The following is a 144,179-nucleotide window of genomic DNA, read 5'->3' on the forward strand; positions in this document are numbered from 1 at the left end:
CGTATTGTATTGGGTCTAGCCATCCCTCATAGCAGCCCTCCTAGGGTTGGTAGCTAGAAAGGTGTTGATGACCCACCAGTGTTTTGAGCTGCTGTTGAGCAGTGCATGGACAGCATCAAGGCTTTCTCTCCAACCTCCCACCCAGCAGGCTCTGCAGGCAGGCAAGATCTTGGGAGGGGACATAACAAAGACAGCTGACCCAAATCGACCACTGGGATATTCCATACCATATGATCTCTGTTCAGATATAAAAGCTAAAAGAAAGGAGGAGGGCAAGGGGGTGTTCGTTATTTATACCACTTGTCTTCCGGAGCAACCACTTGGTGTACTGAAGCCCTGCTTCCCGGGAAGTGGCTGAATGTCACCTGCTGATGGGAAGTAGAGAATACTGTATTTTGGGGTTCTTTGCTTCTGTGTATGCAGCTTTTGCTCTTGGTTTCATTAAACTGCCTTTATCTTGCCCACGAGAGGTTTTTTTAATCTGATTTTATCCCCCACCCTGTTCTGCTGAGGAGGGGAGTAATAGAGTAGCTTGGTGGGCACCTGGCATCCAGCTAAAGTCAACCCACCAAAAGTATACTTACTGATTTCTGTCTGGAAGCTTTGTTAAACAGAGCTTACCTTGATTGCCAAATAGTGGTTTATACAAATCTGTGGAGAAAATTCTAATAGTCTTAATTTTTGACAGGCTCATAACTTGCACAAAACCATAATAGGTTGTTACTATTTAGCTTTAATACTATTTTCTCTTCAATTACAAGGACAAACATCTCACTTTCAACTGGACAACATAAGGTCAGAGCTGGAAAATGTTACTTCAAGTGCAGAGGGTAAATTCAGTGATGTGTTACCAAAAAGTGTGTCTACCAGACGTCGCTATTCAAAGATGAGAAATTATGATGAACTTTGCACCAGTGTCTTGGACTATTCAGAAGCACCTGGTTCAACAACAGGGCATTCTAAACAGGATGAAATTAGACTTGAAGGTCTAGAGAGGTGTAATGTAGAAAACACAAATCTGGATATTTCTCAGCTGAATGAAAACAATGTGGGCTCAGAGCTGGTGTTGAGGCGGACAAATTCTGAAACTGCACAGTTCAACTTTAACAATAATTCTGATCTTAAACATTCTCTGTGTAAAAGCAGAGAAGGCTCTCAAGTAAGGAAAAAGAAGCATCAGAAGGGAAAACCGGAATGGCCTATAAAGATTTCCAGACAAAGACCAAAAAAAGGACAGGATAAAGAGGCTTCCAAAGAAAAGCTGGATTTCTTGGGGGGCACCAGTGATGCTTATGACTTTAATTTTGAAGAGAGTGTCCATGTTACACCTTTTCGACAAAATAAGGTGAATGACACAGACACTGATGTGGATGACAAAGAAGACTTATCTGAAACTAATACCACTGAGTTGAGTGATGTTGAAGACGATTCAAATGATAGCCTTTATGAGCCTTACAAGAGTAAATCGAAAAAAAGGAAGAGTTCAGTGGACAAAGATACATCACCAGTCCATACTAGGCCAAGGTCTAAAAGACTTTTGGCACAGCATGAGCAGAAACTCCATAATGAAAAAGAGACTGAAAGCAATAAATTAAGTGACAAGTCTATGGGTAAGTGTAGAAAGTGTTCTGTAATTGCTATTGTTTCCTTGAGAGAAAACATTAAGGGAATTTTTTTTCTTTAATAACTACAACAATGTTATTCAAAAAATCTAGACTCATTCCTCTCTGCCTTTTTCCTAATGGAAACTGGAATTAAGATATGTTTTGTTTAAGAAATTGTTTGACAATTAATACTGTATTTTAGATGTGTTCAATGGCTTATTAAAGCAAAGAACAAGATTATAAATGGAGAAGTGGAATAACAAATCACACTTTGCCTGACACTGCTTGGTGTTAATTTATTTTTCCAAACTAAACTCCTGAGTATTTGTTGATGCTCTTACTTATTAAGTGGAAGGTTGAAGAAAATGGTTATAGCTGAGAGTTACTTCACATCTAGTACATTCATTGACACTCTCTTTCAAGCTACTCTGCCTGAATTGTCTTAAGTGTATCTAATTTCTTCCCAGGGCAGCCTTCTGAGCCGTCTCGTGGTCATCTTTCTGATGTTACCAATACCACTTTGTTGCTCCCCAGCACTGGGAACACAACTACTCACCCAGAAGGTGAACAACCACGATCTCCAAAACGCAAGCGAAGCTGTACTCTTGCTGTGAACTATAAAGAACCAAGTATTGCAGCGTAGGTGTCTTACATTGTGGTTTGATATATCAAAGTTAATGACACTCCGTCAAATGAAGGGTTTGAGAGGATTATTTAAATACCGGAAATAAGTTCTTAACAAAACATTCTAAGAGAGGTCTAACGTTAGTAATACAAAATAGTCCATGTGAAATTGAACTTCCTAGCTGAAAGTTAAAACTTCAAGTGACATGAGCAAAACTTAATTTTGTGGTTTTTGTCTTTTTTTTTTTTTTATAGGAAACTCAGGAGAGGAGATCCATTTACAGATATAAATTTCCTGAATTCTCCAATTTTCAAGCAGAAAAAAGATAATAAATGCCGTTCTCTTAAGAAAAAATGTCTGTTGAAATACAATGAGAAATTTGTTGGTTGTCATTGAGCTTTCCAGTCATGATAGCAAAACCATGCTTCCTTCAAGAAAAATCTTTAATCCAGCAAATCTTTGTTGTGTTATAATTGTATAATATATAATAATTTCTGTGTCTAATATTAAGTTTATCTCCTTTAAGGGATTTAGACTTTAATCCCATGGCTTGTTTTTAATGATACACAGGACATGAGACTACTTCTGTAACTAAGGTGATTCCATTTGACCTCTTGAGAGGAAGCATCCCTCTATCGTAGGTCTGTGAGATTATCAGAAATATCTGATGGAAAAGAGGGTGAATGTAATTCTATGACTTACACACCCTGCGTGCAGTGACACCCTGTGTGCAGTGGTTGGCAAAGGTGAACATAAGGCACTTTAGACCAAATATTTCTGTGGGGTTTTTTTAATAACCAAGTTTGTACATATCTTGTTTATGTAATGGTTGTAGTTTCACATTGAAGCTCAAAATAAAACATCTTGGTGTTTAATAACAGCTTGGCTAGTGTTCTTTTTGTGTAGTTTTGGTATTTGCTTCAATGGTAGGCATGCTGCAAGCCAGCATACTCCTTCCCCATCTTACGCAGCATAAGCGTTGTTTAGAAGCTAGATTACCATTTGTAATTTGATTACACAGCTGGAGCTCTCAAAAGTACCAATTTTGGGTTGGTTAGTACTGCTATGAATGCAAGTTAATCAACCACGCAGGAAGAAAGCAAGTTTATCTGTGAAAGTAGGTGAAGGGTGCTCTGCTTTTGGTGGAGTGTAAAGTAAACTGCTATTATGGAACTTCATAATAATTTTGGCCCTGCTTTGCCAAGTACCTCTACCATCTGAACCGGTACTGTTGGTACCACAATAGGCAGTGGGCTGGAAGAACAGTTACAAACTGTCCAGCAGGAATTCAAGGTCATGGAGTATTCTAACTTTTCTTTGCTTGAGAAACATTTAAGAAGTATTATACATGAATACAAAGAGGAAAGCTACACTCAATTAGGAAAGTACAAAAATAGGTTCTTAATTTGTCAGGCAATCTTGCAAGTCTCACCTGTTCTGTATCACCAGGTGTATCTCTCTGTAATAAAAATGTATAGTGTTAATTACACTTTACTAGTAACTTCCTACATGACTCAACAGTAATAAAAGCTGCAGCTACTGAGCGTATGCAAGGATTTGCTCACAACACAGGCTTTGGATGTTGGAACTGACACTTAACCTTCCATTTGTATCCTAAAATTCTAGCTCTGGGCATTAACATCTTCATTCTGACACCCTTTCCTACTATAGGAACTTAAGAATGACTTGACTTCAGGTTTGCTGCTTTTTCAGCAAACAAAACTGTAACAGCTGTTTATCAGGGACAGAAGAACAATGGGATAGCAGAGTGGCCCAAGGCAGGCATGGTGGGTCTGGGGGTTTTTTGGACTGACTGAGTAAGCTTGAAGAATTGCTGCAGTTCCATCACAGCTGCAGGAAGGAGTCTGAATCTAGCTCACCTAATCTGGTGTTCTTAGAAGTGTCCAGAAAAACAGCTAAGCCTCTTTTGACCAGTATTTGCTGCCCTCTGAACAGTGCACGTGACTATTGTGGCACAGGACTAAATCTTAGTGGGTGGAAGGGAAAAACAAAAAAATGTCTTCATACTCTAATTGTCTGTCAGGAGTGGACAGGTGCAGGGTTCATAGTATGCAAAGTACTGCATGAGTGACATGGTGAGAGTAGCTCAGCATGGACTGTAGCCTGCCCCTATGTGTATCGTGACTTGTGAATAAGGGAGTCAAGTCGACAAAAATGAGAAAACAGTATGAATGTGCTTTGCAGTATAAACCCAAAACTTTTGAACAGCTAAGGCAAAGAATTGTTTGAGATGCTGAGGAGACAGGAGTAACAGAACTGTAGCTCAGTACAGAGCTGGCAGTGCTACTTCAAACAGTCACAGCTTTCCATGCTGAAAGCTCAGCTCAGCTTAGCACACCATGCTCCTGGTGAACTTAAAGGTTTTTTGCGTGTTTTCTAGTGTACCTGGAAGATGCATTGACTGCACGCTTGTAGACTCGCTGTGCTCAGCTGTGAAATTGCTTCAGTGTGTAATTTGCAGTGCAAGAACTAATTAATGAAAAGAGACCAAAACAAGTAGGGTTTTGTACATATATAATTTAAAACTATTCTGTACCAGTACAATATATTAATTTTACAAATGTAAAGTTCATCAGCTGTTAAAGCATTTGCAAAACCACATATCCTACCGTACTTTATTGCACAGTATCTATGAAAATATTAATTCTTAAATTAGAAAACAAATGTTTCAATATAGAAGAGACAATCTGATTGAAAGACAATAAGAAAATCTACTCTGAAAATAACAAAATTTCACAGGATACCAAGCTTAACAGGTGCATCTGTAGGCCCAATCTACAAAACTGGACTATAGCATCCCATTATCCCATTATAGTACTGGCTATTAAAAAAAAAAAATACTCACTGTACCTTTGTTATAGAACCAAATGCAGGTCAGACTAATCTCATACAAAACACTATGGTAAGTCTAGTGTTAACATTTTGAATACCTTGTGTACCACATTTACTACTTCCAGGGAGTTCCTGACATCTACTTGCTGAATTGAGTTGTGTTTTAACATTGCACAGGAATTTTGCAGGAATATATTCTTTGACACAGCACAGGACTGGGTTTTTTTCAGTCTTAGAGCTATTGAATTTTACCAGTGTTACATCTGTGAATATAAAACACCAAGAAAGAAAGTTAAATTTTTTTCACAAAAGCAATTATAATTTACAGTTACAAACTCTAGAAAATGTCAAGTGACAACTTTTTGGCCTGTACTGATCTCCATTAGGAAGTTGTGTACCTCTTAGATGTAGTGTAAGCAGCAAAATATATGTATTATATATATAAATGCTCAATTTGAAGATATACTAACGTGAGTTGTAAAATGTTAATATGTTCCTGGGTCTAAATAATCACAGTTAATAAGCACTTAGAATAAAGCTTGGTAGAAAATCCAGTTTACCACAGAGCCAAGTATATAAGCTAGAAGCTGTCATATGTTGACTTCTTTGTTGTATAATAGTTTTATCTCTGCTGAATAATCTAAAGAATTTATCAGTGAAGAGTAGTAAATAGGGTGGATCATGAAGTGCATCAAAACCTTAACTCTACTAAGCCAATTGAAATTGTCTAGTATATGCGAATCAAATTCTCTGAAGTTATTTTGGGTACTTATGTCCTGCATAAGCCAAGTCACTATGACATTACACATCTAGACAGGTATTTATTCTTTTTTTAAAATAGTGGTTATGAGATTACAATTTGTAGGTAAAGCATTTATCAAAACCCAAAATGAATAGAAAAACTTGCATCTATCAAAGATTACAGGCAGTCCTTTTTCAGAACTGGCTGCTCTTCTCTCACAGCTTCTCAACCAGCTGAGTGTTTCTTTTAAAAAATAATATCTTATAAAAAGATTCTACAAAGAAACAAGTGTTTCAGACCCCTCCCCCCACTTGTTGTTTTCCCTTACTATTTGCTTTTTTACTGGAAAAAAAAATAATAAAACTTTATCAAATAGGTACTGCATTAGGTAAGCTATAACATCTGTTGTTTGGGAATTTTCTTCGTATTCCCAAACATGTGCAATTTCCCACATGTTTTGTGGGGTTTCTGAGGCTGTAGCTGATAAACTTAGTATGAGCATACGGTATTGGGCACAGAAAAGAAATTTTCTGTAATTAAATACATTATAAAGCATTTTAATAAAATAATTTTTGTAACTTCAGTATAGTACATGTTTGCAAAACTAAAAGGGTTTTTAAAAGTGCTAAGTATTAAACACAAGTTTCTTGAAACCTTAAAGTCCCAAAACTCAGATATACAACGGCTTCCCCTGCCCATAAAGTAGGCACACTATTTGGTTGCAAAAAAGACAGTGTCACTTGTCAATTAATCCAGCTTCTTTAATTTTTGTGTAGAAGAATTTCTCCAGTATATTGGCACATTTGTAGTATTCACTCTCGGGGGGGTTGTACTCTCTGCAATTTGTAAAGACTCGCTGCAAGTCTGCCATGAATAATTTCTTAGACACGTAGTACCTATTCTTGAGTCGCTCACTCATTGTTTTGAGATCTGTATAGAAGAAAAATAGATTAACAGCGTTTGATTCAAATACTTTCTATATGCAATATCCCTTTAGACTGATTTGCCATTTAACACAAACTGGCAAAGCTAGGATTTGGAATTCCTAATTGCCTTCATCTAAGGCATGGTCCCTCTTCTAGCTCCAACAGCAGCTGAGCCCCTGGAACTAAGCAGTATTTCACTGTACGAATGATTTTGTGTAGAGTCTGGGGTTTTTTTCTTTAAAAGATTAAAGCATCATTGTTTTGTGTTCTCATATGTCTCTGAGCTTTCAGTGGGTATTAGATGTCCGTAACTAACTGCTCTGTGAGGCAAAGCTGTTGCCAACTCTTCTCGAGGAGGCCTTAGGAGTGTAACAGCAAAGAGTTCAAACATCGCAAAACATGTATGTTAACCTAAAATCCTTGCTTCTGTGTGAACACAGCAGAGAAGAAATATCTGTCTGTACTACAAGCAGTACTTGCAGCTTTGAAAAAAGATTTAAGTTTGTTCCATGCTTTACATATATTTTAATTACATCTTCAGAGTTTATAGTTATGTATCCCTTTGTAAGAGTCATGTAAGAACAAATCTCTCCTTTGAATGCATCATACAAAACCTTTACTTACAGAACATTCTTTAAGAAATGTGTTCTTTTCTACTAAAACCAGTCACCCACAAAATACATAAACCATCTCAGTGCTCACACAATTGCTTTCCCAGTAATCCTTATCAGGCATTTAAAAATATTGTCTACATTAAAGCGTTCTAGGAGTAAGTACAGGAATAGAAGTAGTGGGAGCTGTGCTGCATGTCTTGGCTTTTCTCACCTCAGATGCTCTAACAACTGTTTTTCCAGCAATGCTTGAGCCAGGCTTCAGCAGCACCTTTGTGAAACTAACAGAAACAGCTGAAATGGAGCAGACTTACTGCCCAGAAGCATTGCAAGGAAAGCTGAGATCAAAGACCTCCAATGCAAAGGAATTAAACCTTGAAACTTAAGATGTAAAAATACAGATGTGGGTATTTTCGGTTTGGTTTGGTTTGAATGTTTTTGTTTGTTTGGGTTTTTTTTGGGGTGGTGGTGGTTTGTTGTAAGGGAGATTTGACTTTGGTAAAGCAGAGGAAAACCCTGCCAAATTGACCTGAGGGAATTATTTAAGAAATTTTTGATAGATGCCCTCAAATACCTCATCCAATGATATATAACTTGCCATTCACTAGCGTTGCACAATATTTTGCAAAAGCAAAGGTTCATTCAGCTCCCATTAAGTCTGAAACATAGGTACCTACATCTAAACTAGATATCCATAGTCTGATAGTACCGAACTGAGAAGGCTGTTCAGCTCACTCTAAATCAAACACTGCCTTGGCTGGTCAGTTAAATTATTCCTTTCTAACTACAGTGAAAGTTTGGCTCCATCTGTCACTCAGCCATACAGATTTTGTATTGCAGATGAAAAGGAAAAAAATGCAAAACTATTTCTGGAAAGTAAGTGGCTGAAAGAGCACTTAAAACAGGGGGGGAAAGTGTTTATAAATGAGAGCTGACCTTAGGAGATAGTAAAAAAACCCTACAGCTATATCTCTCAAATATTGTACAATTTAGTCTGTATGCAAACATAAAGACAAATGAGTATCTTGTATGTGATAGCATAAGAAAATACAATGCTGTTTCTTTTTAATTGAAATTATGTCTGAGCAATTTTTGTACAGTATCAGCATGCTGGCGGTGAGAGCAGAAAAACCCCAGAAGCTGATCATAAATCAAAACGTGATTAAGTTGTGCTGGGTTCCTTAGCTGAAAAAAACAAGCAAAACTAAACCAAAGTCTTCAGCTTAACCCTAAAATGAGAGCTGCTTCCCCTCACTCCAACGTAATACATCTGAACAAGGAAGGGATAGACAACATTCCTACTTCAGGTTTGCCAGCCCCGGCAGTAAGTTCTTTGCAACCACTCTTCAGATTAAACAACCACCTAGACCTAGCCTCTGCTCAGAAAAGCAGACAGAAAACTGTCATGGGACGGTGTCAAGATTCTTTTTCTTTATTGCTAGAAAATACATTTGTGTCAGGGATACAGGAAGCCAGCTGCTGTTTTATAAAGTGCACATGTATTTGCCATTTGGAAATCGTAAGTTGAATATTGAAACATCATTATACCAAACTGGTATACACAGCCTAGGACCCTATGTGAAGCAACATGAACAAACACTTTAATTCTCCGAGAAATTTCTCTGAGAAGTATTAATAGTAGCCTGCAATGAACTTGTATTTCATTCTCTAATAACGTTAAAAGCTACATGGAGGTGAACATTGCATAAACAATGCAGGAGTAGCAGGATTCTGTTTTAAATATGCTGCAATACAAATCAACACAAGCATCTGCTTAGAACAGCACTGAATCACCATTGATATTCTATGACCCAGCAGTCAAAAGCAAAGAAAAATGTTATTAGCAGTTGTGTACTTCCCTTTGCAAGTAATCCTGCATAAACAATAGCTGCATGATTTAAAAATTTTAAAAAATAAGTAAATAAACCACCTTGGACAACTCTGGCAGATCTAAAACACAAACGCAAAAGTTATCTTACAATCAGTTGCATGAAGCATTTTCCTAAATTTAAACTGGAACAAACTGTTAAGACTTCACTAGGAAACCCTGGTACGTTTGGTAAAGGTTTTCTCTGTGTGATTTGGAAAGGGTAAATCTGTATTTCAAAGCAACTGAAATGCTCAGGTGTTCCTGAAAGTTTGCCCTGAGATTTTTCTGACATACCAGTAGGATCTGCAATGACCAGTTATCACACACAAGAAACATATTCATACAACTCACATAAACCAGCTCAGTCCTGAAAGTTTCTACCTGACTGCACTGTTTTAAGAGCTTGCTAGGGCTCTCTAGGGCATACTAAGATTTCACATGTATACATTACAGATGCTTCACAAATGTCACAAAGCAGTCATAAATTTCAAACGACAGCATCGTACATTTTGGTACTTCAGAGCTGCAAGCTGTTCAGCTGCAAGTAATATGTATCTTTTAACATAAAACAATCAGATTACAATTTATCTGCTATGTCTCCAGCTATAAAGATTTTTAAACTCTATACTTAAAAAATGTTAATGGCATTACCCATGGGAAACCTTATAACTTCATAATATCCAGGAGCTTCTGTTCTCTTCACAGGTTCCATGAAGGGCCAAGCGCTTTGATGGCTCTTTGGTAAAGAAAAAAGTAAGGTATCTAATATGGAAACTCTATATTGGAAATCATTTAAAAATCGTTACAGAAGGTAAACTAGAACTAGCACTCACCTTCACTTGCTGCAGGATGGTTTTTAATGTGCTGTAAAGTTGATCTGGATCCTTGGGCTCCTTACTTGAAAGAAAGTATGAATACATGAAGATTAGCTTGAATCCCTTATCTTCATTCCTATGATGAGCATCCTAACCTAAAAAGAACTCCAAAGTTTCAAGCATTTTATGGAAGAAATAAAATGGGAAAACAGACACCCCGCAAAGGAAAAAAAAAAATCCAACCAAACCCACTTAAGTACTCATCCCTTGCAGATTATTTATCTATTTGCCAATGGATTTAAAGAAATATCAAATGACGTTGTTTAAAGACTTTTCTCAAAGGAATCTCCAAACCGCTTCAACGTTTTACTTTGTGCAGCACTTACCCTCTTTCTTTTCCACTCGGTTTCCAGCCAGTCTCTCCTGTACACCAACAACATGAGAGGAAAGATTACATGGGAACTACAGTAGGTCAAAACATTGAGTTATCGCAGCTCTAAAAAGATAAGCCATTTCAGCACTGCTGCAGTAAAATGGATTTGTTTTAATACAAGTTACTCCTAAGGAAAATCTAGCCTACAGCCCCATTCAATTTCCTAAGACCTCTTCTTCCAGACTGCTGAAAAGATTCTAAAATACTCCTACATTAAACACTTCAGTAATTCAGCGCATATGTTACCACAACCTCTGTAAAGAACAACGATGTCAAAGTTATCCAGTTTGATTCCCTACAGTCAGAGAATAAAGTGCGGAAAAGCACAGCTGAAAAAAATCCCCCAAAAGATGATACTTAAATATTCTAATTCTGGTTTGTCCTGTAAGTCCGTGTGTAGCATAGAACTCATCCTAGTAGAGAGTGCAGTGCATACCAGTGGAGTCAGAGGGAAACTGCTGACTACACTGTGACACAAATCACAGGGGGATCACATAATAAAATTACACACGTGTACATAAAAGAGGATCAGCCTGGGATGCCTTGGGGAAGTCTTGAAGACAGCAGTTGTAAGGGAAACATAACAATCTTAATAGAAATCAAATCAGCAGACCAAAACGATTCCATTTTAATCAAAAAGAAATATGTGGCTACATTAGTATTTCTAGTCTTGGACCCTTCTTGGGCTGTTCTGCTTCTGTTATACATTAAAAGAGGTTGATACATACTAATTCCAGGAATGCTTTCTATAGGAATCTGCCGTACTCCGTCTTTGAAGCAAGAAAGGCCAGGATAAACTTTCCGTATCTGAGCTTGTTTCCTTTCTATGAGCTTTTTAATGATCTGTAATAAAGCAGCAGAGTAAACAAAAAATAACTGATTTGCTCAAAAGTAACTCAAAGGATTAATGCAGAACTGTGATGAACAGAAACGCTCTTGCTTCCTAACCCGATGGTCCTTCTAGACCCACCGAAGCTGGTAACAGAGGTGGGCTACCTGGACGAAGACTGGTTCTGCAGATGAGGCTACCAAGTCTCTCAGCTGCCTATTTAGGCACAAATCTGGAAGAAACTGAGTCATTGCTTGCCGTATTGATCACAAGCTGCACAGCTCCTGGGAAGGTGGCAGCAGAGGTAGGGAAGGAGATTTCCTGGAAGCAGGTTTGGGAACTGGCTCCGATTCTAACAGTTGGTGCTTCTGAACTGCTTCATCCTAGCTGGTCAGGAATTTCAAGGCACATACTGAATGCACCTATTTCAATGTACATACGTGTCCATATTCCAAAATTTTAGAAATACCTGTTCACTTCGAAGTCTCCATACAACTATAGGAGTTTCTTAGATATCAGTCAGAGGTACTTTTACTGAAGATTTTCTCTTGAGGAAGTCAGAATGATGCCGCTCTTTGGAACCAAAATTCTGTTCTGCTTGTAAATGCCAGGAAAGGCTTTTCCAGTTCTGGGGTACACTCTGTTCTGCTTTGCAATCTCATTACCTCAATTCTAAGTAATTTGCTTTGGTGCTCTCGGTACACGCTTAGACACTTCCCTAAGCTTTGTGTGTCCTGAATATGTCACTTTCAAAATGGCTTGCTTCATAAGTGGGAGTAAAGAAACGCACAGCCATTCAGAACACCATAGTTTGAGAGACTATTTTCTTTGGAAATAATGAAGATGGATGTATTTTTAATTTTTGAGGAGCTTCACTCCCCCACACATTGTCTTTTCTCTCGAAGAATAGGAAAAGAAAAAAAACAGACTTCCAATAGAGGTTACAAATGTTAAGAGAAATGCAGTATACCACAGCACCACGGCCAGATTCCAGCATAATGTCAAAATACTTTCAAACTAATTACTAAATCCACTTTAAACCCCTTCTTACAATTTAGGAACTAGTGGCTGGCTCTTCCTGCTTCAGATGAGCTGTTCATTCAGTAACACTGATTACTAACGAGTCAGCAGGTCACAAAGCTTTGCCTAAAGGGATTTTTCTTATTTTTTAGAACGACTGTAAATAAGCTACACACCAGGTAGTGCAAACTCACAAATGGTGGTTCTGTGACCAGCACCCAAGGGTCGGGTGACATGGTCTTAGCAGCCATAGGCATATGCTCTGACTCTTTAAATAAAAGCTGAGATCCCATTAAAAGCTTCACTTCTAAAAGGAGAAGACTAGAAAATTCTGATGTCTAGTACTGGCCCATACCAGCAGCAAACCAAATCAGTACCTAATCTATAGCATCAATGCTCAAAATTCCACTTACGTCCAGGTATCATCTTCATTGCTTTTGATTTGAGCTGACAAGCAAACATTCTTCATAAAGCTGCAGACTGTGAGGGCCATTTCTAAATTTCCTTGGAACAGGGAGAACAAAAACCCCAATCCATGTTTTGAGTGTCAAACAGGCAATCCTAAGATGCACTTCCAAAGGTGTATATATTTATTCTTTAAGAAAATACAACAGCAACAAGCTCTCTTTCTAATAATGGTAGACGTGAGATGGCTGGAGGACCAATGCACTTGAGTGTTTCCAAGCGCTTTGAAACAATGTGGACATCCCACCAAATCAGAGAGTGAAGAATGCAAAATAACGTAAACAAAAATTGTAAACTAAATGTATAGCACTCAGATATTGTCTTTCTTTCTGCAGTCACGGGCCACATAGTTATATTGGAATGAAAATAATTGTTCCATAAAAGAGCATTTTAACACAATAAAAAGTCATGAGATTTGACCAACCTTGAAAGAACCAATTATCCTTGTAACTTGTATGTCTTTAAAAACACACAAAGGTATTTAAACACAACTTGAAATGTCTTAATTCTTTGACTAATGAACTATGCTATCATATGGAATATAATTTATGTATTTCTATCATAAATTTACCTTTAATTTATTATGGACTAAACAAAGAACATCCCACTTGAACTCTGCTATTATATGGAATATAGTTTATATATTTCTATTATAAATTTATATTTAATTTATTATGGACTAAAGAAAGAACATCCCACTTAAGCTCTAAGAAGGCACAGCCTGGAATTTAAGACAGCCCACCCTTGACTGGTATATTAAAACAGTGGCAGAAAAAGTAATCCTCTTTCTTTCAAGTAGAATACAGGGCACGCAGTACAAACACTCCATTCAAAAGTCACTCTAAAGTACACTACTGTCATAGAGGGGGGGGAAAAAATGACAAAGCTGCAGAACAAATCAATCTCACAAGATTTTGCTTAGTATCATCTATGACAAAATTTAGCTATGAAATACTCCTCAAAATACCAGTACTTTTCAACACTTCTGTTATCATAAAGTTAGTAAGGTAGAAATTAATGTTTCAGCTGCAAAATTATAGCACTGGGACCTCAATGAAAGAATTATTCTACCTAATAGAAGTACATATTCCAATATTTTAAGCACCAAAGCAAAGACCAAAGCTAGCCTGGCACTGACTGAATTTTGTCTAAACATCTGAATACATCATAATAATCAGTGTTTCATTTCAGCCTTTACCTCTTTTTGCTTTTTAATGATGACAGAAAATTCCGTGTAGGGGATCCTTGGATTTAATTCACATCCCATTAATGTGGCACCCTCATAATCCTTGATGTAGCCAACATATTTTGCTTTTGGTACTTTAATATCTTTGGAGAAACCCTGAAGAAGAAAAAAACTCAAGTTGTCATGATGCCATTTTCCTTTTACATTTGTTTTAACTGAGAGGCTATGATGATTTAGAACTAAATTCATTATAATGTTAAAATACAGACAATACAACAGGACGAGTTACAGACCATGGTTAATAGTGTCGCAAACACCTTCTCATGGGAGTCACTTGATACAAGAATAGTTAATTGCTTATATGCATAGGAAAGCAAGGGAGATAGGAAGATTAAGAGATGGTCAAAAAAGATTTTCACTGTGTATAAATTTCCTGGATTTTTCAAAATATTTGCTATTTTAATATTAAAGGATGCTAGTCTTGTAGTCATCAGTCAACCAAAATTGCTCTGAAGTCAATGAAATACAGTAATTTTATAACAAGAAAACATAGTATTTTTTTCCAAAGTTATACCACAGTCTTCATACAGTTCAAAAGTTAACTGAAAAACAAACCCACAAAAGAATTAGCCAAGACAATAAAAAGCAGCATAGGACTCTCCCTTTTGGCTGCATGTTATTCTTCTGTTACAGAGGTTACAGCCTCAGTAAAATGCAGAAACCAAACCAGGACTTCTGCCTCAATTTACCATCAGTGGCTTCAGACTTACATGGAGACTGGGCACCTTCAAACTGGGGAAGGGACATTTCAGACACAAAAAGGGTCTGTCTGCACAGCCGCATCACAAGCCCCGCTTTTATTCATTTTGAATGTGTGAAGAGCAAATTGTATCAGTTTTATATACAAAGTCACAGAACAGCTGCAGTTGGGAATAGACTTAAGGAGGTCACCTAGCCCACTCCCTGCTCAGAGCAGGTCTCATCAGGTCTGGTTGCTCAAGGCCATGTCCAGTCTTGAAGACTGCCAAGGACAGATTCCACAACCTCTCTGGGCAACATTTTCCAGTATTTCACCACCCTTAGGACAGGAAGGAAAAAAAAAAAAACCAACTTCTATCTAGTTGCAATTTCTCACGATCCAATTTCTGTCGCCTGTAGTCCTATTGCTGTACATGTCTGAGAATAGTCTGACTCCATCTTCACTCTGCCATCTGACCAGATAGTTGATACCTGTTTAATCTACCAAATCTATTTTGACAGATTAGACATCACAATCCTTCCTGAACTTGAACCTCACGCTTCAAATCAGGAGGAGCTGTGAGCACAGGTCAGGTAATTTCGAGTCTGCCACAGGTATGTCTGGGCTTTTCTTACACCTCTTACAGAATCAGTGAATGCAGCCAATGAATGAAGCAGCAGCCAACCCATATTCGACTGGTTTCTACATTTGCTAGGCCGCACACCTATATTCAGGTGATTCCATCGAAGTAAAATGCATTATAAGCTAATACCATTACACAAGATGAACACAGAGCACATCTGTAGATAAAAAATACACACATAAAATTGCACTATGCATTTTATCCAACTACTTTGTCAGATCTAGCTTTTTAGTTCATCACTGCTAGGTGTTAACTTCTTGCATCAAGGAACTTCTTACATTGACTTACTTGTTTTTTGAAGTAGCCGATAGCGTATTCATCTGCGTACGTGAGAAAGTTGAGAATGTTGTGTTTGATGTGGTACTCCTTCAGATGGTTCATTAGGTGAGTCCCATAACCCTGTGTGAAACGTACGAGGAGAAAGCCGTTGCAAAGCCTTTGGGGACTGCACACATTAGAAACTGTGGACTAAGGGTTATTACAGACTGTTTTTCAAAATGCAGCCTTTCCTCTAGATCCTGTTTTAAAGATTTTCTCCTAACTATACTTGGTGAAGCAGCCTCAAGATAAAACCATTTTCAGCCTTGTAAGGCTATCTTTGTGGCCCAACAGGGAACACAAAATACCACATTTTCTTGTGTCTGATTCACTTTTAATCTAAAGGAGACCAAAACCTAGACTCTGTAGGGGTAAAAGCATGGCTCTACAGAGGTACATTGTCCTGGAAGCTGTAATTGAAGGTGCAGACGTTATTTTTTTCCTTTTAAGTTAGATATCAACTATTAATGGTCACATATTTCACCAATAGCAAAACTACGTATATTTTAATAATAGAGCACCCTTTCTTAGACGTATCACTTGGAAACTTCAAAAAAGGAGGAACACCATTCTGAGATGCGTCCCCTGTTTCACTGTGTTCTGTGCACCTGTAGCAGAAACAGCCTTTGCCTCAAAGATTTTTTCATCTGAATTTATCACAGGGCATAAGAGGGTACAGTGAAACAGTTATTACCATAATAAGCAGCAGAAAATTATTTAGTCCACAATCAAATAAATAGCTATGCCTTCTGACTGCCCACAGGAATAATTTTCATTTTCATTCAACCCCAAAGTAAACAAAAAGTTCCATTTATTCACAAGTAAGCTATAGTCTTCCTCTTCTGCCGTGAGATGAAAAAATGTGAAACAGACAGGAAAGCCCATAATAATGTGTTGCTTCTGCATACATTCCAATTCTAACATCATGGAGACTAACTGGACACTTACAGAAATACATACGGAATCGTTCTGGGTACTTTGTTCTTGAAAACTGGGGAAATTTTCACTTATGTACATAAGCCAGAAAAATAAATCAGAAAATACATACTTTTGATTCAAGTCACAATTTAATAGCCCCAAACATGGAAATAGCCAGATAAAAGCAAGTTAGGTAAGTGCTGAAGCTTAATACAAAAAATGTAGAAGTGACACGTTTTCTTTAAAGTCCTGCTAATCTAGGTATAACATTTGTGCCCTTCCTTTCCAGCTAGTGTTTGGCGCATCTGGCATTCGGACCTCATATTTGAAATTGAGACCCCTCATATGTGTAAAAATAAGTACTTCTGAATTTGAGGAGGCTCTTAAAGCTGTATGTTCACTTGTTCAAGTGGCACACATCAGGCACAGCATCAAATATACAGAAGTGGTTTGACAACTGGCAACATGTTAAGTGGTATAGCATTTCTTCACACTCAGAAGCGCTCAAGATAATGAAGAGACTTTCTAATTGCAAATCTGAGTTCTCAAATTCTTTGAAGAGGACAAAAACTCCGAACCGAAATTTTTAATGAAAAATATTTTCCTTAAAAGAAGACTAGCAGTACACTAACTAGCCAAGCTCCTCACTTCCCTTCTCATCAGCAGCGAGAAAGGGACAGCATTTGAAAGACTGCCTTTATTTACACCTGAAACACTGCAACTCATCCCAGTAATTCTCAAGAACCTAATCTCTGACAAAAAGCGTCAGCTTTGTGTCTGAAAGAAATTCCAGCAATTATGATGGCAATTACTTCAATCATTTTTTGCTAACCTATTATTTTTATAATCTTCACAGGATTCATTCATTCTCACAAACATTTGCCAAAAGTCTAACAATCCTAAAAGGAAACTAAGCCATGTACAGTAAAATCTAAAAGAATTTTGTAACATGGGATCAAACTATCTCAAAACCAACCCAACTTTTAGATATCACATATAAAGGAAAGCAGTACCCATATTTCTTAATCCAGCCACAATCTCAATTAAAATAGGAATTTATTTTTCCCAAGAGTAGGCAGTTCATCCATGTGTGAACATTTCTTTTTTTCTCAGTTACCTGCTGGTAGGGGTCACCTTACTCGGACAGGAACATGGGAAGGTAAATTTTCAGACAGAGTCAACTGATTCAGCAAGGCACCCAGAGGGTAGCAGAATAAATTGTGCATTATGTGTGCATATGCAGCCTCGAAGGCTCTCTGATTGGTCAGATTTATTTGCTCTGTTATATTCTGAAAGGTTATTCCTGGAGAATCACAACACACCTTTGGCAGCCTAACTTTGGCAGTGTAGTGCAGTAGGTTGTTTTAGTGGAATTAAAACACCCCTTTTATCAACTAGTCAAGCTTAGAATAGATATAACTTCAGCATATTCCATTATTTTTTGCATTTGCTAAAATGCCTTAGATACTTTTATGACAGACCACTGCTAAGTGTAAGGCAACGTTCCTCTAACACCAGCGCTGAATAAAATCAAATATATTCCAAGTACAAACAGCTGTCACAGGCTTTCAATCCTGCTCTGTTATCCTTCCACACCCAGAGGTCTTCCCTTCAACACAAGGCACACAATTTCTGCATGCTCAACTGCTACGAACTCTGAATTAACCCACCCCTCGGCTCTTGCAGTTTCAACTGAAAAACATGAAGCTACAGCACCATCTATAGGCAAAATCCCCAAAGTCACAGTTAGATCTACCAATAGTCCCAGGGAAAGCAGAAGGGATCTCCTGTATTCGTAGTGATCTATATTTTTTCAACACAGCTGCTAATTCTCAACACTCGGAGAACATTTTGTGAAATTAACTCAAAAATAGAGTGTATAGAATAGACCATGCGCTTATTTTGAGATGCAAAACTATATCTAATTTATAGATAGATATTTGATTGTAGTCATGTAACCATGACGAAGTGATTGAACACAAATTACAGTCACACACAAGCAATACTTGTTTCAAGTCAACCACGAGGTGTTACACTACACAGAGAGGCAACTGCTGGAGACAGAGGAGTGAACAGTCCAAGAATGGGAGACTACTGGCCCCTGTTGTTGTATTGAGAAAGATTTTATTTCTTTAACTAACTACAAGTAATCCTACTATTACGCTGACAATTCTAAATCTGCACATTTGTTTAGGTTTTGTGTATTATATTCTGAATCACTGTATCTTTCAAACTCTATTTTTGTTTGGCAACTCCTCAATATATTCAATGTGGCTAACAAAATTAGGAGCATGTGCAGCAGAAAATGGGACTCAAGTACATTTAATAAACTCTAGTTGAGCATTATTTTTACCTTGACTTGCTCATTGGAAGTCACAGCACAGAAAACAATCTCCGTAAATCCTTGGGAGGGGAACATGCGGAAGCAGATACCACCAATAACACGACCATCTTTTATTAATGCAAGGGTCTTGTGTTTCCTGAGTAGACAAAAACAACAGTCACTTTAATTCAAGCACATAGTACATCAAATGCCGTTACCTACCTTTTTTCAGAAACTTGACTCGCTTTTTTCCACAATGCTAATGCAATTGTATATGCTTATATCTATAGAAGAGTTGCTATTCTAACACCATGCTTTGAATTTACCGTAAAATTAATCACTCACGCAGCGAGGTCCTGGCCTCACCAAGTACTCCTAGATACTAGGGTAATGCCCAATAAATAAAGAGTTGTATTGCTTTCATTGAGTCTATTGCCGACAGTTATGCCATTGCACAGTTCTCAGGATGATTTTACCCTGACTACATTATAGAGATTAATGGAGTTACAGGACAGTAAGTCCTCTCTAACGGATTCCTGTTTCCTTGCATGCACTCTCTATAGCTAAGCTACCAGTTTCAAATGCAGCTGATGATGCAAGAAATGATATTTGTTATTTCTAATGACCCTCTCTTAGAGGAATCAAGACCAGAATAAGTATCTATTTCTGTTGCTCTTACACTGACTGCCAGGAAACCGTAACAAGGTGCAATCTGAACTCCTGTGTCAAGGACTAAAATTTTAGTGTAACCCTCAAGGTCTGGAAAGATTGACACTGCACCCATTTTCTAGATTATTCAATACATGGTATCGTATAAATACAGTAAATTTACAGAAGACATCATTTTTGGGGGAAAGGTTAGTGCGAAAAGTAAGCCCTCGCCATAAACAGTGGTCTGAAGAGTAGTTATGTTTTATGTGCTACCATTGAAGGAGATTTTATACATTTTATATATTCTTCTTTTCCTTGTACTTATTTTAGTGCTTTTTGTTTGTGGAACGACAGCACAAATGCAGTAGTTTGAGCTTTTAATTTTGTTTACTCATGTCTGAATTGTTTAAGTAACAAGATTCAGTAAGGATGGCCGTTTCGGAAATAAGAACATTAAAGGCGATAGTAAGTAAGGTAATAACTGAAAAAAAAGAGATTTGGGAAGAGAACTGTCAGACTCCAGTATCTCACATTTGATGCAGGTTTGGGGGTACCCACTGTTTAGCACGGGTCTCCAGTGTGTGTGTCCCTGGAGACTCACAGCAGACGCTGGGGTACCCTGAGCTGCCCAGGCGATGTGCTTCGCTCCCTTCGGGTCAATGTTTGCCTCAGGCACACAGAGGAGGGCATTTCCTAGCTGTTGCAATAGCCGTACCTCCTCCTCAAGCACAGACTGCTCTCCAGACACATATCTATACTGAAGAGCACTTAACTACCAGCAGTTCCTCTCAACCTGCTAGAAGAGTCTTTCCCAGTAGGAAGTATGGGGGAAAGCCATGACTCAGCACCACTGCTTCAGAAATTTGCTTTGCTATCTGGTTATGAGGGAAGGTGGCTTTCTCAGCCAGTAGCCTCTGCTTGAGACCATAATGCTGCTCCGGCTCCTAAACTCAGACAGGATCCCGGCGCTGGCTCTCTCTCCCAGCTGAGCACCTCTTACCCCAACACAGGAGAGGTAGAAGAGAGTGGGCTGGTGCTGGCCCTCACCAGACAAGTGCTGTTCCTCCCTGAACAACCCAGGGGAAGGCCCCAGGATCAGTCTCTTGTGCCCACAGACCGAGCCCCCGTCCAACAGCCCCCAGCACTGGGCTGCTTGTGCTTCAGGGCTGGCACAGCCCCAGCAGCAGCAGTGTTTGCTGGCACCGAGAGAATATGGCTGAGGGAGTGCCAGTGAGCCTAAACGCAGAGGGAATGGTTCCAGAAATGTTTTCCTAACCGCTGCAGCTATAATATAACACTGGGCACAAAGACAGGCACTGATATCGCTGGTGGTGGAGACAGGTTCTTCCACAAACCAGGCTGCACAGCTGGCTGCGATCAGCTCAGTCTGAGCTCCTCAAGGTCTCTGTTGGCACAAAGCAACGAGCCTGCCCCCTCCACTGCGAAATGCTGCAGTCAGTGCAGTAAAACCCTAGCCCAGGGGTCCTCACATTTTTTAACCAGGGGGCCGGCGCGCGGATGCAGTGGCAGGCAGTCATCTGCGGCTGCTTGGTTTCCCCCTCAACCCCCGGCGGGGGCGGGCGGGGGGGTTCTGTAAATACCGGGGGCCAAATTGAGGACCCTGGGGGGCCGTATCCAGCCCGCGGGCCGTAGTTTGAGGACCCCTGCCCTAGGTTGTTATCGGGGACAGATTGTTCAGAGGCAGAAATTTTGGGAGAACACACCGTTGAAAGGAAGCAGACCCTGTGAGAAACGCAATGCTGGAAAAGTGGACACCGCTGAGGAGAACCTCCCTTCATGCTTGAGCAGCTGAGGCACAATTCAGTCAGGACACTGGGCTAGGTGGAGGACCACATGCAAACTGTGGATGCTGCTACAACCAGTGTGTCTCTTTTCAAGTGCTTGCAGTGTAAAGCTGCACCCAAAGCAAGCCAAGAAGCTTGCACTGATCAAGAGAAAAGCAACGTGCTTGGGTGGATGAGGAGTGATTTCTCCCATGCCGACTTAAACATTGCTGTTTATACAAACACAGAATTGTTTAGGTTGAAAAGACCTTTAAGACCATGAAGCCCAACCATTAACCTAGCATTGCCAAGTCTGCCATGAAACCACATCCTGAAGTGCCACATCTACATGCCTTTCAAATACCTCCAGGGATGGAGACTCAACCACTCCCCTGGGCAGCCTGTTCCAATCCTTGGCAACCCTTTTGGTGAAGAAATTTTTCCTAATATCCAAGCTAAGCCTCACCCTGGCACAACTTGAGGCCATCTCCTCTTGTCCTATCTCTTGTTACTCAGGAGAAGAAAGTGATCCCCACCTGCCTACAACCTCCTTTCAGGTAGTTGTAGAGAGCAATAAGGTCCCCCCTGAGCCTCCTTTTCTTCAGGCTAAACAACCCCAGTTCCCTCAGCTGCTCTTCATAAGACTTGTTCTCTGGACCCTTCACCAGCTTCACTGCCCTTCTCTGGATGCGCTCCAGCACCTCAAAGTCTTGTAGGGAAAGGTCCAAAGCTGAACACTGTTCTTCATAAATCACACAAGTTCTTCTCATCAAAAAACTTCAGTCTCTGCTGCCATTTGGTGCAAGATCTCCACAGATGATGGAGCAGCCTGCAACTTAGTATGGGCCTGGAAACCACTAATAAGCGTTAGAACTGAAAGTCAGAAAGTAATTATGACATTAAAAAGTACAAGATAGGTAGAAGCCTTCCCCACAGGCCCACGTCCCTGTATCGGGTTTGTGTGGCAAGGTTTTGGTAGCAGGGGGGCTACAGGAGTGGCTTCTGTGAGAAGATGCCAGAAGCTTCCCCTATGTCCAACAAAGCCAAGGCCACCCAGCTCCAAGACGGACCCACTGCTGGCCAAGGCTGAGCCCATCAGTGATGGTGGTAGCACCTCAAGAAGGGGTCTGGGGGAGAAGGGGGGGACTGCAGACTGGAGCAGGGCAGGGTGTGGGGACCCTCCCCCTGAGGGGGAAGGAGCGGCAGGGACAGCGTGTGATGGACTGACCCCAGCCCCCTGCATTGCTCAGGGGTAGGAGGGAGAGAAACTGGGGAGTGAAGTTGAGTCCAGGAAGACAGCAGGAGTAGGGGAAAGGTGTTTTACGATTTATTTTTTATTTTCTCATTGTCCTACTCTGGTTTGATTGGTAATAAAATCATTTCCCCAAGTCAAGTCAGTTTGGCCCATGACGGTACTCGGTGAGCGATCTCTCCCTGCCCTTATATCTTGACCCATGAGCCTTTCGCTGTATTTTCTCTCTTCCGTCCAGCTGAGGGGGGGGAATCGTAGAGTGGCTTTGGTGGGCACTTGGTGTCCAGCCAGGGTCAACCCACCACAGTCCCACAACAAGAAGTCACTTGTCATTAATACAGCCACCGAGATAGTATTTGGGTAGAATCCAATTAGATTACCCAGGAGTGAGTGGGAGCCTGAAAAGATGGGAAAAGGTTAGCACAGGCAGAGCCGTCCTCCACGCCACCTCTGCTGGTCCCTTCCTACATTGCTCTGGCAACCAGCACCACCCTCTTCGTCTCACCCCCTAAACCCCTCTCCAGCAGTACTCACGGATCAAAGACCAAGCGTGTGATGTACTCCTTCGGCATTCGAGGCAGCTGATGGGAGAACACATTCTGCAAACCAACCAGCCACATCATGATCTTCTTGTTGGGCTTCTGGTTCAGCGAGTTGCCAACTACGTGGAACTCGATCACCCCCCTGCGCTCCTCCAGCCTCGCCGCCTCGTCCCGGGCCGAGTGCGCCGAGAGGAAGTTGGTCTGCACCACACAAAAGAGGAACAAAGTCACGTTTTCGAGATTTCACATCCTCTGATGGAACAGCCTTAAACACACACCCCTCTTTTTTCCAAGCCATCTTTTTTACAAAAATAGAGCTACCAATGATTAACTTTTTTAGCAGAAGTGACACCATCAAATAAGCTGGATGGAAGTCTATACTATAGCATACAAAGGCTTATTCAAACTTCTTTTCAGAAAGATTCGGTAACAACAGCGATGGCTATGACTCAAGAAGTTTCAAACTCTCGAGGGACACACTCATCCAGTTGAAGCCTATGCCCCTAAGTCTTCATATTTTCTTTAGTCCTGCCAGCTTGGACAAAAGCAGTGGATTCGCCTACACATACTGCAAATCACGTATTTTAATGGTGGTACAGGCAAAGCTGTATTTTTTTTCATTTTAGTAGTGTTTTCCACTATCTATGCCACTATTATAAAAGCCTAAAAAGAACATTTTAATGCCTACTGATTTTGCTGTTATGTATCTAGGAATGCATCCATATATTTGAAAGGAGATTAATTTTTTCAATACAGACGATTTAACTTTTTTTTCCAGATCACTTTACAATGCCAAAACATCTCTGCATGCACATACTGTTTACTTTTTAGAGCAAAGTTTGGCTGCTGTGTTTCTAGTCACTGCCAGCCCCAACAGCCAGACTGGCACAGCATTTGTAATACGCAGAGCCATCAGTCACAGTATATAGTCTGAGTAAGAAATGTAGGTGGGGTTCCAAATCTTCAGCAGTCTCTAGCTAAACCTTGGCAAACAAGAGCTGCTGGCAAAACACAGCCTGGCGAAGGAAACAGAAGGACGAAAAGCCAGCCAAAAAAGAAAAAGAAAAAAAAACCCGAAACTGTGCAATTCTGTACATGGCATAATTCTGCAATTCTGTTTGTTTTTCTCTTCCAGCAGAAAAAAAGAGCAACTGTGGAAGATGGAGCAAATAACTGTTTAGATCAGCCCTTCTGCACTAACAGAGGTTTTAACTTTGGATCTTTCATTCTGCTGCAATACTTGAACCCCATTTACCTTAAGAACTACATCTATGATTAATAATAAAAAGCATACTCTGGAACTGTTGTGTAACAGAAGTACCTTGCAAAATAACCTGGAATCCACTTTTTTTACTATCACTAGTTTCCAATTCTCTTTGCAAACAGTACACAATGCATAAAAAAAAAAAAAATCAGAACTATTCACGTTAATGATGCATTTCATCAGCATTTTTTTCTCACCTAATCATACTCTTCAAACGTCTCTATTTTTCTTATTGACAGCATAGCAAGTTTTGTGGACTCGTAGCTTACAATACTCTGTCCATGTGGAATATTTACTAAAATCACACCATTTACAAACAGACCATTGCAACACCAGGTTTATATATTTCTTACCTCTGGCCCAAGCATTGCTGCAGGATCTGTAATTGTTGACATTACTTCATTGATTAACTCAATAGGAATATCTCCTACAATCCTTGGTCTTTTGGAATCCTCCAGAGAATAGGGTTCATTATTTTTTCTCTTTTCCCCTATAAAACAAAACCAGGACAAATTAGAAACAATGAAATTGTTACAGACTTACATTATGAAGTCTAGGACTTATGCTATATTCTCTAGTTTGTATGTCAAGTTTTGGGTGTTTTTTTTAATTCCCTATAGAAAAGGAGAAAGAGAAGTATTGTTCAGATTTCATTTATTTATCACTGCTGTAATTCTGTCTTTGCCCTGGGATATTAGCATGAAGCAGGATTAATATACTTCTCTTTCTCCTATGCGTTTGCAAATTCACAGTGAAACTATTCGCTTTTCCTTTTTGATTCAACATTTTCTGCAGTGAACCTCCGTGCTGCTTTCTCGGAAGGTCAGTGCTCAATACAAAAATTATAGTGAATACTTCTAGGTAACATGAAATCCCATTTCGGATTCACTGGAATTAAGTATCCATTATAGAATTATTTCACCCTTTTTGTAAGCTAAGCAGCACATACAGTCAGATGTCATACATATTTGACTTAGAAAAATCCATTGTATTGGGTTTGCGTGGCAAGGTTTTGGTAGAAGGGGGGGCTACAGGGGTAGCTTCTGTGAGAAGACGCCCGAAGCTTCCCCTGTGTCCAGCGGAGCCAGTGCCAGCCGGCTCCAAGATGGACCTGCCACTGGCCAAGGCTGAGCCCAACAGTGATGGTGGTAGCACCTCTGGGATAGCACATTAAGAAGGTAAAAAAAAAAATCAAAACAAAACAAAAAAACAAAAACCCTGCGCAAGCAGAAAGGAGGAGTGAGAATATGTACAACAACCCTGCAGACACCCAGGTCAGTACAGAAGGAGGACAGGAGGTGCTCCACGCACTGGAGCAGAGACTCCCCTGCAGCCCCTGGTGAAGACCACGGTGAGGCAGGCTGTCCCCCTGCAGCCCATGGAGCTCCATGGTGGGGCAGGTACCCACCTGCAGCCCGTGGAGGAGCCCACGCTGGGGCAGGTGGGTGCCCGAAGGAATACAGTGACCCATATGAAGCCCATGATAGAGCAGGTTTTCTGGTAGGACTTGTGGACCTTTGGGGGACCCACACTGGAGCAGTCTGTTCCTGAAGGACTGCACCCTGTGGAAGGGACCCGTGCTGGAACAGTTCATGAAGAACTGCAGCCCGTGGGAAGGACTCACGTTGGAGTCCTTCCCCTTTCTGTAAATCCAGGTACGCAAAACCCTTTCCAAATGCTCGCTAAGCCCTTCACAGATAAAAAAGTACATTGAATTTCCATGCATGATATTACTCACGCATTTAGTCATTCCATTCTTAATCAGTTTATTATTGTTTCTTCTAACTGCCTGAAATAGGAGACTTACAATTTCATTAATTCTCTTAGAACCCCTTTAGAAACTGGTTCTGCATCTGTGGTGTTTCAATTCTGTAGTGCCAAGGGCAATCCCAATGATGACTCAGCTGCACAAAATGATTAGTTCATCAATTCCATATTTCTTTTCAAACTCTCAAAAAAGATAATTTATTTAGTGACTACTTACTACTCATTTTGTTGATCTGTAATTAAAAAAAAGTATCTTCAACTCATTCCCACTTTGAAGACCATTTCCCAACCTGTCCCTCAAAGAAAGCTGAAGTTTACGAGCTGCCTTAAGTTCCTCTGTAGTGAACACTGAGGCTAAGAATTCATTTAGCTTTTTCTTCTTTCTTGAGGACTCACTTTACATAAGCTCACGATCATGTGTCTGACCTACAAATTTTCTTGACAGGCTCATTAATCCTGAGGTGTTTGGGAAAGGAATTATTTTTGAGAATTTATGCATTTGACAACTACTTTTCCCCAAAAACTTTTTTTTTTTTAACCTGACCTTATTCAGGTTTTAAATTTAAACCTGGTTGGTGTGTTTGTGCTTTTCTTTATGGCTCAACTGTATGCAAGTTCAGCACCTTAAAAGATTTTTTAAAAAAATATGCAATGGCCTCTTGTACTCTGTCTTCATTTAAATGAAACATTTTTTCATGGCTCATAATATATGTGCTCCAAGTAAAGTATTTTGCAACACCCTCTGACACCAGCAGACCTTTCCCCTTTTTAACTTCATTCAAACATTTTTTTTTCCAAATACAGTTGCCATTTATGCTAGTTAAACAAGCAAGCCTCCCTCTCTGTTACCTAGGTTTGGGTCAAGGGCAGAAGAAATTTTGCAAGCAGGACTCATACTCCCACTGTTGGGTTGCTCCAGAGACGAAGGACTTGCACTGTATGAAACAGATCTTGCCACAGGAGGAGGACTGATAACTGCAAAGGCATAAAAGAGAAACAAAAATATCAGGACACAGAACGCTGAAGGACTGTCACAATGATGGACCCAACATCACACCCACCACCTGACAAGTACCAGCTAATGTGCAACAGAGCAGTGCCACCAGTTCACAAGCAGAGGCATGAAAGCTTTATCTCAACATATTTTTCTAAACTTCTACCTAACGAGGCACTGTATTACTGCTGGATGACAGAGGCTGCAAATAGCAGGCTTTATTATTCTGCAGTGCTGAACACAAGCTAAGAAAACCAACTTCCTTCACATACCTGCCAAGCCTGCTGGTGTTTAGCTTCATGAAAAGGCTTTTTTTGGGGTCTATTGAAAAGCAAAATCTCATCACTCAGCTTCAGCCATCCACTTTAACAGTGTTCAAAGGCTGGTTGGACAAATCAAATGCAATAAAGGGAGAAGCTGTCGCACCAGCCAAGAGCATGAAACTATTATTCTAAAAGGCCACAGACTAACATCTCCCTCTTGAATATTAAAAAAAACCCACCAACATTCATCCCAAATCATCCAGGTTTCATTTGTGTGAAGACTTTTGGCAGGTGAGCAGGGAGTTGAGGTGAAAGCTTGTAGTCTGGACACCTGCAGTCTTTCTCTTTACATGCCTTTATCCCGGTGTAATCACCAGCAACAGCTCTTTTGTACCACATTCATACCAAGAACCCAGTGCTGAAGAGGTAGACATTAAAATGAAGTACTGCAGAAATGTACATGATAGAATGAACACTGAGAGCAACACAACTTTAGAGCTGCAATGAACTTGTGCCAAAGGTATAACTCACCAGCTCACGGTGCAGACCAGGAACGCCTCACAAAAAAAGTATGTATCTGTCACAGTGGAATTTCTCTGCTACTCTAGGAAAATCATTACCAGATAAAGGGCTGACATGATGGTTTTGTCAACTGATAATCACAATTGTTTCAAATAAGGATTTGTTAAAAAATACTGAATTAAATAGCTGAAAATTGAAGTCAACCCCTGAGAAATAGTTTTGAACAGGAAGGAGGAGGAGAAGGGGAAAGTGGAAGAAAATCATCAGCTCCGTGCAATTTTAGGGATGACTTAGATCAGTACCCTACCTGAGGAGAAGTGAATAAAGCTGCAGAAAGCTGATGAAGCACATGAATAAGAAACAAAGCAAGGAAAAGCTAAAAAAAGCCAACAAAATCAAAGGCATGTGTAAAGGCAATGGAACATCTGATGTAGAAGGTTCTTGCTTTCCTATGCTAGGCCCCTACATCCCTGCTGCTAAGGAGATGGAGGACAGGCATGGGTTTACATGTGAGGGGACCACTGTCCAGCAGGTGACCCACTGCAGCCATTTACCCACTGACCATTCTCTCTGCCCACAATGGGTGCACTCAAGTGGCTTGAGTACTCAGACGATTTGCCTCAGCCTGCTCCATTGGTACCTCCAATTAGACGGATTTCATCACCAAAATGGGATCTTTATATGAGGAAGCAACAGAGAGTCAGACACCTGACACCCTACTCGAGGCAGACTGATTTCAGTACAGGCTGCTATGTATAAAGCCGCATTTCTATGTCTCATTCCTTAGAATTCATGACTCGCACAGGTTCATCTCTAAGTTCAGGTGCTCTCTAACCCATCACTAAATGCAAATTACCTGTCTGGATTCCCAGCTGGCCAGTTCGGGAACTAGACAACATGAAATCCTGATCCCAAATGGGAGAATTCTGGCTGTACACTTCTTCTTCCAGCATCGACAGAAACCTAGGCACAAAACCAGGTGAAATTTTAACTTAATAGGATCGCTCAAAACAGGTTATTTTTCAGATTAAGCATTTGCAACTTGTTTTAATTTGAAAATATTTACTGATTCAGTAGGAAAATGCTGTTGGCAATTTCCTTTAAAAAAAAACAAAACACAGTAGAGTGGGTTTACCTATGAAATTTTATCTCTGATTATAAGCAGTATCTTATTTGAAAATGCAGAAACAGTTACAAACTACTTTTACAGAACAAACCTCTGCACTAGTAAGAAAGCTGAGTTGACAGATGCCAAGGTACTCATGTTATACAATGACAAATGAAAAAATATGTCTATTTTGATCAACCAGTGTTTTGCAGATGCACTTGCTTTCTGCCTCTTACAGATTTACAAAATCCCAGTGTTAATTATTAACAACACACTTAGGCAGATATTTTCATTCCTTGAAGTGTCCTACTGTAACACTGAACTGCATGTTTGTGCTTGCCTAACAACATTTTTAATCTTACTTTGGTACACTTACAGAAACAGCATGATTTTAAACCTCTCTTGCTAGTATCAGATATGAAAGAAATTCCACAAATCAGACTATCCAGCACGCTTGCCTTCACAGGGGTAATACATCAATTCCCTCTTAGAAGCAAGATAGCTGCTTATCCGATGTTGCACAAAAGCTGTTTTCAGACCAGAAGTTGACACAGCACATTTTTACCCTCTGGAGTCATCTGTATGTATAGAAACCAGCCAGCTGAAACCAACAGGACTGTTGAGTAAGACTTTCTTGCACAGGATAAGGATTTTCAGGATCAAGTCCTACTCTTGTATTTTATATATAGGGCATTTATAGCTAAGCACAGCACTGTGTAGTGTTTGCTGCTATCTGCACAGCTGATAACAGCTATAACATTTGTGACAGCTACTTGCCCACCTGTGATGGAGCAGAAGCACAAATTAAACTTCAGCCAAGGCTACTTGGCTACATCTACAGGCAGCACAGAGGCTCTGTGTTCAGACCCCGTGCAACTGTTTGCTAGGTACCTACAGACATAACCTGTGGGTGCTGCCTTTGCCCAGGAAGGAGCAGCTGGAGCAGCCGGGAGCCCTGCACTGATGCCAGGCACCGTCCGTGCTCTGAGCCGCAGCTCCTCTGCAGCGTTCACCCTGTGTAACACCAGCAGAGAGACAAATGCTTCAGACAAGCACAGCCCATAAAAGATTTAAAGGTTTTTCATATTTCCCACAGATCATCAGCAAACAGTGCTTGTCTGTCTTTTTTTTTTCCCCAGCAGAATATTAAAAGGAACTTCAGCGAATAATAATGCTTTTCAAATTACTTATTGAGGCTGTAAAAAGCAGGGGAATCAGGGGGGCATATGCACACCTCCTTCCCCCCCACACCTGCTCCTCGTATCAACGCGGTGTTAAATCCTTTTTTTATACCTCTTTCAAGGCCAGATCATGATCCTATTCCCAGATATACACAAACATTCCTGTACCCATAACAGTCTACCCCAGAGAGAGTTTAAATTCTTCAGAGTGGTAAAAGGCACTATTAATAATAGTAGGAGGGACAAATCCTGGCTCTACCCAACTTTGGAAAGCTCTTGTTTTTCATTCCCCTGAGCACTAACCCAACCCTAGCCCCAGGCAGTGGCTTGCATACCAAAAGTGCCACCAGCTCTCTTGTAGGTTCTGTGTTGTTTGAAGGGACAGACTTTTAAAATACGGGTTAGAGAGCCAAGCCACCCTGACAAAATAAAAGATATTTTTGAAGTGATACACTATTTTAATGGGAAGCAAGTAAGATGAATAAAGCTTTTTATAAAGCAAAGCCCTAGGACAATGCAAAGCAAGTGGTTGTGTACATACGATACATTAGTTCAAGCTATGCCAGAAAAGAAAGCTGTAGTATCTACTTGTTGCTGAATAAAAGGAGAAATCCTTTTAAGCTACAGGTAATTTTTCCATTTCCATGCCAAAGTGGCATACTACTAGTTAACCCTGAATGCAGGCACGTTGTGACCCCTTACTTGGGAAAATGGGTGAGGATTAGTGTTCGTTTCTCCTGAGGAAGCTTGTCTTTTTCTTGCCTGGCCTGCTCCAGCAGTTGCCGTCTCATTACAGTAAAAACAGAGCGAAGCAATGTCCTACCGAAAACCTGTGTGGTTTCATACCGAGGTAGACTGTCACAGAACTGAGGGACATTGCAATAACAAAGCCATCTGTAAAGGGAAAAAAAGCCAGATAATTATCACCATCTAACATTTGAATTAATGCAATAAACCCACTACCCACATCATTTATAACGCGGCTGAGCCTATATGACCATATAAATCAGTTCCACATCAAGTCTGGACAGAGTTAAGCAGCATTTATATTGCTCAGTTTTTTAAAGAAATGACAGCCAAGTACTTTTAAGTCTCCATATATTCTTTTTCTCTGCGGTCTAGTTTCCACAAAGCACTCTTGTTCCAGACAATAATAATTGATCACATAAAATTCACGTTGATGTCAGGGATTCTCACCACAGCTCATTCATTCAGCCACCCAGGTCTCCTGTGTGCGGCTCCAAAGACCCTTATTAGCCTGGGCCATTTTCCCCTCTTTAAACTTCTACATTTCCCCACATAGACACAAAAGGGGTAACACATGTAACTAGCTCCATCCCAATCTGACTGGGCTCCCATCCTGGTCTCCCACCAGCTGGCTTCTTCCCATTACACCCTGACTTGATACTCTTTCATTTAGCAGTAACTCCCTCCATAAAGAATTCCACATTAAGGTGTGCATGTGATAATGCAGCATGTTGTGTTCCTCTCCTTGGAAAAGGGATCATGGTACTGAAGAGGTAAATCAGACATACACTGACCGTGTAGGTCACAACACCTGTTAAATTTATAAACATGATTTGGGTATCTGTGTGTAAGTGAACAATCAATGGTATGTGCAGATTTAGCAGAATCAGACAACAACTGTTTATGTTATGAAAGCTCCAACAACGAAAATATTGTGCACTGGATGCAAACAGACTGTGCTGGATCCTGCATAGATTTTCTCATCCAGATCCAAAGTACAGCCTGTCTCAAAATGCTCTCCCAAACTCTGGTGTCTCAATCCTTGCAAAGGCAAGAGATGCAAAAGAGTTGTGAGATACAGTTACTCGCAGAGCCCTACTCCCCGTTCTTGGCTGATAAGGCACACCTTTCAAAATACAAGGATGCCTGCGAAACTGATACAGTTTCACTCCAATCATCTGGTTTTCAAATTGAATTGGTGACTGCAAGAAGCCAGGAGGTGCACAGCAGCTTCCTCAGCATCCCAAGCAGTGCCTTGAACACCACCAGGGAGGGGTGAAGCTCACAATGACAGATGAGATTGGATGGCGAGAGGCAGCGCTTTGGGTCAGAGGGAACCTTAGGGACTGCGGGCAGGAAGGTTTGAGAAACCACAAGTGACAAAATGATTAACAACAAAAGTCACCAACCAGAGCCAATGCTAGCTATTGATTCCTAATAAAAGCTGACTCCAACCAACCCTGGCCGACATCTGTATCACTAACAAATGGAGGTCAAAGACCCACCGAACATGGTCTTAGGAACCCCAAGGATTATCAATAACTGTCCTTTACAACAGGTAGAGTTATCTGAGGTGACAGGTCATCTGAGAGCATCCCAGTCGGACACAGACACAGCGCAGTCTGCAGTCATCAGCCACAGTCTCAGCTCACACCAGGGTTTGCTGTTCTCCTTCATGGAACTGAGATTTGCTAGAGAAAAGGCCACCAGGAAAGTGAGCAGAAGGCGATGCTCATCCTCAGCCAGGAAAAGTGTCCCTGGCAGGTCCTGGGAACAGGCTGCTGACAAGGGACCTTAGCTAACTGCTGCCTGTGCTCACAGACGGCATGTTAACTGTTGCCTGCACTGGCAGGAACCTTAACTGCTGTCGTCGTGCTAACTGAAAAAGGCGCTGCACTATTGTTACGAGAAAAGCAAAATCAAAAAAGACACAGGTTTTTGTCCTAGCTCTTCTTCCCCCAGTCACTGATTTATTCCTTTGAATTGTGACAACATATTAAAACGTCACAACAAGAACTATCATTTTAAGGAACCTAATAATATCTATTCCCCATTTAGCTTTTTAGCACTTACAAAATTATTTTGATTTTTCAAATCTTCCATGATTTGGTTTCAAACTGTGATGCTTTACAATGCTTATTTTCATTCTTTTTTTTTTTTAAGTTGAATAACAAATTACCTAAATTTTTAGTACATGAAATAAGGATCTTAGATGATGCTCAAATCTTAAGACTGAGAGCAACTTTGCAAACACAGGACTTGCAAAAGCATTGTTAGATACAGATATTTTCCTGTTCTTCACTGATAAAGCACACCTCTCAAGACACAAGGACGCATGTGAAACTCTTGACGTAGCATCACTAAAATCCCCAGGTCCTCACATAAACTCCACGACTGCAAAAATTCCCATGGTGGTGCACCTCTGGTGTACAGTTCCTGCTGTATTCCTGAAGCGTGTACATGCCATATTGGCAAGCAAGACTTGTAACAAGCAAAAGCAGCATTACCTGGTATAATTCACTTTATACCCCGCAATATCATCATTAGGTGATCTTAGTCTTCGCTGAGAAGGTGTCTCCAGGTGCCAGTAGTTAATGCGGTTCAGAAACATTTTTGCCAGTTCCACTATCGTTTGCCTTTCCTTTGAGGGTAAGTGGCTAAATTTGTACTGCACGAAATTATTCACACCCTTAAAACAGAAGAAAATTATGTTTAATTATTTAGCCATAATTTTTGTAGGAGCGTCCTCAAACATTCCTCACTTTACATTTATTAACCCTGAACTTGCACTACCAGGAAAGAAAACAAATACCGGAGACCATAAACTCCTGCCTCAGCTACTCATGTAGTGCCACAAGCTGCATCCCCTGTACACAGCAGCAGGTACATCCAGATGTTTTTATTCTATTCACTTCCATCAGCTGACTTCAAGGGAGAGAAGGAAAATTCTCTTTCCTTGCTTCTCAAAGTAAAACATTTTGTCAGGGAACAGAGGAAGATCCAGTAAGTTTTCTTCTATATGCTCACATATGCACAATTTTGCTGGTAACCATGCTGCATGATTTATTTCCTCTGTAAATCAAGTATCACCTATAAACCTCTCCAGCTACTTTGCAACAGTAGAGCTGGGCTTGTGGACTTCTAGTTAAGTTTGCATTGACACATCATATTATTTCTTCAAGAAGTGCCAGTATTTCACAAGTATATCCCCTCATTGCACTTCATACACTGTCCACTTCAAAAAAAAAACCACAATCAATGATAGTTAAAATGTGTGACTAAAAGTGCTGCAACATATATATGTATTATAAATCAATTATAATAGGGCTGATCAGCAAATAATTTTGTGTGATTGAGCTGTTGAACAGCTAAAACCAGAATTTTAAATATTGATTTATTTTAAGGGAAAATTATTTCAAAATAAACTGTATAAAGAATTACCCTTTCATCTCTATGCTTCCCTTTCTTAACGAAATTGAAACATGACAAAAGAGTATACTGCACAAAACCTTTTTATAAAGTATATTTTAAGGACTAGGAGTGTGTGGAGATTACAAACACTTATTCTTTGTTTATATTCAAACCAAAGGAGAACTTAAGGTGAAGACTTCCCAGAAACTCAGCAATAAAGTGTTTTGATTTTCCTAAATTACCAGTGAGAGTCACAAGGAAATAATTACTACACGTGACAGTCTTCACATTTAAAATACTCTTTGTAACAATAGAGCACCCATTCATCTACCGATGGCAAAACACTGAGCTCCTGTTTCAGTGAGGTATGTGAGCCCCTGCAGTGTCTCACTGGAGCTAATGGGTCCGCTTGCATGCCAAAAGTGCATTCTCAGGAGCTTACTTAACCAAAATCTGAATTTGTCATATGTTCTTTATCCACTGAGTTAGAAAAGCCTCTGTTATTCTTTGGGTTTGGCTTTTGTTTTTGTTGTGTAACCTTTGAAAGAGAAGCCTATGATCTCACTGAATTGGATTGTAACATTTTCATTGATTTACAGAAGACAAGTGTCATTTTGATACCGGATTTCAAAACTTCAACAGCATTTTTTCATCACTCGAAACAAAGAAATATTAGAACTGCCACACATAAAACTAGTATTTTAAGTTCATTTCCTAAAACCACAAAAAAGTTGGTTTCATTAAAGCATAAGATGAATGATGAGGAAAGTCAAATAATGTAACTATTGTACCAACACTAAAGGAGAAGCAGCAGCAGCAGCCTCCTCCCGTCCTCTGCTTTGTCCCAAGTAACACACAGAAACGATCTGCAAACTGCCTCAAGTGCCATGTTTTCAAAACCAGCATCTAGCTACATTTACAACAACAAAAACCCAAACCACCAAAACCCAGAACAAACAAACAAAATCCAAAGAACCCCACCAAATCAAAAAAAAAACCAGCACAGGAACCAAACCCACATTTTGACTGTTTACCTGTTCAATGCTAGGTTTCTCAAATGGGGGACTTTCCAAAGATCCTTCTACTACAGGTTTTCCCATCTGTAAAATGCACTTCCTCAAAAGCTGTTGAGAATATACAATTTTTTTCAAAATTAGCGTATTTGCATACATAGAGTCAATGGAAGTCACAGGTGCGCAACACACTGCAGTGCTGAAAAATCTCCTGGCTATATACCTGCTTGCTTCATCATCTAAATTTATAGCTACTAAACTTCACTGTGAATTCATCTTCTTTGAAATGCATGTAAGAGGCTTCTCTGAACGAATGTAGGCAGCAAAGTTAGCATTTATGTCAACTGAGTTTCCCTGACGTGCGAGTGAAGAGGGGAAGCCCTGCAGGCTGTGCAGTTTATAGATGGGACTCACGGTCAGCTCCTCAATCATCTGGATGACTTTTGGAGTAAGATGTGGTACATCGCAAGTCCCAGAAATTCCAGCCCACAGTTAGTCACTAGAGCATCACACTCGAGAAAAAGTCTCACCAAATAAAGTCAATACATGCGTGAAAGGCACTGAAATTGGCTATGTGAGAGAGAGTGAAGATACTACACAAGCTCAGCTTACTTTGAACAGGTAGAAATAAACTTGCTTGGTGTCTGCATCTTCCTCTTTGTGGACACAGGTGAACAGATACTCCACATCCAATACAATCCCAAGGAGCCTATTCATTTCTTCTTCAGACACGTTCTCCAGGTGAGAAACATGAGCAGCTAAATGAAATAGAAATCCAAACCTGTACAAAGCCTACTGAGAGAACCAATACCACAAATATTCCCCAGGATAACTCAAACTGAGCCATAATGGTAAAGGCACTGATCCTGTTACAACACATCTTATCAGAGGTAATTGAAATATGTGTCACATCGGAGCAATTTGTAAAGGTCGCCCAGTGCTGGTAATTCCCACCGCAGAGGAACAACAGCTGGTTGGAATCACAGCATCTGTTAACACTTAAAACAGACCACACGAGTCCTGTTTGTATTAATACATGTTGCAATATATAAATAACTACACACATTTTTGTCCCAAGAGGTATGCTTTTGAGACAAGGTTTCTTCACTAAAGAAAATAAATCCGTAATACCTATAAATTAGCTAATCCATGTGTTGATGCAAGTAGCTTCTTATCCTGTGAAGAGTTAAATAATTTTTTAAAAAAATCAGCTCCACTAATAGGTTTTTTGTTTTAAACTGGATGTTACTGGCTAAGTTTCTTACTTCCATATTATGTAAGGTCAAGCTACGCTTTGCGCATGTTGTATTAACAAAGCCTTTGCAGATTGTACATGCTCATTTGTTCAGAAGTTTACAGAAAAGCATCTTTCATCATATCATAATTTCCAAGTGACAAACTCCCTTTTATCATCTCCGAAGGTAAATACAGTTCCACATCTGTAATTTTAAAAAACCTGAGGTTTGCCGGCATGAAGCAGGACATTCGTTTCAAGCTGGTTTGAATAAGTGGCCCGAGGAAGAGAGAATGCAATTTAAAACACAAAGTCAATTCCCAGAAAGAAGATACTTGCATTACAAAAAGCAATGATCTTCACTGACTCCAGACCATTGCATACGGTATGCATATCCTTTCCCCCCGAAAGGACAAGAAAATATCCTTTAAAAGAAAAGGAGAATGATATAAGAGGTTGGGCATATTTGTTTTTCTAAGCTTTAATTATTTTTACCAATATTTACTTCTTAGATTAATAATTATGTTATCTTAGATATGCCAGTGCGATTAGGACTGTTAAGAAATTTCAACATCAGTCTGATTCCTTAGTGGGGGAAGAAGTGAGGAGAAATAACACTTGACTTGAAAATTATCATATTTATTGGCCACTCAGCAAAGATGGTTTGTTTTGTTTTGTGAAGTTGAGTCTGACACCTGCTAAAACATTTAAATTCAATAAATTCATGCAGCTTCAAGTAAAAAGGGTGCCACAGCTCAGAACATTAAAAAAGGTAACAGCAATCATTTCCACTTAAATGAACATTTATAATACACTATCTTAAGTTCCAAACATATACTCATAAATGAAAGGGGGATGCCCACCATGAGCTTTCTTTAAGGACAAATATTCAGCATTCTGGCCAGAATAAAACAATTTAATTTCTGTCCTTGAGCTAGATACGAAGGTTTAATATTCCCAGCTGTCTGTTCTGATCTTGTAAAATAAACGCCCTCCTAGATGAGCACTGCACTAGAAACTGATAACTTACTAAAGAAACCTTGGACTCAACTAACAAATCAATAAAACATCAGCATAAGAAGCCATTTCCACACAGTTTCCAGAACAATACTGCAAGTTACCTTGACTACTTAGTGGCCCTACTTAAACGTTTTATTAAACTAGAGAATTATTACCCACACAGTCAGTCTAAAAGTAACATAAATGTATTACCAGCATGTATTTGCCACTGGTTACCATTTACTGTAGTTACAAATATACATCAGCCCAACAAAATATCTTTCTTCAGATGTTCACAGCCCATTCCCTAATTCTTGTGGCCATTAGTAAACCTTGTATTAGCATCAAAGCTTTAGTACACTGACAACAAATACTGCCTTACTCTTTGACTAGAGTTACACAGTCCCATTCATCTGCATTGCCTCACTGGTACACCCTCCTTCAGCTGCTGTTATGCTTGCAAAAAAAAATATTTAAAAAATAAATTAAGAAAAGCAAATTAAACCCCCACAACTATAGGCTGCTACAGCATGCAGAAAATGAAAGTAAGCAGAAAGAGCAAGGCCAACGCAATGGTATGATGACCTGAAAGAAAGCAAATTAACTACTTTAGTTGTGCAACTTCAATAAGCCAGTACTTGACTGCATGAATTAAAAGCAGTGAGAAAATAGACTGAGAAATGTGTCCACAGTCTATCTCAAAATCAGCATGTACACAGAAACACTGATAACGTATACAGGACAGGCAAACCAAGAAATACCCAAACACGCTACATGAAGGTGCATAGCAGGAACTGAAGACAGTGTTGGGGAAAAAAAGGCAGACTTAGTGTGTATATAGTGTACTAACACATCAATTAACTAGTTTTAAAAGTGACTCAAGACTGAAAATCTTTACCAACATGAAAATGCACCCTGTAACACAGGAGAAACCAATAAAATATAAAACAGAAAAGAGCCTCTGACTAGATAACATCTGGTATTGAGGCTGGTGGAGAATGAATTCTCCCAGCACACAATTCAGTCTCCACTTCATAGTGTCACGGTAGTGACCCAATACATTGCCCAAATAAAAGAAACATTCATTAAAAACCCAGCACTGAGCCAAGCTTTGGGCCTGAGCCACAAACAGAATATAAGCTGTAGGTAAGCAGACAGAAATAACCCCAATATGGTAATACGCACCACCAGAAAGATTGATGTACCAAAAACTGCACTGGCTTGAAAATCGAACCATACCCCCAAAAAGAGATGTCTCCTAGACTAACGTCTAGGATTACCTTTGAAGAAAATAATAAATAAATTTAGAAAAGGCAACAAACCCCAATATCCTACGTTTTACATCACATGTGGCTGTAACCAGTACAGGAATTTCTATGTATCGCTCTTTCAATAGCTCTTTGAGGAAGAAAAAATGCAGCACAGATAATCTGAAGCCTACATACCTTGTGGTTGGTCTGGTTTTAAAGGCATTCAGCAGGAACACGCTAATTTAGAGGAGATGAATAGTAAAATTATCTTGGAAAACACTGCTGACAGACATATTTTGCCAGTAGTATAAGGAAGCACACAACAACTCACTTCAGTTATTTCAAATAAAACGTCATCCTCATTAGCTGCAGTCAGAAGAATAAGAAACCTTACCTTTTCTAGAAACAGCAATAAATAAAAATAAAGTTTGTTCCAAAAGGTACATTTCACTGGTACTGGTTTTACAGTACTGGTTTTCCCTGTCTCCCTAGCTAATGAGCTATTTAAGAATTTTTAATAGACTAGAAACAGCCTCAGCCTTTAGAAGAGCTCAGGTTTTGTACAAAATACATAGCATCCACAAATTCTGCTGAAGAACTGAGAATTGACTTAAAAATAAATAAATAAATAAACAAATAAATAAATAAAAACTTTCTTCAAAGGCCAGGAATGAAAGGGGCGGGTAACACAAGCTACCCTAACTGCATAACCAAAAGCAGCACAGAGAAGATGCATGATGAAAAGTGGAAACTAAGTTGGCTAAAGCGACCAAACTTCCTGTGATACTATGCATTTGTTAATCTTCTCTTGCAAGCAAACTCAAGAGATCTGGGATATCAAGAAATGAAAGAAATCTGCTGAGAAGCCCAGATATAGATCAAGTGTAACGACAGCATAACAAGAAAAAAGAGCAGAAACAGAAAGAAATCCCAATGGAAAAAAAAAAAAGTTTTCCACACAAAGTACAATATTATTTTTTAAAAGTAAAAAATAAATGACCCATTGTGAAGATTTTAGATTTCCTCTCTCTTATGTCACTGTCCTAAGTTTTAGCCATCCACAAAAATTAAATAGCAACTGCCTCTTATGTATTATTTCTGAACCTTATTTTAGCTCAATTTTTATGCAGTATTCACTAATATATACAGAAAGAGCCATCAGCTTTAATTTTGGATAAGCCCAAATTCTTAAAAAAAAAAAAAAAAAAAAAAGGATTCACCACTCTTTTTCAAGCTATGAGGGTAACAAGCCATTATTTAATATTAGTCTGAAAAAAAGACAAGCCAAACCAAAATGCCACAACAGTATTTGACAGTGGATTTTGAGCAGTTGCTTCCAAGCTACACAACCCGCCTGCACAGTTACTTAAGACAACGCTAAGATGTAGAAGCCCAGTATTATTTTCTGTGACGTGGAAGAGGCGCAGTTCTTTTTGTAGGTAAGAGTACCTGCTTTGGCAATGTTCAAGAATATTTCATAGTTTATTCTATAGTAAGAAAATGCAATACAGCCTACAGGAGATAATTATTCCCGTTGTAACTAAGGCAGCTTACAGGTAAAACAATGTGAGGTTAATGCATGTTACGCAAAGTATTAAAATAGTTCTGGGTAGCTTAAAAGTGCTTTTGCATTTTAACAGCTTAGAGTGTCTGGGTTGTTAGAAGTACCTTAGTTCAATTTCTTCAAAACTCATTTTTAGGATATTTCTGACAGATTTTAACCAATGTTATTGACATTTATGGCCGATCGTAACCCCCTTTTCTAGGTCTTGGCATGGCATCCTGGCTTGGGTCTCGCAAGAGCGGAGATGGCTGGGTACGGGCACGTGGAGCGGAGGGAAAGGCAGGATCTTACCCAGTGTGTGGCTGCAGCTGCGGCAAGGCTCGGCAAGGCTGACCGCTGCCTGCTGCAGCTCTGCCCGCGGCGGCGTGGGAGGCGGGTTGGGGTTCTTCCAGCCATTGCATTTACAGGACTCCTCAGCCTGAAATCAAAGCAATGGGATATCGATCAACACCGTAAAACGTAGGAATGTGATGAAACTGCATTATTTCAAAAGCAATATAAAGTAGCATTATTAATGAGTTGGGGTTTTTTTGGTTCGTTTGGCTGTTTGAGGCAGGGAGGTGGGGGGGGTGTCAGGATGTTTTGTTGTTGTGGCTTTGGGGTTTTTTACTTTTTTTATCTACCACTTTATTTTCTAGAAATAACCAGATGTAAAACAGTACCCCAGAGCGATTAACACAGCTCTGGTAAGCAGACCGCGATTGGAAAAATACAGACACAAACTCTGCCTAATTCCTTTACAGAAAGCCCCGCTCCAGTGAAAGAAGTATTCAAACATTTACTGGTAATATCAGCATGTACAGATCTTGCCACCGAGATCGTTTTAATGATTTAAACGCAAACAGGTTATCTATCAGGCAGCACGTTTATCACTGCCTTTTCAGCTATACCAGCAACAAGAAATCAGGCAACTAAAACCAAGCCCGTGACAATCCAAGCAGGGTTCACTAAATACTGAAATGAGGGAACAATGACCGCACTCCTGGAGAACGCTGCCTACAGCAAGGCTCGGCCACAAAACCGACAGATGCCCAAGACAGGGACACCACCAATGCAACCTGCTGCTTACCCTAGAAAGCTTACTTACACTCACTGAGTGCACAACACCCCGACAGAGTGCAGCTGAAACGAGTGACCGTGGAGGGAGAGGTTGTCACCTTGGTAAATGTGCCTCAACCATTCAGAAGTTCAAAGTACCCATTCTAGTTACCTAAAGAGCAGTGGTATAGGAGGGGATTTTCCTCTGCATATCCAAAAGATCTTAGTTATTTTGATGGTAAAGTACTTCTAACATCATTTGTACTCCTATTTGAAGATCTAATTGGAAGGAAAGCATGCTATTCTGCTGTTCAGAGATATCTGTGCACTGGGCCATTATAAGATACTCATGAATTTGCACTGCCAAGACCTCGGTGAGGAAAGTATGCCAACTGCTGCATAATATTTATGACTGAAACAACCTTAGTAGGAAAAACTGTGATGTCAATATATCCAGCACTAATGTGTCATTTTTCAGAACTGATTCTGAACACGTTTAATGCAATCTATTTCAGGAACCTATTTCATTTTCCTTTTATGTTTCCAAATCCCACCTTAACCTAAGATAGAAGCACCCAGGAGAAGCAGAAAGGACTGCAACTTGACAGCTCTTAAGACTGACAGCTTTGTAGATTGATGGTAAATTGTTCTTCCGAACTAATTTCAATATTCAGCAACCTGAGCATCCAGAAAACTGCTGCTTGCAGTTTGCTGAGCACCACATGATGGTTTTACCATCTCCAATGTTTAAGTAGCTATCCAGCTGGGCTCCTGGCCCCAGGTACCATGGCCTCTGCCTGTGCCCAGGGTGGTCTGGCAGGTACCAAGGGCTGTGAGTGGAATTTTCAGCAGCCAGAGCCACCAGGACGACTCAGAAATCCACCTGCAAGTGCCCAGCAAAACCACTTACACGTATTTCCCCTGGAAAGGGGACAATGTGCATCACCTGAACCCCCTGGCTCTCCAAACCCACTGTGTGGGTGCAGACTGCCTGCTACCCCACCTATTTATAATGTGGCATCACAGAGGTTTCAGTATGAAATGGGGGGAGATTAAAACAATATTTTTTAAAAGTCTCATAAAATGCAATCTGGATGGACTTTGGTAAATGTTATGTTATTTTTCTATTACGTTTTCTATGAGTAATATGATTGGTAGAGAAGTGAAGAAGGCCCAAAGTTATTTTAGAGCAGAAATCACCTCTCACAGTTTCACAAGCATTGAGCCAGTTTTACTTTTGTTTGTTATCCAGACCTACAAGACCTCTTCAAGTTTAATGGCTAGACGGAGAGATCAATGACTGAGTGATACCTGCAAAGCAAGGATTGCCCTGGTGCCAGGACTTTGGACATCTGTGAGATGATGTGAAACCCCACTTGCAATTAGCGTCTTGAGTTAGACAAAACCAATGCCAGATAAGCTATCCACATTTGCTTTGTGGGAGAGGCAACATTGCCACGAAAATTTCTGCAGTTAAGGCAAGGATAGAGAAACTACCACAGGAAAAGCTGCCAGAAAATGAGATTATTGCCAAAGAAAATTCAAGAGACAATCATAAAGAAGTTCTAAAAAAACCAAAACATATTGATTGAATATTATTTTAGGGAAGTAAGATTTGATCCTTCTCGTGCAGCTGTCCAGACAAATGCTCAGCAGTGTAAATCACTGACATAATATCATGCTTATTATTAACTGCCTTAAATCATACTGCATTGAAACATGTCCAAAAAAATCCCCCTCAAACTAGGCACATTCTGAGGTATTTTTTTTTCCTACAAGTGGAAGCAGTATTTCACAGAAGCTCACCACACAGTGTTTACTATCAAGCCTAAAAACTATAAACAGTGAGTAACTACACAAACTTTAGTGTCACACAATAATTAACAGCCAAGATGCAAACAAACAGATGTACGAATCGTGATAACAGCTCAGTTAAACTGCCAAAAATAAATATCAACCCACCCACAGACAAATGAAAACAGCATGTTCAACGGCAGATTTCTTCTGCCCTCGGTAGTATTTCCTCACCACATCTTTTTGAAGCAGCTGTTATTTTGTAGTGTTCAAATTATTCCAGAGACCTGTCTCAAACAGCTACTAGGGTGGGGGTTTTTTGTTAATCTAAGAAACACCAGAATCAGCATAAATGTTCTGTTAACCAAGGGGAAACACAACCCAAAAAGGTCCTCTTTAAAACCAAGCTTTCATTGTAAATGTTGACAGTGCAAGTATTTTGCAGTGAATACGCAATGTGCATTCCTCAGTGGCTTAAACTGCTGAGTTGTTTTAAGTCTTCTACAGCGTTTTGTTCATTCAATCCTTTCTCTGACTATCTTCAGCTTTTTTCTTTTTCTCTTTTTTTAAATGTCACTCATCTGCTTTTCATTAGAAAATAACGTATGACTTCACCTCTGCAAAAATTTAATTTAAGATCAAAACAGTTTCGAGGGGAGGAAGGAAAAGAACCATTTGAACTAGTACATCCAGTCCTTGGAGCCCCGTTTTCTGGGACATCTGCAGAGTTTTGATAAAGCCACTGGAGAAAGATGGAGACTTCTGCCTTACTGAAGCCGGCAAAGAAATGATTGTCATCTTTGCAGGCCTGGGGATGCACCTACCTTCATTGGCGCTTTTTAATAAAATCGGATGAGTGCAATATAATAAAACACAACAATTGCACACCGTTGTCTGCCCCCTATCCCCACCCAAAAAAAAAAAACCCCACCAAAAACACACCACCAAAACAAAACAAAAGACTGGGGAAATTATGTACATTCTGCACTGTACAATATAATTTCAATCATTTCTTTGATCCTTTCCATGTTAGGTGGAGTGTTACACTGTGGGAAATCAAACTGTCTGGTAGCTCTGGGCAGTGAAAACTGCAACTCTGGACAAACTAAAGTTACCGTTTCCTTTAAAATACTGAATATATGGATAGCAGGTCAAAAATGGAACTGAAAAAACGTACAGCACATTTTAACACGTGTTGTTAGCTTTTTTATTTAAAAAGGAAGCACCTCAAAGTTAAAATGTTGCACATCTCTGCCCTTGTTAAGTGGGTTTCAGATGTCTAAATAAATAAGATGTCTAAATAAATAAATAAGCAAGAAAAAATGTTACAGTAACTTACGAACCAAAACATTCCTCTCCCTTTCGGATACTGAAAGGAGCCTAGGTGTGCTGGGCTTTCTTTTCCAACTCAAAATCGTACAGGTTGCCCTGTTTGGTAACTGAGATGCAAAGCAGACTCAACAGATTATATATACACAACATTACAGATCCTTCTATTTCCAGCAAGTATAATTACTCTAGAAAAAATATTCTTCCTCCCAACATAAAAGCTGTGTAAAATACCCTATAATTTTTTTCCTGCAAGCAATAATCTCAAACTGAGGCTTTTAACAAAGAAAATCACACAAACTATAACAAATACATTGATTAATTTAAAATACGTATTTTTCCTACTCATATGTCCAGTACCCAGCAACCAGACAGCTAGACACTGCTTGGAGAGCCACTCACACGTACCAGGAAATTAGCTGAGCCATTTACCTTTAACAATAAAAATAATCCATTCAAGTGTTCAGCTCTAAGCATATGTTCTTCATTTACTGATCAATCCAAGTATTTTATACTCTGTATTTTCCTGTTTCATTTACAGAAGAGATGTAGGCTACCACAGAAAGCTTTTACTAATAACAGGGGCCTGATTCCCACCTTGTAAAGTTAATGGTAGTTCCCCCATTTAATTTAAAGGAAGATGCTTTAATTGGGCCTGTAAGACACTGTAAAACACATTCACCCCACTATGAAAATGATCATAAGAAAGCTTTTGATGTCTTGGATGTCTCCTGTACACTTCTGTAGGAAACAACATCAATACGTTCCCAGCTGAGCTTGAAGGAGCTGCGCTCGCACTACACAGAGCCCAGCAGTAACACGGCCACGTCTGCCTCCCGTCAGGGGAAAAAAAAATATTTCATTACAGAAACGGTGGTACATATTTACCCTATGAGCTCTTTTTTATATCTAGGAGCAGGAAAACTCCACAGAGGTCACTCTAGGATGAGAGGTGGGAAGAAGTGCCACTACCATGGGTCAGCAGCTGGTCTAGAGCCTGGGACCCCGATTTTACTTCAACCCGCTCGCTCACCTGCCGCAGGGCCTCGGCCAACTCCTCACCATAAGCCTGCTCACTCTCTGTCCATTTTGTTTATCTAAAGCACAAAGTCTTTCTTCAAGGAGGTATCATGCCCTGCTACTTGCCAAAATGCCTCAGGTTACGTGGTTCTAATTATACTTATAAGCATCCGGGCATTACTCTAAGATACCTATAATGAGAAACAACCAATTTTACAGAAAACTTAGTGTACTAAAATAGTACATATTTCAAGTTGTTTATAAGGAAAACTCCCAGTGAGACTAGAGAGTTGTATTTTTGCACACTGTAAACCAACAGGGGAAAAAAAAGCCAAGGAGACTTCCTCCTACATCTTCATTAAATGTATTTATGTGTGTAAGTCACACAGTGCTGCTTTTATATAAAATGCTGCAAGCTCTCATGCCTAATGCTCAGTTTCACACTAGACAAAACCAAAACGATATATGCAGCCATTCATATCTGCACAGATATAGAAAGTCCCAAATACAAAATCCCTCACAGCATACAGCACTACTGCGCACTTCCAAAAGTCATGAAAACTGTGCCAATTCCTAATATATATCTTAGGATTCAGAACACACTTTCTTACACACACACACACACAAACTTGGACATTTAAGAAGGTTGGGATTTTTTACACAGAAGATCCTGTTCTTTCCCTTCCACCCCAACCTTTTCTCACAGGGGAAAAGGCCAAGCAGAGCAGCTCAACAGCTACAACTCTCCCGTCCCAATTATTTATCAGGAAAAAGAAACAAACCCCACACTTCCCTAGCCTGGCCAGCAGCTCCCTAAACTTCGCTCTCATTCTGTTCAGAATATGTGCACACTGAAGATGTCTTTGCCAGCAGTCTCTGTCAGAGCTTCCCGTGAAGAACAGGGATTGCTGAAGAAGGACCATGAGGTCCTTCCTGGGGACTGAGCACCCTACCCCAGAACAGCCCCTTCCACCCTTTTCTGCTCACCATTTCTGCCATCACCAGTGAGACTCACCCTCTGCACGGCCACTAACCTCTCCAGATTCTTGTATTGCTGCTCTTCATCCCTAGCAAAAACACACTCCCTGCCTCTGCTACTCCCAGCACCTCTGAGGTTAAGTTCCTAACAAATCCCGCGCGCTGAATTTTGCGATTAATTTTACATGGGAGAAGGTAACTGACACTTAAGGATGCCATGACTTATTTTCTGCACTAACTTGTACAGGCCTATGTAGATTTACACAAGATTCACATATGGCCACTACTTGAATTAACACAGATGTCCCCTTCAGAGATGGCGTGAGTTTTCACCTTCTTTCACTCTTCTGCACTCATACACAGAAATGCAAAATAAATGGAAGAGAAATTGCAACCCAAAGTAAGAAAAAATTGGAGGCTACATTCTGCACTGCTACGGTTTCTGGTAAACCACTAAAGTTACAAGCCAAGCGGTGTCGTTTTGGAGCACCTGCCAGTTGTTCAGGAAGAAAAATAATACCTTCTTCCACCCTGTTCCATCCTTCCCCTTTTATCCCACAGGAGAAGCGACTTGCTTAGTTTACAAGGAGCTTCCCGTCTGCCTACTGGCTTCTGTTTCGAGACCTGTAGGAAAGCTGCCTGCCACTGAATTACTGAAGAGAAGTGAAATACCAAAGGAAGGGTTTGCATTTTAACCTGAACACAGAGCAGTGTTTAGTGCTGTGGCTGTGCCTAGATCCTGGCGGGAAAAAGAGGCCCCCCCAGCGACGGGTCCCACTCCTTCCATCGCGGGAGCGCCAATGGGGCATGCACCCGGGGCTCCTCACACAGGAGGGACAGCAAGGACACCCCAGCAGGGCACCGGCAGTGCAAGCTGGCGCCTCATTGTACCCCAGCACTGCAGCCCCCCTCCTCTCCCAAACGGCACCCACCTCCGATCCAGCAAAGCACCTGTGGCAGCGCACAGGTGGGGCTGGCGAGTCCCTGAGAAAGCAAAGGGTTTAGGAGGAGGTGAGGCTGCCTGCGCATCTTCACAGCACAGCTACTACCTGTGCAGGGCAAAGCACCTCAGGAGAAGGCTTCTGCCCTCACAAAAGATCACATGGACATACATCAGGGGGATTAAAAAAAAACCCACAAAAAAACCCCACCACACACCACAGGGAAGGAAAAAAAAAAAAAGCAACTCACACACACGCTCCTAACAGCCTGTGAAAGCCTTACCCATCCCACAACCACTTCATGTATCAGCAGGTCCTGGTAACATTAAAATATGGGGGTGCAAAGGAGATTTAGCACTGGGGGAGCTTCAAACCACGCCACCCAGCCTGCCAGCAGGGCCGCACGTTTCAAGCATGCTAGCTGCTCTTTCAACTTACTGACACTGGTGTAACCTTGCAGTGTACCACGTACGCACCAAAGCCGAAGTGGAGGTGCCTGCATATTTGGAAACAGCTAAGAAACTGAAAAACGTGTGTCTTCCCTCACACGCCAGCATTGCCCCGTGGCTTCAGCGTACAGTTAAAGCTCCTCACACTACCAGAGAGTACTGCGGGGCCATACTGTGATGCTTCCTCACATAGTTTGGCCTTTCCCTTAGCATTTGCCCTTTTGAGGCTCCAGAGTAAGGGAACAGGGAAAATAAGATGCACATTTCTGACAGACTGCTATTTTCAAGGCTGAAAGCGTTACTGGAGGATTTAGCATCAGCACCGCCAGCGTGAACACGGCAGCCCCGCCGTGCACCCAGGGTGGCCCCGCTGCGCCGCACACGCACAGACGGTGCCAGCTGTCACGGGCCCGAGGCACCGCGTTCGTCTGCGGCGAACAGGCGAGTCCGGCCGCTCCCACCAAGAAGAAAACGGCGGGCGGCGGGGCCGTGCTTGCGGAGCGAAGCGCAGGGCGGCTCTCCCGGGCGGAGGGGCGAGCGCCGAAGAGGAGACCCCCGAGGTGCAGGCGCGCCGGTCCGGCCCGGCGCTACGTGACCGCTGGGGACGCAACTTTCGCGAGCCCGGAGGCCGCGCCCCTCCGCCGCCCAGCTGAAGGGGGGCAGCGGTACCAGCTGGGGGCAGCGGCTTTTGCGGCGTCAACAGCTCGGCGCTGCGAGTCCGCCCGGCAGCGCCGGACCCCGAGCGGGGAGCGCTGCCCCGGGCCGTGCTGCCGCCCTCCGGCTGTCCCCGCTCCCTGCCGGCGTGTTTACGCGGTGGGCAGCTGCGGCAGCGCCGCTAAGCCAGCGCTCACGGCCGGCACCGGGAGCCGCCCCGCCCGCCGCCGCCGCCTTCCCGCGGAAGGACGAACGGACGGACCGACGGACGCCGGGGACCGGCACCTCCGCTGCCGCCCGGCGCGGGCAGGAGGCGGGCACTGCCCCCGCGGTCCCGTCCCTGGCGCGCTTGGCGTTTATTTGTGCGACCGACGACCGGAAAGCCGCGGGGGGAGCAGGATGCACCGGCACCGCCGGAGCCGCCACTTCCGCGGGGAGCGCCGGGCTGCAGCCGGGTCACCTCCCCCGCTCGGCGCGGCCCTTCCCCGCCGCCTCCCTCCCTCCCGTCAATCCCCACCCTCCGTGGGCGGGTGGGCGCCCGCGGCCGGGCGGCCAGGTACCTTGCAAGCGGAGTAGACGCCCAGCTTCTCCAGCTTCTTGGCCCGCGGCGCGGCGCGCAGTTGCGCCTTCTTCCCGGCGGTGCGCGCCGAGCCGGGCCCCCCGGGGCTCTCGGCGGCGCTGCGGGCCGGCCCCCCGGCGGCCACCCCCCCGGCGGCCGGGGAGCCCTGCTGCGGCCCGCCGCCGCCCGCCGCCCCGGCCCCGCCGCCGCCAGGCTCCGCCATGCCCGCGGCGCGGCGGCAGCCGCCCGTCCGGCCGGCCGGCGCGGTGCGGTGCGCCCGGCCCTAGACCCTCCCCTTCGCCGCGCCGCCGCCGGCTGCTCCCCGGGGGGGCGGGAGGAGGGACCCGCCGCTCCGCGGGCGGCTCCTGCCCCGCCGGGAGGGGAGCGGCACCCGCCTCCCGCCGCTGCCGTACCGCGGGGGGCGCGCCCGCGTCCCTGCGCGGGGGTGCGCGGGGGCGGGCGGCGCTCTGCGCCCCCGCGGAAGGGGCGGCGGCGGCATCGGCTGCGTGCGGGAGGCGCCGCGGAGCCACCCCGGCCCTCCGGGAGGCGGCGGGGGACGTCGCCCGAGGAAGCGGCGACGTCGCCGGCTGCGCTCACGGCGCGGGGCCCGGGCCGACGGCGGCAGCGCGGAGCGGCCACGCTCCCTCACCGCGCAGAGCCCGGAGCGGCCGCGGCCCCCCCAGCGCCGCTACTTTGTGTGTGGCCGAACCACCGCGCTCCCACACTGCGCGCTCTGCGGCCGCGGTTGGAGGGTTCGTCTCTTCCCCGAGATGGTTTCTCATTCAATATATAAACACCAGCCAGTTTTAAATACAGGGGAATTCGAAAACTCTGCTCAGCTCCTCGTGTCGTGGTCTTGGGGTTGCTGCCGCTTTTTTTTGTTGTTGTTGTTTTGGGGTTTTTTTTCCCCTCGTCCGGGAACAAGCATCGACATCAGGTCAACTTAAGTCTTAAAGAGATTACCTTTTAATTGAATGCTAAATTCAATCCCGCCACAGAAACTGCTCTCTGTGCACAGAAGCAAGCGCTTCGCTTTTCAGGCGGTTATGCTCCGTTGCACGTATGTAAAACCGTGGTTGAGCAGCGAGAAACCACAAATGGCAATTCTGCAGCGGGGCACCGCGGTTGGAAGGGTTGGGACGGAGCCTGGGCGTTTGCGTGGGACCTGCGGCTCTTTGATGTGCAAACCTGAAGCAGCAACATTGGCTTGGAAGGGAACCCCAGCGCAGAAAGGGCTCTTGCAGGCGCAGGGCCTTGCCACCTTGCATGGGGCAAGCGAGGGGGACTCCAGACTCTTGCAAAGTTAGGAGGAGTGGTGGGGGTGGGGGTGCGTGGACGGGGACACTCTCACTGTGGTGCCCTCTCTTCCCTCACCTTCTCAGCTGCTGGCGGTATTTTCAGGCATATGGTTATACGACGCGTTGGTGTATTCATTGAATGATAGGAAAAAAGAACGGAATAGAACGCGGGAGTATTTTCATGGAAAAGGGGGTGGCGGTTTGTCGGGTTTTAAAATCGACCAGGGGGGTCATGGGCGGGGGGAGGGGTGTCCCGGCCTCCGCCGCCGGCTCGGCGGGGCTGTGGTCGCCCGGCCCCGGGAGCGGGCTCAGGGCTTCCCCGCGGCGGTGACAGCGACCCGTAAGATGGCTGCTGCCGTCCCCGCTGCTTTAAGACGGACTGTTAAGGTGGAGGAGCCGCTGCCCTCGGCGGCGGCTGCCCCAAGCTTCGCAGCAAATCAAAGCGGAGGGGGAAAAAAAAACCAACCCATTTTTCTCTTTAAATTGAACAATGATTTTTTTTTTTTTTTAGAGTATTTTTGAAGTGTCTGAATCGTGTTTTAAAACAACAAATAGCCGCTGTCTGATAAGAGCCACACAAGAAGCTTTTCGCATGCATTTTTTTATGCCCGTTAAGTTTCTACTTTGCTCTGGGACTTGAAAACGAAACTGGTATTGCTTACTTTCACTTTCAGCTTTCCCACTGCTCTTCCTCGGTAGCAAATGTTACAAGCAAAGAGCGCGTCTGGAACGACATACTGGCTCCTATGGACTACTTAACGTCCATGGCTGAACGCAGACTCCTAGTTTTTTCTGGGAGTGGATGTAGCCTTCACATCCCCCAATACGTTTTCTCTTTCTTTTCTTCTTCTTCTTTTTTTTTTTTTTTTTTTTTTTTTTTTTCCAAATCACCAACTTCTTGAAACGGGAAGCTAATGATATTTAACCCAGAATTAAGTCTGCACGCCTGCATATAAATGAATTACGAGTTTCAGTTCTGAAAATACGTTTACTGTTTTCACACAGGTGAGTAACTCCACCGACGTTTATTGAGGCCACTCAGTGTGCGCTGATGTCTGAAGCTGCACCGGTGGGTGTTCACAGCATCCCAGCCCAGGCAAACCACCTTACTCTTTCACCTTATTCTTCAAGGCCCTTAAAAACCAGGAAAGTTTTTACTTCCTTTACAGTAAAAATAAAAGATGAAAGTTGTTACGAAGCAGATACTGACTTTGGTTAAATGCCCAAATATTTGTTTACATGTCATGGTGTGCTTTTGAGGGTCTAATGGGAAAAACAGGGCTGTAATACATTCAGTAAGGCACTGGTTAGGGTCAAAGCAAAACCCACTGTTACTGCAGTTCCTTCTTGAATCCCTAAGAGCATGGCTGTCTTACAATACTGTATCTCTTGTTTTTCTTTTTCACCTTGCTGCTCACTAGATAACCAGAACAGTAAGCCTACCAACCTGTGGCTACGGATACAGTTACTATAGTAACATTTATAAACACTAATTTCACGACACATGCAGAACTGCTGCCAGCTAGGAGCAGCTTAGAAAGAAATCACTTTTTAGCTGCAAACAGGTAAGTCTTCTTTTTTCCCCTCAACTTTAAGCTTGATTTAAATAATTGCTCTCATTCTAACTCTGTGCAAATACATTGTTTAAAAAAAACCAAACTTGACTTTGTCTTAAATTGCTGCAGTGATGGGTAAAATACTACGTTCACAATTTTGACAAGAATAAGGAATGAAAAGATCATTTTCTGGCTGGAAACACGGGACTATGATGGGTTGTGTTGACTTGTAGTGGTTCCAGTAAGTGTAATTGGGCCATGACAGGTTACACTACAGTAGGAAAAACCAAAAAATTTATGCTTTGTCATATGAGTGTATGCATATCATTCTCAATTTTGTATATCCAAGATGGCTTTTTCTGTTGACTGCATTTACAAGCAAGCACACGTTAATTTTCCAATTGTAATGCATGCATAACTCTGAGCACAAGAGAATCACTCTGGTGCTTATTTTTCATCATTAAACATGTACTATGAAAATATGAATTTAGGTTCAATGTCAAAACATTGAAAAACCCTGGCCACGTTTCTCAGTTTCTGTCCCTCGGGACATGTCAGTGGGTTTGCACAAGTCTAACTGACTCTGAACCCCGTGTTTAGGACGCACTGGTGGGAGCAGAGCGAGCCGAGCTGCCTGCCTGCTCCGCTCACAAGCTCAGGTGAGTAGCCGGGTGACTTCAGGAAGTTTAATCAGCTGCATCAAATTAAGCAAGCCAGGAGCTGGATGAGACACGAGTGCCAGCTCGTGTGATTCTCAGGTCTCAGGCAGCCCTGAGGAGGTGCCTGCTCGGAGCCAGCGCTCCCAGGAGATGTGCATCTCACTTTGTTGCTCTTGCCCTAATTCGCTGTGTACACCCGGCAGGCTCAAATGCAAGACCGTGTGCCTTATTCCAGCCAAGGAGGCGGTTGCGTGCCGAGTCAGAAAGAAGGAAGTTAAAATGCAGTTCAGGGTGTGCCTGACGCCTGGTTAATACCTAGCTGCCATTTAGGGCTTTTGGGCCCTATCTCGGTCACCTGGTCATTAAAGAATGACTCAACTAATAGCAGCCTAATGCCAAAAGCTGCCTCTCTGAGAGGGACCTCCAGCCCACAGCCAAGCCTGGGAGCCCACCCGTACCCCTCATCTCTGTCTCCCAGCCTGCTGGGAGCGAGTGTGCCCAACCCAACCCAGCCCTCTCCCTCTCCTTTTGCTTAAGATGGGACTTTCTTCCTGCTCTCCCACCTGTTTTTATTCTTGCCATTCAATGCAAATGTGAAAAGCGGAGCTCTTGCCCCTCCAGGGAGTTTCTCCAAGTATAAAATCCTATTGTGTCCTTTCATTAGTACATTCCTTGTGGGTGAAGTGGCCTCCCTCTTGGCCACCACGCATTCAGGACTGCTATCAATATTTTATGAATCACTGGAAATATTAACAGTACAAAAGTTTTGTTCGTTATGCTGTCTCGAGCATCTTGTCGGTTTCCCATGGTGCTTACATGTGACTTTAATAATGCAGATGGCAGACCTTCCCACCAGGCCTTTGTCTGTTAGAGGGAACCTCACACACCAATTACCCAGTTTTTAAAGGGGAAAAAAATGCGAAAAAAAAGGAAAGGAGAAAATGTCACCGCAACACTCACGGCTGTTTCAGTAACATAAACTTCTTGTTGGTGATGGAGCCCTTAGCAGTTTTCATTCACTCCTTACCCAGAGGATGCCCTTTTTGACTGCAGCTGGAGTTTTGATTTAACACAAACCAAGTGAGAACATTGAAGGCTGGGCTCATGCAGCACAGGACACGTGCTGCTTTCGCCGGTGCAGCGTCAGAAGCTGCTTGTTAAAGTTATTTAGTCATCTGCAGTCACTACATAGGCTCACACTGCATTTCTCCACGGCAGTGAGAGCTCTGGGTTGCTTTATGCAAACATGGGATGTACTATCTGTTTTTCCCTTACCTTTTATTTCTTCTGCCTCCCTACAATTTTTTTTTGTTTATTCCTTTCTCTCACATCTTGCTCTCTTCTTGCTGCTACTTAATACATGGCAGAGATTCCCTCCCCCAATTCTTTGGGATCCCATGCAGCACACTTTGCCCATGCTTTGACAGTTCTGCTAACACCCCATCCCCATGCAGGGCAGGTCACTTGGTGCTGGCAGCCTTGCAGACCCCTGGGCGCCTGGCACAGGCTCGGCTGGCAGGGGGTGGGACAGAAGGGACCTCCTTTCTGCTACCTGCACCCCAGCAGCTGCTGACCAGCACCCTTGATATGACACTGATTTAGAGAATAAAACTCCGCATAGAAAACCCCTTTTATTTCTGAAGATGAGTTTACACTGGCCTAAGCACATCTGACTACGTGAGCCCACTACTGGGCCTTCCCCATATCCGTGTGGGAGAGCACCTCGAAATCTTGAGAACCAGGGACACAACCGCAGGCATCACAGCTAACCACTTGGCTATGCTGCAGAAACAAAATAGGTTAAAAGCCTCCATTTAGACCAACTATACTTGTGGTGTGTTCAGCTGAAAAAAGCAGAGGAACTCCAGTACAGCAGCAACCCAAGATGTGGGTTTGTGGGGTAGGGGGCAGGGTGCCACTGGAAGGAGAGTGCAGGAGGCACAGTTATGGTATCTTCATGGATCTTCCACAGTTCTCTCTGTGGATCCCCAAAACCTCGCATACCACCCCTCCCACGCCAAGGCCAGCGAGCTTGCCGTCCCCACTCGATGCTCTGCACCTCTGCTCCACGCAGGCTCTCAGTGGGTTACGAACTGCCACCACTGCCCCACCATCTACCAGGAACAGATCCAAAATAGCTGGAGTGTAGAAAGAGCTGGGTTTGCCATTGTTTTGCCATTTCCCAATTTGATGCTTCCTTCCAGCTGAGAAGCTGGACCTCTGTCCAAGCGGACAGTGTCACAAATTGTAACTGTCACCTAAGACCTAATGGTGGGGACTGTTTCCCCTTCATAGGGTGACACAAAACCGGTGGGCCTGGAATCCCAATATTCCAGTTTTGTACAACAATTAAGATAAATAAGGAGACATTATCTTAATTTATTCCATAATTATTTTAATTATTAATCACTTCCTTCTTTCTTGCCTATTATCAGGCCTAGAGGTGGGAGTGTTCCCAAGTCCTGAAGGCAGGCTCTGCCCCCCGCATGCTCCTGTGACTCACCAGGTTCATCTTTGTCTCTTCCCACACCTTTCATAGCAGACTTCCTTCAAGCTGCATGATTGCTTCTGGGGATACAGTAAGTAGGCTACTGTGCACACCTAAGTTGACTCACTTGGGAGACAATGTCTTGTTCCTTCTGCATCATTCCCTCTGCAGATGGTTTTGGAAAATGAGAAGGCCAGCTCTGCTAAAACTGGGGGAAGGTGTAGGGCATGGCTGCTGGGTTAGCAAATGAGTTTGTCTTTTCAGGTGAAGAACTTTTCAGAGGTCTTAGATGAGTTTTAAAAATGCTACATAGGGGTTTCCACAGAGGATATTAGCTCTTTGCTTCTTTGGCCAAAGGTGACCATGAAAAACTGGGACCTACTAAGGCAGCTCCTGCCCAGCGGGGGTGCTGGCTCTGGCCATGCTGCTGGGCATACGCTGCACAGCACCATCAAGCACCATGGCAAATGCTACAGCCCCGCTGGCCACACGTGGTGGGTCCTTGGCAGGGGCTGGTGGTATCAGGCACACCAGCTCAGGGAAAGACAGTCTTGGCTATGCCAAGAGAGTCCCCACCATGGTTTCTGTAAGCAGGTTCAATGCACTCATAAAAAATTTTCCAGGGGAGATGCTGCTGCCAAACTCTGCCACACTCAGAGGGGAGGGAAATTGGGCAGGAGGGAAGGAGCAGAACTGAATGTGTGAAGGCAATGAAGCCATATTGTGGTACTGTGGCATCACAGGCACGTGGCAAAGGGCATACGGAGAGGGAAGCGCTGGCTGAGGCATGAGCAGAGGGAAGGTAGGGCAAGGAGTCAAGCACGGAAGAAGGAAAAGCCAGGCAAGGAAGCTGGTGCTCATTCAGCAAGAATGCGTGGCAGTGAGGCCTGTTTATACATATTGGCTGATAATACTGTGATGAGAAGCTCAGGGAGGCCGTGACCTCCATTTTATATCACACAGCCCCCTTCTCTGCTGCCTCCCGTCACCCGCAGGCAGGCATCTTCCCAGTGCTGGTTTCAGCATCAACAATAGTCACTGTTTTCTATGACCAAGTATGTGACAAATTATAATAATAAAGAAACAAGCGTCATGGAGGAAGGAGTTCAGGACTAGATTGTGTAAGTTAAGTGCTGACTGTGACAAAGGAAGAAGCACGCTCTGGGTGGAGACAGGAACGACGTGTGTCAGAGGGGAGATGTCTGCATATGGGACTCTTCTGTTTGGATACAAACCAGGTCCTGGATCCTCAAGGCTCAGGTAGTGACACCTTCACCAATTATAAAATGAGATTGTAGTGCCAAACTGCAGAAACGAAAAGTAACCTCTCCTTGCTATACGAAACAGCAAGCAACTCCCAAGTGTCACAGCTAGAGAGGGTTTCCAGAAACAAGAGGTTTACTGGGATGATGGTTTCCTCTGCCATACGAGCCCCTGGCCTGCAGTCCTGTGCTCTGCCTCAGTCCTGCCCCTCTTACGGACAGGGCAGCGTATGGCAGAGGTGGGGCAGCCTCCCCTTCCTAGTAGCGGGACTAAGCACTGACCAGGAGGCTCTTTGTTGTGACACAAACAGTAAATACGTACCTTTTTGTCAAGGGCAAAAATCAATCTTAAACTATGGTTCGCTCCCCATTCTTCTACATCTTCTAATTTATTTTTTTTTTCCTGCTTCTATTTTCAGCTCAGAACATACAGCAGTGTTGGGTTTTGGCTCCCTAAATAGGCACAGGGAGACTGCAGTGAGCTGGAGAGCTGAATTGGATCTTTCACTCTCTGAGGCCGAAAGCTCTTTAGCTTTGTCTATTCTGCTGTCGGTATCTCGCTGTTACCCTTAAACTTGACAGCAAAAAAACCTTATGAGCTTGTATCTGCTCCTGATGAGGGAAATGCAAGGAGAAAAGGAAATCCAGGTCAATCTTTTTACCGTAAGAGATCAACAAAGGGAACGTTTCATTTTTTATTTAGTTTTTACACTATTTTCAGTTATTAACGTAAGCAATGTATGCATACTATAAAAAAATTAACATCAGGGCTGCCCTTTTAATAATTACAAGCAAAAGGAGTGTAACTGAAAAGTTGTAGCCTATCTTCTTGTTCTATATGAATTATCACAGAATCACAGAATGGTTTGGGTTGGAAGGGGCCTTAAAGATCATCTGGTTCCAACCCCCCTGCCATGGGCTGGACACCTTCCACCAGACCAGGTTGCTCAAAGCCCCATCCAGCCTGGCCTGGAACACTCCCAGGGATGGGGCATCCACAGCTTCTCTGGGCAGCCTGTTCCAGTGCCTCACCACCCTCACAATAAAGAATTTCTTCCTTGTGTCTAAATCTACCCACCCTCTTTTAATTTAAAGCCACTACCCCTTGTCCTATCAGTACAGACCTACTACAAAGTCTGTCCCCATTTTTCCTATAAGCCCCCTTTAAGCACTGAAGCTGCCTTAAGGTCTCCCCAGAGCCTTCTCTTCTCCAGGCTGAACAATGCCAATCCTTTCAGCCTGTCTTCATAGGACATTACATAGGTTACCTGGTTATTTACACATTGTAATTAAGTGGGACTGTTTTGATGCTCTGAAATTGTTATTTGTTAGCACTTACACCCACTTACAAAGGTATAAACATCTATAAAATATGTGTTAAGAATTAAATTTACTGAGGTCAAACTAACGTTTTGTTGAAAGTTTTCAATTTCCTGTCTCTAATCCAAAGGGGGTTTATATACACTAAATGCAAAATGGGTTTGTATTTAAAAGGCTGACAAAAACCAGCTTACCAGATTTTCTGTATATATTAGTCCTAACATTTCTCAGGCTTAGTGCATAATCACAATGACAGCAGCGAAAAAGGCTTGTGCTATCTCCCAGTCTCAAATTCAAACTACGCCAAATAAAGGGAAAGGGATCTCTACACAAGCACTACCTTTTGCTGCTATTTTAATCACGTACCACCTTATCTGCCCTGCTAAGTGGTGCGGCATTTCTCAAGGAGGCTGATGCTCACCTCTTGTGGAGCGAGAAACCTTCCCATGAATGGTCCTGCAGCAGACTAAGCGCTGTAGCCAGCTGCAAGCTCACGGTACACTACAGCGTCATAAGGGGGTTTTTAAGTGGCTCTGCTAATACTATAGTCTGTATCACCCTCTTCAGAAGGTATTTTCTTTTTAAATGTAACTGACTTACCTCAGCTGATCAGACGCACTTGGTTCTTTAAGACGTATTAGGATTAATTGGGCGTGGAGGAGGTTGCAGCTTTGCCTTTAACGGAATTTTGTCAAGTGTCATCAAAGCAAAAATGCCCATGGGTTGAAACACAAATCATGGAAAAGCTTATAATCCACCAGTAATAAGCGTTAAGTAGTGAAGGAGAAGAAAATGTACTTCCCAGCTGAAATCCTGGAAGGGACAACAGTTGCAAAAGTTACTTTAAGGTGTGGCTGTATCAAGTTTAAAGACAGTGCCCCAGAAAATGGATGAGGTTGAAGCAGGATGAAATTACCGAAGCCTGCTCTTGCAGTGTGGCTGTGGGATATTTCCGCTGCTAAACCACTGCCGTCTGCCCAGGTGGTGGATTAACAGCAGTTAACAAAGATTAACTGGAAGTCAGAAATCTCAGGAGAGAGAATACATTAAAAACCTGTGAGAGATGAATTTTTGTCTGGTATTTCTCACCCATACACACACAAATACTAAACACTAAACTAAACATAATGAACTGAAGCGTAACACTATGTTTTCATACTTAGTAGACTGATTATGTATAGGCCGGCAAGCTGAGCCTCTCACAGCAGGCAGGATTTGGTGTTACTATGGTGTCTGTACGTTTATGTCACATGCTGATCTAGGGGGACAGGCTGTTACACAAGCAGCCGTAAGGTTTAGCTGTACATCACATTACAGGCCACAGCGGCCGTTCAAACAACTCATTTCATCTGCTGCCTAAGCAATATTCGTATTTACAAGGTTTCTTACCCATTTCAAATGACAGGTAGAATCATCAGTGCTGCCTACAAATAGGGTTGCCTCATGTTTTCAGTAACTTAAAACTGCAGACACTAACTGTTCATACTGAAATTTTCCAAGCCTGAAGCAGATTAATTTGAAAAAAGTCCAAGTAATATGGTCTAGCTGTTTCTGAGAATACGATTTCATGAATATGTTATTTTGCATGTATTAAACCAAAATTCTAGTAACTATTTTATAGAGAATGTCCAAGATTGTCAGATTCTAAACTAGGGCTTGGAAATTTGGCTGAGACGGCATCAAGCGGTGCCTCTTTTGTCATTCTTGTAACTTTACCTAAATCAGACCAAGTTACAGTATTTCAAAAGCAGCATCACTTTGCTGGTGCCCAGTGGAGACGTGCCGGTAGGTGAATTCAGGCAGCCCCCTCTGCACTGGCTGGTCTCTATCAGCAAGTGTCTCACAAGGACTTACTCCACAGCTGACTCTTGGGTTTGTAGCACCAGCGCCAGACCTAAGAATAGTTAACCAGCATCAAGGAAGGAGACTGAGCTGGTAAGGGAGACTGGAGCAAGGAGCTGAGGTGGGAAGAGAGGTGCATGGAGACAGGAGAGCAGGCAGAGAGGCTCGTGCGGGCTATAGATGATGTCCTTGCAGTACCTGGTCTTGATTCCACGTTTTCAGCCTCGCTGCTCTTCTGCAAGCTCTGTTGCAAAGTGCGTCCCTCCTTCCATCCTGATGGCTGGAGAAGAACCGAGGCTGCGTGCTGTTGCTCACAGGTCTGGCAGCTCAAGGACTAGGGGTGTTTCCCACACACCTAAAAGCTCAAATACTGCTTGGCCCATTTGACAACATTTTGTTCTTCATTATGCTTTCTTGACTTAGAAACTGACACGTTCAAAATTGATCCTACATTAAAGGAACACGAACATTGCAAGATCTAGCTCTTGCAAGCAAGAACAACAGAATATTGTCCACATACATGTAATTAATCTTCTGTGCGCCTAGATGCAATGGTATAAAATAATTTTTTTCCAGTTGACTCAAAGTCCTCAGAACTAAAACTGATTGCAATGACAGTGAGATTTGATTATAAACATGTACACCAATGCTTCTGGCCCTATTTCATATTTCCCATGCAAGATCGGTATATTTTTTAATCTTAAATAAGCCTTTCCCCCTCCCCACGCCAAGTAGGAATTACACTCTACTACCATGTCTGGAAAGTGATGAATAGATACAGAAAAGCTGATGAGAAATTTTCGTATTTACAGTTTAACAGTGTCAAGGCACAGGGCTACGCACTGAATCACAAGGAGGAAACAACTGACTACAGCCTCGCTAGGTACAAGAATGATCTAAATTGTGTCATGAACTCTTATTTCCAAACTTTTCCCTTCTTGAATTTGCTGTTATTGCTGATTTTTAACAGTTATTAGTTACAATTTTTACATGATCTCACATAGGTTACCCAGTTTCTTGGCCATGTATGCATTAATACACCAGTGATGCAATTCAGTTTCTAAGAGAGTGAGAACAAGGGTTATGTAGTGTTACCTAATATTAAAAGATGAAAATATGAAACTCCTTAACATATTGAACTCCTTTATAGAATGACATGGGAGGAAAAATCTCAGGACAAAGCAAAAACACCTGATTGTAAACTTTCCAGAGATGAGGAAGATCACCTGGAGAAAGTCACAATTGCACCCGAGAACAATGATTCCAAGCATATTTCGCTTTTTTTGCTCTGCATGTCAACAAACAATATATCCATACCACTTACTTTATCACAAAAAACCCCAAACCACAAAGCCCCTGGCTTTGCTGGGCTTCGATAGCCCACAAAGACTGACAATGAAGCACTTTTGGCTCAGAGACAGAAACTAATTTCAAAGTTGACCAAGACTCCTGAATATTCCGAGACACACAGGTAGATTATTCAAATGAATTCCTTATGGATAATCGCACTCCTACATCATATCATCATTTTGCTAATACTAACAGTCCTAGTATGTACAAGTAAATAATTCTTTAATAAAAGCATTACCAATTTCCAAGATAAAAATTCCACGTGGCAAGGAGACATGGAAGACATTTATTGTGCATGACAACTACGGAAATAGGTCAGATCTGTGCTTTCTGCGGTTAGTTGATGGCTCTCATGGTGTGACAACTGCAGGAACAGTTGCAGTAGAGCTTCTCCTTCTATTTCTTGGCCAGCTACTCAAATGGATTCCTCCTACAAAAACAGTAAGGATGAACAGGAAATTCTAGATTCTTTTGCCACAGTAATCTAGGCAGATTACAGCAAAAAAGAGAAGATTTTCTCAGATAAACCAGGCAATGATGAGACTAACAAGACTGATACTTACGAATGGATTCACAAAGCATATTCCAAGCCCTTCCGGAGAAAGAATAGACTTTTATGACTGGGAAGCAATAAAGTTTCTGAAGTTCACTGGAGTGATTGTTCAGCAGTTACCTGTTTGGTGGAAAGAATCCCCAGCAAAATGACAGATGGCACTGAGGAAGAAGAGAGAAAACATTCTGAAAACACCACACACAGTCCATCAGCCTGGACAGCCAAAAGTGCTGCTGCTTTACTGCACATTGCTAATATAGGTATGTACGTTCCACACCAGGATTTTCTTGTATTTTTTTCCCTCTAGCCAATGAAGAGAAAGAATAAGCTAATCTAGAGATTTGTTGGCAGTAGGCGTCTGGAGATAATAAGAAGCAATTGCTTTAACTTGACAACATGAAGGAGACATGATAAATTCCCTTGCAACCGATACTGGTATCAGACAATAGCATTACATTTACTAGATAAGTAGCCTCGGTACGGTATTTGAATTAAAGCAGTAAAGTCAATATACCAATGTGAAAGACACAGTTAGGAACCATTCCATAATACACAAGTGACCTCTGTAAGAGTAGTAAGCCCCCACCCCCCTTTTTTTTCCTTTTTTAAATCAAGAGGTTTAAGGTGTCATCATTTTAGGGCAGGCAATTGCAAATCTTCTGATTTTAGATCTGGTAAATCCCTTGTGTCAATGAAACGCACACCTAAGAGATTTTTATTCATTTGTTTCATTGGGACTAAGTGCCACCACATTTAGCTACCAGCAAACTGAAAACGTGATCGATGAAGATCATCTAAATTATTTATCTCCGAAATCAGAATTGGTTGCTGTTTACTGTTGTTCCGGAAGATCAATTCAGACCCGTTTACTTATGAAGTAGATCCCAGCATACCCAACACTACAATACTTCTCTATCACTTTCCCTAGCATTAGTAAGGAGTTTGCTAACACTGCAGCTTTCCATCAACGTGGGTACTCCGCCCTCCTCAGATGAGTGTATTCAAAAAACCTGTAAGACTCCTTCATTCATATTTCTTCATATGAAATTTGACTGAAATTAATCAAGAGGGTCAAACATCAGTAGGGGAAGGAAAAACCATTTGAGAGGCTTCATTTTTGTCAGGAGGCAAGAAAAAAACCTACCATATTCCACATTTGAAAAACCTGATCAGATTAAAAACAATAATGTACTAACAGTGAATAAGTAACTGCGGTCTGTCCACTACTCCCCCTCCTCTCCTCTGTTTTCTCAATGCTTGTTGCTATAGCCATACTTTCTCTAACAAGCATTTTTGCAGTTAACTTTACTGTTACAGGTATCAAAACTGGTAGTTTAGTGCTAGCTCAGCTGTCCTTTCAGGAGATGCAGTCCACCTTTAATGGAACACAGTATTAACTCACATAAAGGTTGTAATATTTTCAGACGTATTTGTTTCCACCATATTGGGGAAGAAACCCATTTTTATGACAATGAGCTTGAGGTAAGATGAAACTAAGAAAATTTGGTAGAGAATTCACCCAACCTAAGTTTTCTGGTTCTAGTTACCTGCCTCCATCCTTTCCTCCCAGATGAGATTTTATGCTGTCTGCAATTAAAGGTACTGTAAACTCAAGCTCTGCTAATGAGTTAAGGCCTGAAGCTGATCAGAGATACTGTAAGCCTTTTATGATTAAAGTCCACATTTTTGAACCGCTGCTAAATACATTTATTTAATCTAATACACTTAATTTTCCACCAAATGTATCACAAAAAAAAATATTTGCACAACATCAAGCTTCATTTTCCCCCCAGGAATGTGTTCTCATAGAAGCAGACATGTTCCTTCAGCACCAGGTAAGCAACTGAAGAGGATGGTCAGGTAAGCGGAGCAGGAGATGGTGGCGCTGGCCAGCTCTGTCTTCTTCATTTAGTCCCACATTGATAGGTCAGCTAGTTTTTGTTGATTGTTTTGCCCTGTCCCTGGTTTGCAGACAACAGACTTGCATCCAGAAGTGACTGGATTTTACTATTTCTTGCAGTCAAATTGTTCCACATGAATTATATTATGCCCTTTGTTAGGTTTACAGCTGGTGGTCTTACTCCGATGGTTCAAAGGAAATTTTAGACAATCTTCTAGCTCTCCACGGAAATCAGAGGAAGGAGGAGGGAGCAAGCACAAGGAAGCATTCACACAGCATAACTTAAGGCATCTACATTCCATAATCAATTTTTAAAAAAGTGTGTCCTTGTTTGATATTCTGAATCACATTCTAGAGAGATCTGCCTTCACACAGACTACACTTCGCTGTCTCCTACACCAGACAATGCCAATACTTCCCAAGAAATACAACTACCGTATAAGCAGTGCCTACTCATAAACACTTTTCAGAGATCTGTGCCCTAGTCTAGCCAGATGATATTAAAAATACTATAAATGAACATACTGCAGCCAGCTTACTGTCTGGAAAGCTACCATCCCGCCTAAGTTCCTTCTGTAAGAATGCCAACACATGGGAGCAGACCAATAACCTCCTCTAACACAAAAAAACTGGTCTTCTCCCAGCATAGCCACAGAGGATCTCAAACAACCCATCCCTGTTTCAGAGCTGCTTTCCTTTAGGCTCTGCATTAAAGTCTGACAAAACTAGTCACCTGCAGTGTTGCAATTTCTAACACTTTTCATTCTCACCCTGCAGATTTCAGATGTGTTGAGGGAAAGGTAAAGTACCTATTCCTACCAAAGGAAAGAAGTTAGTCCTTGACTTCTCATGAGGACTGTGAGAACTCTTGCTCCCTTGGGTCCCTTAACAGCGGAAGAGATTTAAGGCATCATGTTAGTAAACTGTAAATCCTACACGATGTTCAAATTACTTTCAGGTACTAGAAATTTGATACTGCTAAAAACAGTCTGAACCTAAAACTTCTTTATGAGTTCATTCAGCCATAGTATTTTGAAAGCACACCTTTTTTCCCTAGGAGAATGTATCTCGGGAAAACTACACACTCTTGCTTAAAAACCAGTCAAGGTGCAACGTTTCTATCAGACTGCACCTTAAGCTGAATGAAATGTCACTTAAGACTCCTCATAAGAGTCTAGTTGCAGTCAGAATAATATAGTTCTGAAAGTCTTCTGAATAATGGGAGGGAAAAAAAACACAGAAAACTTTGCTGTAAAATAGAACCAGATTCACTGATGCACATATTATTGCCTGTGACAGTAGACAATTGAGCTATGACCCCAGTTTTTGCCCCAGTCCTTAGCAAGAGGCCATTAATGCAACAGCAGTATCTTAAAAAAAATCAGTATGCTGTAATTCAAAATATTACCTTCTTCTAATTTTAGTAATGCACATGCAGTCTTAAGTAAAAACAGAAACAGTCATGGCTTCTCAAAAGAGCACAGCACTTCTAATGTAAGCAAGAGAAAAATCAGACTTCAGAATGCTGGAGACATCAGCACTAATAAACCAGACTGGTTAGCAGAGGGGCACCCTGAGAACTGCAAGGGATCTTGGACATCGGAGATCCACTGCTGAAAAGATCCGTTACACCTGTACCTCATACTGTACCTGTTCCCATCAATGACACTTGCCAGTTTCTTTTTTAGCTTCTCATGGGCTTTGGGAGGTTTTGGATTACAATGAAGTACTTGCATTAACTCTAACAACAATCACTCGTTATTTTAGAATGTATGAATGTGCCCAACAAAACAGGACTTCTCCGTCTAAGTGTCAGTATTTGACGCCCCTCACTGAAGACAACTTAAATGACCCAAAGGCTATTAATGATCGGCAAGATAGAATAGAGACACTGTATTCCAGTAAAGACATTTTTCTGGCTGACTTGAAAGGCAACCTGAAACAAAACAAGCCAAAATGTTCTAGGAGGAACTATTTGCAAAGTGAAGATGGAGTTCCTAAGGAAACCGATGGCCACAAAAATCAAGCTGATCCAGAACTGTCTCTTTTCAGTAACAACGAAGTAAACAGAGAGAGAAACACAGTCCAATTCTAGCAGACAAGGTGGCTCTGAAGAAGTGAAACAGCTTGAGGACAGAAAAGTATCTATGCAACAATTTTCAGCCATGGTCACAGACTGCAGAGCAAGAAGAAAGAGACACTGACACTTTCTGTGTGAGGTCCAAGTCGCACCCATAAACAGCTGTAAGAGAATGTACTGGCAATAGGGTCTGAACACATGAGACAGCCCCAAAGGATCCTGGAGCACGCCCTTCCGATTAGGACTCAGGTCAGTAACTGGCAGAAAAAATGGACTCCAAGATATTTTGTGACAAACCTGCAAGTTACACTGGTCAAGAACTGCTAAAGATTGGATCCCCAGTGAATTCTAAACCACCACTACAGGTCGAGGAGGACACAAAAATGTACCCGGCCAACTGCGAATCACGAACTGCAGGAGAGGCAGGGTCACTCCGGGGCCCTCTACAACAACAGCGCAAGCTACATTAGTGAACACCTGGAAAAGACTGCATTACCTGCAGGTTCAAGAGACAATATTACTATTTGGTTATACTCCTGAACAGATGCAGTAAGAAACCCTATTACCTCAACATTTAAAAGTTTATCATAGGATAACCGGAGTGACATAGCATATATAGTACAAGCTTATTTTTAGCTGTATCATGAATTTACTTGTAATCACCTTAAATGCTGACCCATACAGTAAATCAGACATCTTGTCTGGGACTCTGCAAATGCAATAAAACCTTTTGGAACTCTCAATAAGAAACAGTAATCAAAAAATCTTCTTTTTCTTTTTTTTAAACCACTTTATTCAAACCTGAGCACCTCAATATAAAACTAAACACTGGTGAACTGTCATTTCCCTTGCTAAACCCAGATTACTGCAAATTTAAAATCTGCACAAGTTTCTGCTATCAGTTCAACATTTAAATAGACTAATTCATCTCTTCTGACACACCTGGTAGATTTCATATAATGAAAATAACTAAAAGAATTAGTGCAATATACTGGACAGATCAAAGTAAAACGTACTTTGGAAAACAAAGTTGCAAAGTTCATTACTGACAGACAGCAGTACTTATGTTACAGATACAGGAGCATCATTTATTACTGTTCTAACCATTAAGGAAGAACTTAGAACCCCCTTTGATTAGAGAGGAAAAAAGTTAGCTTTAAGTAACTGTACATTCTGTATACCTTTAAGCAACTCTTAAATATTACAGAAAGTATTAAACAAATGTAGACTACAATGCAGAGTACCTATTTACAGTACATTAATATCCAAATTTAAAATCAAGTTGGATGTACATAATCGTTAGTGCACTATTTTTTTCCTTAGGGGAAAAACAAACTGTAATGGCCAGCAATGATCAAAAACAAGAAGTCACAGACATTGAGTTTGATGTAGTTTTACTTGAAGAGCTCTTACAGTTTGTAGAGAAAAAACCAAAACCATCCTAAGTCATAAAGTTAAGTTTACTGGTCTGTACCCTCTGACCAGATAGAAATAAAAGTTAAATTTGATTTATCACTAATTCCCTTAGATAACTAACTTGGTTGATATAATTTACATACAGTGTACCAACTAAAACTCCACTTTTCTGCAAGCACAAGGTTTTAAAATTGTTAATGCAAGTATTGTTTTTAATCAAATTATTAAACTATGGAATGTATAACTAAACAGTGGATACCTGCAGAAACAACTGGTTGCGTCAATACTGTGAATAAGTTTAAGTATTTTTTAGATCCTGTTTCTAGAAAGGTTTTAAAGCACAATTGAGGATTATGAGAAGTCCCAATTCTATTTATTGTAACAGTGATCAGTATTGAGGCTACAGGAACTGGCCAATTAGGTCCACGGAAAGCAGTTCTTCTACACCCCTAGTAGCAAGTGATTTTTAGAACCTTTCAACTGAAGGAAGTTTATTCCGCTTCCATTTCTCCTCTACTGCTGAAACATTACAGCCAGCGGCAGATACATGCATGTTAAAATTTTAGGTCAAGAGAAAACTCGGTATCATGAAATTGATAATTATCGTAAAGTCTCTTCGTTGTTTGGAAGCTGTACTGGGCCAGGTTAAGCACTCCGATTCCATGGTTATTAACAGTTAGGAAGCAGAAGAATATTCAGAACAGTTTAAAGCAACTGATGTTTTAGTTACTACAGCATTGACTCTTGGGTGGTTGTGTGGGTTCAGTAAGGTCTACTCCTCTTCCTCTGGCAGAGTTGGCTCCTGCATTCTGCGGTTCATTCTTGGGCAATTTTTTTGCTATAAAATCAACAAAAAGAGTTAAAACTGAGATTGTATTGTGATTAAATCACCTGAGTGCAAAACCAGTCAACACTATTACTCCATAAGCTTATCAATATAATCACTATAAAATCCGATTTGATTCAGTGCGTTGGTAATAAAAGAAGTTAAGACACTTCTTCATGATTAACTACCTTATTTATGATTTTCAAGACTGAAATGCATTAGTAATTTCAACAGTAAAATATATCTGCAAAGGTGTGCTATGCTGGTAAACGTTGGCTCTTGTAGAAATCCACTTACACAGAACAGGCTTTTTTGTGCTAAAAATATGCAGAAAAAAAATTAAAAGGCACAAAACACAGACATAAATGGGTCAAACTACTCCTGGCTATCTAGCCAGAATAAGCATTTGCATACAACATGTAAAATGACCCTCAGCACTAGATCCAGACTCTCATCTCTCTTTTTTTAAGCTGTCTCTTCTCTCCAGCTCTTTTAAGTCAACTGACTGCGGTAATTTCTTTGTTGTCCTTATAGCTCCAGGGTACATTTCTTTGGTCTTGACATGAAAAATAAGGGTGACAAATGTTACCCTTCTGAGCAGTAGCTCATCCTGTTAATTTTCTGAAGGAGAGAAAGCAGAGTTCTGGGGCTCTCTTGCCCATGCTACCAGGACCCAACAACCCTCCCTGTTCTACAGTTTGGCTGCATGCTTTGACTGCAAAGTAATTACTTTGCCCAGGTTTTTAAAGAACTTTTCCTAAAAGGAATGAAATGCAAGTGTAACAGCCAGAAAACCAGCAGAGTACACATTAACAAGATGTTCTGTGGTGCTAAATAATCTCATCTAAGATCCCTTTCCACAAAAGGCTAGACCAGGTGATCTTTTGAGGTCCCTTCCAGCTTGGGCTGTTCTACAATTCTGTGTCAGAAGCCAGGAGTTCACATGGTACTAAACTGCTGAGATAGTACAAAGGGACAAACCACCAGTAAAAAAAAATGCCTTCCGAGCATTGTTGTTCTGGTTTCTACATCCATTCTAGAACTGTAAATTAACATGTCTGTTTTCTTTAACTGGAATTTCTGAATTAGTTCTAAAGCATTCTGCAAGCAGCTGTAGCCGCATCCCTCAAATCTGTCCATGTTTTTGTGTTTCATTTTCTTTCATTTCTGAAGATCATATTTACATATGGTCCCGAGAATTGCATCCAAGTTGTGCAAAAAGCCATTCGAAGTTTCATGCAATATTTATATCCCTGCCAAGATTTCCTTTCAGGGTCCATTGCTGTACAGATTTTGTTCTGTTCTGATGCGCTGACAAAGCTGAATTTCACCCATCAATGTGAAAGAATACTCACATGGACAACCAACCTTGCAGACAAAATACCCAAGTACTAATTGGGCATTGTTTTCTCAAATTTACTTTTGTATATTTCATTATCATACAGAGAGGTAAGAATTATTGTGGATATAACAGATTTTAAAAAATTATCAGATTTAGGGGATTTTTTTCTAAACAAACTGCAAACTGCACCTTTAAGCAAATTCATTTTAAAATTTCACCAGAACAGTGTAACTGAGCATTTCTGTATCATTAAACACAGGCCTATCTTGAGCATTTATGAGAAAAATACGCTTTCCACTCATACAGTTATGTGTTCCCCCACCCCCAAGTATTTATAGTTAATATGAAGCAAGTACTTTAGTTATAAAGTGTCGCTATAGTGATCATTTCATTTTCATCTGATAGAAGTTTGAACCACACCACAAATTACCTTCTGCTTTACTGACTTGGAAAGCAGAAGAGCTCTTTAGAAACATTTAATTTCAATAGCAATCCTGTTTTTCACAAAAAGCAGTGGGATAGAGAGGTCACTGTAGTGCAAAATACAAAACATATTTAATAAGGTTAATTGACACTACACATTACTATTCCCCAGTAGCAGAGCCACTACTGTGATTAAGGTTACTATTAAATAAGTTAGCCACCAGCCTAAAAGCTCATGCTTTCTTTTTCCTCCACTTACAAAATTTTATTACCAATTACATACAATTTTGTGTCTATCAATGCAATTTCTTAGTCATTTATACTTACCACTACATGTTAGTATCGTTACAGAAATCCCTAAGATTACGTTAGGGCTAAAAATATATTAGTAAATATACTTTTTACAATCAGTGCCCTTTACTTGTACTCGGACACTGAATTTAAGCACACATCACCATCTTTGGCACAACTTTTGGATATCTGATAGCTGCATTTAGAATTCAAATAAAATTTTAAACACAGAAATGTATTTAGCAAGTGTTTTGTTTACCCTAAATTGAATATTTGACTTTTTTTAAGCAAGTTATCATTCTCTCATTCTGAAGTGTTTCCAGCTTCAATTACCGCTGTCTCATAAAAAGTACATTATTCCAGGTTCTGCACTTATCCAAGGCAGCGTAGAATCTGCTGCAAACAACATACCAAAGGGCACACATTCATACACTTTCACTTACATTCTTACACTAAGTTGATAAACAAAAGCCAAGTAAATCTTGCAACTAAGAAAAGCTGTGTAAAACTCTTAAATTACCTATACCAGGGGAAAGGTGGGTGGCTTTTTTTTATATAACAACTAAAGCTTAATTTTGCTTGAGCTTGATGCAGTACAATATTTCAGCATGGAATCAAGACAGATACACAAAACTTGCTGATAGAATTCAAAAGTAACCTCTAGCTTAGCTATTTTAAATCCAAATGTTTTGGTGCTTGACAGAAACTTGAAGCACAGTTGCACAGGTGTTATCTGACCTCTGAACATCAAAACCAGTATGAAAACTCTTAAGGAAGCTTCAGTGCCAGAATCAATTTTTGTGAAATCCAAAGATCTTTGGTTAGAAAGATTGTGATGGTATGAACCTCACAAAAAGGATTCCCTTAAATTTTCAGTTTGTTTGTAGACTCACCAATTGCCATGAATATTTCATTTACGTTCATAGATGTTTTGGCAGATGTCTCCATGAACAATAAGCTGTTATCATCTGCATAAGCCTGTGCTTCCTGAAAGTTAAAGTAAGAATCATTACTTCATTAAAAATAAATAAATATCACACAATCATTACACATAATTTTATTGCTACTAAGGGACAATTTTTATACCATTTGGAAAGAAATAATGTTTGTTGAAACACGTGTGACAATGTGTTAATCAGCTATGAAGTTACAGTTCTATCAAGCAGATAAACATCTAGAAAAGCAAACTTAAAAATCCCTACTCATCTTAAAAAGATCCAGATGGAAAAATCTCAGACAAGACTAAATAATAAATAAAAATACTTATTAAAAAGACAACCCTGATCCAGAACACTAGCTGTAACAGCAAAACCTAATAAGCTCCAGAAAGTGCCAAAGCCGATTATTACCCTGGAAAGAAGGCAGTTTGTGAACAATCCTGAAACTTTCAACCATCAAGGCAGATGGATCAGAAAAGTTTCATTATCCTGACAAATTCACAATTATAAAGTAAACGTGCAGTATTAAATATCTCACCACATTATCTCCCTTTTCAGTCTGAATTTTGATCTGAAATACACTGTTTATAAAAAGTTCCCTATTTTTGCCATTTCTCCTTAGCCAATTCAGCTGGGAATCCCCAGCTTCTTAGAATTACGTAACTGTCTTTGCATTCAATAGGAAATCTGCAAAAAGCCAAACTACAGAATACCTATGATGAAAAAAAATAATCTACAGTACTCTATATTCATTAGGTTAATATCTGCTAAGCTATGTGTAACTATATCTGAAATCACACGCTAGCAAATACTCAGAAATCTAAAACGTGCTTTGCAATGAGGAAGGATTGTCAAGTCTGCAAGGAACCCATAAATCCACATTAACAAAGACCCAAACATCTCAAAAACAGTAAGATTGTGATTGTACAAAAAATAGTAGTTTGGTAATAATCTCATTAAGTTTTTCACTGCACACACGTATGAAATTTTTGTTAAATATCACAATTTTTCACAAAACACATATCTTTATATTACAATTAACATGGAAGTATATGGAAGTAGAACATTAGAAAACAGTTGTTGAATTCTTGCAGACAAATACCTAAACCACTGCTAACCTTCATAGTTCAGCTCCTATAGTTACAAAAGGATTCATTACTATACACAGCAGTATCTTACACAGTGACATCAAACACAGATTAAAACAGTAAAAGAATTAATGACTAATAGATGTTATCTCAATTAAAATTCAATCAATCATGAATGGACCAGAACCACTAAGTTTTATTTGCTTTGGAAGCTCTTTTCCGATGACTTGGTTAAACTTCCTAGAAGATAAAATATAGCAGTGAGAGCACAGATACATCCGCTAAATCAGAAAGAATGCCATGAAACGCACAATTAAAACTTGAACACTGCTTCAACAGTATAGCCTAACCAAGTTAAGCCCATCAATCAGCTTTGTATCATACCATAATCAAAATCTCCTGCTGACAAGTCAGAGAGAATGGTTTGCACAGTTACTGCTACCTCACCCATTGAAACTAGTTACTGGTAATTTGGGGCAGAAGACAGGAAGAAGTTACATCAAAGAACAGAAATTCAATTAGCCGTAAAGATATGCAAATGAATTAGTTATTACTCAAAGTCTAACTTAATTATTCAAAAAAGGCTATTGCTACATATCACTTGTACAAAGATTTTTTTCAGTAACATGTATAATTCAGTATCAATTGGCATATATATTTAACTGCGTGACCTCTATAACAACTAGAGAAGTTCCTCCTAGGTTTATTTACTTTCTATTCCAACAAAAATGCTATTTCTATACACAGAAGTTATGTACATACCTGAAAATCCACAGCTCTCTTGTTAGCTAGATCAGCTTTGTTTCCTGCTAAAGCTATTACAATGTTAGGACTTGCTTGTCGCTGAAGTTCTTTGACCCAGTTTTTCGCTCTGGCAAAGGACTCCTGTTAATGATTGCAAAATGATGCAACTGAGTTTTATTATCCTTTTGTACTCACCTATTATCCTAATCTCTGTTACCTACACTTCAAGCAAAAAGCCAATGCAATGCTGTCGTCTTTGTCCAAAGGCACACTTTTAACTTGCCAACTGAGCTTTTAAAATTAAACATTCCTACCTTAGTTCTCAAATGTGCTTAGTTGGGATAATGCTGAAAAAGTAAGTAAAGATAGGAAGATCTTTATGTAGACAGAGTAAGGAAAGAGAAATGGTAAAGAGAGAAAATGGGAATTTTATAGGAGAAATCAAGTTATGAACAGCTATACTGAGACTGTCTCAAAACACTTCCTAATTACTGAGCACTGTGTATTATGGTACAGGGTTTCTCAGTTTTTTGAGGGTTCAGATTTTTAAGTCTTACTTCACCAAACACAAGTGAAGTTTATCTGAGCTAAGTTCAAATAAAAAGAAAAAAAATAACCTTAGGTTTTGGTCTCAATAGCTTGTGCTACTTTTCTAATCCCTACCCTTTTAACTTGCAATAATACGATATTAAAATAATCACAGAATGGGTTGGGTTGGAAGGGACCTCAAAGATCATCTAGCTCCCACCCCCCTGCCATAGGCAGGGATGCCTCCCACTACACCAGGTTGCTCAAAGCCCCACCCAGCGGGCCTTGAACACTTAAGAGATGGGGCATCCACAGCTTCTCTGGGCAACCTGTTCCAGTGTCTCACCACCCTCACAATAAATAATTTCTTCTTTATATCTAATCCAAATCTACCCTCATTCAGTTTAAAGCCATCCCCCATTGTCCTATCACTACATGCCTTTATAAAAAGTCCCTCTCCAGCTTTCTTGCATGCCCCGTTTAGGTACTGGCAGCTGCTATAAGGTCTCCCTGGAGCCTTCTCTTCTCCAAGGCTGAACAACCCCAACTCTCTCAGTCTGTCTCCATAGGTGACGTGCTCCAGCCCTCCCTCTGAGCATCTTTGTGGCCCTTATCTGGACTTGCTCCAACAGGTCCATGTCCTTCTAATGTTGGGGGCCCCTGAGCTGAACACTACCAAAAATAAACTATCACCAGGAACGTGGTGAGAGTAACAGCTCAATTCTGGTGAACTGATTTAGAGGTATGTTTGAAACGCTTCTACAATGCAATTTGCTTGGTTGCTTGCTTTCTCTCTTTTTTTAAATACAATAAACCCCCCTAGAAATGGTCTTTTAGCAAAAAAGGTGTACAGACACAATTTAACATTACATAGTCCAATATGAAATGAGCAACCTGAGTGAAATATGTCCCTGTCCATGGCAAAGGCGTTGGATTAGATGACATTTAAAAGGTCCCTTCCAACCCAAATGATTCCAAAATGAAGAACTGATTCATTCAAGTCAGTGAGAAAGATTAAGGAGAGATTGATTCAAGACTGCTATCTTCCAAATCCCCCTTGTGCCTCCCTAATACAGTACTTACCTCATTTGTAATGTCGTATACCACTATAGCTGCTTGTGCTCCTCTGTAGTACATGGGTGCTAAACTGTGGTACCGCTCTTGCCCAGCTGTATCCCAAATTTCAAATTTTACTGTTGTATCGTCAAGACACACAGTCTGGGTTAGAAAAGCAGCTACAAAAAAGACAGAGGAGCTGAAACCAGAAGTCTGCTTATATCTCTATGTTCATATAAATTATATTCACGGAGATGCAAGTATGATTTCCTTAAAAAACTCAAGGCTATTAAAATACAGCAGGTTTGAAGCAATCATTAGCTGATAGACTGTAACTCTGATCAACAGAGAACAATTACTTAAACAACCAGTCTTCCCTCAAATTGAAGACATAAGAAAAAATTGGGAAGAATTCTCATTTTTCTTTTTGTAATAGTGAATCTGAGCAACCACAAGCCTTCTCTAGTCTTTTAAGTACATTTCACTCTGCTTCACCAGATTATACAGAGTACCTGTAACAGCACCCCATCCAACAGTTCAGTTATTTAAATTCTACACATTTACATTACTTGAATAGTATCTAAAAGCCTTGATTTTCAGCTCCTGAAAAGTCCACCTTAGCTAACAGGTATGGAAGAAAGAATCACTTCTCAAAAGTTCTTGTTCTTAAAGCAGCCATATTGTCAATTCTGCAAGTGATCTCAAGAATTAATATCAGCATAATTTTGATAGCCTGCAGTTTCAGGGAAACTTGCATCCATTGGCACTATAGCTGAATGCATTACCATAAATAATGGTCTTCTAATTACAGAAAACAGTAACTTATTCCAAGTCTTCAAACAGTTAGTCCCAGCAAAGATTTTCCATTCAGATCAAGATACACAATAGAAACATGGAGGTGAGTACCCACAGAATATAGAAAATTATAAAAATCAAGCTAAAATCTCAAGAATTTATTGGGGAAAAAAATTCTGGAAAGCAGGATTTCCTTCTACTGAGTTCTCTTAGCCCTTTGAGTTTTAACTCAGCTTGTTCTACCTTAGTTTTTGAAGTTTACAAATAAAGCATGCAACTATTACAGTGGTCTGACAGGCTGTCTTGATTACCTGCTTTACTGTCACATTGTTTGCCCAGTTACAGTACATACACAGCAGAAAATGCAACAATTTCAAGAAATTACATGAAAGTCTGAGCAATCCAGCATAAATGTTTGTAGTTCTTCTTCCAGTCCTGACAGCCATTTAGTGAAAGACTGGACTGGTCTGCCCTTGCTCTTTTCACAAAGAAACAACCAGAAAAATTTAAGACCTTCTGCTTGCTGAAACATTAAGGGAAGCCCCCTACTTGGCTGAACTGCGAGGAGGCTCTCATCCCTAAGCATACTGACAGACTGTGGCCAATTTAAATCTAATGTCTGAAGAGGCACTGACCCATAACCCTTGCATACCTGGGATGTTACCTTGTCCCACATACTCCAAGACATCACAGCCTATGAATCATTCCAAAACTGCTGCAACTTTCAAGTCATTACAGTAAACCAAAAGCAAGTCAATCTTGCTTGGTAATCAAATCCCCCAGCTGCATTACATTGTAACTAACATACAGAAGCCGACTAGTTAAGTGGTCAGATGTTCCTGCTTCAGGGGTATTAGCATCCGTCACTGATGAGCAGGGATGTTGGAGAAGGTAAAGGCTTTGATGTTCCAATGTTAAATCACCGTGAATCTCTAAATGGTAAATATCCAAGCACTGGTAAAACAGGCTCCTCTTGGTAGCTCCCTAAGCAGCCCAGAACTAAAATAAAGAGGAAATAAACATGCATCCTGCATCAGACTAAAGGGCATCCTCCTCAGAACAAACTCAACATTGTATTTCTCCAAAGCAACAGTAAGGTGTTAAACAAGCAGAATCTGAAGTTCTTACAGACATTATTCTCTTCAACAGGAGAATGTACCTACACACCATAAATGAAGGGGTGTACTTGGGATGAGAATTTAAAAAAGGGGTTTATTCTATGACATCCTTTTGTTTTTGTTGAAAGGAACATTTCAACCCCCATAAAATGCCAGTTAATTTCTGAAAACAAGGTACCTTTCTTCTATCTGGCAAGGCCATAGCAAATTAAAAATCAGCTATGTTAATTATCTGAAAGCCTATCACCTATGACAGCCATAATTTTTTGTCTTAAGCAACTAACAAGTATTGCTACACTATCTGAAGTGGCAAAAACACACCACTACTATCCAGTATGTCTGTCTGTAACTGCACTCTTTCAGATGTTTTTATTTAGATTCACAATGCACATAAGCCTCTCTTTGTTAAAAGGCCCTTATGTATACAAAGAAAATTACGCCTTAGGCAACTACAAGCTACAGAGTCAGACAGTTTTCTCTACAGAACACTTTTTCTGAATCCCAACATTGCTGCATTTAATATCTCTCAGCTGCATTACATGGCATTTCCTTGTTTCTATTTCATATGGAAGAGGCACAACTTAATACAGAGATTACACTAACTGTATGTCTGAAATTGAACGTAAGGTCTTATTTAATCTTTGTATAGATTTTAAATAGTGTAACAGGGTTTGGGTTATCCCTAGTTCTACCCAGACACTAAACCAAGAAGAAACAAAAAGGAGGTTAGAAGAACTGGACATCACTGAAATTGAACAATGAATTTAACTTGATTTTTTTAAAAATTAAAATTCACGTTGATATTGGGAAGTTAATTCACTATAGATCTTTGAGAATGCTCTCCATATTACCACATAGCTGTGTAAGATTAATACAGGAACCTTCCACACTGACACCCACCCTAAAGCCATTATAAAACACACAAAGCCAAAAGTGTGCGTTAGTAAGACTGCTAAATGAGAGAAAAAAGTGGCTGCCCATTTATGCTGACAGATACACAAAATAAATACATGTAACAGCTGGAAATAGGGTAAAAAACATGATGCAATGAAATTCAGCTAGTATTTATTTTCGTGATCTTTGTAGATTTTTTTACATTTCCACAACTGTTCATGTGTAAAGACACATACGGACCACTGATATGGCTTCATATAAATATTACAATGAAACAGACTGATTCATGCAAGCAGCAACAACTAGACAATATTTATCAATCCATAAAATCCGTATTTTGCTTAAGTCTGTATGATTAAAGTTAAAATTTATCCAAGGAGGAATAGAGCTCAAAGCACAAACTTAATGTAACCGAAGAAATCTACTGGAGGGTTTGGGGGTGGGGCGTAAAATCTGTTCACAGTTAAACAGACTTTTTTTTTTCTAGTAGCCAGCACCTGTTTTGTTCAGTCACAAAATGTAAAACCAGCACATTAAATTCTGTGGTTACTAACAGAGAAAGGTATATTCAGCAATGTAGCACGTTCTCCTGAATCAAAAGTAAAGCCAGGATGCATACATGACAATACAACCTTTTTGGAAGATGCAGCATTTCCCCCCCCCTATAGAAACCAAGTTCTTAATTCTTGCTAAGCAGTTAGTTCATGCATTAGGCATACAACACAATTAAAATAGCCACACATCCACCCACAAACAAAACGTAACATCAAGCCCAGTTCTCAGAACTATGCAGTTCAAGCACGCATTTGCTTTCTCCACCTTGTGCCAACTACAACTTTAATCTTAGCAAGTTACAGTTCTCAATTAGAGACATAGGACTCAGTTTTGATTCTTGCTGTCAATGACCCATTCTAGAAGTGCCATTACATTCCAGGTTGTCAAGGACAAGGACAATATAAACTCAATGTGAAAAAAATTAACAGGATAGTTTTCTCACCTCCAATCGTACTTTCTTGAAACTCATGAAATTGTCCTTTTACAAAACGAAGCACCAAACTTGATTTGCCAACTGCAGACTCTCCTAATAGTACTAGCTTGAACTGGCAAATTTTATTTCCAGCATTTGGCCCATTGGGTCTTGTTGCTCCTCGATTAGCCATGCCCAAATTAGAAAGAAGTCCTTTGTTTCAAGCTCTTGAAAGCAAGTTCCAGGGTTCAGATTTCAGTGGTGCTTCTGCCAGTAACAACCTGTTTATGAAAAGACAGTGGGTGATATTAGAATTACAAACCAAGTAAGAAAAAAATCTAATTCATTAATGCTTACAAGTAACTTGTCCTAACATTTACCAAAGTCAATAGTCCAGAGCACAGTTACCATCGCTATTAAGATGTCAACTATAGAGAACATCTGTGACAAATGAACCAGTTATCTTCTTCAATACTTAGTCTTCCAATTAAAGCTTCAAATTAGGACATTAAAATCCAATTATGTTTCTTCTTGTAAACCTTCAGTCTCTTACTTCTTAACACATCAAGATGAAAGTATAACAATAGATTCAGGCTTTCACATTATTGATAAAATATCAAATGACAAGAAATACTAATTCCTTCCATAATTTTGCTATTGCTGAGCAATATTCTGAAGTCAGCACCGCTATGGGATGCTAAAAAATTGAGCAAATTGGGAAAACTCAATCGCCAGTTATTTGCAAGTATTCTTCTCAATTCACTTCTAACAGTCTATCAAATGCAATTTCCTTAAAAATACAATGATCTTGATATACAAATCAATACCTTCTCTAGTTAAGAATTGTACTTTGAAAAACAAAAAACCAAAGCCTTCTATATGTAGAAAAATGGATTGACTTGACCAGCTAGAATTCCAGATCACTTTGTGAAAGCCACCACAGAACTATATGACGATTAATTGTTGTTTCCAGTACCAACATGTCCTAGCAGATCAATATTCGCAAGAGATCTTTGTTAAGAACAAGTATGAACACAGTGTATTCCCTTGTCTACCTACTCTTCTTTTAAACTCCTTAAAAAACCCAAAAGAAGTCACATTTATTCATATGGACAGAGAAGCCTTTAGACTCTGCCGGTATCACTTCTGAGCCTAAGATTTATGCTTTTTACACACTTAACAGATTCAATCTTTTTGCAGGTAGGCATTGCTGTACAAATGACTGGCATAATCACCTTCAGTATTCTCTTTCCTCCCAGTTGCCAAAACAAAATTCTAAGTGAGCCCACAGGAAACATACCTAAATGTTGTTCACTCAGCTCTCAGTGATAGAAACATCTGCTTCTAAATTTCTGCTAAATAAAAACCCCTAAAACACCAAACAAAAAATCACCCTATAGATTTATCCTACTCCAGTTGATTATTTACTTGAATTGTACACATTTTGTGGTAATACACCTTTTTCTAGCATCTAGGATGCAAGCAAGTTAAAGTACATTAAAATGGATTTAATACTTATCTTGCAAAAAGGTAAGTAAACCCAGTATTTTCAAGTGACTTCTTGTTCTCTCTTCAGTATAGTAAAGCAACTACATTTTTAACCAAGTGGCTGTCTTTAACCATCTCCTCATTTCAAACCACTAAGCACATGTGTCAGGCACTTGAGCATTCCAGTTTATGGCACACCTAGCTCAGACACTAAGCCTTCTTTCTCCTTCCTCACTCTCTTTGGTAAACCCAACACGAGTCCTCAAGAATCTTCTTTTCTGGAGAGTGCTTCCAGCATTCCAGCAGAACTCCATTCTCCACTGGGATATGCCCTTACAAATTCATTTCCATGCAATAAGCAATGAATAAAATATTAGCATATTTATTCACTAACATAACAGTTGAAAAATGGTATTTTATGTCTCACTATAAACAGAACTTGAATACAGGTCTTAGGAAAAAAAAAATTTTCAACATCTTAAAGACACTCCTATTTACTCATATTGCTCCTTTTCCCATACCTCAAAATAAGTTAGCTACTTCTAGGTAGGATATTCCAGTCCTGTAGTCATCCCTGTCTGTCCTGAGTTTATGTCCTGATTGGTATTATGATAACCTTAAATCAACAAATTATTTTTTTTATTTTATTTGCACAGCATCATCTAATAAATATCAGGCTTTAGATGTATGTTCTTACAAACATGTGAAGGTGTACCACAGTTAAAGATTGTTTCTATGAAGCAAAAAAGCCCCTGCATATCCCATATTATTAAGTACCATAATAATGTATAATAATACATACCAAAATTCTTACTCAATAAATTAATTTTTGTTTAGTATTTTAGAATACAAGAATGGAGCCAGTTATTTTTAAAAGTACCAGACCTTTCATGCTTACAGTACGAACAATTTATACACAGCTGGTATGTTGGTTCCCAGGCAAGACTCTTCCCCACCTCCACCCTACCCCCCATGCTGCTCAAATATACTCTGCAAGTTGTGGAGCAATTTGGATAAAGATGGATCCGTGACAACAGTTAATCCCTCCCTAGCTATATTACAAGACAGAAAGCAGCAAGGCGTAGCCAAAATATAGGTAGCTCAGAATACTACTGGCCATCTGTTTTTCCTTTGGAGAAGTAATGAAGATAATTAAGTTATTTCTGTTTTGAAAATGAAATACATCTGTGTTTGCTGTGGCATTCTAGTGGTTTGGATAACCATGAAATAATTACACCCCTTTAATCTTAATTCATCCCATGCTTTTCTAGACTCTGCAGCATTAATAGAGACATAAAGACTACATCCAATAACCATGTGAGTTAGTACTCTTTGGAGCAAGTGACTTCTACATGACACAGAGCAAGGAAATCAATCCACTACACCAGTTATTCACTATGACCACTTTTTACTCGCTGTTTCCCATATTGAGAGCAAAAGGAGGTCTGACTGAAAAACAGGCAAGACTGATTTAACTCGCCTAGTATCTATTTGTTTCAACTGGTTATTTACAGCTTCTAGTTATGCAGATTTTTATCACTTAGAAAACTGTAATTACTACCCCTTAAAAAACTCCTTCAGAACCCAAAGCTGAAACAGGTTGTCAAGAAAAATACCTAATTCAATTTTTATAGATGTCCAAGCTACAGAAGCTGTAGTTGTTAGAGAGCTTCAAAGTTTACATTCTTCCTTCCTCATCAGAAATCATTCCAGACGCTCATATACCACGTAAAAAAACCAACCAGCTGTCAAGCTGATCAAGATCACACTACCTGAGAGGAAGACCATGAAGTCCCAGAAACATAATGCAAACATCATTCATTCAATAGTCACATTGATATAGCTAATAATGATAAAACCTACTACAGTCATACCACCCACTTTTTAACAGCTCAGGATTACAAAAAAATAAACCCCACGAGACTGAAAACCTGATAGAGCACATCCAGATGATTTTGTTACATTAAAAAAAGTCACTAGCACCTTCTGTAAGTATATAGAAATCATCATCTTTTAAAGTTTCAGATGATACTGAAAATCTTCAGTAAGTTCACAACATGGCAACACACAAACATGAAAACCAAAAAAATTATTTCCTTAATCTGAAGAAAAGCAGCACTGCAGTTTGACATAGCCGTTACAGAAGGGTTTTGATCTGTTCTTTTTGCATTTGTGTGATGAACATAGTGCCTCACAAGGATTTAGCAGTAGATTTCAATGCTACAGACCCCATGCATGCTCCAAGCCTCAGGTCACATTCATTCTCCAGTTCCTTAAGTCATCTGTAAAATACTAGCCTTGGGAACCGTAACAACACCATGCAAGAGAGGAATACTACATTCAGCACCCAGCGCACACTCCAAATTCAAGTCTTTTTTTGAGAAGTCACTCCCAAGATAACTCTGAACACTTACTTCAATGGCTTTCCAGCAATATCTATTTTTTACCCTTAGCTTTGGTGAAAATTTCCAGGAAAAGACCTACCAACATTTCACCCCCATTTTTGTATACTAAGTAAACTTTGAACCACGTGAAGAAAAAGAAACCTTGATGAGACATTTCCATTCATCTACACAAAAGCAAGTACACAACTGTTTGATTTGAACCAAGATCTTAAACTAACACGTATGGATGTAAGGAAATTATATAAAAGTGTGCTAAGGAAAATACTATGAAATCTCTTAGATGGATGGCTTCATATGGATAGAAACGAGGGAGATTTTCTTTTATGGAGTTTAAGGTGAGAACTCAGTACTTTATTAAAAGACAAGGCTCATTTTACAGTGTTGGGTACTGCCAATACATAGGTCCTTCTGGCAAGTAGCAACTTTCACTCTTCTCATGGATATCCCCCAAAGGCACAGCAGCTCCATGCTGAAATGCCAAAACAAAGTTTGGAGCATATTATTAGCAAAGTACTCCAGTTAATTTACCAAATGCTGGGTGTTCTCATCACTCTAAATGAGAAATTTACATACTGCTAGATAGTCTTTTTGTTAGTGAGTTTTATTTACGAAAGACTCATAAGTATTTTAATAGATAACCACACAAATTTTATTGTGCCTGAGTGTGTACAAAAAACTAACAGCCCCAGCCAATACCTACAAATAATTTAATGGCATAATTCAGTCATTTCAGTGTTCAGATGAGTGCCTATTTTAAACTACAAGAAAGCTATTACAGAAGTATCAAAATAACACCAGTGACAAAAGCCAGCCTACTGAGGAGATTAAGAGAGTTAACACTGTTCCTACAGTGAATGTGATTAAGTGCACTATCAAATGCAAAGAACACAACAACATTCATGTTAATTTTAAAACCAGACCATTCCACCATTTTTATATTTCAGAGCAAGTGACAAGAGTTTCTTACTGTGAACACACATACAACTGTAGTAATTTCTAATAAACTCTTTCATGCTTCTTGAACAGAGACAGATCACACAATGCTGATGTTGCAACCATTATCTACTTTAAATTTGTTTATACTGGACTATCTTCAAGGTTTTAAAAAGCAGCATCTCAAAAGCCTTGCTCATTAGGCACTCCTACTAACAAAGTTTTCTCTTATTCCCATCCATGTTTGGCAGAATTAGCATGACATTTTGCAGTGTTCAAGACAGTGATACATGTAACTATCAAAATGCTTGTCACATATAAGCCAGTTTATATTGAAACATGAGACAGTAAGTTAACACGTGAATCAATAGTCACTGCAAAAAAACACTGCCTTCCAATTAAACATAATAACCATCTCATGAGCTCATACGAACAATGTATAGTACCATTTGCTTTCAGATAAACTGGTTTATCATACAGGAAATGTAAGTAACGATGACTGTACTATCATTGTCTCCAGCCACCTCACTTCAACCAACATCTACCTTTTTCCTGACATTTCCTATTACAGAATAACAATACACACATGCAATCTAGCCTGCCTTCAACTCTGAAAATTCTCTACCAGATTGGAAAAAACAAAGATGCCATGCTTTTTACTTGTTCTGAACATTACGTGGAAGAAGCTGATTAATTTCAGCTGCTTAGTTAACTGTTCAGCCACTCTCTTCCACCTCCAGGCTCTGAAAGAGGTATAAAGTAAGGCAAAAAAAAAACATTCCAAATGCCGAGAGACTAGCCTTCCATAGCCCTGTTTTTTGGAACGTTTTGATTGCTGTTAAAAGAATTCAGCTCTCCTCTAAGACGTACGAGGGCACAGGTTTGCTCCTCCACCATAGCTTTACGCCTAGTTCCCACGAGGTCTCACGTAGAGCCTACCCAATATACTAGACCGGTCGCGACCCCCCAGACGGCGACGTGAGGTCCGAGTACTCGACTTCCCACCGCACTCCCCGTCCCTCCTCCAGCCGCAAGTGAAAGGGAAGGCGAGGGACCCACCGCCCAGCCCCCCCTGCGTCCCCCACACGCCGCTCGCAAGGAGCCACCCTGCCCTTGCGGCCGGACCCAGCAGCGGGAGCTCGCGGCAGAAGGGCCCGCACGCAGCGCAGGATCCCAGCGCTCCCCTCAGCGCCGCGGTGCCTCCAGCCTCCGCCGCCACCTTCCCCTCCCCCGCGGCTCCCTTCCAGGCACAGGAATAAGGGGAAGTGGGAGAATCGGGGGCGCCATTTTGAGACGGGAAAGGAGAGACCAGCCCCCCCTCCCCGCACGCAGGGCTGCCCACCTCGGCAGCCCACATCACGGCCCTGCCTTCCCGCTCGGGGAGGCGGCCGCCAGCAGGAGCCCGAACAACAGACGCCCGCCCGCCCGCCCGCTCGGCGCAGGGGCCCCCCCGCCCCGTGAGCGCGGCCCCCCGCCCCGCCAGCCCCGCCGCCTCACCTGGCCGGGCCGCGGCGGCCGCGCGCGGGGGAGGGGGAGCAGGGGCAGCCGGGCGGCGGCGCAGCGACGTCTGTCTGTCTGTCCGGCCGGCCGGGCGGGCGGGCGGCGGTGCTGGTGGGCGAGCCGGGGCAGGGTGGGCGGGTGGAGGAGGGGGAAAAGGGGAGGCGGCTCCGCGGCGGGGCGCGGGCGAGGGGTGGGGGCGAGGGGCGGGGGCGCAGCCGTGCCTCACCCAGCCCGCCGCCGACTTCCGCCGCCGCCTCTGCCCCGACCAAAACACACCACACACACACACGTACTTCCGCCGCCGCCACGTCACGGCCCGCACGCGGCATGCGCTTCCGGTTCGCTGGCGCGTCACGTGACTCTCTTTCCCACCTTTTCCCTTCCTCCTTTTGTTTCCTCTTCCCCTCCTCCCTCTGCCCGGCCGTCACCATGGCAACGCGGAGGGCCGGAACCCCTTTCGTAGCCGCCGCCGCTTCCCCCCCACCCCCCCCCCCACCCGGTCGCCACGTGCGCGGAGGCCTATGGGAGAGGCGCGAGGCGGGCTGCCCCCCTCACCCCCGGGCCCCGCGGCGCCACCGCCGCCACCTAAGGGAGCCCAGGGGCGACGCGGGGCCTGCGGGTGCGGCGTTCCCTTCCCCGCCCGGCCTCGCTGCCTGTGTCTTGCAGCCGGGTAAATCCCGAGGAGCGGCTCGGCGCTGCAGAGGTGGCCTTCAGCAAGGCCGGGGCCCTTTGGCCGTAGGGTGTTCCGTGCCTCCGCCTCAGCGCCGAGGACATGAGTCTCTGGGAGAGACCAAGCGCTGCGGGTGCGGTGCAGCCTGAGGAGGCCACTGAGGTGCCAGAGACAGGAGCTGTGTATGACACGGAAGAGTCGTGGTTTAATGCTTTAAAAGAACCACTTTCCAAAGCTATTAGTCAAATGAGTTGAAAGAAGGAACTACACAGGAAAATCTGAATTAAGATTGGGAGTTTACCTAACTTCAGATTGAACAACCACTGATAAAGCTGTAGAGATGGGTTCCTTATTGGGAGAGTGCTAAAACTTAAAAGAGGATGGGTTGATAACAGAACAAGTCTTGATTGCTTTGTACATGGATATAAACAGTCTGACTTAATACATGCAAATATAAATAACCCACCTTGCTCTAAAGACTGGTGGGTGTACATCATTGGTTTTTGGCATTACTGGTGTATTTTGTGGAGCCTTTGTAATCCTTTGTATCTTTATGTCAATAACTGAGGGAGGATGCTGACAAAACTGAGGATAATTCAGGGATGGCCTTTAGGAATGGTTAACAGTCTGGAAATCTTGCCTCACAGTGGAAGACGTGAAGACCTGCTGACCTTGTAAGAGAGAAGGATAAGGATTGCATGGTAGCAAGGTCTAATAGTTGGTATTTGAAGGAATGAAAAACGGAACTTGTAAGGCATTTAGTAAGTTTATCAATAATGGTGTTTAATGATTGGTACAATTTAATGAAAATTGTTTAGATACTCTGTCACTGGAAATACTGAATCAAGATTTGATGCTGCTGTACTTTTAAAATATGCTTTAGTTTTTTTAGTAAAAACCACTTGTATTTAATTGATGCAAAAGTTAAGTTAGGGAAAGCCTATGGCTAGTGTTACACCAGAGGTGAGGCTCCCTTATGGCATTCATTCATAAAATATGCGACTTCAGTGTTAGTTGTCCAGTCAGTCCTCTTGCCAATGCAGGCTTATCTTCACTTGTTGTTGCTACTTTAGAGACATGCTGAGAACAGAAAGAAAGGTTACATCAGTTGTGTTGCAGCCTTTTTAAAAAAAATCATCTCCAGTCTTTGGTGTCGCTTCAGAAATATCTCCCTACTTGTAAAATATTATAGCCAATGGCCTTGTAGAATGAGAGGGGAATCGACAAATCTCATATCTGTCTGCTGTTGTGTCTTCTGGGGGGTTTTTTTGGTCTTTTTTTTTTTTCTCTCCTTCCCTAGTATGGACATATCAATACTTTAAAAGGTACTGAAGTGGATGGAATAAAATCAGTCTGTTCTTTTCTCTTTATCATCTTCAATTCTTTTCCATGTACCATTGTTAGCAGATTGGTCTCTAATAATTTCCCCATTCTGCTTTTACTCAGTCAAAGTTAATCACTTACATATTTGCCTTACAAAAAGCATTTCTGTAACAAAAAAGTGAAAAAGACTTTGAGTTCACCAGTGATGCAGAATGCCAGACTAGCTCCAGAGAAACACGTTTGAAAGTATGCAAGTTTTCCGAGCTCTGAGTTTGCTGAAGCTTACAGTGAAGACCAACTTTTAGAATATTTGTAAGAATGACCTTTAAATGAGGTAATCCTGCCCTAATGCACTGCTTATTTGCCATAACCCTCTGACTGGTTTCAGTGTGTTCAGCTGGACTGCAGGATTTGCTGAGCAACACACCAGAATCCTGATAAACAGATGGTTTTTAATATATATTATGAACATACATCCAAGCACCAGCCAGCATCCAAACAACCTGGCAGCTGCTTGCTCACGCACTCACCTCTCTGCAGCAGGGCAGAGAATAGAATAGGAAGAACAAAAGCAAGACTACTTGTGGGTCAAGAGAAAGGCAAAGGATAGGTAAAGGGGAGAGGGAGAAGGCAGTATGAAGGAAAACACCTATCGCCTCCCACAAAGAGACCAATGTCCAACCAGTCTCTGAGCAGTAGTTGTCTTGGAAGCCAGCTCCTTCTTCCTCTACCTCCAATTTTTATTGCCGAGCATGATGCTATGTGATATGGAATATACCTTTGATTAATTCAGGTCAGTTGTCCCAGCTGCATTCCCCTCCCAAGTTTCTTGCCCACCCTCAGTATACCCCCCTGGGCAGGGACAACGACAAAGTGGAGAAAGAGAAAGCCTTGACCCTGTGCAAGTACTCTTCAGATGTAGCTGAAGTACTGCTGTGTTATCAATACTGTTTTAGTCTCAAATCCAAAACACAGCACCATACAGGCTGCTAAGAAGAAAATTAACTCTGTCCCAGCCAGACCCAGTACATACATGAACAGTTTTGGATGAAAAAAATTAAAATATTACACTGAGTATTTAGAATGATTTGAATTTAAATTCAGTTTAGAGATTAAATGCTCACGTCATACATGGCATTTCATGTTTCACTTAATCTACTCGAATGAAGAGCACTAATGGAAGATACGATCCTAGTCTATTTCTGTTTCCAGCTGCCAGCTCAGACCTCTTGAGTAAGTTGTGATACCCTACAGCTGCAGAGTAAGTTGGATCAACCACTGATGTAATGCAAAAAATTATTCACCAGAAGACAGTTTTGTAGTGGCTCAGCTCACTGAACCAACTCATCTGTAGCTGCAGGCTGAGTAGATGTGGTGCAGATTGGGAGTAGAGGAGTATGAGTTCAGAGAAGAAGAGCCAAGAACCACCTGTTTGGCAGTAAGCTTTGGTTAGGTGTAATGTGAAACCACACACTCAGTTTACACAGGAAGAATGAGAGAAAATACAAAATGTAATGCAGTGATGTTCAGAAAAGAAGAACCGTTACATTCCGCATGTAGGGATCAGATATTCTAGCCTTCTCATATAAGTAAATAAACAAAATACTTTCTCAAATTGGAATAATTTTTCAGATTAGCAAATATACCTGAAATTGAAGGCTGCATGGAATTTTTGATGCGCGAATTCATGTCGTATAGTTGCACTAATGAAAAGGGGGCAAAAGTGATACAGAATGATTAATTTCACATGAGAGATTACAGAATTTTTCTTTTCAGAATCTTTTGAGCAGACTTAAGATACATTGCAGTAGGCCATTATACTGAAACTGCTAGCATGAATGCAAAGCTCACATGCTTTTTGTCTGTTAAGTATATAGGCACTCAATAGTTTTGGCAATGGGGTGAATGCACTCCGAGACTCAGAGCCTACAACAGCAGGTCTAGGGTGCTGGTGTGCTGCTAAAAAGCGTGTCATATGCATGAGGTTATCGCTAACTCCCTCCCTGACCCCTACACAGAGCTGTAGGGTGTCTCTTTCGCTTTGTGAAACTTGCAAATTGTTCATAGCTGGTTGATGCTGGCTTACGGGGTCAGCAAACAGCAAAGAGTCACAGTGATTGTGTGAAACAGACGCAGTACTCAAGTGACTGAGTCCCAGTTACTGTATTTTGGGATCGACAGGTCTCTGTGAATGTTAGTGGTGAAGATGTTTCTTCTGTTGTAGTCTGGACAAACAGCTGTTTAAGAAATGCTCTGAAATCAGAGCTGGATAGCCTTACCAGTGAACATGGTTTTGTATTTTATGCCATCTTGGGTGATATGTCAGATAGCAAAAGTGAAACTGTGTTGGATGATCTTAACAAAAATGTTAGTCAGCCATGATTTCACCAGACTGATTTCTATCTATTTTAGCATTTCTCTGCAGAATTTAATCATATGCTCCGTTCAGCCTTTTTGTGTTTAAATCTGACTCTAGATGTGTAATACTGAATGGAAATTTGCTTTAGAGGATGTGCAGAGTCTCTTTGTTTCAAGTTGCCAATGTTTTTTTTCCATGTGTCCATCTGCTGTAATATCTTTTTTTCTGTCTTCTATCTCTGCTTGTCTACATTGTTTCTGTACATCCATTGGTTTGGTTGTATCTTAACGTATAGAATGTATGCAGCACATAGCAGTAATTTTGTATCTGTAAATGAGTTGAATTAAAAACCATGAAAGCAACGAGCCAATAACAACGGAGATTTTCACAGTTTGCAGCATTTTACATGGAGTTCTCTGGCCTTCAGAGGCTGAGTTCGTCACAAACTTAGTGCTTTGACGGCCATCTCTGCTAGCACTGTAGTCAGAATGAGAACTGTGTTGCAGAACATGGGATCTTTGTGCTTCATAAAGGAAGCAAAGTGCAGGCATCTAGGCAGCTTCCTTTCCTCATCTTTCTTCCTGAACAAGACAGAAAAAGGCAATATATTGTGGGAATTGGATGCCAGTAAATACAGGTAACTTTTAAATAACAAGTACTGTTGTAGCAGGCAATATTTTGTTCAATTTTTTTCCAAAACCGCCTTCTCTAGAGATCTGATTTTTTCAACACAGGAGGTGACAAACTCATGCTGAAGTCAAGAAAGTTTCAGTCTTTTTTCTAAAATGGAGTTAATTTTTTTTGTTTGGTAATTCATCAGCTTATCTTTAACATTTACAGATCCTTCCTACCCTACAAATACTCTTCCTGCACACCAACTAGCTTTCAATCTAAGAAGGAATGAATATGACACTGATTCCTAAAATGAGCAGAATTGTAGTGAGAAGGGGCAGCTCTTTCGTTGGATACATCTGCGTGGAACTGTGAGTTCACATTTTATCTGCCCTGTGGACTTAAGAAAACACCTAGAAAACAGAGGTAAGAAACTTCTAGCTTTTACTACCCTTTCTTATTTTGTGTGTCCACCTGTAATGTGCTGAGAATGCTCTTAGCTTGGCTTTTACCAGGCTTAATCCTAACTACTTGTAATACAATGTATATGAAGGGAAAATCTTTCCAAATTCATCCACTACTAGTTTAGTTTCATTTCTGTGACTTCAAGATTCTCATTTTGAAGATTTTTTTTTTTCCTGATAGGGGGTGAAAATACGGATGCAGTTTTTCAGCTTAGTAATACACGGTATTTTTCATCTAGGAGGTGAAAGAGATGTATTCTTCCATATCTTTTTACTAGCCGGTTTTCTACAGTATCTACCCTGCTATAGTAATTTGTAACAGAAGCAGCTCCTGCAGGTAAAAACGTTTTTCTGTTTTGTGGCACCTGGATGCATCTCTTGCAGAGAGTAGCCAGTGAGGCATCTCTCTCTTCCACAAAGAAGCTAGCAACTAAGAGCATTTTTAAGAGCAGATTTTTGGTCTGAAAGGGTTTAGGATCTGCTTCCAAGATCTTGACTTCTAAGGGATATCTAAGAGAAGCATATATATTGGTAGTAGGTTTCAAATTAATTTATGGAGACCTGCACTTCTGCTGAAAAAAAAACAGAGGGGCAAAACAGAGTAGGCTGAGGACTTCTGCTCTACTTGTTTCTGCAATAGACATTCTTTTTACATGGCCAGGTCCTGTTTTTCTACCTTTGACACAACCTGCACTGTGTCTAAGTGTATTCTTTCAATTAGCAAGCGTGGCCACCTACTGGGGAAAAAAGCAACGTAAAAATAAATCGGAAATAACAGAATGTACAAAAATGGTAATACCTTGAGCACAGGTGGATAGCCAGCTAGAAGTACAACGAACACAAGAATAAAAATTCAAGTCCCATTTTCCCATGCCCTGCTATTACCATATAATTTTTGTGATACTTTACTTGACTATTCCTCTCTATAAATAGTTCCCTCTTCTTCTGAGAGCTTTATCCTTACCCAGTTACAATCAGATCAAATTAATCCCTTATTTCTAACACCTGCAGTTTTAGCCTTTACTAGATAGAAATTGCACCTGACATGGACAGATCATGAGGCAAGATGTAATTGATCATTTTATTTCATTTATTGAACTACCAACAATTATTGCTTTATTTAGCAGGAGTGCTCTGGACTTTAAGTAAAAACAAATATGACTGAAATATGAAATAAACTGAACACATTAAGAATTTGCAAGAGCTTTAGTTTCCAAGTGGTTGTGGATGTTCTGTATGAACTATGTGGAACAAGCCACATCTGACAACAGAAAAACACACCTACTTTTGAAAAGGGCACCGGAAAGGCCACAGCTAGGTAACAGCTGATGATAACATATGTTACCTGGAGAAGATTAAGTATGTTCACGCCTGCTAGAAGCTATCTGATCATAGTACTGACATGTGCTGTTGAAGCTCCCGACGCTGGAGCAGGTAGGTAGTCAGGTACCCTGACTGCCCAGTGGCCTGGTCATCGGTGAGCAATCGCTGCCCAAGACTCATCTTCCATTTGTAGTAAAGGGTCCTGAAAATTCAGTTTTAATTTAGCTTCCTTAATTTTAATTCCTTATCAAACAAAACTTAGGGCTGAGAATAAAATGGCAACAGCTGGTAGTGTTTGTTAATTAATTGCGGTTAAGGTCTGTATGTTTATCTAAAATTGGCTTTGCCATCATAGGACTTTAGAGAATGGAGCGGGATGTGATTAAATGTAGGTGTTTTGCTGGGAAGGAGAGAGTTTACTAAATGTCACCTGAGAGTAAAAGTCTTTGTAAGAGCAGAGGGGCTTCTAAAACAGCAATGAAACTTGTTCAGTCTTACACATGCTGCTTTTCTGAAGTAAGCCACATCTGTTTCTAAAAGGCGAATACAGTGGTTTAGATACACAATGTGTTAAGACAGAGCATTCACGTGGTGCCTGGGCAGTGCTGCCAGGCCCCTCTCACCCACCTCTGTGCCATGGTATCGATGGGAATTGCGGTTTGCTCTGGAGGAGCAGTCTCAGTATAAAATATTACATTAATGTTTTTATACACGTGACAACATTTGTGAAAGGGGCTGTACTTTTTAATAGAATAATTAATAAAGATTGAACGTTTCATTGGACTTCTCACTTTGTAAGACTTCCTTTCAACCCAGAGAAGACTCAGCCCGCCTGTCTGAAAGCTGGTGAATTTCCAAGGGCTGTAATAACGGGTCTGAGGAAGGTGCTACCTCCGCATTTGGGCCTGAATGATTTCCTTGGGTCACAGCGGTTACAAAACAGCCCTGAGTGGGTTTTGTTTCCTGGCTTTCTCCAGGGGGTGCGCGGGAGGCGGCCGGAGCGGTGTGGCGGGGGCGGGGCCGGCCGGAGCGGTGTGGCGGGGGCGGGGCCGGCCGGAGCGATGTGAGGGGGCGGGGCCGGCCGGAGCGGTGTGGCGGGGGCGGGGCCGGCTGGAGCGGTGTGAGGGGGCGGGGCCGGCCGGAGCGGTGTGGCGGGGGCGGGGCCGGCGAGCGCTGGGAGCGCGGCGGGCGGCAACCCCAGACGGCCGCTCCCGCTGATGTCTCCGAGGGAACGGGCCGCGCCGCCCGCCGCCGTTGTCAGGCGAGCGCGATAAACGGCCGCTGCGGCCCTGGTGTCGCCATGGCGGGGCCGCTGCGGGCCGTCTACGAGGGGAAGTTCACCGACAGGTTTCCCGAGCTGCCCGCTGTGAGTGCCTTGGCCGAAGGGGTCGCACCGCAGCGCCGAGCCGCCCGCCCGCTCTCCGAGCCTTCCCGGGCCGGGGTCTCGCTGCGGGCTGAGGGAAGAGGCTAGAGGAGGGGCAGCGTGCGGGGCAGGCAGGCGCATCTTGCTGCGGGCCCCCCTCTCTCCCCTCCAGAATGCGTGTGGGTCCTTTTTTCCCTCTTATCAAAACGGGGACAAGTAGACAACAACTCGTGCAAGGCGTCAGAGCCCAATTTGACTGGCTGTGCTTATTAGTCCCGTGGGTTTGGTTATGCCTTGCTTCTTGATTGTATCGTTTAGGCTGGAAAGTCACTTCCCACTGGCGGAACGGCTGCGAGTTGCTTCACTGAGGTTTTACCCAGGGTGAGTTGGTTTTTCAGGTGCTCCTTGTGAAACTTGTGCCATGATTTCCCATCAGGGACTGTGCTTTGAGACAGGCCCTAAAAAAACCTGCCACCCCCCAACCCCCCAAAACAAATCAGTGAAACCTTGGTCATTTTTTCTACATGCCGCTTTTTTAGAAATTACTTTTTTATTTTATGTTAGTTTTTTAGTTTTTTGTCACATGGGATCATATAGAATAGCTGGTAGGGTTGTAAAACACTTCTGGTAGTTCTTTTTCATTCTGCATGTTTTACAAAATTCACCATCCTGCTTAGATGAGACTAAATAGAGTTGTTTTTCTCTGGTAATACACTTAGTGATTATTATTAGGAATTATTACTTCTGATGGAGGTCCTTCTTCTTTGCAAGGATGCTTCTCAGAATTGTGCTTTCCGCTGGCCCTTCCACATACCCCTAAAGGGTCAGAGGTTACTAAGACACAGATGGATCCCTTAAATAGCACTAGCTCTTCCTTTAAATGGATAATTAAAAAAATAACAAGTTGGTTAAAATAATTTCTGAAATTCTTCCATTGATGGTGGAATTGTTGAGAATCCAGTTAAAGGTTTCTAAAGTTGGTAATTGTAACATCTACTTTTCATGGAGTATATAGGAAGAACCATTTATCCACCTTAGAGATGGAACCAGGTAGTTGGAACTTAGCAACTGTCATTACTTCTGTTCCTGGTTTGATAAAATTTAGGCTGGTCTATGTTGACCTTATGCTCAGAATATCAGCATCTGCAGAAGCGTATGCACGTGTTAAATCCCTAAGATATCTTCATTTTTTGTTTTTCTCTCTGTGGAATCACACTGAAATGGCTGCAGTATGTTTTCTTCTAATTAATATTTTGTGGATATCTGGTGTAAAATTGTTTTTGCTTTGCCTTAATGCACAGCCCATTACTCCAACTACTGTGAGAAAGTTTCGAAATACGACAAATCCGGCTCCTGGCGTTGAAAGAATATTCTACGGCAGAGCAGATGATCCTGACATTGCAGCTCACTTGACACATGGCATTGCGTCATGTTCTTCACTCAGTGTAAGAGTATGACTGGTTTATTTTTGTTTAAGAATGGACCGCTTAAGAATGTCCTTAATAAGAGCAACTGCTTTCTTTGTAGTCAGGGTTAAAGGTACATAGCTGAGTGACGCTATTTTTTGCATTTCACCACTGTTGTGGATTATCTGAGTTCTGAGGTCAATTCATAGGATTTAATTAGCATGATTGAAATAGGAAAACATTTGAAGTTCAGTGACTTTTATCTCTCATCAGTGACTTAATTCAGTAGTCATTGGAGAAGTTATTAATTTCATTTCAACGTTTATGTTACGTTCCAAAGATGTTATAATAATTTTGACACTTAAATTTGGTCATAGTATAAATTAGGCTGGATTTTCTAATATACGTTAAGAAAAGAAAATCTGCAGTCTTGAAGTTTTATAAATTAACAAGTGGAAAAACTTGCATAAAAAGAAAAAGTTCTGTCTCACAATGTGTATTTTATGCAGTTTTATGTATAAATACAGTTTATTTTTGCGACTTGGTAGATGAAATTATGTGAGTGTAATAATATAAGATTTCATTAGAACACTTATGATCAAACTTTTGTTCATGTGTGTGTGAGGGAGTAGCCGTAGTGAAGTGTGAATGGTTAAATTTTGGTTTTCTTGCCTCTTGTGTTGTGTGTGATGTCTTTAGGCAGCTTCATTGATAAATCCACTTCCTAAAACTAATTTTCAACAAAAAATACAAGACAAAAAAGAAGCAATCTACTTCAGTAATCGTGAAGCATCCTTGGGCAGATCACATGATCAATCTTCTATGTTACCCGAGGGCTTGGATATAATTAATACTACATTTGGAAAAAAAGTCATTCAAGGTAGGAAAAACTAGTGTTAAAACATGTTTCTTCTAAATACAAGATAATCTGCAATTTAGTGTCTAGCATATTGTACGCTCCCAAAAATCTCCGCTTAATAGAAAAGATATTATTACAGCAGTTATTGAAAGGCATAAAAATTACAGATTTTTTTCAGTTACAATGAAGAAACAAGGAACTGAGAACTTTCGTAACTAGTAGAGCTTTTGGCTCTGTTCCAGGAGAACTGTTTAGGTAGCTGACAACTTAACCTTCTTTTTCCCAACTATTCTAATAGGTCTAATAAAAGATACTACCTTGACCTGTAAATCTTTCCTCCATAGATGGGAGCAAATCACTTGCATGTTGACCATGTAACTCTTGCAACAGTTATGTTCATCCCAATTTTTGTGATTTATTTTTTTTCCTCCTAGTCTCATGTCATTATGCTGTAAGATTCCTATAGATTGATTAGAAATGTGCTGAGAAGTATCATTCTTCCACAGCATTAGCATCTTATCTAAGAAAATACCGTTTAAGAACCAACCAAACACCCATCCCTCTTACCTCCCCCAACCATGTATTTATTCCTTGCTTTCCAGATGTGTCAGCTGGAGAACTTATAAATCCACCAAAAACTTTTGAGGAAGTGGATAAAGAAGCCAGAGAAGGACATGACCTGTACATTGTGTCACACAATGATTATTATGTGGGTAAGTTCAAAGGCTGATGAGAAACTGCATAAAAAGTTCTAATATAAATGAAGGTAATGGTTCCTCTTTGTGTCTTCAAGATGTAATTGTATGCTATTTTTTTGAGATATAAACTATTAATTTTTACTACTGTATTAATATAAATTGTTTTTAAAAGTAATAATGTGAAAAAAACTCCTTCTGTGCAACTGAGAGAGCATGACATGTTTCTAGAATTGTAGATCACTTCGTGGTGATCTTACACTGTAAGAACGTAATGAGGGAGCTGGAAGCCTCATTTCTTTTGGGTGCTAATTGAAAAGCAAAGTATTTCCAGGAAATTAGAAACTCATAGATGCCCTGGTTGCTAGCAGAGTTTGGCATTGTCTGTGCCACTGAGAGCAATCTCAGGCTTAAAACCACAGACTGTGTGCCTAATCCATTCCAGTACTTTTACCTCTGGTTCCTCTTTTTTTATCAGGATCCAGACAGATTTTCAGGGCAGTTAAAGACTTTCTGATGGGGAGCTTGGCATCAGGCTCTGGTTGCAAGGAATTTCAGGCTGCTGACTCTGAAATGCAGGTTCCTCAGCCTACAGCATCCTGCTTGTGAGTCTGTCCCACAGCCTCTTGCCCTGTCCTTCCAGCGGGCTGTGCCTCTACTGTTTCAGCCTCTGGGGGCTGTACTTAGGTGAAGTGGCCTGCTCAGAGATGGTTACCCTTTATCTCATAGGTCTGCCCATGAGCAGAGTAACAAATAGCGCTCAGAAACACAGTACATGTATTTGCAGCTGCTTCTGTTTTTCCCAGTTCCATCATTTCCACTTAGGTTGCTGCCCTGTAAAATTATTATTATAAAAAATTTACCCACTGTACTAGTACTAAGAGTGTTGTAACTGTAGGCCAAATATTTAAGAAACTGCAATACAGGTATTTCAGTTGTAATAATGTAAATTTTATATGGGGGCAGTCACATAGAAGTTAATTTATAGCGCTGTGTTCGTTCACTGAGAAATTCTACTGCAAGTATTACTGGTATAAATTGGCCAAACCTGTAATTTTTGTCTCCCTTCTTCCCCACCTTTCTTAGATATTTCAGTGGCATTATTCGTTATCCATTTCTGTCTCCTTTGTAACTTCCGTGCACAAGATCATGGAGCGACCAAGCAAAACCAGGCAGACAGTACAAAAAAAAAGTAAACTATGTGCCCCAGTTTTGAACAAGAACATAAAAATTCCATGCTGCCATGTAGCCATAGGAAGCCCTTATTAGAAAGCATGCAGTAAATAATATTTTTTTGAAAGCTCTAATTGCCATTCTTTTCCAAAGGTGATTGAAAAGAGCTTTTCAGTTTTCAATTGAAAAGAGCAGTTCAAGAAAGAATGACTTTTTTCCTGTGGCAAGGAACATGTGCTTGCAGCTCACTTACAAGAATATCACATAATACTGTATGTATGTGGAACTTCATTTTATAGGCAAGTTCAGGAACAAGTAGGGTAATACCTTGTTTATGGTGAAGTCAGTTGCAAAATTTCCGCTGAAGTCAACATAGCAAGAATATATCTGAAAGTACAGCACCTCAAAAACATTTTTTCCTTTTGGCATTTTTTTTTAACCAATAGTAAATTAAATGATGCTCAGGTATGGGCTTTATAAAGTGATTTGTTTGTGTGACCCTCACTACTTAAGCTACCTAGAATTTTTTCATTAATTCTGTTGGGCTTGTCTTTAATCAGACATAAAAGGACATCCAGCTGTTTTACGACTGAAGCAGGTTTTTGCTTTTTATTTTGCCTTTCATCTTCAGTTTTGACAATGAGATTATTCCTAACTACTTAATAAACACAGGGAATGCAAATTAGTTCTATTTAGTTGAACAAATTGTTCGCTTTTGCTTTTTCATTTCATTGTTTTTTCTTAAGAATGAAGATACTTAGTATATTTTTTTTCCTGAGGTGTTTTATACAGTTTAAATGCTTACTTTTTCCACAGGAGAAGCAATAAATAGGAAATATGACTCACCAAACTTCAGCAAGTCTTTTGTTTATGGAATAGAAACCCCCCACTTCAAAGATGGGCGAAGTGTTTCAAAATCATTAAAATGGCTCAATGATCTACAATCGTAAGTTGCAATGAGTTAACTAGTTAATTAGTGGAGTTCTCGGGAAGAGTGAGTCTTCAAATATGAATATAGTTTTACATCTCACAATTTTATCCCTAGCTATATTGAACTGAACAGAAAATAGAAGGAGTAATTTTTAGAATAGTTTATTCAAATCAGTTCTACCAAAGTATGACAGCACTTGGCATGTCTTTAGCATTACATAAAGACACATTTGATTTTAAATAGCAAGCAAGATTTTTCAATTACTGTATTTGTGTTTGTCTCACAGAGGAGTTGATGTTTCCTTCCAATGTATAATATTTTTTAATATTATTGAAAAATTGTTGAATATTGTTAATCAGATACTTGTGAGAGTTATTTTCATAATTTGTAGGAAGACAGAAGCAAAAATTGTATCAAAACAAAGTGATGGTTTCAAGGGAAAATTTCAGCCTCAGCTTGGAAAAGGCCTTGATCCGTAAGTACCAAAGGTACCTTCCAAGAACAAAGTTCACTCATGTTTGCCAAACCTCCAGTATCTTTGTCTGCCTTGAGTAAAAATTATAACTGTGTGCTCAGTGCTTCCACTTCAGCATTCAAGTTACAGAAAGGGACTTTCTACTTGCCCTAATTAGGCTGATAAGTATGCAAGTTACTAATAAGGGCTCTATTGTGTCTATGTGGTGAAGTTAAGTCAGTGGTCTGTATCTGAATAGACCAGATTTGTACCAAGCAAATTACAAGCACACTTCATTATTTTTTTTCCTGTCATTTGCAGTTATTTCGTAACTGAAATGTCTCACCTGTTGTTTGGGGATTTGACCATTTTGCTTACTCTGACACTGGTTTTGGTCATCTTTATTACATCACCAGTATTCTCAATTTACTACTTCCTTGGAAAAGGACATGGAACTAAATTGTGTTAATTGTCTAGCAGCATGTATCAGTCTCAATTGAATCATTACAATGCTTTATATACCTCAGGTGATCTGGAACAGCTTTTTAATTTTACCAAACTGCTTATGAAGGGCTACAGTAGTCCTAAGTACGCTGTGGTCAGGATCCAGCTGTGCTACAGATACTGGGTTCCTGAATGTGTACAAAGGCTGCCTTTGCAGATGCTCTAGATTCCTTCAAAAGGGTATCTGAAGACTCACAAACAACATTACTGACTTTGGTAGCAAAATTTAATTTTAAGCTCAAGATCACAGGCTTAAGTGACTGGAGAACTATGCCCATAGTACCTGTAAGGAGTGAACACAAATGTGAACCAGTTTCTCTTCTCCCCTTTTCTGTGTCCTAGCTTACTGTGAAGTAGCCCTGGAGCGTGAGCAACGTGAAGCAGTATGATCAGTCAGGGAATATGGGTTGCAGTGCAAGCTCAAACCCAGCACTAACATTACAAGACAGATAGAAGCTAACCAAATTACATTTGGTGAATTTTATACCATCCACGTCCTATGTGTAATATGGCGAGGATAAAAAACCCCTACACGTGATAGTTTTTAGACGACGGTGCTTCCATCTCTGGGGGTGTGTGTTTTGTTTATTTGTTTTGTATTTTAGAGCAAAGTACTGATTCTCATTTCAATTTTGATGGATATTTCTGATTCATGAAAGGGTTTTAATTGTTAAACATAGAGATAAAATAAACATTGCATCTTTTTCAGATGAAGAAACAAACAGTTCTTTAATGTCACCAAAGGCATCTTAATTTTCTGGCAAATAAAACTGAGCCAAGTTTCCTAGATGGACATTGGCTCGGCTGCTGGTTTTGATAAACACAAAATTGCATGTGAAAAAGCAGAGATGTGATTCACTTTTTCCACTTCAGCCCAGAGTAGTTTATTTGGAGATGTTATTTGAGTTGGAGATCGATTTGTCCTAAACACTCCTATTGTTTGACTAGTATGTTTTAAGGACTTTTCTCACTTATTTCTGTCATTGTCTTAGAAAAAAAAAATATAGCATAGAATGTTTTTCCATTTGGTTGTGTTATATTACAAACAGCAAATATTCTAAACAGGTATATAAAGGGATGCTTTTCTGGAATGGCAACTTTGAAGCAAAGTACTGATAAACGTTTCAGGTGAACTATGTGTGTCACCCCTAATTATATAACAGTTGATAACTTTTTTTTTAATAATAGCACAGGGTTTATTTTGACTATTAATAAACTATTTGCCAGTTAACAAAGAAATGTGCTTATTGACAGTATAGCAGAAACTATGAAAGTTCCCCCAGGCCGTACATTTGGAATGTTACTTCGTCCAGATGAATATGGTAAGTTCAGGGGCAGAATAAAATCTTATTTTGTTGATGAAAGTAGAAGTAGTTACTGTTGGCTGTGTAGTGTGTCATTTTCCTAAAATCTTAGAGGCAGAGTACAAAAATTTAACAATGACAGTAACTTTTTGAAGGAAAATTTGAGAAGAACTGAAGTTGCTCGTGAGAAAAAAAAAAAAAAAAGTCAGAAATAAAGAAACGAGGTTTTGGATGATCATGTTGGGGTTGGGTTTTTTTGTTGTTTGTTTTTTAAAGCTTCTGTATCTGTATGTAAACAAAATCAAGGACAGCAGAAAAGTCATACTGACATCTAAGTGACAAAGTTAAAATGGCTGTTCAAATCCATTATGCCTCGTTTTTTCCAGTGCTTCTATAAAAAGAATAAACATAAGCAATAAATATGAATAATAAGGTTTGGAAGGTAGCAGGGAGACAGAAAACAGAACAAAAAGAAAAAGTTACTGGTTTTCATTACGAAAAAGTTTTGAAAGCTAGTCAACTCAAATAGTCAATGTTGGGATTAATGGTGTTTTAACCTTATGTTAATAACTAAGGAATACAGCAAATAGTTAGGCTGTAAAAAAATGTAAGTGGCTCAAAGCTGCTTAACTAGTCAAAACTAGAGAAAGCTTGTTCAAATTCTGCATGAGCTTTTATATATGCTTTATTCTGTAGTGTAATAAAGTTAAATATTTAAAATGGGTAAATATGCCTTACCTTTAAGGAACAGCAGAAGGAACTGAATAAAAAATTTCATTATTAACAAGTAGAAAATAATGCATGTACATTGCTGTTAGAAGGGGATTAGGTGAGCTACCTCTGTTTGTTATTGAACTCTGAATGGACTTCTTGCATTTAGAACGTGACCTTGGTGTCTTGGGGACTTGGATGAGAACTGTAGCTCAGTGTTTAAAAATACTAGTGAGGTTAGGATATGTAGAAAATGGGAAGAATAACACAAAAATAGTACATTATCTTCCTAGAAATCAATGGTATAAAATTATCTGAAATATTACATTGACTTTCCCATTGGTTCCTGTAAGTATTGTGAAATGTGACAGACTGGAAGTGATAGATTAATAATACATGTTCTTTTGTTCTCAACTATCTAGACATCAATTTACTGCATTTGGAAGCTTCTGGAAGCAGTAGATGGATTTGTGAAGCTATAATATGATGATTCAAAATTATTGATATCAATTGATATTAATTATAATTATTTTTATATTAATTGCATATGAGTAGAGAAACTATTGTGTGGACCATTTGATCGGTCAATGAAATGGCCATATGAGATGTTCAGGAGTGCTGAAAATCAGCATCTCAAAACTGAAATTCTCCTTTTCCTTAAGACTGTAAGCCATTTTTTTTAAAATGTCCATTTTCTCTATATGGGCAACTAATTGAGGAAGTGTTTATTTTTAGGAGTTGGTGATCTTCTTCACTACTGGGTTCCACATGAGTTCCTCTGTGGTAAAGACCAAGAGAAAGCTGTCTTGACTGCAGTTCGGCAAAGTTTGAAGAAAGACAACTATGAGAATTTTGACATGTTACTGGAAGCATTCAGGCATTATGATAAGGTTAGTGCTTTGAAAAAAGTGTAAATTTAAAGCAATGTGTGACATTAGCACTCCTGTGCTGTGGAGGTACAAACATGAAGAAACATGAGTGTAGCAATATAAATATAGATAAAGTCTATAAATTGATAGTTACCATGTGTTTAGTCTACTGTGATAGGTTGTGGAATGAAGCACAACAGTATTTGGAACCATTCACAACAGTATTTGGAACATCCAAGTTAACAGTGAGCAAGAAATGCATGATCAGGAATAATCTTAGCATTTTTTGTGCTTCAAAATTTGGTATTTCTTCTCAAAAGAAAAACAGTTCAAAGGATTATGTTTATATTTTCTTCCAAGCTGTACTTTCTGACTAAGCCACCAAGCATCAGAATTTCGGATCTTTTATTTTTTTCTCTCTGAAAAAAAAATTGTAATTGAAATTTCATATATAACATTAATTGTAATGTATACAGAATGATTGATGCCTTACTTTCAAAAGAAATCTTGGCTTTGCCTCAATGTTTATGATTAGATTGTTATCTTGTCACAATACCCTGTCACACTCTTTTACTCTCAAATCACTGTATTATTTAAGGTGAAAATTATTTTTTGATGCTTTTATATTCAGATTTTTAATTTCTAAATTACTCGGGGTTTCTTCGTACTCAGTAACGTAACTTGTCTGAAATGGTATGCCTGGCCCTATATATATGTATATATTTATATATACATGCGTGTGGGTGTATACATGTATAAAACCCCATATATTTCTGTATTCCTTTTGATGATGCCTTTTTATGATGGCTATTATAACAGCTGTTTTGTTTTATTTGTAATAGAACGCTGATGGAATGATAGACAAGGGTGACCTACGGAAGTCCTTTTTTCAGCTTAATCTTAATCTAGATGATGAGCTCCTGGATTCCTTATTTGACTATTGTGATTTGGATAAAGATGGTCTGATTAATTATCTGGAGTTTGCAAACTTTCTGAACTGGAAAGACAAAATGGCTATTAAAGAGTTTGAAGAAAAAATAATTACAAAAGGTAGATGATGATACTGGGAAATTGCAGAGATTATCTTGTTCTTGCAGCAGCTATTGAAAGGACATTGCTGTTGTAGACTAGGTGCTCCTTTAGAAGGGTGGGATTTAGCAAGTGCATTGCCTACCACCAGCAGAGCCTCAGGTACCAATGTATTTCAGAACCCTGGAGTTCAGTGTGGCATGTTGAGAACAGCCCATAAATCAGGATAAAGTAAAAAAATCTCTTAGGATCATTATCAGAAATGCAGATGGGTTTTCTTACCTACTTTATATTTTTTTCAAGGATTCAAGCAACGGTTTTTACTCTTGGTCTATAACATGCTGATAATAAATTCTGGCTGACCATTAACTTTTGTTTATAGGGAAAAAATTAGATGCTCCTGTTCTGCCTCAAGACACAAAGATAAATGATGAGCCACTGCTGAAACAGGAAGATCTTTTGTTAAAAGAACCAGGAAGCTCAGAAAAGACACCAAAAAAGCTTAAAAGATCAACAGATCATGTATTTGCAAACTATCAAGCAACTTCTTCGCAGTATAATGCTGTAGTAGGTGGTCTCCCAACAACCTGTAAGTACAGTGGACTGTACTCACTTCTGAGCATTATTTAAAACAAAATCAGGAACAAGTTTAAAACTTATTTGCTACAGGTTCTACTAATGTACAATAGTGAATTAATGTATCTAAACTAAGTTTATTTAGGATTGTGACTTGGAAGTTGGCATGGCTTGGATGTTTGACATGGTTAATACATTCAAAATGTGAAAGTTAATGTAGGTCTTTGGGAAATTATGCTAGTATATTTGGGAGAACAGTATCTTCTTGGAATCACCTAAAAATGTTTTCAGCTGGAAGTACTGGATAAGTCCTAGACTATTACTGCAAGATTACCTGTTGTCATGCTTCACGATGTAGCTGAAGCTAGGAATTCTAAAAATACAAAAAACGAGATGAGGAAGAAAATTATATAATTTGTTATTGAACCTAAGTGAGATGAAGTATCAAATTTGTTCTTATTTCATACAAAATTTTTTATCCTCCCTGGCACTGTCTTTGCATAAAGGCTTTATCATGCTACCTTTGATTTCCACAGGCTATCCAGTGTGTGGTGTTCCAACTGTTCGTTCAGATATTCCTGCTCCTCAAATTCGCCGCATCAGTGACAGAACTAATTATGGTGATCAGGGCAATGCTTATGCATTATTGTTCCCTTCTGTCTTCAATCAAAAGGGAGTGTATGAAAGCGATCTTTTAAAAACAAGACCAAAAGCAGAGGTATAGTGCATTTCTTCAGAATACTCTTCCAAGATAAATGTACCTCTAGCCATGCGGGAGTGAAAACTCATATTATCAAATAGGTTGTAAAATTAATTGTTTCAGCATTACAGTCTTTGCATCCATTCAACTATCTGAAAAATATGTGCTCTTCACATTCAAAGTTATTCATAAAGGTGGTAGATATTAATTTTATTGAGCTCCAACTTCAATAAGTAATGTAAGAAAGTACGTCAGGTTGTTGCTACTCACATGCTCAAATGCTGTGTCAAACAAGGTTTAGTAATTAATCTAGAGCTTCAGAGTCTATGATTTATAATTTCTGCAATGTGAGAAGAGCAAAGCAGCTGTGAGATTTTCATCCTTGCACATATTTGCATTTCTGTGCAAGGTCTAAAGCAACATGATTTAATGGTAAATCTAGCCTTACTTTGATTATGTGGTTGGATGGATGATCTCCAGAGATCTCTTCCAACCAAAGTTATTCTGTGAGAGTATGTCTTTAAAAGCTCCACAAGAAGATTTTTACAGGTGTGTAAAATAGTTTCTATCACAGAGGGATGTTCAGTAGAAAATTATACCCAATGTGTCCCTCTTCAAACAAACTTGCAGGTTTTGCTAACGGCAAATTTAGCAAACTGCTTGAATATACCTTTTAAGTGCTCTGCTGAACCACCAACGTAGGCTGAGATCTACAAAGGACTTACGCAGTGATCGAGGATATAGGGAGTCGCACACCAGTACTGTGCCATCTCATAGTTCTGAAGAGAACGATAGTGTGTGAGACTGCAGGGACATACTTGAGGACTAAGATTTTTCTATCTGGTATTTCTGGGGGCTGCTACCAGTCTGTTACCTCACAGGCCAGAGCTTCTCCCACATAAATACTTCACTGCTGCTTCACTATTGTTTACTTTTTTGCTTCTACATTTGTATGCATTTTCTAGTGAAAAAATATTAAGAGATAACTTCATTACCTGAAATACAGTTTATGAGACAATTGTAACAAAATGTAAAATTCCAATCTAAAAAGAAAAAAGACTTGACAACCTCTCCTTCTCTACTAGTCATTATATTAACTATTCAGTCGCATTTGAATGTGGATCTGGAACTTGAGTATGTGTCTTACAGAAAAGAATGTTGCTAGTTAATGGCTAGGGATGTAAAAGTGTGGTGTCATGTTCTATACATACCCATAAAACAGCTTGTCAGAATGTTGTGTACATGGGCACTTACCATTTTATAATCTGGCTCTGAAGCAGGAAATCCATGCGTGCAGAATATAGCTAACAGCAAATAGAATTCATGCTTCGTTGAGAAGCCCATTATACCTGTCAAGCACTAGATAGAAATCTCTGAAGTTACAATGTGGCCTGAGATGTCATACTCCATTGTAGACTACACAGACTATACGGAGTTCAGTACCTAACCACCTCTGAGTGTGTTAAATCACCCTATACTCAGGAAATGGACTATTTCAGTATTTTAGTGATGGTCTTTGATTTATTTTGCTATGGAGCATTAATCTTTTCAAACATGTAATAGCTAATGAAATTATTATATGAAAGCCCAGAGTCATTTAATGCTACCAGGTTTTTAGAGGCTTGTAGAAATGAATGTGAATTCTGACTATAAAGCAGTTTCATGAGGTGAGTTTTCATGTTGCAAAAGAACAAAACAGTTCTAGGACCTGCTGGTTTCTTCACTGGAATTTGTCCCAGTCTATTGAAGAGAATAGAAGTTATGTAACTGAGTAATAGCGTGTAATTTATATTCAACATGATCATGTTAATAATCGGTAAGGGTCAGTTTAACCCTGTCTGCACGCTTGATAGTCTGTGGTTTAGTCAGTGATTATTTTATGACTGTTGATGAGCCAGGACAGAGTTGTATTTTGATATGGTGAAGCCACATTATGAGAGCGTGTAGTCCTTTATTGTCCCTGCAGTGGTATCCTGTAGTGGAGTATTGCTTTTAGTTCTAACTTTTAAATTTCACTAGCTTATTGAAGACATTAGACCAAATCTGGTTTGTTTTCTTCATGAGTAATATTATTAATTTAACTGAAACAACACCTGTGCTTAAAGAAACAAAATTTAATCCGTGTTTTCGTCATGTGATTTCAGCTGGCATAAACTGTCATAATTTATTGGTACATGTAATAATTTTTATATATAATATATATATAATTTGCTGTACTGTGGTTTCGGCCTATATCAATACAAAAGACAGTTTTCGAGAAAGATGACAAGGTTGATTTGATAATGTTACGCATTTTACTTCATCAAAGCATGCATAAAATCTCCAGAGCATAAATATAACACACATGCACACACACATGATACAATTGAAGAAGCCAAATGTTTGCTAATGTTAACAGTAGTACAAGTCATGTCAATATTCTTCTAAAGCCCCATTCGTTGGAGTCAACAGATCAGTGTAATGAGGCATGGAGCAGGAAGCATCCAAGTGGGAAAATACAGAAAACCCCAACTTCTGTTGTATTACTTTGGTGTAAAACTATAGCAAGACCCGAAGTATATGTGAACCATTTTGTTTTAGTCACTTCACCCACTTAGCTATACTGATTGAAGATCTTGCCTATGGTATTGTTGCTGTGAAATGCAGACGATGGTATAATCTCATTTGTGTTGGTAACTGCAAACAGTAAAAATACAATGGATAAACACAACTTGACTTACAGCTTTTAAAAAATGTTTACTTTTCCCTGACTCTTCTGTGTTTTAATGCTGAAGTTGCATCACCATTACTTTAAAAACTAAAGGCAATTTTGTACACTGCAGCTTTCACCCCAATAAGATTCAGATTTACTTAAATAGGATCTCCTTTGGTTAAGGATGCAGGATGCGGTATGTAGTTTTTATTTAAAACTGGGAACATATTCGTTGGTAAAGAGAGATTGATAGTGTATGTAAAAGCTGGAGTCTATATAGTTTAAAGAAAAAGCTGACCGGAATTACATGAATTGTATTATTTTGTAGATTGCACAAATTCTCCACAATATTGGTGTGAACATTTCAGATGAAAGGTTTGAAGAGCTATGGAAGCAAGCCTGTATGAAACACCAGAAAGAAGAGGTTTGTGTAGAAAGCATCATGAATGTACTGGATGAGATACATGGATCACACACAAAAAATACTTGCTAATTTTAGGGTTTGGGAATTGCATTTATTTAAAGTGATGTCAGTCATAATTCTGATGCTGAATACAATGAATATTTTCAACAACGTGTATTTACAGAAATGGAGTTCACTGGTTTTTCTTTCTTAGTAGTGGGTTCACCACATATATATGAATCTTGCTGCTATCATTGCAGTTAGTAGGAACTGATATCAATAGGAATAAAAGAGGATACGAAATGTTTGTAAACAGAACGCAAACATTTATATTGTATTTTTTATTTCAGCTTTCTTACAGTGTTTCTAAGACTAATAATACTTTGGACATATTTTGCATTTTTAGGGTTTTTTTTTCTTTTATAAATGGAAGGACACTTTTGAAAATACTTAAGATAAATGCTTTAGATATGCAGGACCTCTTAAAGATTATGATCATAGAATGGCACCTTGCCTTGCTTATAATATTGTGTGATTTCTTGTCAACAAAATGGTAGCTAACAGAGATCAGGTTGCGGTAAGTTTTTAAAAGTTTATGTGAGAAAGTAGTTTACAGTAAGATACTAAGGAAGCTACATAGTCATGGGATCTAAAGTGTTGTCATAAAATAGATTCTGTGAGAACCAATGGATTAAGAAGTGCAAAAATAAATACCCAATTGTGTGGCAGAAGGCTCATATTCTTTATGCAAGCTTATGGCTATTTGGTAGTAGTATTCAACTTCACCCAGAAAAAGAACGCATATTTAGAAGTGTATGTGCACATTACATAAAAAACACAGGCTAGGTAGTCAGAAAAGTTTAGGAGGGCTTTCAAAGAGCTAACTGTTCACCTGTGGTCAATGCAGTTTCTTGGGAAGAGGGATCTTGAGGATCATTATGGAAATCTCAGTGAATATATATGAAGTATAAACAATGGAAAGCAAGTAATACTAAAATTGGCAACTGTGAATCGGAATGTTCACTCCACCTACAGTACTGAGCTTGGTATAAAACAAATGGAAATTGTTTGCTATTGATAGTGAGAATGATTACTTTTAAAGTTTTCCACAGTAATTGAACAATGAAATCTTAATATTCAGGATTTCAGGAAGGATATAACTTTGACACCTGTTGGTGCTTTAAATACCTTAGTAAGATTTGAAGGATGTTGCCAGTCAAAAGTTGTACTGAATTCTACAATCTAAGTAAAGATGCAATATATTTTAAATACTAGGAACGCATGTGTAATATCAGCTTAAAAGTTTCATTGTAATGCTTTACTCACCTCATTGTTAAGATTCTTTTGCCAGTGTTCTAGGAACTTGTAATTTACTAGCTTGTTACATGAGATCCACAAATCAGTTTATGTTCTTTACTTGCAGTGTGGGCTTTCCTTTGCCCCAGCGTGTGGAAGGGCCCTAGCAGTACGGACATTGTTTGCCAAAATGGCAATATCCAGATGAGCTAGTCTCTTACTGTTTGGTGTGTTCAGGTCCAGTTCCTCCAGTGGTTATTGATAAAAATTCTTCTTTATCAATACACACTGTATTAATGGTACAATATTATTGTAGCTTTAATAGTAGCTGTCTTACATGAAGTAGAAAGCAAATTCTTTCTGGTATCTCCAAGGGAGCAGGTGGTGGAAAAGCTGCTTGGTTAAGGCAGCTTCTTTCCTGCTGTGAATGAAAATTGTTCTGCGCAGTTGTTGCCTTCCCTTCCCTTCCTTCTGGAACTCTGGGCATGCACTGGGAAGCATGCAGGAAGTAGACTGCGACTGTTGTGGTTTAAACCCCGGCTGGTAACCAAGCACCACGCAGCCACTCACTCACTCCCCCCTCACCCAGAGGGATGGGGGCGAGAATCAGAAAGGAATGTAAAACTCAAGGGTTGAGATAAGAACAATTTAATAGGTAAAGCAAAAGCCGCACACACAAGCAAAGCAAACAAGGAATTCATTCACCGCTTCCCATGGGCAGGCAGGTGTTCGGCCATCCCTCTAGGAAAGCCGGGCTCCAGCACACCTAATGGTTACAAACACCATAATGCCAAATGTCCCCCTTCCTCCTTCTTCCACCAGCTTATGTACTCAGCATGACATCGTATGGTATGGAATACCTCTTTGACTAGCTTGGGTCAGCTGTCCTGGCTGTGTCCCCTCCCAATTTCCCATTCCCCTCCAGCCCTCTCTCTGGCAGAGCTGGAGAAACTGACAAGTCCTTGACTTGGTGTAAACATCACCCAGCAACAACTGAACCCATCAGTGTGCTGTCAGCGCTGCTATCACACCAAATCCAAAACACAGCACTGCACCAGCTACTAAGAACATTAACTCAATCCCAGCTGAAACCAGGACACTGTTCGAACTGAAATCATGACAGAAAGATGAATGTGCTGCTAATTCCAATTGAATTTATGTCAGGATTTCACTGCCTTCAGTGAAATTCTCTAAAGCTCCTCTTCTGTTTATATAAGGTGTGAAGGAAGTATCCTTTACCTTTGTTGTGGTACGCTTCCAAATGCATCAGACAGAATTGCTTTCTTTTTTTTTTTTTTTTTTTTTAAAAAGTGTTCTTCAACAGAAAATTTTAGATGAAAGATTTAAGCTCATTCAGGGAAAAACAAAAAAAAAATAAAATTCCAGAGCTGTGTGTGTGCACATATGTGTATATATGAGATCTGTTGTGTTTGTTTAGCAGCTGGAAATTCCTTCCTACTATAAAGATACTTTCATTCCTCTGCTTTCAGTAGAATCTTTTCCTTTGACGGTGAAATGAAATTAACGGTGTTCTTGGGTAGTTGGCTAAGTAAGTCCAGCATAAAGAAGACTGATAAATTGTGGTTTAGTTTTTTGCCAGTATGTTTCTAACCGCAGACTAATGGTTTCCTTTTGAGCTTGGGATTTGAAATGAGCTAGAAGTGGTGTGCCCCTTAAGGTACCTCTTCTGAAACTTTAAAGGTGTAATCACTGAACAGAGCTGTAAACTCTATTTGTAGGTACCTTTTTTTCATCACAATGTACATAGGAGGCCCCTGAAAGATTTAATCACTCTGACATAGACAGTTACTTCAGTGGAGTTTCACAGTCTTTTTGTTCCCTTTTCTTAAATGCTTTATGCACTCAGAGCCTTGGTGTGGATTTCTGTATTTCATTTCTGTTTGACTTCCCAACATGTTTTGAATTCAATGACGTCTTTAAAGGCTTTACAGTTGCCAGTTGCATTCTGTGATTTTTATGGTTACCTTAATATATTCCAATTGACAGAAAATAAAAAGTTTGCTTTCTTCTATATTGTAGCATAATTGCCTTTATCTAGGTGTGGAGTTGATTTAACCAGGAAAGCACGCTACCTTTCATTAATCTGTGGGCTGTATCCAAGGCAAAGTTTTACAGAAAGGGTTAGCAAAACAACGTTCACTATGACTCAAAAGCTATGTGTTCCAAGAGCAAACATATAAATTCAGCGCTTGAGGAAATTTATTCTGTTAACAGTTATATTACAAAATCACAGAGATTGTAAATATGTTGACTAAGACTTTGTGGACAAAAGCAGGAAACAGCAAATCCTGACAAAGGTAAATATTTTGGTAAAAATCAGTGAGTTCTAGACATTCAGGGCAACATTTTCTCTGAAGATATTTCATAAAAATAGACATTGGATAAAAGACAGTACATTCAGATATTTGTGCACTATTTCTCCATTAATCTCTGCAATGATTATTCCAAAGCATAGCATATTTAGTAATTATACATTTTTAATTGTTTCTGTCAAATGAATTAACTCTTCAAGTTTCGCTGAGAGCACGTGTATTGGTTTCCAGGGACAGAGAGGGGAAGTCTTCCTCTCTACAGGGGAAGAGGCCAGTGTTTCTTCTCCCCAAAAGCCATGCCAGGGGTGGTGACTTTCAGTACCTGAAAACACTTACATGTAAAAGACACGGGTGAAGATTTGAATGTGCAAAGTTATTTGTTATTCATTCTCTATTTCTGGTTCTTAATCTTTGGAATGTGCATATTAGCACAGATAAGCATACAGCTAATGTGACTTACTTGGAAGTGACTTGTGCAATTTAAAGCAGATGTTGGACTCAATTATTCTTTTTACTGTTGTCTAATGGAAAAATTTGTCTGTGCAATGACTTGTGTTTGAGGTGCTAGAAGATCCAGCTTACTATCTTCCATAGAAATATATGTACAAATAAATGTAGAACTTGCCTTGATATTACTATATAACTTTAATATATAGCTTAAAAAGATTCAATATTGTGTATTTTTCACTAAATTAAGAATTTCTGGTTTTCAGTGATTTACCTGACTCAAATAACCTGGTACCAGAACTCATTCTTAGAAGCAAATGGCCAGTTTTGTTTGGTTGGTTGGTTGGATTTTAAACAACTGTATGTAATTATTTGGGTACTAAATGGAATGCTAATAACCCTTTTTGCTAAGAATACTTCAAATGGATGTCTAAGCAGAAAAGGAAGTACTGGGGTAAAATGCCCAGAAATAGGATTTAAGTCTTCATCTTGCCAATAGATAGGAATTAGTAGGATGGTTTTGGAATGGGTAATACAGCCTAATCAGTTGGTGTTTGCTATTAGGAGGTATTTCTTTGAAAACTAGTTATTTACATTTGACATTCTGTCATTGTGCACCATCTGCCTGCATGGTTTCACCTTACTGAATGGCCAGAATGCTTTTCTAGCAGATGGGAATGAGTTTAGGCATGCCAAAGGAACACTAAATGCTTCATGGCTGAGTGGCTGGGATAAGATCTCTATTTCTTTATTCCTCTTTAAAACTGTATTAATTTTGAAAACATGTAGGGAAGATTTTGGCATCTTGGATCAGGATTAATCTGCAAATGAAAAGCATTTAAAACAGTATTCACTGGGTTCTGATTCGCTAAGATAGCTGCTTGTTGATTTCTGCCAAATGTGCATGACCTCTCTGAGCAGACTGGAGTAGATGGAAAACTTGTGCATCCTGGGTCCATATTCCTGACTTCCATGTGTCATATAACTATGGAAAATTTATATTCCCCAGGACACAAGTGTATGCAGCTGTGTTCTGAAAACCGTACACTCTAGGGGATTAAGTGGTAAATTCTGTAATACCTAAATATTAAATCTTTCGGGTATTCTGCATGTTTTCAAAGCTCACTCCTCATTCCAGGGCCTAGATGTAAATGAAAATGGCAAAATCAAGACCTGGTCTGAAAAAAAAGAGAAGGGCCTGAATATCACTAACAGATATTATTCACGTGGCTTTTGTGAAGTATCTCTTCCTCGAGTAATAATCATACCTTCTGCATCTTAAAAAAAAAAAAATATCTGTTTGTGGTGTATAGATAAGGTTCTACCACACAAAGCAAAAGCAGAATAGCTTAAGAACACACACTTGTAGAAATAACTTTTCTATAAGCCTTGAAATTTTCTGCAGATTCTAGAAAATGTCAAATATTTCTTTAACTTTGAGGTGGAACAAAGGGCTGAAATAAGAGCTGAAGGGTTTTCAAATGGTACCAGTTAATCATGAGGTGATGTTTTCCCAGCAGCTTTGAACAGGTTGTAGACATATGTAACCCCATATGAATGCTTTACTAAAAGTGTGTCCCCCCACTAAGCGACAAGGCTGAATGCATAACAAAATCTAGGGCTATTTTTTGCTAGTGAGCAGTGAATATAACATAAAAATGTAGAGTAGCTGTACAGGGCAGCCCAACGGTTCTGTCTAGCCCCGTGTCCCATCTGACTGGTCAAAAATGTGATTCGGGAAAAGTGGAAGATCAGGGCAAACATTGTAATGTTTCTTCTCCCAGTACTCCAGCTGCTTCAATTTGAAGTGTTTGAAAGGAAGGAAGGACCTTTCTGAAAAGCATATATTTTCCTTATATTCAGTGTTCTTAAACACATTCCTCTTCATCGACTTACCCAGTCTGCCCTTGAAACTTTGTGGTGCTCTAGCCTCTGCGGCATCTTTTGGCAGGAGTTCTATAGCTTTAGCAATCAACTGAACAGAAAAATGAGCTCCTGTGCTTGTTTTAAACCTTCTTTCTGATGGCTTAATATGATGTGAGATAATTATTTGAACAAACAACAACCAAATCAATTTCTAGACTATGTCTGTCAGCGATACAGATATTTATAGACTTTTGTCACATCCCTCCTAGGTCCTGGGCAGGGACTGCTTGCCAAGCTATTGCCTGTAGAAATTATTCCAAAGTGTTCTTTTTGCATGATACTTTTCTCCAAAGTTTTTCTGATTCTGCAGCACAGTAAGAGACAGTGAACATGGATTAAAAAGTCACAGGTGGGAGTTTTCTGTGTGTTGTCAGTTTATTTCCCCTAATAACAGCATTAAGAATGATTACTGTATCTCAAACATGGGGGAAGGGGTAGTTTCAATGTTTTGTGCAATTACAGTGCAGCTAGTGCAGACTGAGTAAGGCACGGCTGCGTGCAGCACAGCAACCTTGTGATTCACTGCTGTATGCTTAATGCAAACATAGTCCCCCATGACCTGCTTTGCTGTTAGAAATACACTGAATCAAGTACATTTGATTCCAGTTTGCATGTTGTGAGAACAGAATTTAGTTCAGTTTACACACCTGGACAGTCTATGTGTTTTGTTTTGTTTGTTAGGTTGTTTTGTTTTTTTTTTTTTATAAACTGCTTTGGGGATGTTGAATGGAAAATGAAGCCTAAGATTAAACTGGTTTTGCTTCAATGAATACTATATTCCAATGCCACCGTGCTATGTATAGCAAGGTAAATTGTTAAGCTGCTGGTGAAAGATGTTTATTATACTGCGATATAATTCCTCCTCTGCATAAATTCAGCAAAGGGGTCTAGCTACCTCTTATATCTGTAACAAGCCTAGATTAGTGCACAAGCTCATGCTAACCCTGTGAAAATAAAGATGAGATTCAGTCTGTTAGCTTGCTTAAATGCTAGGTCTCTTGATTTAGGGCCAAAGCTAATGCTATCTGCCAGTGTTCTTTTTGTTGCTCAGTCGCAGTGGGAGTGTAGAATAAAGCTAGCTCTGTACTTACTGGTGGTCTTATTCCAGTGGATTTATATGGGTAACAAAACAGCACTCGTACAGTGATTCACTCGAAGTACAGTACCGCTGAAAGCCGAACGTGAATGGCTTCCAGACTTCTCATCTCTCAAGAAGCATCTCTTTTGGAGTCCTTATTTCTGCTCACTTTAGAATGGAAAGGAGTACAAAGAATTTCTGAGGAAAAAACAAATTGGTGATTAATTACCTCATGTGAACTGGACTTAAATTACAGTTAAAATAGTAACATGATGCGCAGGGCCTTTTTTTTTTTTTTTAAGTCTGCTTTTGACCTTATTCTACAGGCAGGGAAAAAAAAGATGTATATTGCCATTTTTTAGGACAAGTGTTAAATGCATTTGTAGCAGTGCAGCCATCTACTGAAGACAGAAGGTAACTGTCCCTGCATATATGCAGGCATATAATTGTCTGTCACAAAGTTTTTTTTTCCTAATTTAATCACACAGGTGGTTAAGTAAACCAGTGTAACGCTTGTTAAACTGTCAATTAACGCTTGTTAAACCATCATCAATGTTTAATTGATTCTTGTTTAAAATAGTACACAGTTCACCTCTAAAGTTGCTTCGACATGAAACGCAATACCAGTAACAGAGAGGTAAGATTGGGACCAAAAGCTTAGATGTCATAACAGGTGTTTCTCACTTGAACAATAGTTATTGTTTCTTAAAAACTGATTGATCATGGAGTTTTTTGTTTTTTGTTTTTTGTTTTTTTTTTAATTGCTGGAAACAATCACAGTAGCTCAAGTATTTTGTCACAGGAAGTACTAGTATTTCCTTACTGACTGATTTTTTTGCTTCAAGCCATTTCCCATCATGTATTGTGTTTGTCAGCTTTTCTGTTCAGATGGTTTACTTAAGGGTAGTAGGAACACACAGCCTAATGGCGTTTGCAGGTGGTCAGAGATGCGGTAACAATGCTCCAGTGTAATGATTATTGGTCTTACTATTTAAGAACAAGAAGAACTGAGAGATCAGTGAATAAAATGCTGCATGAAAAACATCTGTTCATAAAACTAGGCATGGTTCAGAGGAGTGATGGTTGTTTCCCTTTCTACTGCTTCTTCACTGGAGAATTAGGCAAGCAGAGTGCTATCCTGAAAAGAGCTTTGCATGAGTGGAAGAGCTTTGGGCCCTGGGGCTTGAAGGATGTCAAATGTCATGTCAAATTCTCCCCCTGCTTAATCAGTAAACAGAACTGGTGGGGGAAAAAGACCGTTGTTTGGAATGAAAGCAAATAAACTAGTGTTTTGTGTGCTGTTAGGCAGTTTCTGTGTATGATTCCCTTCTTGAGGGGGGGGTGGGGGTGGGAGGGAGGAAGTAGGGAAACATTCTTTTTCTTTACTCCACTGAAGAAAGTAGAACAAACACAGTAAGAAGAAAATAGGTGAAACTGGAGAAAATAGAAATGAGTGATGCATGAAAAGACACAATTTTTCTTTTCAAAGAGCAGAAAAACTTGCAGCAAAATGGCTTTGTTTTTCTGTGATAAGAAGAACAAAAGTCTGAAGGGGCTTTTCAGTTGGCTCCATGCATTTTTTCCAAAGAGCCTACAATGAAGATAGCTGTGATTCTCTAAAAGGAAATGCCTGAGAGTCCATTGACCCTTCTTTGAAATACAGCAGAGGGTTTGTGAGAAAGGTGTATTGTACCTGCCTATAGAGTAGCAGTCATTCTTCAATGTTAAAAGATGATTTGAAATGTTGGGAGAAATGTTGTGTTTTGGATTGTATACTAGCAGTGTGCCAGTACAATGTGTGCCTGGCTCCCCTGCATGTGCAATGTGCAGCAGCCTTTATGGAAAGGCTTTTTTACAGGATGGTTAAACCATGTATCATATTTGTCTCATATCTAGCTATTCTTCATAGGACTGTAAGTCCACTTGTAAATTCCTGTAGTGAAACAGCAGAGTTTAGAAGTATCTAGAGGCTAGGGATGGGTTATTGCATATATAATAATGAAACAATTTTATGAAATAACTTTAGTTACCCAGCAGCTCTTAAACTGGAAAGCAAGTACTGATTTTCTGCATAGTCCTTTTTCAAATAGAAAATGCTAATTTCTAACACAGAGGACACTCAGTGTTTTATTATCCCAAGAGGTGTGGGAGGTAATATTCCCTGTTAGGCAAATGATTATTCTGTGGAGAAGGGGGAAGGAAATGGGGGAAGAAGCAAAATAAGAAGGGGCAAAGAAATTTCTACAGAGTGTGTATTTCTTTCCCTCCCTTATTAAATCACATAAGAATTTTCCATAAAGGGGAAAATCTTTCTATTAGGTAGAAAAAGGCAAGTAAAGGCAATAAAATGATGAATTCCATTCTTACTCTTTTTCTTTGAATTTGAAGAAACACTGACAAGACCCATAATATCACTCATTATAAACAATAATTTGTTCTACTGATTCTTTATTTTGAACGACTACAGAAGTATGATCATAAATCATTGTTCTTCCCTAAATTGTCAGCTGTGCAATAGAAATATGGTATTTTATTATTCTCTTTAATTTCCCTGGAAACTGTAGGAATATCAATAATTACCACTTTATTGAGTGACTGCTGGTGGGGTGATGTAGGAAATACACCTGCCTTAAATATTTTGTAGTGTTTCATACAAGTGGGAGGATATGTTGTATTGCTTCAGCTCCATTTTCCTGGCAGAACTGAGAGCTGCAACTGCTCCTTGGATTTCTGACAAGCAACCCATTTGTTTGGATTGCTACGTGTCATTCACATCCTTATTTCCAGGATTCCAGGTTGGTGATGCTATTCTGGAATTGTGAGTCATCCAAAACGTTTTCATCCTGCATTCAAGAATATATTCATTTTTACTATAAATATGATGATTGAGGGGTGTATTTATGGGAGAGGATTTTTGGTGCCAGGCAAAATCTCTGTGCCTGTCTGCAAACAGTTTATTAAAGTACCAGCATGCCTAAAGGTTCCTTTATAATAAACAGAAGAAAAAGACGTGCACTTGTATGGCAGTTCAGCTTTTCAGGCATTTTTCTCACTATTCAAAGAGTAAGGGGAGGTTTAGAACCACTTTGATGCATCAGTGAAGCATGTGAGCTGGGTGGGATGTTTCCAGACTCAGCACTTGAGTCCCTGCCCTTCATTTGTGCCTTCCACGTATGTGTACGTTGAGGTACCGTGTGGGAGGGAGTAGTTTACCTCGAGGTTTAATTTGCTTGTGAGTTTGATTTACTACAGTTTCTTTTAAAGCATAGGCCTTGTGTTGTAGCACGGTGTTGGCTCAGCATTTGCTCTGAAGGATTTATGGGATTTAAGGCTATTTATTTTTGCTAGGTGGCAGTAAAAAGACTGGGAAGAAACCCTTGTCGGTGAGAGAAAATTTGGCAAGTTTAAACTCGGCCGGGAAAAAGCAAAGCAAGCTGTGTGGTGTGGGTGGCGGCGTTGGGGCGGCAGGGGGCGCTCTGGCACCTCCGCACCGGGGAGCGCCGCGGCCGCGGGCCGGGCTGCAGCGCGGGGTGAGGGGCCCGTACCCGGCCCCTGGGGCCGCTCGGCGCTGCGCCCCCCGCAGAGAGTAACGTCAGGGGATACCGGGCGCTTCTGCTGAAGCCTAGAGGAGATGATGCCCCTTTCCCTGGGTTGGATTTCAAGGGGGGAGGTTAACTTGGGGGGGTGTAGTGGTGTGTGTTCATTCTGGTCCGCATAACCTTGTTCTCTGAGAGAATGGAAATTCAGGTTCCAGCGTGTTGCGATGTGTGGTGGGGCTGTTTAGCCTGGAGGGTTCTCCCCTCCATGGCCAGCGGGTGCAGGGAGCTGATCCTGCCCCTCTGCTCGGGCTGGTGAGGCCCATCGGGAGTGCTGGGCCCAGCGCTGGGCTCCCCAGTCACGGGAGACGGGGAGCTGCTGGGGAGGGCCCAGCGGGGGCTGCGGAGCTGGTGAGGGGCCTGGAGCACCTCCCTGGTGAGGAGAGGCTGGCAGAGCTGGGGCTGTGTAGCTGGAGAAGGCCGAGGGGGGTCTCACCCGTGCGTACCAACACCTTAAGGGTGGGTGGCAGGAGGACGGGGCCGGGCTCCTTCCAGTGGTGCCCAGCGACAGGACCAGGGGCAACGGGCACAAACTGCAACACGGGAAGTTCCAGCTGAATATGAGGAAAAAGCTCTTTACTTGGAGGGTGGCGGAGCCCTGGCACAGGCTGCCCAGGGGGGCTGTGGAGTCTCCTTCTCTGGAGACCTTCAAACCCACCTGGATGTGACTCTGTGCAGCCTGCTCTGGGTGAGCCTGCTTCAGCAGGGGCTTGGGCTAGGTGATCTCCAGAGGTGCCTTCCAGCCCCGACCAACCTGTGATTCTGTGAATAAATACCTCATCAAACTCTCTCCCCTGTTATGCAGCTGTATTTTTAGTCATGTTTTCTGTAGTGTTTGTGTGGCTTGATTCCAACATACACATTTAAGCAGGTAACAGATTTTCAGTCAAGTTCAATAAGTTTTAAACAAACGTGCAAACAGTTACGCAGATTAACCTGGCAATATTTTGGCCTGTGAGGGTTAGTGTGTTCAGATCTATAGTACCTTTAGTTTGTACTTCAGAGATCTTCAGAAAATGTCACATTTTATTGTTGATGCAAAAAATAATGGAAAGTTCTATAAAAATTCTTATCCCTTTAATGTTAAGTTTGTAGTCTGACATATGTAGGAGCTGTGGCAAATGGCAATTAAAATGGGAAAAAGGAAAAATCCTTAAAAGAGTCTCATCCCCCCCCCCCCCGGATGTTCTGTGGTAGTTTTGCAATAACAACTTAAAATAACCTACCAGTCACAGGAAAAGATTCATTAGTGAGTGCATGTATCAGAGAAACAGTCATGTCATGGGTGTTAATATACATGCTTTCACCAGTCAAAAGGCCAAAAAGTTTGTTGTTTTCTTTTTTTTTTTAAAAAAAATATATCATCAGTAATATAAAATACTCTTAGATTAACACAGTGGAAAAATTATTTTTAAACGGTTATTCATATTTTACTACTGATACCCCTCATAACAAATATGTTCTGAATTATGCATTTGACTGGGTAATGCTTATGTATGGGGTTTTCAGTAGTGAATTATTTTGTTCCTCTAACATATACTGGTAATTTGTTTTCTTTTGGATTCTCATATCCTCTCGATGCTAAACTTCATGGTAAAATATACTCCAATTCACCCAGTAACAGAGTCACTCTAAATATGTGCCCCCAGGAACTGTTGCAGAGCAGGGGAGCAGAGCTGGGGAGTGTCACATCTCCAGCTCTTGAGTTTGAGCTATATTAAAACCTATCAGTCTTCCTCTGTAGAAGGCAAAATTAAACCAAAACAAATTGAGCTGAAAATCAATGAAATTGTTCCTGTATTAAGCAAAACCTGGGAGTATATAATTATTTTTTTTCTTAAATCATCATCTGAGAAATATCTTTTTCAAATAAAAACCTAGACTGTAAGCCAAAAGACATCTTTCTGTGAGATCAAAGAGATGGGGGAAGGAAATATAAAAACTCCTCTGTGTTTGAAAGGACTTTTTTTTTTTTTTTAAAGTACTGAAGAGTTAACCTGCTTTAAATTTCTTTTTCTGGGACCAGTTGAATTAATTTTAAGAGGTCTGGTATTTAAAAGGATAGGCTATTCGCATTTTCTAAATGTAAAGGCCATTAAAGTTGCTCACAGTGTAACTAGAAATGTAGGCATTCAAAGGTGGGAGACAATACAAGCAAAGTAATATGTCTTCGTATTACTTTACCCATAATCTATCCAGTGATTCATATTCTAAATTTGTTACAGGGTTCTTGAATTTAATTTCTGCTTTAAAGGAAGTCAATAGGAAGCAAGTCCAAAATTGGTTATGACGCTCTTGTCTAATGACAAAGAAATTGAGCCAACATCTCAATTCTACACTTGCATATTAGTTTTCCTGATTAATATAGAGGAAAATTAAATCCTAGTCCTGATGTTGTCAGGTTGCCTGACGTTTTAATTTTTTCTTAATACTGTCTTAAACGTTGGTGAAAATTCTAAAATGTCAGCTGAAAGAGCAACTACAGCTGTAAGAGTATTTTGACTCAGTTTGAATCTACCCATAGGGCTGAATGGGAATCATGCTTTGCTTGCAAAAGCATATTTTCTCCAGTACTGTCCGACAGCAAAACATTGTAGCCCTTGCTAAGAAGACTCCATAACAGCGAGAGCTCTTGCTGCTGGCGATGCTGCAGAAAGTGATGATAGTGACATGGAAGTTGCTGACAGGCTGACACTGCATATTAATCTGTGGACAAATGGTTCATGGTCAGGCCACTGTGCGAATAGCCTGAGCCATGTTCTGTAGTTTGTTCAGTGTGTGGCCTTGTATGTGGAAATTAAATTATTTAATGAAGGGCTGTTCACCTACTCACTGTTTTCTTATGGTAGTGAAAAATTATTTCAGATGCTTTCCTAGGTGTAACTGGTTAGGTTAAATAGAAATTATTTTCTTGGAACTAGCAGAATTATGTCTTCTACTAACTTTTGCTATTGACTGCATTCACTGCCAAGGCTTTAGTCTCTGACTGTAATCTTAGAGCTCCAAATTGATGTCAAATTTTAGTTCTTCCCTTTTTCTGCAAACTCTCATTCCTGACATCTGTCCCAAAGTTCCTACTATGGTCTCATGATGAAGGCTTCTGTTTACAAGTCCTCCCTCTCAAACTGCTCTTGTACTTTCACTTTGCTTTCTTTCCTGGAACCACAATCTTACTGTCTTACTAAAGACTTTTCTTCTTTCCTTGATTCCATCTTGCATCAGATTCCTTTATATTGTCCCCCCAAAGTATTCTAAAGTCACTCTTCCCTAACCATTGTAACATAATCTGTATCTTCTACTGTATCATCTCCTTCCCTCTTTGTTCCATTTAAAATGATTCAAATAAAGTCACTGTACAATGATTGTACGCTGAACAATGTCCCACTGTTCTTTTCCATGTCTATCTAAATCCTTTGATCTTTTCCATGAAGTTCAAGTGCATCTTATTGTCAAGGAGGCTAGCCCCAGTCTGGTAGTTTGCCCTCTTTACCTCTCTTGATCCTTGCTTCCCCTTACTCCTTCCTTTTCTTGTGTGAGCCTGTTGTCTAATGCTGTGACTACTCCCACGACTATTTTTATGCCTTTCCCTATCATACTATTTGACATACAGCTGATAAAGGCAGTTCTGAAAAAGGTTGGCATCTGAACTACACTGTCTTAACATAAAACTACTGTTACAGGGATCAAAACCAATGAGGACAGGCAAATTTTTGAATTGCATACAGTAGAGCTGGTCAGAAGGCTAGAAGCTCATGCCTCTCAGATGTTTACTTCTTTTTTTGAGATTTAACCCCAGATCAGCGTGAATCAAGAGGCTTACTTCGAAAGTGCTGAAAGACTTCCAGTCAGGTAGCATGCTCTGTGGGACATCAAGTCCTAGCTCCCAATAAACAGAAATGCCCCAATTTAGGGGAAAATGAGACATGCTGCTAACCGCTTCTGCCAGAAGCAATATTTTCCAGCTCTTGTTATCTACCTCTATGATTAATGTTGCATTTGGAAAAGTAAAGTTAAATTAGACTTGTGGCCCTGAAATAGTTGCTGAATTCTGGCACTGTTTGCCTTAGGCAACTTTTGAAGTACAGGACGTTCATGGAAGCAAGGTATTTCTTAAAAAAAAAATAGGAAATATATGTGTATTTCCTACTGTAAAGAAAAAAAAAATAGAAATAATTATCTCATTGCCAGTGTTGACATTAATACTGGTATATACTTTCAGGACAAAGGAACAAAATAGAGTGACTTTTATATGATTTAGTGAAGACGAATAGCAGTTGTAAGTTACAATAATAGTAGAATACTGATCTGAAATTTCCACAGTTCCAGAACGTTTTCTCCTTGCTACTTGGGACAGTGAGGTTTTGTGTGTGTGCGCCTGTGTATGGACTGTTGCTACATGCTGTCACTGCTTCTGTTACCTGCTGCTTCCAGCCACTTCAGCCTTTGAAACGGGAGCGGGATAGTGCGGAAATGATTCTTTTCAATGCCTAGGCTTCCTGATTCTGATAATGCTGAATCAAGCTCTGCCAGTTTGTTAAGTGTCATTTTTGGTAGTTGATTCTATGGGCTGTGACAGTTCTGCCATTGGGCATCAACCTCTAACATCACTTACATAGGTGTGAAGCAGGAAAAAATCCACATAGATACAAAAGTGGGTAACTAATGCGAGGAGAAACAGACCCAACGTGTAGACTGAAGTATTTCTGTAATTAAGTGCAACTGGTATTGGGCTGAAATCTGAGAAAATGTAATTTTAAGTGTATATTTTATTAGATGTGGGTCAGGTGGTACTCGACTGCAGATGGTGCTGAAGCTGGCATTTCTCCCTACTTACTGTGGCTTTTGGACTAAACACAATGATGAAGTGTTGAATAAAGTATGTTGGATTTGTGTACTCAAACTGGATATTGAAATAATGAAGTAATTAAGTAACTGAGCCTATGCTTTTGTAGTGACTGCTAGAGTGACTGTTGTTTCTCTGTCTTGAGGGTAGTTAAACTATGGGACATGTGAGGCCCTCATTGATCTTGCTTTGTGAAGAATGTATCTACTTTGTCTAATACTTTAATGTATATTTTATATGTAATTTGACAGACAATAAAAAGTGGCTAATCCAGACATCTGTGCCCATGAAAATGAGGGAGAAAATGGTTATTTTTCAAAATAATTTATGGCTAATTTCCCCAACGAAAAAAATAAAGAAACCCCAGAAACCTGGCAAAAGCTGCTGGATTTTTGTTGTTGTTGTTTTCTTCATCTCCATTAAAATACTTTGGGATCTTTGCATGGCTTTTTTTTTTTAGGCTTTAACTACCCAAACACATCAACAGATGCAGTGGACTATGATTAGTATTAATCCACAGGTGTAAATGCTGTTCCTGAGACAACCTTAGGAAACTGTTTCTATTTTAATTTCTTTAATACTAATTTTGTTTTACAAGTAACTGCAATGTTGCTTCTTTACTTGTAGCTTTCCAATCAAACTTTTCTAAGTTTCTTTTAGAAATCCATAGTGAAATAAACTTATGGGCTAGTTGCAATACTTCATGCTGTGTCTAGCCACCTCTGGTTTTGCTATACTCTTGTTTACTTTCACCGTTTTTCAAAGCTACATGCTTTAATTCAAATACAACATGTTTTTTAATTCAAATGCAACGTGTTTTGGTACTTGAATTACTCCTTCACTAAATTGCTAGATAAAGTGAAATTGTCAAGAAATATGTCTGTGTAAGTATGCTTTTTTTGTTCTTAAAGAAAAGATAGATATTATTGTCAAATATCTTTATAATTTTAAATGATAAACAAAGCTATAATTGCTGTATTTACCCCATTGTTCTAAAGGCTGAACAAAAACGTGTTTATTGCTCCATATGTTTGGGGTTGATGTATGTCTAAGAGATGAAAAAAACCTTTACAGTAAACGGAAAAGTTTTAGTGCTTCAAATATACTAATGTATACTGGCTTTATGTTCTAGTTACTCAAATTTGATAAATTCAGGAAATTCAGAACAAAAATCAACAACATAGAGAAATCAGTAAATTTCAGCGTAATCTTGTGTAATAAGACTGATTTTTATTTTTTAGATTTTTATATCAAGATAAACATATCTTTACATTCATAAATACATGAACTCATGAAATTTGTCTAGACTCAAGGGACGATTTGGTAAAGCACTGTCTTTTTTCCCATGAAACTGTGTTTTTCACATTGAAATTTATTTGTAATTTTCACATTACTTATGACTGTGTAACAGAATACAAGGAGAGATTATATTTCATATGAAATGTATTAGTAAAACAGGAAAGAAGGAAAGTATTGATACAGGAGTAGGGAAACTAATTGAGTCCTGCCTTTCATACAGAAATTGTGTGCGCCGTAGCATAGCCAACAGTGAAAGGAGCACAAAATATTTTAGCTGTGTTTGTCTTTCTCATACTTGTTCAGGGAAGTGAAGATGAAGAATGGGCAGTGTTGGGCCAGCTTTGGTGGATGAGAACTCTAAAAGGAAAGTAAAACTGCTTATTTAGTGTATTTTAGCCGTTATTTGTCACTTTCAGAACGTGGCCTAGGCTTTTTGTAAGGCAACTAGCCTGATTCATAGAAACTATTGCATACTTCCGCTGTTTCAGACCAATCTTACTGTATCTTCACTAAACCCCCATATTCCCCTCCAGTCTGTTTTGTTCTTTCTGCCAGGTGCGGGTACTTTAATCGCACCAGGACGCTGGGTCAGGATTTGAATAGTCTGCTCGCAGCCTGAAAGGGAATATGGTAATGTCTTTCACCTGGAAAGAGTCACAGCTGCTCATGTTAACTGCAAATAGCACTCAGACGGGAAGGTGAATACAAGAAAAAAAGCTTTTCTTTCCCCACACCTCCCTCGTTTCTCTGCTACACAATTAGGTGGGGATCTTATTCAGGTGTTATTGCTAATATCTTGTAGTACTATATTTCTGTGGGGAAAAGGGTAGAGAACTCTTAACCTGCGTGGTATGGCAGAACCAGGTTTCTGCTCTCCTTTGGTCTGTTGAGTTTGTCATTTTGTGGTGGGATCCCAGCTAATGCTGCAATGATTTCGTGTTGAGATGGAATCCAAAGAGGTATGTGATGGCCTTCTTGGTGTTGTTTGTTCTTGTGGTATCTATGTGGTTTGTTTCTTTTGTTTAGGCTGCAGCCCTAGAGATAAATGAAAACTTTTACTTCTGATTTTTTCTCTTTAAACAAAAGCCTTTCTAGTTTTTATGTCTTTGAAGAAACATTTGAAAGGGTTACTAGAATCTACTATATCAATAGAGGGTGGAAGTATTTTTGCTAGGACTAATTAGTGATGTTTTTATAAAATATGCCATGGAGTTTTTCAAATGGGGTAAATAACCCTTGAAACTGGGATTTGCAAGTGAGCTAAAGGCCTGGAACTTCAGGTTCAAGTTTGCATATTTCTTTGTTTCTCCTTTCCCACTGAGACCCAGGCTGCCATAACAAACATAAAATGGACTTCACCAGAACTTATTTCTGCTCTCCTCAGAACTTTTGTTTGTTTACTGTCAATGTTTCTGAAACTCGCCTTTCAATACAACGCGTTCTCTACAACCTCATGTGCTTAGTGGCAGTATAAAATGCTACCAACGGCATTTCATAGGGTTTTCTAGCTGCTTTACATTTTGGGGGATGTGAATGACTACAATGTTCAGAAGCATGCAGAGAAGGGCCCTTTTTATCCAAAACAGTTACTGCATATGTCTGGCTAAGGTTATGTAGGTTTTCAATATGCTTTAATTCTCTGCGTAGATATTCCTTGTGTGTGTACCTGAAAGGTCGCTGCTTTCTATTGAAATGAAAGTGAAGGAAATGGTGTTTCTTTCCAAGTGGTATTGGGTAGTAGGAGTAACTTGTGTGTGAAGGGCAGTACAGGTGTTGTGGTGTCACTTCAACATCCCTCACACTGGATTTCCTTTCTAGGAAAGACTTATATAGCTAGGTAGAAGACAGAGCCAAAGAACAAATTGAAGTTTTTGGCCCTGTCCTTTCTGATATAAAAAAGCAATGCTGGTAGTAATCTACTGGAGATCTACCTTAAGTGTGTGTTAACTGCTGGGTTATAAATCCTCTGCACTTCAGTGCTTTCCAGGTCAAAAATTCAGTTCTGCTTGCAGTGATGCTGGTTAAACTATCTTAAGCTAAATCATTTAAGAAAATTGTCAAAAAGATGAGAGCAGGGCTAATCCTTAAATCTAGCTAAAACCGAAAGCATGGTACAAATGCTGATTATGACATGATTGGTGCAAAATCAGACAATCCTGCTGTCCTCGGTGATAATCCTGGATGAGGAATTCAGCTGCACAGAATGACGACTGGTTATGATTTTCAGTCTTATTCTTAAGAGATGGATGATGCATGACCACTCATTATTTAATGCCTATGAGCTTTGTGTCTGGTCTCCGTATGTTTAGGAGATTTGAGTACTGGTTATTCAGCTTAAGAAAATGGAGTATAATTCTTGAACTGAATGGCAACAATGGCTTTTTATAAACTGTGGAAAACATTCATTTCAGGAAAACAATGAACCTGTTAAAAATGTATACAGAACAGAAGGTGCTTGGAATTTTTTTTAGCTAGTAATGATGAGAAAACAGTAAACACGTGAATAAAAGGTGATTGCAGAGCATTTTGTAGATGAGGTTGCAGAAATTCAGCTGGAATGTTCCTTAATTATTTTAATTTGGTCCTTTTAATGCCAGACACTTCTCACCAAGAATAAATGTTTTGACTAATGTAACTAACTGCCTTAGGTTTCAAATCCACACGTACTGAATATTTTTCCTTTTTCAGTCTAAACAGGAAAAAGAAGTAATATTACTATTGGCTTCTCTAGGTAAGAAAACTATATTTAATTTTTTGTTCTTTTGTGCCTCCTCCCTGAAAGGGGTGGGGAGGAGGAAAGCATGAAACTGGTTCCCAAATACTAGGTCTGAAGTGTTGTACCTGTTCCTATAACAAGCTTCTTAAAATGAACAACTGTAACTATATATTTTGTATTCTGATTTTTTTTTTCTTTTTATTCACATAGAAGAAAAAGATTAGAAATCCTTTATTGTAATTTCATTTTGTTGAATTCTGTTCTCAACTTTTGGCAATTGCTAGTTTTTATTTGATGCTTCAAAGGCAAAGTGATATAATGCTGCTGCAATAAAATTTGTGATGTGACAGTTCTTCCTTTGTGTCCCATGAGGCAGAAGAGAATGGGATGAAATGGCTTCTTCCTCTTTCATTGCACATAGGTGCATAGGAAAAGACAGGCAGCTGTTGCTTCATGCAAAGAAATCTGCTCCAAGGGCAGGGCTGCCGCACCTTGCCCATCAAGGAATAATCCCCAAATCCTGCCTTTAAGTTCTACAGATGTTAGTTATGCACAATGGCTCCTAAACCTCTGGACTGTGTCTTTATAGGTAGTTCGATGCCTAGGGACTGACCCTTATGTTTCAAAAACACTTCCCGCATGGATGACACGGTGAACACTGTGACTGTATTTTTCCCTAGCACTTAGGCATACTTATCAGAACTCATTTTCTAAAAGACATAAAACTAACCAGAGTTTACTAAATAAAAAGCTGGAAAAAGGCATTGCTCCTTTAAAATGGAGGAGATGGTACAGATGGGAAGCAGTGTTGTCAACTAATGCACTGTTTACACAAGGTTGTGGGGTGCCTTTTTGTAAAAAATATATATTGGATACTTCATTGGTCACTATTAAAGTACTACCTGAACTTCTGGAATTCCTTGAGGTATTTATCCTGTCCTTGTAGCCTGGAGTTAAAGGTGCTGATGTCCATCTCCTAAATCTTCCTAGACTTTCATTCCCCCACTGACTCGTGTACGTTCACATTGAGTAGTGGGCGATAATCTGGGAAGTTCATTCTGGGATCTTCTGCACTACAGCTCGGAGTCCAAGCTGCTGAGCTATTCTTCATTTTGCAGGGAAAGAGGAATACTGACAAGATAAGTATTGAAACAGCCCTAAAAATAAAGCTTGGTGTTTTTACAGTCATACTCAGGAAAGAAAATCTGCCTGATGTTTCAAAGGTGGAAACAGTCCTGGCAATTTTACCAGAACTGTTGCAGCAGTAATTAAAATACTACTGAAAAAATACTGAGAAACATCCATGTTCTATACTGCGTCATGTGGCTGTCTGAAAATTCTATACTTTGACTAAAATTGTCAACTCTGTGTAGGATTTTCAGAATAATCAGGTGGTAGATCAACAATATGTCAAAGAAGTTTCAGTTCTTGAGTTTCTCTTCTCCATTGTCTTCCTTTCATCTAAAGGCTGGTGCAGTAAAAGAATGAACTGCTCTGGTGCAAATTACGAGCTGGTTTTGTGTTTTGAAGCTGCTAACAAAGAAAAGAGCAACTGCAATGCAATAATCTATTGCTGTTGAGGAAATAAGGGGAAATGGAATGATCCTAGCTTGTCCTCCCTGACAAGTTCAGAAATCAGTGGAATATTACTCTGATCAACACTTATGCTGCTAAATTATCCTCGTGATTCATGCACCATGGTGTATGATTCAAACTACCACAATACGTTAGCCAAAACCTGTTTAAATCTTTGATCTTGGGGAAAGGAAAGGAGGTGAAGCAAGTAATTTGATGCAATGTTAAAGAGAATGAGAGTAGTATTTTGCATTTCTTCTAATTTCTGCTTTGCCTTAGCTACAATGATTTCTCAAGACAAATTTAAATGGTTTAAACAGACATTGGAAAGGTGGTCTGCATTTATTTGTATGATCCTCAAAGTGTTTAGGAACTTTACAGGGACCTATTGAAAGAGGGAGCTTCCTTGAGCAGCTTGCAGTGTTTGGAAGGAAGCAAGCGGTGGCCGTGCTCTGCTGGGTGTTCCTTCTTGTCAGTGATGTGGACTGGTACTTGTGTTCTCTCTGAGGACTGGGGAGGTGTTGTAAGGATGAAGGTCAGCAGGTTTACCATTCAGAAGTTATTTTTGATGTGTGGTTTGCTCGGGAGAGATGTAGGCATAGCATTGTTTAGGTTGGAAAAGACTAAGATCGTTGAGTCCAGCTGTAAATGTTGCCAAGTCCACTGATCATCTAAGAGAGTACAGGTGCTGGAAATCACAAAATACTGGAGTGAGACTGTGATGGTCTATCTCTAGTTTATGTTAATTTTTCTCTTTCTTTCATGTAGTGTTACCTGTCACTGAAAAATAAATTTTATAAGCTGAGGAAAAAAATGTAATCTTTGACAGGGCTTTTAGCAGCCTGCCGCAAATCTATTTATTTATATATATATATTTACACAAAAGGCAGTTGTAACTCAAGTGTGTGCAAGCAGTAGCATAGTAGCATTGGCTTAGTGACACTCTTCTGAGTCCGAAGAATGATGTTTGGGTTTTCTTTTATACACAGTTCACCTGTTCAGGACAAGGTTAAGTATGGAGTTCTTAACGCAAAATGAGATTCCTGGTAGAACTACACAATCTTTTACTTGTATTAAATGATTTAAGTAAGAAATAGAAACAAAACTTCTGTCCTTCTAAGTACTTCTTTTCTCTGAGTATATCACCTATAAGTCTTTACAGTGTTGAAGACACTGTATGTTCTTACAAGAGTTCTACATTTTGAATTTCCCATGTTAATTCCTTAAGCCAATACAGGACCAAAAAAAGTTATCCCAGGATTTTTCATAATACTTTTAGGTATACTTCATTAAAGTCAAAACATAAACTAAGTTGTCAGAAAAATTGTTTCACCAACGATATTTCCTGTAAAACATACTTAAAAGAACAAAATATTCAGCTCTGAAAAGATGACAACTTCCAGGAAGCAAAAGGGGGCAAAAAACCTCTTTGACCACATCTAGCAGCTAGTAGTTGCAAAGCACCATTTATCTGCTTAGAACTCTTAAAAATGTCTGGTAAAGTAAGCAACTGTAGTAGTTAAGTGTGTTCCTTCAGCAATGTCTGTGCCCCCTCCAGTGAAAGAGGCAGAATTTATGTACTTGTGACTCCGCTGTTGTGCTTCAATGTAAATTGATGTTGACCGTGGGTCTCTGGCTAAGACAATATGTGCTAAACTCTGACAGCTGGGTCCCGAGTGCTTATTCTCTTTTTTTCAGTCCTGCTATGAGGACGGTAACTGTGAGGAGCAAAGTATGGGATGAACAGCTGCAGCTAGTAACACAATAAACTACTGCAACCATGTTTACCAGTTTGTTGCATCTGTAATATTCCTATTTCTACTATTCAATGGGAAAGGTAGATTCATATTAATGTGTATCTAACAGATCTTCACAGGGCTGTAGGAACTTATTAACCACCGTTTCTAGAAATTTTCTGAGTGTTCACAGAGAAGTTTTACTAAGAACTGCTACAAAAATTAATATTGATTTTGACTGTCTTTTAAATAAAAATATTGGAAGTCTGGGAAAGTTCTAGGAAATGGGAAGAAAAGCTAAGGTCTCTCTAGCACTTAAACAGAACAGACAAAATAACCTAGGTAACTGGGCTGGTTGCCTGGACACTGACACTAGGCGAGATGATTGAGACTGATGTGGGATGCAATCAGACAGTAATGTTAGCAAAGCTAATGCCAGTCAGCATGGTGCTATGGAGAGCAGGTTGCCTGTTGTATTTTCTTTTGAATTAGATTGGAAGTACTAAATGAGGTGGTCTTCACTTAGGTTTAGGTGTGACATGGAGATTGGATGCAATGTGAATTTTCTTAAAGCAACCTGCACACAGACAGCAGATATGAAACAAATTAGAATGATGTCCGTGCATGTAAAAGTAACTGAACGTGTGGAAGTATCCAGTTATGTGGATATTTTCTAATGCAATTCTCTGAATTTGAACTTGATCCTTTTTTTTTTATGCATATTGTGTTGTGGAAGCATAACATCATTGCTAGGGAGGAAATGACAAAAGCTGGTACTGTGTGCTTCTGAAATAGAGTGCAGAGTACTTGAAAGCAGTGAGGTTTTAAGATGCAGTGTATTAGTAATTATTGCTTGAGAAAGTGTTTTTGGAGACTAAATACATGTGCTATACTGACACAGAGGTCTCCAGGTAAATATACCTGTTTGTAAAAGCATCAATGGCAAATACCTGATCAAATTTTCTCCTTATAAAGACATCAATGTTTTATTACTACATGCATTGTGATTTGCCTTTTCCCTAGTGTGTGTGTGTGTAAGACGCAGATCACCAGCGTTATTAGGAATGCCTTTATTCATGAGACAGTAATTAGTAGATAACTGTTCAAACAAAGCAGGCACTTATTTGCTGCTGTAGCTCCCTCACGTGTTCCTCGCAGTACCAGTGGTAGAGCCACAGCTGATGGGCCAACCCCAGCTGGATGCCGCGATGCGGAGGGCTGTGTTCATTCCCCAGGGGCTGCCAGGCAGCTGCTGGGAGAGCCCTTGGTTCCAGCAGGCTCATACGTAGTTGTCCCTGTGCCTTCCTCTCTGCGTGGTGTGCTTTGCCCAGCACCGTGCTGATGCTAGGATGTGCTAGTGGGCTCCTACAGGTTGAGCAGAACTTCGTGGCCTGAGTCTGCCGGTCCTTGCAGATTCAATGGGACCATCGGTCTTCGGCGCTTACCAGTCCTTGGGAGATTGTCATGCGCTACCTCCCTGCAGAAGCAATGGGAAAGGAAGCCCTTGTGGCTTGCTTTCCAAAAACTTCAGCTGTGCCATGTGTTCCATCTGCTTCTGAAAATTCAACACCACGTTTCTAAACAACTTTTTTTTTTTTGTGTTTAGAAAGACCTGAAAATAAGCAACAGCACTGCCTCTCCCCAGCCCCCCTAAAGCTTCAGAGCCCTTAACTGATGCTTTTGAGCAAACCCCAGTATTTTTTTGTGGCTTTTGTCAAACAGCAAAGGTCCAATTTGCCAACAATAGATTTGAACTGGCAATGAATGAATCGATGAATACATTGATTATGTAGTTATATTTATGCAAAGAGGTGCAAAAGCTTTCACAAATATTGATGCTATAGTAAATACAACATTTTCCATTTCAGAGAAGGAGCAAAAAATAACTTTGTGGAGAAAGAAAAGCTGTGTGCTTACTGAAACTGTTGACTCATTGTTTGAGGGAAAGTATCTCAGTTGTAAGTTACTGTCAGTACTTCTGCTCTGTAGGTTTCTTGTTGTTTTTTAAGATTTTTTCCAGATTCTCAGTCTCATCTTAAAATTGGTTTTTGAATGGTGATTACTTGCAGACTGCCAAATATTGGTAATCCACCAAAAGCCATGTGAAAAATGTATCTTAAATGGGACTGCCTGAAAGAAGTATCTTCAAAATCTGTGGCATTTGATGCGTGTAGGATCAGCTGTGTTAGTTATCTGTGGACTAGGTAAAACCTCACTGAAGGTGGTAGGCATCATGACTTTTCAGAAGCTATTAAACCCTTTTTTAGTGGCTTCATTTACCTTGTTCTAAATGTCTTGTCAAACATAGGGAACTGAAATCCTGGCTAGAAACAGGCCTGTGTGGGCTTTGTTTTGACACAGAGAAACTGCAGGAAATGAAGTGTACAGTCAAACGAGCTGTAGAAATGGTCCTCAGAAAAAAAATTTGAGTACTTTTTGGGTACGTGCTGTCTGGAAGGGTCCTTGGAACGAAGGAAAAATGAACTGTAGCATGTCTCTGTTTCCCTGAATGTGGAGGGATTTGGGCTCTGATACATATATGTATTATTATTTTTATTAAATGAATTGTGTGAAAGAAATGGCTGTATATAAACATCTTCCTCTGGAGAGAGGAATTACTTTCTGAAAAAACAACCCTTAAATGGATCAGATCTGGCTGAGCGCTTGCAAAAATTGTAGGAGAAAGGATAAACAAGATTGTATTACCTTGTACTTCAGAGAGGTAAGAGTTACTTTTGGATTATAAATATGTTACATACGCAGATATATTCAGTATCTAATATCCATAAACATCTTCAACTGAGCATTGATGTTTTAAGCTTTCACAGAGATCAGTGAAGTCTGATTATATATTTCTGAGATAAGGAGCCAGGTCATACAAGTGAGCCACAGAATTCAGCTTAAAATATAGGCAGCTTGCAAAAAATGTGAACATCATAAGGTATGATTTAACCTACCTGTAAAATACTTGCTTTATTATAACTTAAAGTGCAGCTGACAAACCGCAAAGATTACAGAAGCATATATATTTGTTTTCTGTAAAACTAACTTTTTAATCTTTTCCCCGTACAGCTGACGCGGAAAATGCTGGTATTGCTTGTAAGCGATTTAATGCATCTTTGCCTAACTATTTATGATTACTGTTAGAATTAGTATCTCCACAAGTGTTGTTATAAACCATATTACATGGAAATAAATTGCTGATAGCAGTGGTCAGAGCAACATGAAACCACTTGAACACTTGCAAAGGGTTCTACTGCCTGGAGGACTACTACTGGCTGAAGAAGGTGACCCCAAGGCCTTTCACTGCCAGGATGGAGGCTGTGTTTTGTTAGCCGGGTCTATCACCTAAAAAGCTGCTGTGGCCATCAGATGGTAGCAAGAGCAGCTGCAGCACCAATTGCTGTCTCTCTTCCTGCACCCCTCCTGACCTGTGCCTGCAGTAAGAGAGAATACAGCACGTACTGGTGCCAGGCGCTAGTGCCAGTTACTGCTATGACAAAATGACAGGTGACAGTTAGTGGTGGGTGACAGTCACAACCGACAGACCAAATGGGAGCTGCTACTTGCGAGCAGCTGTTCTGTGAGGCAGGAGAGTTGACTGGCAGGCAGGATGCAGCAGATGACAAGGCTACCCTAATGTGCAGCTTCCTAGAAAATGGACCTATGTCACTTTTCAAAAAAACGCCAACAAACAAAACCCCAAAACAAAACAAACTCAACAAAATATCCCCTCACTTAAAGGCAAATCTCTACCTTTTTTAACTGCTGTAACAAGATTGATAATGCGTTCAGTGTCCTGTAAAAAGCATCCAGTTTCATCAGGCTTCTGTTCTTTTTCCTGAACTAAAGGTAACTGCGAACCTAAATGATGTTTTACTACATGTGAAATTGGAAATGTGGTACAAATCTGAATTGGAAACTTTCATAGAAGCTTGTTAACAGGACCATAAGCCCTCCTGTATGCAACTAAATATTAGATGTTTAACTGAGAAAAATCCTCAAAACACCATCTGCCTTTCCAAAAAACACTCTCTAAAAGAACCCAGCGTTCAGTACAGTTTGTTATTTTGCTTGTGGGGTTTTTTGTTGTTGGTTTTTTTGGTTTTTTTTTCAAAAAAAAGGGCATAAAGAATGGTAGATATTGAAGAAGTGATTCATGCCTAGATGACTTTCAGGTAGATTAAATACATACAGAGTTTCTTGTAGCTCAGGTCTTGAACAAATAGCAGAGGCCAAACCTGTTGAGAGGATAAACGTGAGAGCTCTGTGGCAATGGGTTAAGTTATCATTTCTGATGTCTGGGGTGGGTTTAACTGTTAAGGATGTGGAGGTAACACTCTGTTGCCCTCTGTTATCCCCCAGTGGGGTATGGTAGTGTTTCTCCAAAAGATGTACAGCTGCTTTTGACTTTAGATGAAATAAGGTGGGTGAGGACAGCTGTGACTTATCTGTGCCATGGAAACAGCTGTGCACAGCACTGAGCAGGACCAACAAGTAGGGGTGAGGGAAGGGGGCAAATCTGTCTTCTGCCTCAGTAAATCTGTGCCTGCGTAAAAAAAACCACCTCTGAAATCATGCAGATTGGAACTGCTGCCAACGGGAAAGAACTGGTTATTAAAGAAAATAATTTTTGCCTTTTGATGGCTTGTTCAGAATTTGTGCAGAAGATGAAGCAAAACATCAAATGCACCTAAAAGGCAAAATAGGTATTTTCTGTTGGCTGACATTTATTTCTATTTTCTTACATTATAATTGTTTTAAACATCCATTTGCTTAGGATTTTGGGTGACATTATGTGTGTTATTCATGTTTATAAAAAGAGAGGGGGAAAACTTAGATTTGCTTGCTTTTTTTTGCACGCGTGTGTGTGACAGGTGACCTTTGAATTTATCACTTTTGCCCAAGATTAACTCTGTAACATCCTCATGGGGGTAAAGGCTGTTGACCTTCTAGAGGAAAGGAGGGCTGTTGAAATTCTGTGTGCTCACGCTAAATACAAGCCCATAAAAATACCTTCTGCATTGTAATTACACATGTTCCTAGCTTGAACCATGCTTCTCCATTGACTAAGAATGCTCTGGTTAATTTTAGTAACTCATTGAAGTGGGGTATGGATGAATAGCTACAGAATTAGCAATACAATCGACTTCTTTTCTGAATATTTTTCTTCCATTTGGGAATGTGGCTATTCTCTACCATTTCAGATGTGGCTTCCTATGTCACCTGAGGTCATAGAATCATTTAGGTTGGAAAAGACCTTTTAGATCATCAAGTTCAATTGTTAACCTAGCATTGCCAAGTCCACCACTAAACCATGTCCCTAAGCACTGCATTTACATGTTTTTTTAATCACCTCCCAGGATGGTGATTCCATCACCTCCCTCGGCAGCCTGTTCCAATGCTTGGCCACCGTTTCAGTGAATAAATTTTTCCCAATGTCCAACCTAAACCTCCCCTGGCACAATTTGAGGCCATTTCCTCTTGCACTGTCTCTTGCTATCTGAGAGAACAACCCCCACCTGCCTACAACCTCCTTTCAGGTAGTTGTAGAGAGTGATAAGGCTTCCCCACCCTGAGTCTCCTCTACTCCAGATTGAACAAGCCTGGCTCTCTCAGATGCCCCACATAAGACATGTTCTAGACCCTTCACCAGCTTTGTTGCCCTTCTCTGGACATGCTCCAGCTCCTCTATGCCCCTTGTGAACTGAGGGGGGGAAAAAATCAGAATATTTTAGCATGGTCTGAGGGGAAGCAGCCACAGCCCAGCACCTCCCATCACTGAGGCACTTGCTCCATGGCTGCAGGTGTCCAAAGGCTCCTTCTGCCTTTGCCTGGCACTGGGCTCAGCCTGCCTCTCCACCGGCGCTCTGCTCACTTCGCAGCCTCTGCGTTTGCTGCTCAGCCCAAAATACAAAATAGAGGGTACTTCCTGTGTTTAAATCTCAAAAAAAACCCCTGCATTCAGGCATTGAAAGAATTGCGACTGATTCGTTATTACTCTTAGGATATTTATAACTATGGTGATTTTTATCTGCCTTTTGCTCTCTGTGCTATAAAGGTGGTGGTGGTAGGTTAAGGTTCTTGGGCTACTGCTCCCTGTTGTCATGAAGTATTATAGATGTCAGGAAATTGCTACTAGAGCTAAGAACTTCTCCTACTAGTGAACGCTGCTTCTCTGACATCTTGCTGTGGCTTAGGTCATTGAACCTCTACTGAGATCCTGCCGGAAAATGGGTAGGCTCCGTGGTAATATGCTAAAAGGCTTGGAGGGAGCTGAGGGTGCTCTGGCCTGGGAGGGGATCTGTGAACTGTGCTAAGATGTCCAGCCGTGAAGACCTTCATTAACGCAACTAAGGTCTGAGGGAATATTACCGGGATGTTATTTTTCCACATTGCTCCTACGGAAGCCTTCTTGAAAGTCTTGGGAAAATAGGAGGAATGGCCAAAATAAAAGATAACTCTGAGTCCTCAGGCTTACTCCTGAAAAACAGTTTCTGCTATCAGTGATTCAGTCTAATAGCCAACCTGTTCTTTTAAAAACTTATTTCTTGCCTGGTCCTCCAGCTGAGGTTGTTGTACCCAGGAAGGTGTGGGGTAGTGGGTGGAATTTACTTGTTTGTTTGTAGGTTTTTCTGTTTGTTTTGTTTTGTGTGTGTTTTGGATTTGTGGATGGTTTTGTTTTTTCTTGGCAGGGGGTGTGAGGGTTTGGATTTTTGGATTTTTTGTGTTTGTCTTTAGGAGGGTGGTGTTCCCTTAAGAAATTGGGATCCTGGAAGTCTGTTTTGTCCAGGATGATTGTTTTCCTTTCAAGCTAAGATAAGGGTATCGACTTCCCTTAAAAAGTGGTAGAATCTAAATTAGAAACCCAGGAAAGACCCTTTTGATACAGATCTCTGGTGTCCAGAAGAATCAATGCCAGTTCAAACATTTTTCTTCCTAAACAGTTGATCTGTTGACCGAGTGATTGGAGATGCCTCATGGCTCTTTTAAGTTCACTCCCCTGTGGGAATAGGTGAAGCCCAATGAGGTGCTCCAGTAGATGAGGCCACTGGAGAGAAGACCTGAGCAATGAATAAAGAATGGTCCAGAAGCATTCATGTACAAAATTTCCATTTAAAATTTCTTTTCTCTGCTTTTTAATTGTGCTCCGCTATCAACCAGTAAATACTACAATTCTGGTTTTGTAGAATTTGACAGAGTTGTCATACCTTCCTAAAAGAAGAAAAAGCATTTTAAAAGCTTGCTGCTAGTGCTTTAAGTACTGCGAAGCTTTTTCGTGCTTGCCAAAATACAGTACTAATTATAAGTGCAATGTAATGAATGAATAGTTAAATTACAACTTGTTTTTCTGTGACGTAACTAATCATAGTTTAGTCTCCTTGTGCCAAATAAAAAGCAGTGTAATTTCTGTGCTCTGTAGAGACTGTGATTAGAATCTCTCAGCTTTCTGTAAACCTTGCTTTTGAGGTGTATTGTAAAAGCTATTAAGATGATACTATTAAACCCAAGTTACATAAAGCCATACTTCCTAACAAAAATCCAAGAATCAGAATTGAACTTCCTCAAAAAAAAATCACTCGCAGGGGTAGGGAAGATGAAGAAGGTGTCCTCTCCTTGTTATCAGAGTCCTACTCAGCCACTGGCAAACATGAAGTAGTGTAGCAGGTCCCACAGGGTGAGGAAGCAGGTTGTGAGACTTGTTTGTTGGGGATGACAGAGCAGTGGGTAACGGGAAAGAACAGGGATGGATGCAACAGGCGGCGCATGTCTCCAGGTGTCATTTGTAAAGTGCTTGGGCTTTTGTCCTTGTAGTCTGGCTTTGTAAGGTCTGGAAAGCATGAAAGGAAAACCCAGGTCCAACCAGTAGTGAGGCTGAAGATGTTTTCCCAGCAGGCACAAATGTGTGTACGTGGCTGGCTGTGCGGATCCTGGAAGGGCATTCAGAGTGCTCAACGTGAGCACAGACGGCACTGATGGTCTCCTCCTTCTCTGTGCTTTGGCTGAGTAAGATGGAGGTCTGCTGGTGAGGATCCTACCATCAAGATGAAGCTGTCTCTACCTGCCTGCCCTTCTGATAACATTTCCAGGTGCATTGGGAGGAAGCACGACTGGGATTTCCGAGACAGCTTCCAGGAACGGTCATGTATTTTACGTTGGACCATGCCCAGCTTTAAAAACAAAACTGAGAAAAATCTTATCAAGAGGGCAACAATTCTTCTCATCTTTTGTACCAGTCTGAGGGGTGCTATCCACAAAGCTGCAGTTGGCATTTCTTGCAGGTTTGTTAAAAAAGAAAAACAAAAAAAAAAAGGGGTGGGGGGGGGTGGGGGAAGATGGCTGTGGGAGACAGGGGCTCCATCCCTCTCCCATCAGGTTCACTGGCACTTTGAAACCGGAGCTCTGGCTTCCCTAGGTGAGTGCTCTGCCCTCTAGGCCCTTTTGCAAACAGGGAGCAAGAGGTATGGGAATAATGGCTGGTAGCTTAGCGCCTGGCTGGAGGCAGACGTCATTTCCTTGTTTCCCTGTGGTTTAATGGCATGGTATCATGAGACGACTGGGTCGCTAGCTGCATGTTGCAATATTTGGTCGATGAAACTGCCTGAATTAGGCAGACTGAAGTTATTCACAGGAAGATGGAAAGAAACCTGCCTCTCCGTGCTAACATCCTACACCCCTCGGGCAGTGAACATCTGGCAGGCTGGGTTAGCCCCGCTGCCATAGGTTGAGTCAACTTGCATGTCTTGTTTTCCTGTGTGTTTTTTGGGGGGTTGGGTTTTTTCAGTGTACGGTTTTTTTTGGTTTTTTTTTTTTTAGCATATCCAGAGAACTGTTTTAAATAGGATTTGGCTGTCCCAGCCCATGTGAGGACAGAGAGTGCCCTAATGATAATTTGAAAGATTTTTATTCTATTCAGAAATTTGCCCGAGACAGCCGGTGAAATTGGTGTTTCTTTACAACCAAGTTAGTCAAAATTAAGACAGCGGGAGGCACAAACTACAGTTTTCTGTATGTTCCTGCCCCCCATTAGTGGTTATCTGAATCCTGCTGCACATCTCAGTATGCGCTGCACTTCAATATCTTTTCTGGCACTGCAACATAAGCCTCGGCTGTCTCAGTAAGAGTCAAACCCTGAAAAGACTGTGTCTCCTAAGATCAGGATCCTGGGGAGCCTATTTGTAGTCAAAGGCTTTTCTGCAACAAAGGCAGCTGATCTTTGCAAATGTGCAGTAGATTCCCATCCCCCGCTTCCCCCTTTGTGAATGACAGTTCCCTGGGATTAAAGGTGTTGCTCTCCTGTCTGCTTCACAGAGAGCCAATTAACATTGATTTGTTTGATTTCTGTTTAGTGGGGTTTTTTTAAGCTTTTTTTCTCAGATTGGAAAATAAAAAGGTGGATGAGTCATCCTTTCAGCTTTCCAATTCTTGTTTTACCTGCTACTTTTACAGCTCCTAATAAGCAGCAGGGATTTGTTGATATTTCTAGCAGGGAGATAGGACACTGCTATGACATAGCAAGTAAGCGGTGCTGTCTTTCATGGGGTAAGTTTCACCAACTCTGTAAGTGCCAGAATAAGCATCAATAATTTAATTGATACTAGACATCAATAACTTAATTGGATTTAACTGTTTACTAGGTCCTTGTGCTTGTTATTTTCCATAGCATGTCTGGTTTGAAACAGCATTGTTAGCTGTACAAATTTTTTAGCATTGCTTTAGGTTAAATGACAGTTGAGCAATGTGGATAGCTGCCTATAGAAAAAAAAAACCCAAGCAATTTCTTTCTTTTTTTCTTTCTGTGAGAATAGGGTGCCAGTGTGGGTGGTAATGAATATTTAGAGTGCTTTTATTAAAAAAGAACAAAAGAAACAACACCACCAACCAAACACACACTTTCTAACAGCATTCATTGTAATTGGAAGTTTACTAAGACGAATGTGGTTAAGCACTGTGTTGCACTAAAGGCAAGGGTTAGATTCATCCCTGGTGCACTTCCAATGGACTGTGGATCTACGCCAAGAGTGGATTTGGCATGCTTTCCACATATTTTCATGAGTATTTACATATTCACCTCTGATCTTTATATAAATGGCCCCATTTTTGACAGTTTTCTCTCATTAAATGGCTTTTGCAAGCCAGAGGTTGTCAGAATAAGTAGGACAGCAGTTTCTGGCACCATTTGTTAGGGTGTTTGGACCTGAATGCCACCCTTAAAAGCACGGGCATAGATATTGTGCTCTCTTTGGCTGCTGCTTACTCTGAACGGTGCACAGCACATTTTCAAGGCAAAGAGAATGGAATAGGGGAAGAAAGCCTGATATTGCAGGCTGGTGGCTTTTTTAACAGTTTATGCAAATTTTGGCAGTGTTTTGTGCTTATCTTCATATTCTAGGGCTTTTGTGATCACTGGGTCAAAGAAAGCTCAGTGTGAGCTACAGAAGAAGGAGAAATCTTGATGGAGGTCGTGGGTCTACGTGTGCCTAGATTGAATAGGGAAGAAGGGGTAGAAGGACGTAGATTCTCAGAATTTGGCTTATTTCCTTAAAAAGTAACAACTCATAAGGAGAAACTCTTGCAAAATTCAGTTTTTCAGCCAAATTACTCAGATACCCTTTAATATGATACAGTCTCTGAGTCATGGTTGTCCTTAGGATTGTGCCACATGCACGTGGCTGTGTGTATATGTGATAGATTCAGGAAATCCTCCTGCTTACCTAAACTTGAAAGTCAAATGGTTCAATTTTCTCATGAAACAAAATTAGGTCTGTGAGTTTTTTTTTTTTAAAAAAAAAGTCTAGAAGAGGCAAGGGAATCTTTGGTAGCAGACTGGCTAGCTTGGTGAGGTAGGCTTTACACTGACAGACTTGGGGGGGTGGGATCCAAAGTGGCAGTGCATGTGCCATTGCATCCAACTGGGGAATAAGCAAGGCCAACCAGAGCGGTGACATGTTCCTTGGCTGCTTCCCAAGATGAGCACCTGAAGGTCAGCTACCACAAGGATGTGTGTGGCTATGGTGGATCCCCTTGCACTGCTCCTAGGTCATGCAGGTTTCCCCTCTGAAACGCCTGTATGCCAATGCATGCAGCATGGGGAAAACCCAGGAAGAGTTAGAGATCTGTTTGCAGTTGCAGGGCCACGATCTCATTGCAGTTACAAGGATAGCTGTGGGATTGCTCATGTGACTGGAATGCTGTCATGGATGGGTACATATTTTTTAGGAAAGACAGGCCAACAAGGCAAGGTGGTGGAGTTGCTCTTTATGTGAGGGAGTAACTGGAAGGTATTGAGATTTGCTTGGGGTGGATGCAGAATGAGTCGAGAGCTTATGCATAAAGATTAAGGAGCAGGCCAACATGGGTGACACTGTTGTGGGTCTTTGCTACAGGCCACCTGATCAGGAAGAGGAGGTCAATGAGGCCTTCTACTGACAACTGGAAGTAGCCTCATGATCACAGGCCCTGGTTCTCAAGGGGGAGTTAAGTTCAACCACCCTCCTATCTGCTGGAAAGATACACAGGCACGCACAATGCAAGAGGCTTCTGCAGAGCATTGCTGGTAATTTTTTGATGCAAGTGGTGAAGCCAACAAGGTGAGGTGTGCTTCTGGACCTTGTACCACCAAACTAAGAAGGATTGGTAGGGGATAGCCTTGGCTGCAGTGACCATGAGATGGTGGAGTTCAGAGTTCTGTGTGGAGGAAGCAGGGCAATAAGTAAGATTGCAACCCTGGACTTCAGGAGAGCTAACGTGGGCCTCTTCAAGGACTGACTTGGAGGAATCCCGCAGGTTAGGGCTCTGGAAGGTAGGAGGGTCAAAGAGAGCTCGTTAATGTCCAAACATCACTTCCTCCAATCTCAAAATCGGTGCATCCCTATGAGTAAGAAATCAAGCAAAAGGGGCAGGAAGGCAGATGTTATTGCTAAGCCACCCACCATCTTTTAAAGGTCATGGAGGACAGGAGAGGTGCCTGAGGGCTGGAGGAAAGCCAGTGTCACTCCAGCCTTCACAAAGGACAATAAGGAGGACCTGGGAAACTACCGGCCAGTCAGCCTTATCTCCATCCCTGGAAAGGGGATGGAGCAGCTCATCCTGGAGGCCATCTCTAAACTTGTGGAGGAAAAGGAGGTTATCGGGAGTAGTCAGTGTGGATCCACCCAGGGGAAATGATGACTTCTGATAGCCTTCTGCGATGGAATGACTGGCTGGTAGATGAGGGGAGAGCGGTGGGTGGTGCCTACGCTGACCTGAGCCAGGCTTTTGGCAGTGCCCCCCCCCAGAGCCCCCAGGCAAGCTCAGGAGCTGGCTGGGTGAGCGGGCAGTGATGGGCTGAGCGCGGGCTGAGGGCAGAGCTCAGGGGCTGCGACCAGCGGCGCAGAGCCCAGCCGGGGGCCTGTAGCCAGCGCTGTGCCCCAGGTCAGCGCTGGGTCCCGTCCTGTTCAGCTGGGTCATCGGTGACCTGAGGGGACGGAGCGCAGCCTCGGCAGGTCTCCCGATGGCACAAACTGGGAGGAACCGCCGGGACACCAGCAGGCCGTGCTGCCCTCAGCGAGGCCTGGGCAGGCTGGAGAGCCGGGGGGAGGGGACCTCATGGGGTCCCACAGGGGCCAGCGCGGGGTCCTGCCCTGGGGAGGGACAGCCCCTGCACCGGCACAGGCTGGGGGTGGGCTGCTGGGGGGCAGCTCTGCGGGGAAGGGCCGGGCGGTGCTGGGGGACAGCCGGTTGCCCGCGGGCCAGCGGTGGCCCTGTGGCCGAGAAGGCGGGTGGGAGCCTGGGGCGCGTTAGGGGCAGCGTGGCCAGCGGGTGCAGGGAGCTGATCCTGCCCCTCTGCTCGGGCTGGTGAGGCCCATCGGGAGTGCTGGGCCCAGCGCTGGGCTCCCCAGTCACGGGAGACGGGGAGCTGCTGGGGAGGGCCCAGCGGGGGCTGCGGAGCTGGTGAGGGGCCTGGAGCACCTCCCTGGTGAGGAGAGGCTGGCAGAGCTGGGGCTGTGTAGCTGGAGAAGGCCGAGGGGGGTCTCACCCGTGCGTACCAACACCTTAAGGGTGGGTGGCAGGAGGACGGGGCCGGGCTCCTTCCAGTGGTGCCCAGCGACAGGACCAGGGGCAACGGGCACAAACTGCAACACGGGAAGTTCCAGCTGAATATGAGGAAAAAGCTCTTTACTTGGAGGGTGGCGGAGCCCTGGCGCAGGCTGCCCAGGGAGGCTGTGGAGTCTCCTTCTCTGGAGACATTCAAACCCACCTGGATGTGACTCTGTGCAGCCTGCTCTGGGTGAGCCTGCTTCAGCAGGGGCTTGGGCTAGGTGATCTCCAGAGGTGCCTTCCAGCCCCGACCAACCTGTGATTTTAATGGTGGTAGTGGTATTTTACTCTCCCCTTACAGGCAACACTGAAGGATACTCAAGATCAGGGCAGATCAGCTTGGTTCACATCTTTTTGTTTTCTGAGTCAGAACGGAGACTGAAATGCCAGTTTATCCAATTAAATTGGGAATAAAACCCTGTTTGCTTCCTGGGTTTGCCAAGTAGTTGATACAAAATGAACTAGAGAAAGTTTAATGTAGGAATACTGTGTTTCATGGCAAGAATATGTGCTTGGGAAGAGAGATCTGAGTCCATTTCCCAGTTTAATGTAGTGAATTTTGTAAATGCTGAATGAAAGGATAGGAGAAGGCATCTCCACAGCACTGCATTTTCATTCAATCAAAAATATTCCTGTACCAGACTTGATTACTCTTGCAAGTAACACTGAATCAGCAGTCTGTGTTTTTGGATGGATAACCTGTTTTCTAAATGGTTGTCTATCCTTAGGCATCTTAATTTACGATCTAAACAGTTCTGTGTTAAGTGCTAGGGATTCCTCAAATGTGACAAAAAATTGGGCATTTTTTATACCGATGTCAGTATGACATTGCGATTGAAGTTGGTGACGATACAGATTTTCAAGTTTTTGTGAATTTCATTCTGTGGTGTTTTTAAATTAGTTGACTTTTTTTTTTGTCTCCAAACTGTCATAAAAACATTTTTCAACCAGAATTGGATCCTTTTTATTAAATTTATTTTGTATTGCAGAAAACCTTTATATATTAGTAAGGTCTAGGATTCCCTGAAACATAATCCTACCATAGAATCACACAGATTCAGGTATTAACACTTCCTTGTTACATGTTACTTAAAGAAATATGCCTCTGGAGGAAAGAGACTGCTCTACTACCTGAAAACGAACAGTAGCCTGTAATACTGTTTCAGAATTGTATAGCAGTACAAAACCCCATGAGCATAAGCCAACATCTCTTTAAGTGGTTAGAGGCTTTCACCTTTCAAAGCATCTAAGCAAGTTTAGTGTTATCTACTCTTTGCATATTCTGTTGTCTCTCCTGGTTTAACCATGACTGAAAATTGTGTGCTATACAGCTCTTCATGCCTCTTGTTATGCATGGACAGACTCCAGTTGAGGCAAAGCTTCTTGATGCATGAGATCAAGGGAGGGGAAAAAAGGTGTGTTAGACTCCAGGAAACGCAGGTTCAGCGGTGATGACAAGGTAACTGTAAAGAAAGATTATTGGAGTGGAGTCCATTTGTACAGAGTATGTCAGGAGCATAATGCACTGAATTGAAGAAGAAATTCT

General features: G+C 40.7%; 5 protein-coding genes across 10 annotated transcripts in view; 3 read left to right on the forward strand and 2 right to left on the reverse strand.

Annotated features, from left to right (window-relative positions):
• Positions 1 to 3,109, forward strand: part of SGO1 (shugoshin 1) — a 5,863-nt gene extending 2,754 nt beyond the window's left edge. For both annotated transcript variants that reach the window (XM_055709704.1, XM_055709703.1), the window contains exons 7-9: positions 762 to 1,610; positions 2,072 to 2,243; positions 2,484 to 3,109. In XM_055709704.1, coding sequence (XP_055565679.1) covers positions 762 to 1,610; positions 2,072 to 2,243; positions 2,484 to 2,625 — 1,163 coding nt within the window. In that variant the 3' untranslated portion in view covers positions 2,626 to 3,109. The remainder of the gene's footprint in view (positions 1 to 761; positions 1,611 to 2,071; positions 2,244 to 2,483) is intronic.
• Positions 3,110 to 4,747: 1,638 nt separating this feature from the next.
• KAT2B (lysine acetyltransferase 2B) lies at positions 4,748 to 50,054 on the reverse strand. Of its 4 annotated transcripts, none has more exons than XM_055709699.1 (18): positions 49,230 to 50,052; positions 40,758 to 40,884; positions 36,032 to 36,177; positions 35,441 to 35,530; positions 33,503 to 33,684; positions 30,951 to 31,142; positions 28,816 to 28,922; positions 27,030 to 27,155; positions 24,767 to 24,903; positions 23,142 to 23,350; positions 18,951 to 19,077; positions 15,650 to 15,760; positions 13,992 to 14,135; positions 11,208 to 11,322; positions 10,433 to 10,469; positions 10,065 to 10,128; positions 9,883 to 9,967; positions 4,748 to 6,754 (listed from the first exon to the last, which is right to left on the reverse strand). In XM_055709699.1, exons 1-18 carry the CDS (start codon positions 49,449 to 49,451, stop codon positions 6,561 to 6,563), a joined length of 2,415 nt encoding a protein of 804 aa, XP_055565674.1. In that variant the 5' UTR covers positions 49,452 to 50,052; the 3' UTR covers positions 4,748 to 6,560. The 4 variants fall into 4 exon arrangements, 3 of the variants coding, with proteins under 3 accessions (XP_055565674.1, XP_055565675.1, XP_055565677.1); XR_008732140.1 differs by having other exon boundaries at positions 6,703 to 6,754; positions 10,065 to 10,124; positions 49,230 to 50,054; XM_055709700.1 differs by lacking the exon at positions 9,883 to 9,967 and having other exon boundaries at positions 49,230 to 50,053.
• Positions 50,055 to 58,439: 8,385 nt separating this feature from the next.
• PP2D1 (protein phosphatase 2C like domain containing 1) lies at positions 58,440 to 66,114 on the forward strand. Its single transcript, XM_027809076.2, is given in 19 exon segments — positions 58,440 to 60,536; positions 60,864 to 60,933; positions 60,935 to 61,034; positions 61,037 to 61,123; positions 61,126 to 61,212; positions 61,215 to 61,244; positions 61,247 to 61,286; positions 61,288 to 61,415; positions 61,418 to 61,820; positions 64,881 to 65,028; positions 65,030 to 65,055; positions 65,057 to 65,136; positions 65,139 to 65,535; positions 65,537 to 65,599; positions 65,601 to 65,672; positions 65,674 to 65,773; positions 65,776 to 65,954; positions 65,956 to 66,056; positions 66,059 to 66,114. Coding segments are annotated over 19 exon segments (2,283 nt in total). The 5' UTR covers positions 58,440 to 60,420.
• Positions 66,115 to 66,913: 799 nt separating this feature from the next.
• Positions 66,914 to 84,577, reverse strand: RAB5A (RAB5A, member RAS oncogene family). 2 transcript variants are annotated; one of them, XM_055709706.1, is made up of 6 exons: positions 84,515 to 84,577; positions 77,993 to 78,243; positions 74,216 to 74,367; positions 72,623 to 72,745; positions 70,728 to 70,821; positions 66,914 to 67,790 (listed from the first exon to the last, which is right to left on the reverse strand). In XM_055709706.1, the coding sequence occupies exons 2-6, from the start codon at positions 78,153 to 78,155 to the stop codon at positions 67,675 to 67,677; spliced, it is 648 nt and encodes a 215-aa protein (XP_055565681.1). In that variant the 5' UTR covers positions 78,156 to 78,243; positions 84,515 to 84,577; the 3' UTR covers positions 66,914 to 67,674. The 2 variants fall into 2 exon arrangements, with proteins under 2 accessions (XP_055565681.1, XP_055565680.1); XM_055709705.1 differs by lacking the exon at positions 84,515 to 84,577 and adding an exon at positions 84,286 to 84,492.
• A 7,652-nt stretch (positions 84,578 to 92,229) lies between these two features.
• On the forward strand, positions 92,230 to 108,393 carry EFHB (EF-hand domain family member B). The gene is made up of 13 exons (XM_055710319.1): positions 92,230 to 92,405; positions 92,721 to 92,783; positions 93,704 to 93,847; positions 94,508 to 94,688; positions 95,270 to 95,380; positions 97,352 to 97,481; positions 97,858 to 97,941; positions 99,679 to 99,746; positions 101,175 to 101,329; positions 102,151 to 102,358; positions 102,720 to 102,926; positions 103,450 to 103,631; positions 106,634 to 108,393. Exons 1-13 carry the CDS (start codon positions 92,340 to 92,342, stop codon positions 106,796 to 106,798), a joined length of 1,764 nt encoding a protein of 587 aa, XP_055566294.1. The 5' UTR covers positions 92,230 to 92,339; the 3' UTR covers positions 106,799 to 108,393.
• Positions 108,394 to 144,179: the final 35,786 nt, after the last annotated feature.

Source organism: Falco cherrug, chromosome 4, assembly GCF_023634085.1.
Source record: "Falco cherrug isolate bFalChe1 chromosome 4, bFalChe1.pri, whole genome shotgun sequence".
Classification (NCBI taxonomy): domain Eukaryota; kingdom Metazoa; phylum Chordata; class Aves; order Falconiformes; family Falconidae; genus Falco; species Falco cherrug.

Excerpts from the sequence above, each read along its gene's own strand:
- KAT2B (XM_055709699.1), bottom strand. The coding sequence starts at position 49,451 with ATGGCGGAGCCTGGCGGCGGCGGGGCCGGGGCGGCGGGCGGCGGCGGG. Across the intron at positions 35,531-36,031 it reads TTTATTTCTACCTGTTCAAA|CTTTTGAGGAAGTGCATTTT; the intron begins GTAAGCTGAGCT and ends TATTCTCAACAG. Across the intron at positions 10,470-11,207 it reads AGAAAGCATTCCTGGAATTA|GAGAGACTGGCTGGAAACCG; the intron begins GTATGTATCAAC and ends GTTGGTGTACAG.
- RAB5A (XM_055709706.1), bottom strand. The coding sequence starts at position 78,155 with ATGGCTAATCGAGGAGCAACAAGACCCAATGGGCCAAATGCTGGAAAT. Across the intron at positions 74,368-77,992 it reads TCAAGAAAGTACGATTGGAG|CTGCTTTTCTAACCCAGACT; the intron begins GTGAGAAAACTA and ends TCTTTTTTGTAG. Across the intron at positions 72,746-74,215 it reads TATACGACATTACAAATGAG|GAGTCCTTTGCCAGAGCGAA; the intron begins GTAAGTACTGTA and ends AATCATTAACAG.
- EFHB (XM_055710319.1), top strand. The coding sequence starts at position 92,340 with ATGGCGGGGCCGCTGCGGGCCGTCTACGAGGGGAAGTTCACCGACAGG. Across the intron at positions 94,689-95,269 it reads TGGAAAAAAAGTCATTCAAG|ATGTGTCAGCTGGAGAACTT; the intron begins GTAGGAAAAACT and ends CTTGCTTTCCAG. Across the intron at positions 102,927-103,449 it reads AGGTGGTCTCCCAACAACCT|GCTATCCAGTGTGTGGTGTT; the intron begins GTAAGTACAGTG and ends TGATTTCCACAG.